General features: G+C 38.4%; 6 protein-coding genes and 1 pseudogene across 9 annotated transcripts; 3 read left to right on the plus strand and 4 right to left on the minus strand.

Annotated features, from left to right (window-relative positions):
* Positions 1-13,604: 13,604 nt before the first annotated feature.
* On the plus strand, positions 13,605-18,478 carry LOC104440580 (receptor-like protein 56). The gene is made up of 6 exons (XM_039308665.1): positions 13,605-14,025; positions 14,263-14,421; positions 14,510-14,578; positions 14,833-14,985; positions 15,827-15,979; positions 16,104-18,478. The coding sequence occupies exons 1-6, from the start codon at positions 13,674-13,676 to the stop codon at positions 18,329-18,331; spliced, it is 3,114 nt and encodes a 1,037-aa protein (XP_039164599.1). The 5' UTR covers positions 13,605-13,673; the 3' UTR covers positions 18,332-18,478.
* A 1,404-nt stretch (positions 18,479-19,882) lies between these two features.
* Positions 19,883-22,076, minus strand: LOC104438453. The gene is made up of 3 exons (XM_010051605.3): positions 21,773-22,076; positions 20,344-20,467; positions 19,883-20,222 (listed from the first exon to the last, which is right to left on the minus strand). The coding sequence occupies exons 1-2, from the start codon at positions 22,033-22,035 to the stop codon at positions 20,392-20,394; spliced, it is 339 nt and encodes a 112-aa protein (XP_010049907.1). The 5' UTR covers positions 22,036-22,076; the 3' UTR covers positions 19,883-20,222; positions 20,344-20,391.
* A 13,820-nt stretch (positions 22,077-35,896) lies between these two features.
* Positions 35,897-39,001, minus strand: LOC104438455 (annotated as a pseudogene).
* Positions 39,002-50,321: 11,320 nt separating this feature from the next.
* On the minus strand, positions 50,322-53,314 carry LOC104438456 (putative clathrin assembly protein At2g25430). Of its 3 annotated transcripts, none has more exons than XM_039308985.1 (2): positions 52,815-53,314; positions 50,322-52,504 (listed from the first exon to the last, which is right to left on the minus strand). In XM_039308985.1, the coding sequence occupies exon 2, from the start codon at positions 52,484-52,486 to the stop codon at positions 50,561-50,563; it is 1,926 nt and encodes a 641-aa protein (XP_039164919.1). In that variant the 5' UTR covers positions 52,487-52,504; positions 52,815-53,314; the 3' UTR covers positions 50,322-50,560. The 3 variants fall into 3 exon arrangements, with proteins under 3 accessions (XP_039164919.1, XP_039164917.1, XP_039164918.1); XM_039308983.1 differs by having other exon boundaries at positions 50,322-52,508; XM_039308984.1 differs by having other exon boundaries at positions 50,322-52,711.
* Positions 53,315-60,967: 7,653 nt separating this feature from the next.
* LOC104438451 (protein NUCLEAR FUSION DEFECTIVE 4) lies at positions 60,968-65,176 on the minus strand. Its single transcript, XM_010051602.3, has 3 exons — positions 64,594-65,176; positions 61,969-62,870; positions 60,968-61,702 (listed from the first exon to the last, which is right to left on the minus strand). The coding sequence occupies exons 1-3, from the start codon at positions 64,915-64,917 to the stop codon at positions 61,216-61,218; spliced, it is 1,713 nt and encodes a 570-aa protein (XP_010049904.1). The 5' UTR covers positions 64,918-65,176; the 3' UTR covers positions 60,968-61,215.
* A 7,336-nt stretch (positions 65,177-72,512) lies between these two features.
* LOC104438450 (protein CHLORORESPIRATORY REDUCTION 6, chloroplastic) lies at positions 72,513-75,382 on the plus strand. Of its 2 annotated transcripts, XM_039309183.1 has the most exons (5): positions 72,513-72,868; positions 73,668-73,799; positions 73,885-74,093; positions 74,210-74,421; positions 75,045-75,382. In XM_039309183.1, exons 1-4 carry the CDS (start codon positions 72,646-72,648, stop codon positions 74,414-74,416), a joined length of 771 nt encoding a protein of 256 aa, XP_039165117.1. In that variant the 5' UTR covers positions 72,513-72,645; the 3' UTR covers positions 74,417-74,421; positions 75,045-75,382. The 2 variants fall into 2 exon arrangements, with proteins under 2 accessions (XP_039165117.1, XP_010049902.2); XM_010051600.3 differs by lacking the exon at positions 75,045-75,382 and having other exon boundaries at positions 74,210-74,633.
* Positions 75,383-86,382: 11,000 nt separating this feature from the next.
* On the plus strand, positions 86,383-87,772 carry LOC104438449. The gene is made up of 3 exons (XM_018871664.2): positions 86,383-86,591; positions 86,811-86,869; positions 87,275-87,772. Exons 1-3 carry the CDS (start codon positions 86,531-86,533, stop codon positions 87,467-87,469), a joined length of 315 nt encoding a protein of 104 aa, XP_018727209.2. The 5' UTR covers positions 86,383-86,530; the 3' UTR covers positions 87,470-87,772.
* Positions 87,773-144,179: the final 56,407 nt, after the last annotated feature.

Here is a 144,179-nt window from a genome sequence, read left to right on the forward strand (position 1 = left end):
TATCTAATTGAATTGTTGTCTAGGGATTTTATCTGCTTCCGCATATGTATTAAAATGAATGGGTCAGCAATACGTCCTGGGACGTCACTATTTAATTGACTAAGCCGGGATGGGCACGCACTTGGAGGATCGGGGCATGACAGGCAAGAAAAAGATTCAAGATCAATATGGGGGGTCGTGGAATGTAGATAGCAACACATTAAACATTGATGGAGAAATATTTTGTGGACAACCGCATCAGGACATAAATAATTTGAGAGGGTATGCTTGGATGATGGGCAAGAACAAGATACAAGTTCAATTTGGGGGGGTGGGGGAATGCAGACACCAACACGTTAAACATTGATGGATAAATATTATGTGGACAACCTCCTCAGGATGTAAAATATTTGAGAGGGTATTGTTTGGACCTTGGGCAAGAAAAAGATATAAGTTCAATTTAGGGGTTCACAGAATGTAGACACCAACACGTTAAACATTGATGGAGAAATATCATGTGGACAACCACCTCGGGATGCAAAAGATTTGAGAGGGTATTGTTTTGACGTTGGGCAAGAAAAAGATACAAGTTCAATTTAGATGGTCAAGGAATGTGGACACCAAAACGTTAAACATTGGTGAGAAATATTTAGTGGACAATCACCTCGGGATGTAAAATATTTGAGAGGGTATTGCTTGGACGTCGGGCAAGAAAAAGATATAACTTTAAGTTGGGCCGTCGACGGATGTAGATACCACCACGTTAATCATTGATGGAGAAATATTCTGTGGACAACCACCAAATTTGGGACGTCGGGAATGTAGATACCAATATTTGGGCTTGGTCTTAATTTATGTGTGAAAAATGCTCGAGCATATAAGTGATTGTAATTTTGATTCTCTGATTATAATGAATTATTTACTGTTGACTCTTCCCGTGAGATAGGTACTAACACTTAGATCGAATTTGTAAATATTTGGTGTCAAATCAAAGGTTGCATCAACACCGGTGGCCTTCTAGCTCGAAAGTCATGCAATCTGAAAAGCTCGCAATGGCCACCTAGAGACAAGACAGAGGGAGACAATCGAGGTGAGGTGGCAGTAGCTCGGCATCTCGACAATTATGGCAGTGCCAGGAGGGCAAGGGCTAAGTCATTGGCATACGAGGGATTTGGTGGTGGGTAGTCCTTGAATGGTGAATTGGGAGGGGCAAAGTTGGGGGAAAAATTCACAGATTTGTAAGAATGATTAACATCATAACTAACGTCAGATAACTTGAAATGGAATTGCTAGAGTAAGGATGGTTTTGGTAGGCTATCAAAACTAGGGAGGGTGTTTGATCTGTGTGCATAAAAACTGAGGAATGGGTGGAGTAAACTGTGGCATCCCAAAATTTTATGACAACCCCTGGATATACCATGAACTATGAATAGATGATGGAAGCGCCATCAGATTTTATCATGGCCATTATACTAATAGATTTCAATTAAATAAGGCCGGACATTTAATGGACTATTGTTTTGATTTGGAAATGTATCCTATAACTAAGTGTGATCAAGGATTGTACTAAAGGATAAATTGACAAAAGAATTTTCTGTTCTTGGCCATATACTTTATAAGTTGGATTTTTATTTATTTATATTACAAAATTTTATGGCCATGTGAGTATTTGAGATTATGAAATTAAGTGGGGATTAAAGTAAATTGTTGAAAGCAATTATGGGCTTATTTAGTATTATTTTGGACCATTTAAAAGTTGGACTTTAGACCCAAAAGTGTTGGACCCAAAGTGGGCCAAGAGGCCCAGCCCAAGGAGCCCATGAAATAGTCGACCAAGCCTAGCTCAAGCCCAGCCAAATGAGGCCCATCTTCCTTGCATGAAAATCGACAAGTGGCGTGAAGGATTCTCCATGGGTCCTCAACAAGGAAGACATTTGTCTCCTTCTTAGAGACAAGTGTCCCTCCCTGCAAAAATGGAAGCATGCAAGGATTTTATTCAACCCAAAAGGAAAAGGGGAAGGGGGTGGTCGAAGCTAGGTGCCGTGAGAGAGAGAGAGTGAGAGTGAAAGGAAAGGAAGAGAGAAAGGGGAGACCGTGCGTGCGAGAGAGAAGGAGGACTTCGTTCGCCGCCCTGCCCACCGTTTGTCGTTGTGTTTGTGCTCAGATTTGAGGCAAGTAGATTCCTAAAACCTACCCTTTGCTTGCTGTGATATGTGTTGTAAGGGATGATAAACTTTGGTTGTGGTGGAAGTGATGAAATTTCAGAGCTTTGGGGAGAAATTTGTTGGGCTAGCATGCTGTTTTCTGGAAAAATCAGTCCGACCCTTCATGAGTTTGTGAGCTGCATGTGACTTTTTAGATGGAATATCACTTCGATCTCTTAACAAAAGTTGTAGGGGACATCTTGAGGAATAACATACTAAAATTTGAGGTAAAAATAACAAGTATTGGTTAGTAAAATGATTTTTCTTTGGAGAAACTAGATCTGGAATTTGTTGTGCTGACCTTTGGTAATTTCGTGAACTGTAAAGCAACTTTTTAGTTGGAATTTCATTTTGACTTCTTGATGAAAGTTGTAGAGAACTTCTTATTGAGTAACATATCAAAATTTCAGAAGAAATGAACAAGTATAGACCGGTGAAACTATTTTTCTTTGGAGAAGTCAGATCTGGAATCGAAATGCTGACTTAGTATGATTCTGTGAATTTTATAAAATTTTCCGGTTGAAATTTGATCTTGTATTTTGAATGAAAGTTGGTGATGACATGTTAATGAGTAACATAATAAAATTTTAGAGGAAATGGATTAGTTTAGGTTGGTGAAATGATTTTATTTAAAATGGTCAGATCTGGGAATTTTTGCCAAGGGTTAGAGTTGGCTACGGTGATTATAGTTTTTAATATATCACAAATATGATTTCAAGTTCTTCATAAAATATTTACTTCTAGACATTATATATAACATATAAAAATTTCAGAATTTTTAGAGCTGATTTAGGATTTTTACCCAATTTGTGAATAAAACTGTGCATGGCAATATTCTGAAATTTTAAGAACTGTGGTGCGTGAATTGTACTGATTTGTGTGATGCTCTTTTGATTTGGTGTTCTTCACGAAATATTTTCCTCCAGATCTTGTATACAACATGTTAAATTTTTAGAATTTAATAAGGATTTTTACTATTTTTTTCAAGAATTATGACCAAAGGAGCGCAATCTATTTTTATCTGAAATTTTGTTATATTTTCAAAAATAAATGAAATTGCTCCATGTGATATAATGTCTTGAGTGGTTGATTATGTTGCATATGTAGTGACATATGGTATGTTACCTGACATCAAAAAGCTGATTTAGACCTTTGATATTATTGCATCAAATGCCATGTTGAAAATGAGACATGATGTGAATATACATTGTGATAATGATGATACCGTCAGAGGTGTGAGCCGACGATGCCCCGAGAGTCGGGATGCCCAGAGGTTCAAATGAGTCAATGCCCTTTGGATGCCTGGTTGTATTACGAATACATGCCCAGAGGTTTTCCTCAAAAGTGTCGGGATGCCCGGTTGTATTATGATACATGCCCAGAGGAAGAGGGGTTGTATTATGATGCATGCCTAGAGGGTAGGGGTAACCATTTTCTTGGCGAGCCCCGGAGATTCCTCGTGATGCCAGGTGGGACGCGAGATGCTCGGAGGTGTCAAAGGTGTGTGCCAGAGGTTCCTCGTGACACCAGATTGGGTGCGAGCGATAAATGAGGAAGGCAAACATTGGTCCCTAGAAAAAAAAATGATGAGATCCTTGTGAAAGATAAATATTGAAATTGAATCATGCGCATAGATGTGTACATATAACATGGGATGAACCTCATGGGAATGCAAGCATGAAATGCATGGTGGTATATGCACGTTGCATGGTGATATATGCATGGCTGCTTGACGATATATGTATAAGTGTATGGTGGTATATGCACATTGCATGGTAATATATGTACGGCTGCTTGATGATATATGTATAAGTGCATGGTGGTATATGCACGATACATAGTGAAATATGCATGGCTGCTTGATGATATAAGTACAAGTGCATGGTGACATATGCATGTTGTATGGTGATATATGCATGGATGTAAGGTGAGGTATGCTCGAATGCATGGATGATATGTGCTTTACTCGTGATATCTTGATTGTCTTGCTTGTTGCATTGTGTAATTTGGTGGATCTTTACTGCTGAGTGGTTGTATTCACCCATTTGAGGACTGACATTTCAAACTAGATAAGCTACCTCTGCTGCCACTACCACCGGTAGATGGATCAAGTGGTTGGATATGACCGCGAGGAGGAGGATAGCAAAGGAAGGAACTTTTGAACGCCGACACTGATCGATGGACTTTAAGTATACGACTATTGGAGGAGATATCGGTCATCTTTTGAAGTATAGCCGAGTATAGAAGACTACGGCATTTTGATGTACCGATGAATGATGTCCATCTAGTTTAAGTAAATAAAAGTGTTCAGCTTTTACCTATAAATGTTTAGTGGGTGCGCATCATTTTCTAAATATAAGGAAGGGAGTTGATGGATGTGCTTCCGTCATATAAATTGCACAGGGATCGATCTAAAAGATGTAAACTCCCAAGATTCATGAATTATAATGAAATTCCTTGGTATCAGAGTATTACATTATAAGGTCAAGTGAAAGAGAAGCGAACAGTGGCGACCCTAACAGTTTGGGGGCCGTCGAGGGGTGCCACATAAACGTTGGTAGCTTAACTGCAACCACAGCATCAAATTGCCAACCAAATACTACAGCTGCACGCTCACCTTCTCTACACAAATGTCTCTCTTCCACACCCAATCTTCCACTGCACATCTGGGTTATGTGAGCCTAATGAGAACTGGAGAGCAAAACAAATTGAAGCGTGATCCGCTGTCATGCGAACTTGATAATTCTTATGATTTACATCATGATGCGCTATCTTCAAAATGCAAAGCGAGGATCGTTGCAAGGACCTCTTCGGGCTCCCAAACAAAACAAACACGAGCACAAATCAACCAATAAAGTTGTCGTTCAATTATATCGGCATGGTATCTCCACTAAAAAGGAATGAGCATCTAGGAAAAGCTAATTCATGTGAATCCAATTTCCTTCTACTGGGTATTCAAAAACTCGATGGTCATTCTCTTATCTCACTTAATTAATGTTGAGTGTCCCGATACTTAGTCAAAGAAAGGTCTGAATCCTATCAACTTAAGAGTGCAAATCGACTAAATTAACCCCATTAATGTACATCGCAAACATCGAGCCAAGGTAGAGAACTCATTAGATATAATGACTAAACTTGTTCTTTTGGCAAGCTTAAGCTTCACTTGAGCATAATTGGCATTTATAAAGAGTGAGTGCCTATCGGGACGTTGAAAGAGTTGGCATAGATGATGAGCACTATGAATTGGTTACAAACTCGAGCCAAAGTAGAGAATTGTTCAAGAATGTTTCCATTTTGATCCATTATGCAATTAAACCTGATTGGACAAGAAAGGAAAAAAAATTAATGGCATATGTACGTGTGCGTGTGTGCACGTGCAAAGAGTTTCTTTTATTTGGTTGGATATATTATATAGCCACGATTACATCCGGACCTCAGGGATGTAAAAGACTTGAGAGGGCATTGCTTGGAATTAGGATAAGAAAAAGATACAAATTCAATATGGGGATTGGAGCATGAAATCACGGGTAAATTCAACATTGATGGAGAAATTTTATGGGGACAGCTGCCAAAAGCACCGTTAGTGAATAGCAATGAACTCTCACGGTCAAATTTTCTATGGACTTTAATTGCCTACTTGGGATTTTCTTTTTGGTTTTTGTACAAAAGAAAGCGCGTGGGGTCAAGAAGTGGTTAGAAAATAGACAATAAATCAAAAGCAAAGTTTGTCTTTTTTTGGGTTTTCTTTCTTGGAGAAGCCAATTAGTAGGTTCCTCCAAAAATTGGGCCACCGCATGAAGAATAAAAGAAAGAACATATGGACATTCTTGAATTGGTTGGGCAAAGGGTTTTTCTATGGGCTTAAACACGTAGTGATTTGCACCGTGAGCTTTACATCTAATTAAGTTGTTCATTTATAAATACTTTTGAGTTTGGTCTTAATTTAGGTGTGAAAAATATTCGAGTGTGTAAGCGATTGTAATTTTAAGTCTCTAATTATAGTGATTTTTTTTTTGCTGCTCTCCCATTGAAGCAGGTGTCGACACTTGGACCCAATCAAATAAATATTTGATATCCATGTTGTTCCTCAATTATTTCATCAATGTTGTTGCATTTATTTAATAAAAACATTGATTTAATAACAACATCTTGTCAATTTTTGATTTTACAACATGTCTACTTCTGAAATGCCTCTAGTCATGATCACTTTCTGCTGAAAGCTCCAATGCAAGGTAAATTAACAAAACTTCCATGTTTAGAACCATGCAATTTCCAGACGTTTTCTGGTGAAGTTCCACTTATATTTGTGAACTTGTAGGGATATTCCACTACCCCCCTTGCATTAGAAGCAATTCAAATAATGGTAACCGAACACTCATCAAGTTAAATAGCTGCATTAATGTACATCACGAACGTCAAGCCAAGGTAGAGAACTCATCGATATGATGACTAACTTGTTCTTTTGGCAAGCTTAAGCTTCACTTGAGCATAATTGGCATTTATAAAGAGTGAGTGCCTATCGGGACATTGAAAGAGTTGGCATAGATGATGAGCACTATGATTTGGTTACAAACTCGAGCCAAAGTAGAGAATTGTTAAAGTATGTCTCCATTTTGATCCATTATGCAATTCAACCTGATTGGACAAGAAAGAAATCCAAAAACAAAAACATAAAAAATTTTAATGGCATATATACGTGTGTGAGTGTGTGTGCGCGCATGCAGTTTCTTTTATTTGGTTGGATATATTATATAGCCACGATTACATCCGGACCTCGGGATGTAAAAGACTTGAGAGGGCATTGCTTGGAATTAGGATAAGAAAAAGATACAAGTCCAATATGGGAATCGGAGCGTGTAATCACCAGTACATTAAACATTGATGGAGAAATTTTATGGGGACAGCCGCCAAGGGCCCAATTAGTGAATAGCAATGAACTCTCATAGTCAAATTTTCTATGGATTTTAATTGCCTACTTGGGATTTTCTTTTTGGTTTTTTGTACAAAAGAAAGTGTGTGGGGGTCAAGAAGTGGTTAGAAAATAGACAATAAATCAAAAGCAATGTTTGTCTTTTTTGGGTTTTCTTTCCTGGAGAAGCCGATTAGTGGGTTCCTCTAGAAATTGGGCCACCGCACGAAGAATAAAAGAAAGAACGTATGGACGTTCTCGAATTGGCTGGGCAAAGGGTTTTGCTATGGGCTTGAACACGCAGTGATTTGCATCATGAGCTTTACATCTAATTAAGTTGTTTATTTATAAATACGTTTGAGTTTGGTCTTAATTTAGGTGTGAAAAATATTCGAGTGTGTGAGCGATTGTAATATTAAGTCTCTAATTATAGTGAATTTTTTTTTTGCTAGCTCTCTCGTTGTAGTGGGTGTCAACACTTGGACCGAATCATATAAATATTTGATATCCATGTTGTTCCTCATTTATTTCATCAATGTTGTTGCATTGATTTAATAAAAACATTGATTTAATAACAACATCTTGTCAATTTTCAATTTTACAACATGTCTACTTCCGAAATGCTTCTAGTCATGATAACTTTTTGCTGCCCTTGCATTAGAAGCAATTCAAATAATGTTAACCGAACACTCATCAAGTTAAACAACTACATTAATGTACATCGCAAACATCAAGCCAAGGTAGAAAACTCATCAGATATGATGACTAAATTTGTTCTTTTGGCAAGTTTAAGCTTCACTTGAGCATAATTGGCATTTATAAAGAGTGCCTATCAGGACGTTGAAAGGGTTGGCATAGATGATGAGCACTATGATTTGGTTACAAACTCGAGCCAAAGTAGAGAATTATTAAAGTATGTTTCTATTTTGATCCATTATGCAATTCAACCTGATTGGACAAGAAAGAAATCCAAAAAATGGCATATATACGTGCGCGCATGCTGCACGCGCGTGTGGGCACGTGTGCGAAGACTTTATTTTATTTGGTTGGATATATTATATAGCCACAATTACATCCGGACCTCGAGATGTAAAAGACTTGAGAGGGCATTGCTTGGAATTAGGATAAGAAAAAGATACAAGTCCAATATGAGGATTGGAGCGTGTAATCACGGGTACATTAAACATTGATGGAGGAATTTTATGGGGACAGCCACCAAGGGCCCCATTAGCGAATAGCAATGTGTGTGTGTGTGTGTGTGTGTGTGTGTGTGTGTGTGTAATCATGGGTACATTAAACATTGATGGAGAAATTTTATGGGGACAGCCGCGTGTACGAAGAGTTTCTTTTATTTGGTTGGATATATTATATAGCCACGATTACATCCAGACCTCAGGATGTAAAAGACTTGAGAGGGCATTGCTTGGAATTAGGATAAGAAAAAGATACAAGTCCAATATGGGGATCGGAGCGTGTAATCACGGGTACATTAAATATTGATGGAGAAATTTTATGGGGATAGCCGCCAAGGGCCCCATTAGCGAATAGCAATGTGTGTGTGTGTGTGTGTAATCACGGGTACATTAATCATTGATGGAGAAATTTTATGGGGACAACCGCCAAGGGCCCCATGGGCCCCATTAGTGAATAGCAATGTGTGTGTGTGTGTAATCACGGATACATCAAACATTGATGGAGAAATTTTATGGGGACAGCCGCCAAGGGCCCCATTTGTGTGTGTGTGTGTGTGTGTGTGTGTGTGTGTGTGATCACGGGTACATTAAACATTGATGGAGAAATTTTATGGGGGTGTGTGTGTGTGTGTGTGATCACGGGTACATTAAGCATTGATGGAGAAATTTTATGGGGGTGTGTGTGTGTGTGTGTGATCACGGGTACATTAAACATTGATGGAGAAATTTTATGGGGACAGCCGCCAAGGGCCCCATTAGACAATAAATCAAAGCAATGTTTGTCTTTGTGTGTGTGTGTGTGCGCGCTCGAAGAGTTTCTTTTATTTGGTTGGATATATTATATAGCCACGATTACATCCGGACCTCGGGATGTAAAAGACTTGAGAGGGCATTGCTTGGAATTAGGATAAGAAAAAGATACAAGTCCAATATGGGGATCGGAGCGTGTAATCACGGGTACGTTAAACATTGATGGAGAAATTTTATGGGGACAACCGCCAAGGGCCCCAATTAGCGAATAGCAATGAACTCTCACGGTCAAATTTGCTATGGACTTTAATTGCCCACTTGGGTTTTTCTTTTTGGTTTTTGTACAAAAAAAGCGCATGGGTTCAGGAAGTGGTTAGAAAAAAGACAATAAATGAAAAGCAATGCTTGTCTTTTTTGGGTTTTCTTTCCTAGAGAAGCCGATTAGTGGGTTCCTCTAGAAATTGGGTCACCGCACGAAGAATAAAAGAAAGAACATATGGACATTCTTGAATTGTCTAGACAAAGGGTTTTTTTATGGGCTTAAACATGGAATGATTTGTACCATGAGCTTTACATATAATTAAGTTGTTTATTTATAAATACCTTTCAGTTTGGTCTTAATTTAGGTGTGAAAAATATTCGAGTGTGTGAGCGATTGTAATTTTAAGTCTCTAATTGTAGTGAATTTTTTTTTGCTGGCTCTCCCATTGGAGCGGGTGTTGACACTTGGACCGAATCATATAAATATTTGATATCCATGTTGTTCCTCATTTATTTCATCAATGTTGTTGCATTGATTTAATAAAAACATTGATTTAATAACAACATCTTGTCTATTTTCGATTTTACAACATGTCTACTTCTGAAATGTCTCTAGTCATGATCACTTTCTGCTGAAAGCTCCAATGCAAGGTAAATTAACAAAACTTCCATGTTTAGAACCATGCAATTTCCAAATGTTTTCTGGTGAAGTTCCACTTATATTTGCGGACTTGTAGGGATATTCCACTACCGCCCTTGCATTGGAAGCAATTCAAATAATGGTAACCGAACACTCATCAAGTTAAATAGCTGCATTAATGTACATCACGAACGTCGAGTCAAGGTAGAGAACTCATCAGATATGATGATTAAACTTGTTCTTTTGGCAAGCTTAAGCTTCACTTGAGCATAATTGGCATTTATAAAGAGTGAGTGCTTATTAGGACGTTGAAAGAGTTGGCATAGACGTGTGTGCGTGCGTGCGTGGCATAGATGATGAGCACTATGATTTGGTTACAAACTCGAGCCAAAGTAGAGAATTGTTAAAGTATGTTTCCATTTTAATCCATTATGCAATTCAACCTGATTGGACAAGAGTTTCTTTTATTTGGTTGGATATATTATATAGCCACGATTACATCCGGACCTCGGGAAGTAAAAGACTTGAGAGGGCATTGCTTGGAATTAGGATAAGAAAAAGATACAAGTCCAATATGGCGATCGGAGCGTGTAATCACCAGTACATTAAACATTGATGGAGAAATTTTATGGGGACAGCCGCCAAGGGTCCCATTAGTGAATAGCAATGAACTCTCATAGTCAAATTTTCTACGGACTTTAATTGCCTACTTGGGATTTTCTTTTTGGTCTTTGTACAAAAGGAAGCACGTGGGGTCAAGAAGTGGTTAGAAAATAGACAATAAATCAAAAGCAATGGTTGTCTTTTTTGGGTTTTCTTTCCTGGAGAAGCCGATTAGTGGGTTCCTCCAGAAATTGGGCCACCACATGAAGAATAAAAGAAAGAATAGATGGACATTCTTGAATTGGCTAGGCAAAAGGTTTTTCTATGGGCTTAAAAACGCAGTGATTTGCACCGTGAGCTTTACATATAAATAAGTTTTATAAATACTTTTGAGTTTGGTCTTAATTTAGGTGTGAAAAATATTCAAGTGTGTGAGCGATTGTAATTTTAAGTCTCTAATTATAGTGCTTTTTTTTTTTTTGGTGGCTCTCCCATTGGAGCAGGTGTCGACACTTGGACCAAATCATATAAATATTTGATATCCATGTTGTTCCGCATTTATTTCATCAATGTTGTTGCATTGATTTAATGACAACTTGTCAATTTTCGATTTTACAACATGTTTACTTCTGAAATGCCTCTAGTCATGATCACTTTCTACTAAAACCTTCAATGCAAGGTAAATTAACAGAACTTCCATGTTTAGACCCATGCAATTTCCAGACGTTTTATGGTTAAGTTCCACTTATATTTGCGGACTTGTAGGGATATTCCACCGCCGCCCTTGCATTAGAAGCAATTCAAATAATGTTAACCAAACACTCATCAAGTTAAACAACTGCATTAATGTACATCACAAACGTCAAGCCAAGGTAGAGAACTCATCAGATATGATGACGAAACGTGTTCTTTTGGCAAGCTTAAGCTTCACTTGAGCATAATTGACATTTATAAGGAGTGAGTGCCTATCAGGACGTTGAAAGAGTTGGCATAGATGATGAGCACTATGATTGGCATATATACGTGTGTGTGTGTGTGTGTGTGTGTGTGTGTGTGTGTGTGTGTGTGTGTGAAAGACTTGAGAGGGCATTGCTTGGGATTAGGATAAGAAAAAGATACAAGTCCAATATGGGGATCAAAGCGTGTATCACGGGTACATTAAACATTGATGGAGAAATTTTATGGGGACAGCCGCCAAGGGCCCCGTTAGTGAATAGCAATGAACTGGATATATTATATAGCCACGATTACATCCGGACCTCGAGATGTAAAAGACTTGAGAGGGCATTGCTTGGAATTGGGATAAGAAAAATATACAAGTCCAATATGGGGATCGGAGCGTGTAATCACAGGTAGATTAAACATTGATGGAGAAATTTTATGGGGACAGCCGCCAAGGGCCCCATTAGACAATAAATCAAAGCAATGTTTGTCTTTGTGTGTGTGTGTGTGTGTGTGTGTGTGTGTCAAGAGTTTCTTTTATTTGGTTGGATATATTATATAGCCACGATTACATCCGGACCTCAAGATGTAAAAGACTTGAGAGGGCATTGCTTGGACTTAGGATAAGAAAAAGATACAAGTCCAATATGGGGATCGGAGTGTGTAATCACGGGTACATTAAACATTGATGGAGGAATTTTATGGGGACAGCCGCCAAGGGCCCCATTAGTGAATAGCAATGAACTCTCATGGTCAAATTTTCTGTAGACTTTAATTGCCTACTTGGTATTTTCTTTTTGGTTGTTGTACAAAAGAAAGCGCATGGGGTCATGAAGTGGTTAGATAATAGACAATAAATCAAAAGCAATGTTTGTCTTTTTTGGGTTTTCTTTGCTGGAGAAGTCAATTTATGGGTTCCTCCAAAAATTGTGCCACCACACGAAGAATAAAAGAAAGAACATATGGACAATCTTGAATTGTCTAGGCGTATGGTTTTCCTATGGGCTTAAACACGCAATGATTTGCACTGTGAGCTTTATAAATACTTTTGAGTTTAGTGTTAATTTAGGTGTGAAAAATATTCAAGTGTGTGAGCGATTGTAATTTTAAGTCTCTAATTATAGTGAATTTTTTTTTTTGCTGGCTCTCCCATTGGAGCAAGTCTCGACACTTAGACCGAATCATATAAATATTTGATATCCATGTTGTTCCTCATTTATTTCATCAATGTTGTTGCATTGATTTAATAAAAACATTGATTTAATAACAACATATTGTCAATTTTCGATTTTACAACATGTCTACTTCTGAAATGCTTCTAGTCATGATAACTTTTTGCTAAAAGCTCGAATGCAAGGTAAATTAACAGAAGTTCCACGTTTAGAACCATGCAATTTCCATACGTTTTCTAGTGAAGTTCCACTTATATCTACGGACTTGTAGGGATATTCCACTGCCGCTCTTGCATTAGAAGCAATTAAAATAATGTTAACCGAACACTCATCAAGTTAAACAACTGCATTTTGTGAATCCGAAAGGCAATTTGTTATGCTTTTTCTCTAGTGTGAAATGTGTAAAAGCTGCAGAGTAGTAATTTTCAATATCTTGAAAATATAAGCATTCTAAGTTAGTCAAGCCGAACAATAAGAAGAGAGCACTTCAATGAACCTATTACCATATCTACATCCTATGTTAGTTTCACGAACAAGAAACTAGTTCATTGTGAATAATCCCTTAATATTTACTAATTTTCATGTCATCATCATTTATTTGCATTCTAATTGTTCAATATGATCTTGTGTTCCAGATGGGAACCAAGTAAATCACAAGGCCTGTGCTTTTCATTGGATAGGGATCGAATTAGTCATGTAAATGATAATAGTTGACTAGGCTAGACTAGACTTAACGTGTGGAAAAAGTTATGCCAATAGAGACATTTGGAAAATTCCCCACCAATGAAATTGGGCCATTGCGTAAGGTACATTCCCCGCCCCACATGCTAATTAACCTTATCACCAAAAGGGGTTGACCTACATTCATCACTAAAGATGACCAAGACTTTGGCCATGACCACAACTTCTACACTCAAGCATAGGCATCACTGAACTCCTATAAAATTGCTCTAACTTGCAAAAAAGAAGTTGACTCAAGAGTGTGATACATATAAAGTTTGGCCAGTTGAATCTGCAGTCATGAAAAAGGAAGCACTGTGGGTGTTTGTGGTGGTTTGGGGTGTCGCATGTTTTTGTGGCTCTCATGGATGTCAGGAGCAAGAAAGGGTTGCCCTCTTAGTGCTCAATACCACATTGGACCTGACATATAGCGAGTACACAGGGGGATCATATTTCAACTGTTGCAGCTGGAGATATGTTGAGTGCAACCCCGCCACAGGACGAGTCACTAAGCTAATGCTCTCTCATTTGAGATATTACCGTTTCGGCTCCAAAACTTGGTACCTAAACGCTTCTCTCCTTCTTCCCTTTGAAGAACTCAAGAGCCTTGACTTGTCCTCCAACAATATAGGAGGGTGGATTGCACCAAAAGGTATAAATTCACCATCCGTCCATTTCCTAAAAACAAAGAGATACTCATTATCTAATGAACTCATAAGCTAATCAAGCCTAGGTTCTTACTCACTTCCTCCATTATAGATGATTATTTCCACGTCATCATTAATCCACAGGTCTACGATATATTTCCCCCCAAAATGGCAATACCGGTTTACACATGCACTTGAATAGATTTCTGCGAATTTTACTGCTTTTCATTGTTTGTTTGCAGAACCAAACCTGCTATCTTCAAAGCTGAGCAAACTAGAGGTGCTTGACTTGAGTGATAACTCTCTGGATAATTCTATTCTATCCGTTCTCGGTACAATTCCATCTCTCCGGCGTTTGCTCCTCATAAGCAACAATTTGAGTGGGACTTTACATCTGCATGGTAAATTCCTCCGGCTTATTATCTGCTCATAATTGAATACAAAATCTCCATCATTGACTTGAGTTAACACTATTTGTGGATAAATTAGGTGATTTTAGTAATTTAAAGGAGCTGGACATAAGTTATAATGCAATTGATGTAGCGGCAACTGCTAAAGGTACTATTTTAGTTTTCATGCAAGATCCTCCTTTTAATTCATATATTAAACTCACTAGCCTTCAAGTCATGCAGGCTCTTTCATACCTTTACATGTGCATCATGCTGAGAATATAGGAGTCATATATTGTAACGCCCCTCTATTTTCACATCGAAACATTGTTGAGTCAAAATATTTCTATCCCGAGGCATCCGCATGGGTGCTTTCACAACTCAACTACCAAGCAAGTTAATTACTTGAAATTATACTGCTAGGCATCAAAAACTTGAGCCACTTAGAGAACCTCCACCTAGATGGTGTCCACTTGAAGCATGCGGGGACCGTCGTGCGAGCATTAGGGGCACTATCATCTCTCAGGATCCTTTCTCTCCAGTCCAATACAATAGAAGGATCAATTACTACTCAAGGTTAGTCAAATCCGTTAGTGAAAGTATATTCAAAATAACGCTTTATTCATTTTGTGGAAAACAACTTTCAAGAAAATGTTTTCCAGATTTTTCAATGTTCAGGTCATGGAAAATAAATAAGTAAAGGAAAATATTTTCCTTTAATGGAAAAAGCCTTTTTAAAAGTGGGGAAAATGAGGAAATGATTTTCCATTCTCTTTTTTTCACATAAGCCTATTTTCCTCCGTGCACTCTTTTTAATTATATTTTTATTTTTCCATTTTCTTTTTTAAAAATGGAATTTTAATTTTAATTTTTTTTTCTTTCTTTCTTTTTTTTTTTTTTTTTTCCTCGGTTGATCACTAGCTACAACAATGCAGCAACCAATCATAAGTGAGGGACAAGCTTACCGAAGGTTGAGGCCTCGCCGATTTGATAAGGCTCGAGCTCGTCGGCCTCGGGTAATCTTGACCTCACTTGTGGCCGATGATTGGTCGAACAAGAAAGGAAAAAAAAAAAAAGAACAAGAAAAAAATAATTAAAAATTCTATTTTAAAATAAAAGATAAAATATTATTGAAAGGAGTGCATGGATGAAAATCAAATCAGATTTTCCATACCAAATGGTGGAAAATAATTTCTAGTTCATTTTCAAGTTTTAGTCAAGCACTAGAAAATATTATCATTTTCTTGAAAATGACTTCTCGAAAAATATTTTCAGAAATGTCATATTTTCCGGGAAATGAACGGAGCCTAAGTTTTTATTAAAGAAGTTCCATTCACTCATGATATTTCTATACTATTTCTTGATTATGCTTGTTTAAGGAAATCTAATGTTCGCTTATCTCTTGTCTTTTGTGAAGATTTCCATAACTTCAGTAAGTTGGAACAGCTCATCTTGGATGATTCTTTGCTGAACACAAGTATGGGAATCCTTTCTAGCCTTGGTCCTTTGACGTCTCTTAGATTGTTGTCCTCATCCTACACCAGTCTAAGTGGCAACCTATCAAATCAGAGTAAGTTATACTCTCTCAGTGTAAAAGCTGGACTTGAAATGGATCCTTGATGTACTTGAATGTCCTCTTTGTATGTACCAATATATCTTATTGTAGTTGAATTGACTTTTGATATCAATAACAGGCTTGTGTAACTTGGTAAAACTAGAAGAGCTGGATCTTAGTATTAACGGAATTACTGGTGGGCTTCCTACATGCTGGCGAAACATGACCTCTATTCGTATTATGGATCTCGGACATAATGAATTCACAGATAATGTTGCCTCATCTCCCCTCACAAGTCTTACCTCACTCGAATTTCTTTCCATTTCGGGTAATCATTTTGATATCCCCTCATCACTCAGCCCACTTGCAAACCATTCAAGACTTAAGGTGCTGTTTCTTCATGACACCAAACTAACAATTGATACCAAGATTGCATCTTCTACCCCAAGGCTCCAATTGAAGGTTTTTGGAATGTCAAATAGTCAATCAAAAGGATTCAAAGTGACTTCTATTGGCTTTCTCAATCATCAATATGACCTGAGAATCATGGATCTCTCCACCAATGACATTCCGGGTCCCTTTCCAAGTTGGTTGTTGGAAAACAACACTAGGTTGAAATATCTTTTTATGAGAGATAACTCGTTCACGACACTTGAGCTTCCATCGGTGAACCTTTTTGATCTTTTGCTGATGGACATATCCAACAATGGCATGGGAGGAGAGCTCACTACCAAATTTTGGGCAAATGTCCCAAATTTGTTGTACCTTAATCTATCAACCAACGGATTGGAAGGGAGTATTCCACATGAACTGGGTAGTATAAAATCCTTAACTATCTTAGACCTCTCTAGCAACAATTTCTCGGGAGGACCACCTATCCAGTTACTAGATAGTAACTTATCATTGTATACCCTCAACGTAGCATATAACAACTTGCAAGGAGAATTTGTATTTTCCGCCAACACCATGAACCCAAATCTGTCATATCTACGGTTAGACCACAACATGTTCACTGGAAATCTCTCTTTTCTTTCATCACACATAAATTTGTGGTTATTGGACATTAGCAACAACAATTTCATCGGCAAGATTCCCAAATTGATTGCCAATTGGTCATCGCTTACGGCCCTTGACTTGTCCAAAAATCAATTGGATGGCCTCGTCCCTCAAGAACTCTGCAATCTTGGTGAGCTCGAGTATTTGGATTTGTCCGACAACAATCTCTATGGTCCATTACCATCATTTTTTATCGCACAACAAATGAGTCACATCCATCTAAATAGGAACAAATTGAATGGCACACTTGTGCATGTGCTCTCTAACAGCTCGCATCTGGTGACCTTGGATTTGAGTGAAAATGAATTCTCTGGAAGCATACCCCATTGGCTAGGTAACCTCTCTCAACTAAGCATTCTTTCGCTGAGAGGTAATAGCTTCGATGGAACATTTCCCAAGCAATTGTGCAACTTGAAAAGCTTAAGTATGATCGATCTTTCTGAAAACAATCTGTTTGGTCTGTTACCTAGTTGCTTGGGACCAATCAATTTCTCTAGTGAATACGCCAATAAGGTAACTTCAACACCGGGTATGTTCATGAGTGACGGAGAATGGTCACCTTGGTATTATGTGAGGCCAGTCCATACGGCGTTCTACCAATATGACCTGGAAGGAGAACCACTTCCAGCACATACCGTTGGTATCATAACAAAAAAAAGGTTTGACTCTTATAAAGGCTACGCACTCCTTGAAATGGTAGGACTAGATTTTTCTTGCAACCAGTTCAGCGGGGAGATCCCACCAGGGATTGCAATCTTACAGGACATGCTTGTCCTAAACTTGTCCAATAACAAGCTTACTGGACATATACCGACGTCATTGTTGAGCCTCACAAAGATAGAGAGCATCGACCTTTCTTACAACAACTTGATTGGTTCTATCCCTGAAGAGCTTACTCAATTGAATTTCCTAGAAGTCTTTAATGTGTCTTACAACGACTTGTCAGGAGCCATACCGAACACAAATCAGTTTGGAGCATTTGATGAAAGCAGTTACTACGGAAACAATCTTCTGTGTGGATTGCCATTAAGTAATAACTGCTCGACAACCATTAATGTTAATTGCTCAACAACAAAATCATGCACGAAAGCTAAAGAAGGTGGTTTCATAGATGGAGAGACATTCTACATCAGCTCCGGAGTGTCATACATCACAGTTTTACTAGTACTTCCGGTTGTTCTGTTCATCAACCCCCAATGGCGGCAGGGATGGTTTCACTATGTGGAACTAGTTATCACCACATGTGAGAGCTTGTTCATCACATGCTACTATTTTGTGCAGGACGGTTTCCGAAAATTGTCCAATTGCTGAAGAATTATAGGTTCTCAAATTCAAATTCTGCATTCTCGGGTAATGATAGGATTGAGTTTTTTCCTGTCATTTGTTGGTGTCATTGATCAACATTGGCCTCATTGTGGATCTACTAGGTCAATGTAAGTTTTTACCTTCGTATTTGAATCAGGTTGTATCCTAATTTCCTTGAAAACAATACATCAAGTGATCTTTTCCTCTTTCGAAAATGAAGTTTTTTAACATGCCTGCTTGTTCTTCTCTATTTGAGTTAGGTGATCATACTGCTAATGATGACAAACAACACGAGAGAAACACAGCACGTCTCTTCTATCTGGTGTTGTTTGTGCTGAAGACATCCTTTTCTTTTTGAATAAGCATTTCCATCTTTGTAGATCACTTGGTCCATTTGCAAACCATTCGACACATAAAACTCCTGTTGCTTGACAATAAAGCACGAAAAACCTAATGTTCTTCAGAGTCCTAGGTTCATGGCAGATCCACAATTTGATTAGGAGATAGATTCATCTTTAATGTTGCAAAGGCTTACCTGTGCTGAAGTGTCTCATGACGTTATGATATTTTTGCCTGAAAAAATAAAGTACTAAATTGAGGCTATCCTGTTCAGTCTCAAAGAGACCAAATTTGTTGTCTTGATGTCTAGGCCAAATTCGAGCAAGAAATTACTGCAACACTTTATGGTGTTTCTAGGAACATACAGCAGCTTTGACAAACAGTTTTGAGGACATATTCTGTTATTACAACATTGGTCATAACAATCCACATTTAGATCCAAATGTAGGCAAGACATGCAAAGGAGAATGTCCAGGCAATATATAACCAGTTGGTCTAGTATGCAGCGCATGGTAGGTATGCTTAGTCATTCTGATAAATAATTCATTTGCATTGAAAAATAATAGCTGTGCAACCTTCGTAGGCTTAGTTATGTGCTATATTATATGGATGTATGCTTTTGGGTCATTTATTACAATGGATACAATATATATCATTTGTGATAGTATAATGTGTTTAGAATCTGAAAAAAATCTTTTACAGTCTGCACACCACATTGGTTCACGTATAAACAGGTTATGCTTGCTATATTATGTAAGCATATAGCTGACAGAATACACTGATCATTCTGATCCACAATTTGTATCACAAATCCTTGTCATGGCAAATTTACCACTTGAAATTGTAAATTAAAGTTCAAAATGTTTGATGTGGAGAAGTTCATCAGATTTTATTGTCAAGGTATATCAGTATAGTATTACCTCGTCCCATGGCATATATCAAGCAAAAATTGGTCCTTCACCTATATATCTAGCATATTAGACCATCTGGTGCACATATAATTAACAACTAGTAATATTCCAACACAATGATCAAAACAAGAAGCCTACTCTCACAATATTATATTTTAGACAAGGGACAATTTTAGTTATGGCTGCCATTCCTTGTTTCAGAGTTGTCCTTGTTTCTGAAACATTGGTTAGAATTGCTAAATATATTTCTGATTTTTAAACTTAATTGCAACAGGGAATCACATCAATTCAGTAGCAAGTTATGGCATTCTAAATATCGCATGTATAAAATTGGACAAGGACTAAGTGGCACAGCTCTTTTTTAGTATATGCAGCCACCTATTGATCTGAAGAGTTGGTAAGCTCTTTTACAAAATGGCATCCCTCACAATACTTTACATCTCAATTCCCACATTATGATGTTACAGAACAAAATGCATTGAGCTTGCTACTTTATAAAGCCAAAAATGCTTAGATTATCAAAGGTTATCACAGAGCACCAGCAACTGACCTCACCCATAGCAAGAACTTCCAATGCATCTTCATACTTTTGCCTCCTTATTAGTTGCTTTGCATTTGAGTGAAGCATAAAACCCATCATCACAGCCCTAGAGAAAATCAAAGAGGTTTTATCAAATGCAAAAGTCAAAACAATAGCAGCTACAGCAGATTGTGAGAAAAGATTGCTTGAGAAAGGATTTCTTAAAAAGCAAACGTCTAATGCCAAACCTCTGATCAGTTTCAGATCCCACATTTACTTTCTTTCCACTCTGATCTTCAAGTTCTATGTTGCAAGTCTTCAAGTGGCAATGACCCATCTGCATGTCTATTAGCCAGTGCAGTGGCAGCTGCTCTGTATTTAGAAGGACATATACATAAAATTATATGAGTGGATGTACATACCCACATACAGAAGCCAAAAAGACTACTGCCTCTAAAAACAAATAAACACGCTGGCCAAAATCATCAAAAAAATAATACAGGAAACTGTGCAGCAAAAGCAGATAAGCATGTCTATGTAAATGAACATCTGTAGGTACAAATATCCAGATTGCCAGGCTCATCAGTGCTTCTGGCCAAGCATAGAAATTTTATGACGTAACTATAAGCATGTCACTCTATCAAGACATGCTCAAGGAAGTCTTTTGAATGATAATGAAGTGCCCTCCTCAGAGCCGAATGCCTCTTAAGTATCGATATGTGCTGCCTCATGAGTAAAGTAACGTACACCACACTAAGAATGTTGATTTGTCCCATGAGTCTATACATGAAAGTTGCTGAAAAGGGTTGAAAGCAAAACCAAATATGCATGCGAAATGCATGATAAAGGATTGACTTGGTGGTGGCCGCTAAGAGTTAAAGTGAGCTTGGAATGAGGAGAAAGCATCTTCCGATGCATCAAAGCTACTTATAGACTTCTGCATCAAAGGAATCCCAAAAGCTTGAGACCGAGCATTATTAGCCAAGGAAGACATCTCTTGAACTCGGACACGCTCATCCTAAGACCACAAATTGCATTGCTATTTGACTCGGACCTGCTCTAGAAAAGCCAAGGCATTTCGAACTCCTTCACCTATAACGAGAATACAAAGCTTGCTGCCATCAGTAAAAGAGAAAGGGAGATGTAATTGATACACTGAATGTAGACAATTCTTAGCCTGATCAAATATGAACCCACTTCAATCATTCCAAGCACGATTTGTCAAGACCATCAACCGATTAACAAAGAGAAGGGAAAGAATGATAGAGATAGAGCGCAGCAGAAGCCTGCTTTCTAGAGAGGCGAGCTGCCACTCACCACATTATATTTTACGAGGCCAGTCCAACAAGGTGTATGATCCAATTACAAATACCCAACTTATAAAAAAATTCAGCAAAACAAACATGCTCCTCACGATGTACATGATAGAAACCAAGAAACAGAAAACAAAGAGAACAAGTTCTCGATAAATTCACCATAAAAAAAAAAAAAAAAAAAGACGCAACGAATCCAATAAGCAACGAAAGTCCACAACTTTGCTGGACCAATCAATTCGCACACCTATCCGCTGCCCGGAACCGGCGACCAAGTCAAATTTCAGCGAAAAGATAAATGATCGCACGCTCGCACACACTGGAACGAGTACCCAAAAACTCACGCACAAACAAAAGCACTCACTTGACCCGAGTGACCCTGCGGGACCGCTCGTCCTCGGCCATGGCCTCTTCCTTGAGCGACTTGCCCTGGTCAACGCAGACGCGGGTCGAGAGTATCTTGGCGTTGCCCCTGACGCCGAGCTCGCTCAACTTCGCCGCCCCGTCGCCGTCCTTCAGCGCCTTTCCCCCGCAGATCAGGTTGATCGAGTCCGGGCTCAGGCCCGATCGCCGCGCCACCTCCTCCCGCAGCATCGGGACAGTCCAGCCGTCCAGCTCGACCTCCATCGCGCCGGACCACGTGCCGGCCACCTTGAGCTTCGCCGCCGTTGAGGAAGAGAATTGACTGAGAAATTGAAAGATGGAGACTTTTATAGCGCGGGAGTTGAGATCGAGAGAAAAAGCGTCGCCTTTGCTTGATGAGCAAGATTTCAAGGCTTGTCGTTGGATTTGCACTTCCAATAAGTTAAAGTTAGGGGTGTGCAACGGAAACCGCCCGAACCGGAATCGGTCGGTTTTGGGCAGTTCTAGAGGGTCTCGGTCTGGTCTGAGGTTCCTATTTTTGGAACCGGTGACCGGTTGGTCCGGTTCTCGGTTTGGGGGTTAGAACCGGACCGATTAGACCGACCATTTTATATATATATATATATATATATATATATATATATATTAATTTTAAATTAATTTACAATACCCATTACCATATTCAGTTTTCCTCAAAGCTAAACCCTTTATTGCGTTTTTTATATCTACAGTAAGCATCACATCACTTTTCCAATTTTACAATTCTTAGAAATGGCTAAACCCCTTGCTTTATTTTTTTAAGTTTGTACTCTCATATACAATAACCATCACATCAACCTCCCTTTCCCCAAATTTTACAACCTAATTCAGTGACAACTCTCACTGTCTTTCCCTCTCAAAAGTTACCGTAACCCTCCACCTTGCTCGCTCAACGCCTTGCCCGACGCCCCCAACGCCTCACCTCACGCCCCACTCACACCAACGCTCGGCTCTCTTCCTCTGAGTGCGTCGGAAGCTCAGCTCTCTTCCTCCTCAGAGTGCCTTGCCGCAACATCTCGCCTCACATCGTCCGATTCCACTCGAAGGAGGAGGAAGGAGTCGATCGACTTCTGGAAGCTGTTGAAGGCCTCGACATCGACCGGGACGCTACCGTTCGAGTACATGGCTATGAACCTGCTCGGGTTGAGCCAGGTGTAGACCGTGCCGGCCCCGTCAACCACTTGCGCCTTCGCCTCCAACACCTTGTGCTCCCAATACATTTGGTCCAAATCACCGCCGAACTTCGCGTAGAGGGTGAAGAAGTTAGTCCCATGCGCATCGAGTAGAGCTCATTCGACGACATCAGCGACATGGCGGCCGTGAAGTTCTGGTTCTCCACGAGGGTGTCCGCTAGAAAGTCGAAGCTCTACCACACAACGACAGGGGTCTCGCCGCCGCCGTCACTCTGCTTCTAGACTTGAAGTCGCTCCCCCGTAGTCGTAGCCTCGCCCCATGCCTAGCTTCGATCGAGGTTCTTAAGCCTCGACGTTGACCCCGTGCCGTGGTTTCTTTGTCGTTTTTCGAGAAGCCCCACTTCAATTCCTTGCTCTGTTCGTCCAGCGAGTGCCATGTCCGAAGACCCTTTGGGCTTTTAGAAAGTGGGTGCGTGAAAGGTGCGGCCTTAGGAGGAGCTTGAGGAGATTTGTGACGTCTGCCATCACCACGCCGAACTCGGTGCTGAGCGAGGAGGCTTTCAAGAAGTTGGGGACCGGTGGGTTCTCGAAGAGCGAGGTTGACGCGAGTGAGGATGAGGGCGGCTTCGTGTCTGAGGGCGGCGAGGCCGAGAGTGTGAGCGAGGACGAGCTTGCTCTCTTCAAGCTGGGTTTGCCTCAGAGGCTTGTGGAATCTCTTGAGAAACGCGGCATTACCCATCTCTTTCCCATTCAAGTATGCTTTATCCTTTGTTTCCTTCCCCTGTGTTATCCAATATTCTCCTTCTCCACAAGTTGCGAAAATTTTAATTGCCAATTGATTGATTGATTCAAGGGCAATCCTATGATGGTCAGGAATGAGTTTTGTTCAGAGGCACTAAGGTTTATGTTATCATGTATGATCTCTCTGATTCGTTGATGCAAATTGCGGATGGTATTTTGATTCAAGGATTTTGATTAGGAAATCGAATATACATCATTTAATTAAACTATGCATATGCATCTCTTTGCTCACTAAGTAAAACCCTAGTTGTTCTTCAATACGAGTTATCATCGCTATCCATTGGTTCATACGATACGTGTCTCTTTGCTCACAAGTATTGACAATGTCAATAATTTATTTATTTTTTGGACGGTTTCAAGTGGAGTAAGGCATTGGAGATGGATTTCACTTCTTTATTGTCCCATTCAATAATTCAAATGGTCTTAGAGCACTTTGTATGAAGTACAATCGCGATTAAAATAAAAGATCAATTTATACCTACATTTACAACAGTTTGTGCGAATGTTTTACGCTCTGGTGTTAGTTAAAGTATGTTAGTAATTGGAATATTAGTAGATATACAAAAGTAAAGCTGAGTGCACAAATCAGAACAGGGAAGGTAAGGATGAAGCAGAACCTAGAGAAGTTATGGAGAATGATAAAATGGTCAATTAGAAGAGAGACCACTCCCCAAACCTTTGCCTTCGTCCAGCTTGGCATGCTTCACGTGGTATTAAATGTCGCAATCTTTAAGGTCTTTTGCAAATATTCGCAAACTAATCAAAGAAATAATTAATAATTATGGGGGATAGTGTACTCCATGGTCGACAACTGTAGCTTATATGCTTCATAACTGGTGGAAGTCTTCAATGTTCATTTTTTAAGTGAGTTTGCGTTGGAGGAGTTGTAGTTTTGGAGTGTTCATTCAGCACTTTTTCATTAGCATTCTCTATTTGACTGGTTTAAGTATATGAAATTCTGTTTTTGGTTTGTCTATGGTCCATTTTGGAGGAAAAAGTATCACTTTGGATGCTGAAATCTGCTCTTGCTCGAGTTGCAACTTAATATCTGCTTAATTTTTTAGTATCTATTTTGGTAAGTATAGCTATATGGTAAATATGGACATGACATTAAGAAGTAAGGCTACAATTAAATCTTTAGTATCCCTATTGCTGTAAATGAATATGATGGTTTGATGGCTCATTATAATGTTTTGTTTGATTCAGGCAATCTATTTATATGTCAATGGAAGTGGATCAATCAAATGATGATATGAATCCTATGATGGACTCACTAGAACATAAAGATGAAGAAATTGAAAACCTTGAAGTGGCATCCAACACAAACAAGGTATCGAATGCTTGTCTTTCTAGTTCTGGTAAACGAACATCAACAGTCTGACTTCATTTTCGTAAGGGCAAAACCGAGAAGGAGAAAACTATGGTAATTTGCAATTATTGTGGGGCCAAGTATACGTACTCAGTTGATAATGGTACTTCCGCTATGTTGAAGCACTTGAAAAAGTGCAATAAGTATCCTCGCAACATAGATAAGAAGCAAAAAATTTTCACCCCACGTAGAGCACAAGGGATAACAATGGGGCATACTAGTACTGATGGTAGTGCAACTGTCTTATCAACATGGGAATTTGATCAAAATCGTTGTAGACAAATACTTGTTCGAATGATCATAACGGATGAACTACCTTTTTCGATGGTTGAGCGTGTTGGATTCCGAGATTTTATTGATCAGTTACAACCTCTCTTTCATCACATCTCACAATTTACAGTGGCTAGAGATTCCATGAAGTTATATCTTTGTGAGAAAAAAAGTTTGAAGACTTACTTTGGCAAGCTTAAGTCTAGAATTGCACTCACGACCGATACATGGACTTCCATCCAGAATTTGAATTATTTATGTCTCACCGCACATTTTATTGATGACGACTGGAAATTGCACAAACGAATAATCAATTTTGTGGTGATGCCTAGTCATAAGGGCAAGGATATCGGGAAAATGATTGAGAAATGCATCTATGAGTGGGGAATAGAGAAAAAAGTGTCCACAATCACCATGGATAATGCTAGTTCTAATGATGTTGCCATTAATTTTTTAAAAGAAAAATTATCAAGAGATAGGCTATTGATCTTGGAAGGTGATGTTTTACACATGAGGTGCACGGCTCATATTTTAAACTTGATTGTGATGGATGGATTAACCGAGGTACGTGATTCTATTATACGTATTCGAAACATGGTTAAGTATGTGAGAAGTTCTCCCAAGAGAGCTAAAATATTTCAAGGTTGCATTGAAAGTGCGAGGATTACTTATAAGGGTTCGGTTTGTCTTGATGTCACAACTAGGTGGAACTCTACTTATCTCATGTTGGATACTGCTTTAAAATTCATAAAAGCTTTTGAAATGATGGAAGAAGATGATCCTTCTTTCTTAAGTGAGCTTGACTATGACACTCCTACACGTGAAGATTGGGAATATGCTAAAATTCTTTCAGTATTTTTAAAGAAGTTTTATGATGCCACCAACAAGATATCCGGGACTTTATATATCATTGCGAATGATTATTTCAATGAGATAGCAACTTTATATAAAACTTTGAAACAAGCGGAGAAGGCTTTGGATCTTAGTTTGAAAGTTATGGGTGCAAAGATGAAGGAGAAATTTGACAAATACTATGGGAGTTTTGAAAAAGTGAATATGATGGTGTTGATCGCGGTGATATTGGATCCAAGAAGAAAGATGAGCTATGTGCGGTATTGTTATAGATTAATCTATGATGATAGTCTGAAAGTTGATGAAATGTATGATAAGGTGAGAATTGCCCTGGAAAGATTGTTTCATTTTTATGAAAAATCTCATCTTAATTCTTGTGATAAAAATTTGGGTATTAATATTAATAGTAGTTGGGATCTTGATAACCATAAGGAGGATAAGAAGGATGATCTTGATTTGGTTGAGGATTTCAATTCAGACAAGGCATTTGATATCTTTCTTCGCGAGGAGAAAAAAGTGTCGGCAAGTAAGCTATCTGAGCTTGATAAGTATCTTAAAGCCGAACGTGAAGAAAGTCGTGATCTTGACCTATTGATGTGGTGGAAAACTACTGGCCAAAAGTTTGAAATCCTTTCTTTAATGGCTCGAGATATTTTATTTATTCCTATAACAACCGTTGCTTCGGAGTCGACTTTCAATACATCCGGTCGTGTGCTTGATGGCTTTCGAAGTTGTTTAACTCCTACAGTGGTGGACGCTTTGATTTGCACTCAAGATTGGTTAAGAAAGGCTACCATGCCGATTAATGTTGAAGAGTGCATTGAGAATGCGGAAAGATTTGAATGGGGTAAGTCATCAATGTATCTTTTTATCTTGTAATTCTTTTGTATATCTAATCAGTGAATGTTCTATTTAATATTTTTTTTGTTAGATATAAATGATGTTCATTCGGAGCTTACCGGTAAATAGAGTTCGAAAGTTCAAGTGGAAGAAATATACGTGGTGAGATTTTTCATTAATTATTTGAGTTCAATTAAAAGTAATTCTACTTTAAAACTAATGTTGAGTTATCATATATACTTTTTGCAGGACTATTAGCAAGTTTTGGGCTCTCAGATTTGATCATATTTTGCTTGCTTGAACAAAAATCTATTCCCCTCGGGCCATGCAACATTGAGTGATTCGGCGAGATGTATGGAGTTTGGTATTTTAATGTTGAATGTCTTTCTCTTGTGCTAATTTTGGAATTTTATTTTGTTTTTTATTCCATGGAGGGTTTGTTCTAGATTAGTTATGACTACTAATGGATGGTATTGAACAATGGCCAAACTATGTGTTGAATTTTTGTTGAGTTCGGATTCTGTTTTTCTTTTGTTTTTTGCCTCTCTAATAATATTTATGTTCATGAGAATGAAGGTGAGTGTGTGAAATATGTTTGGAAAGAAAAACTTCTTTGATATTTCAAATTTGTGTGGATCTTTAGCTTATTTTTTTGTTTAATAATAGTGTAAGGACATAGGATATGACGCAGAATTTTAATTTTTGTTTCCACAAAGTGGACGTTTATAATTTAATAGGGCATCACTTTGTTGGTCACAAAGTGAATAAGAAAACTTGACCGGATCATAATCTCGTGCATTACTTTACTAGTAATTGCTATTTTTTTTTTTTGTTAAATGAAATGAAAACAAGTGATGGTTCATTGGAACCGGACCGGACCAGTTGGTCAGTCCGGTTCTCGGTTCCAAGATAGCCGGTCCGGTCCACAATCCAGAAAAGTGGGAACCGGTCCTCCCGGTCCGGTTCCCGGTTCTTGGGTGGAACCGGACCGAACCGGGAACCGATCACCCCTAGTTAAAGTTGTCTGCTTTTTGGCTTGAGTTTGACACAAAAAGAGGGGATTAGCATTTATTTTAATTCTATTCCACTTTCGTGTTGTCTCTGGATGTGTGCATGCGTTATAGATATAGATGTTCATTACTAGAGGATTCAATTATTGGATCGGATCATGTGTATTTTAGAGATTGTTGCCTGAATTCGGTATCCGATTTTAAAGTGGGATCGATTGATAGTGAAATCCGTTTTGAATCGATTGTTATGATAGAGATGAGTTTTTAATTTGGGTAAGTTGATGTGAATTCAATTCTCGATTTTAAATCGATATAGGTCTCTAGGAGAACCTACCGGTTTGATGTACTCATCTCAAGAAGTAACACAACAAAACTTATTACTCTAATGAATGGATTGATCAGGTTTCTAATGATGAGAACATTATATCTAGGAGACATCGACACACCTCCTCTTACCACTCTTTTTTCCATCGAGCACGTTTCCATTTTTCAATAAATTTCAATCTCCATATACAACTGAGTCCATTCACGAACCATTTCAGACCTGAAAGTCCTCCGGATGACAATATGTTATTAACGACTGACTTCAGAAATGGATCTTATAATCCTAGGAACAGTTGATTTTTGTTTTTATAGAAAGGCAAAGTTCTGCTAGTTTATCATGCACTTGTGGATTAGTTTACGACTTGTAGTTCTTTTAACTCTCTTAAAAATCAGTACAATGCGAGAGTCAGTTTATCTCCAACTAACAGCTCTTGCTGCAAAACCTGCAAGACCGGAAAAGTTTCACCTCCCACTCCATTGCAACTTTCATCAACAAGTGAGATTAAATGGAGCAACTACACATGTCTCTGCAAGTTTTTTAAGGGATTTCGTCATCTGAGATTGAATTAGTCATATAAATGACAGCAGTTGACTAGGCTAGACTAGACCTAACTTTGGAAAAATTATGCCAATAGAGACTTTCGGATAACTCCCCGTCATTGAAATCTGGCCATTGGGTCTGCATATTGGCTGCCCAAAAGCTGATTGGATTGTCTGGCATTTTCTGATCAATAATCAAATCAATTTCACCACTATTAAAAATCACCGAAAGGAACTGAGCTACATTCATCATCAAAATTGATCAAGACTTTCACCATGACCACAACTTCTATACTCAAGCACAAGCATTAGTGAACTCCTATAAAATTGCTTTAACTTGCAAAAAAGAGTTAGCGCAAGAGTGTGATGCATCTAAAATTTGGTCACTCAAATATGTAGTCATGAAAAAGAAAGCACTGTGGGTACTCATGGTGGTTTAGGGTATCTCATGTTTATGTGGCTCTCATAGCTATCGGGAACAAGAAAGGATTGCGCTCTTAGCACTAAATGCCACATTCGACTTGCCATCCTAGGACAGCACCGGGGGATCCAATTCCAGCTGTTGTAGCTAGCAACATGTTAAGTGTAACCGCACCACAGGACGAGTCACTCAGCTAATGCTCTCCTATTCGAGGTTTTACCATTTCAGCTTCAATACTTGGCACCTAAATGCTTCTCTACTTCCTTTGAAGAACTCAAGCCTTTACTTGTCCAACAACTATTTAGGGTGGTAGATAGCACCAGAATGTGTAAATTCGTCGTTGGTCCATTTCCTTATAAACAAGAGATACTCATTCTCTAATAAACTCAAAAGTATTTATCCACAGGTCCATGATATAGTTCCGTCAAAATGGAAATACCTGCTTGTGCACATACTTGAAAACATTTCTGTGGATTTTACTGCTTTTCATTTTTTGTTTGCAAAACCAAACCTGCTATCTTCCTGGCTAAGCAAACTGGAGGGCCTTGAGTGATAACTCTCTAGATAATTCTATTCTACCTGTTCTCCGAACAATTCCGTCTCTTGAGGGTCAATTCCTCCAATTCAACAATTTGATTGGACTTTACATGTGAATGGTGATTTCTCTAGATTATTCTCTGTTCATAATTCTGTACAAAATTGCAATCCTTGACTTGAGTTAGCAATGTTTGAGGATAAATTAGGTGGTTTCAGTAATTTAAAGGAGCAAGACATAAGTAATAATGTAGTTGATGTGGTAGCTACTACTAAAGGTACTATTTTAGTTTTCATGTAGAATCCTTCTTTTAATTCATATATTAAACTAACTAGCCTTCAAGAGTCATGAAAGCTCTTTTATATCCACGCCAATCCCCATTTTTCTCCCCATCCTCTATCTTCCTCCACGCCGATGTTAACCATTAGAGCTCGAACATCGCACTCAAGGACATGCCCACAAGCTCAAAGGCAACACGAATGCCGGTGGCCTTTGAGCTCGAAAGTCACGCGATCTGGCAACCTAGAGAGCAAACAATTGCCAAAGTAGGTAGCTAAAACTGCAACCAAATTGCCAACAAAAAATATTATCACACCCCGATCCTTGAGTGCGTGCCCATCCCTCACTGGTGATTAAATAACGACATCCCAGGATGCATTGTCGACCCATTCATTTTAATATGCATGCAGAAGCATATAAATAATCCCAAAATAATAAAATAATGGGATAGGAAAGTAAAACCATAAATTTTGAACCTGAAACAATCACACATATTTACATTGCACACCATAATGTAGATAGTACTTAGATGCTACACAAGCCAGTTTAAAAACAAAGTCTACAAGCAAGGGTGGGGTTTCTAATCTACTCCGAGTCATCATCTTCCTCAATCTCTCATTCTTCCATGCTCCAGCCGGAGCCTACTGCTGAGCACTCCAGAGAATCGGGATCATCAAGCTTGGGATCCTTCGTATCCACCACCGAACCACCCTCAGGGTCTGCCGTACCCTTCCCAAAAGCAACCTCCATCACATACATAGGTATCTCAGATTCCGATACAAGGCCCTCCCTTCGTCCATCATGATAATGGTGATACCATGCCCTATATTGATAGGACACCTTTTAGGGTAAATTTACATCAACCCAGATTGTGTGGATTTCACCAACACATATTCTAGTCCTTTAGGGTGCCCCTATATCGGAAGATGGTAACCTTGTTCTATGAACTTCTTCGGTTGACCAAAATGTTCAGTAGATGTTGCCATCTATGAACTTGAAATGTTGTCCCACAACAGGGTGAGACTACGTCTCAGCAAGTTCAACCCCTTAAGACCCGACTAGGAATAAAATACGCCCTGAGAGCTACCTAGGCACAATTATAAGTCAGAAGACTTACCTTAGCGTCAGTTCCTTCCTGCAAGTCAATTCAATATGCACTTCATTGAATTAATCAACCAATCAATTCGTCACAATAGATCGATTCATCAATCAATCGACTCAATCGAGTTCATGTCATCGAACCATCACATGGTCAAATTAGTCAATACCATATATAATGTCCTCTCAAATCAGGACTGCTCAACCTAAGCCGAAGATAGATAGCATAGTTCACCCAAAGTTGATATATTATGGCCCCCAGGCCAATATAGGCCATGTTTGGTTGGGCATTTAAAAGCCCCTTGGCCAAATCCAAACGTATTTTGTTGGTTTATTTGGGTGACTTTGGCAAAATACAATTGCATTTCCTAGTGGCTCTAAGGGTCTTTAGCCAAATGCACCTCCGGAGGTACTTTAGGAAGTTACATCTCCGGAATGCAAGTCCCGCTACTGTTCATCTTCTCAAAAACCACCGCCCACCACCGCCACCATTCGAAGAAGCTGACTGGAGGCTAACGACAGCCGGCTAGGGGACGCACGCGCCGGCGAGGTGCCGGTGACCGCCGCTTGAGGGTCGCTCGACCTCGGCAACAGTCGCTCGACCTTAGCGACCGTCGCCGGACCTCAAGCCACCTGGGTCACGCGACCCAGGCGTCGCCTGAGGTCCAACGACGGTTGCCTAGGGTGGCGTGACCCAAGCAGCTGGGTCATGCCACTTGGGGTCGCACGACCTCAGGCGACCATCGCTGGGGTTGCGCGACCCCAACGACCGTCCGACCTCCAAATCCAGCGATCCAGTGGCCAAACTTCAAAAAAAAAAATTACAAATGTTTTTTTTTGTTTTTTAATTTAATAAAAGTCATTTACAAATGCAAATTTTACCAAACGGTATTTTGGCCAAAGTTGTATCTCGATGCAAATTTTATCAAACAATATTTGCATTTCGGAAAACTCTATTCATCCAAAGGTATTTTCATTTTGGCAAATGCATTCCTCAAAAGCTGAACCAAACGGGCCCATAGTATACTAATAATGCTCACCCAAAGCTGATGAATTATTGCTCGCTCAAATATAATAAGTTGTATTATATAGCTCACCCAAAGCTGATAGGTTGTACTATATAGCTCGCCCAAAACTGATAATAACTTGTACAACTTTGATCACAAATTCAATTTGCCTTTTTTGTCACCCGACAAAAATAACCTTGTGTGGATTCATGATCGGCCTTAGCCAAAATACCATAATTTCGTTTCTATAAATCCCTCCATTTTATATGGTCCACCAAAATATTTTTGGTATTGTAAACCGACGCTTGGTTAATTAAATAAATTTTGGAATAAATTTCTAAAATCACAATCACACCAATTCAACACAAAATTGGGCTCAATTAAATAAATCGACCACACCACAACAATCAGCATAAAATTCCAGTCACCAGCTATCCCGGTCTAATTTCTAGAAAATAAATAAATAATTAAATAATTATGGAAATTAATTAATAAATGCAATAAATAGAAACTTAGGCTTGTAACGCCTAATTAAAAATTGAGACGGACCCGGAAAATTTCCGAATCACTCTAGATAAATACTAAAGCTTGTCTAGGCCTTAATTGCACTAACTATCCACCTAATATGCATCGATAATTAATTAAATTCACTAATCAAATCTAACTAACCATCTAATCCTAGCTTAGTCTAAACTATTTAACCATTAAACATAATTAACTTACTATGAGGATTAGTGAGTTAAACTCACTTGTTTAGCGATTCGATCGTTCAATTTGACAAAGACCCAATGGGGCTCGATCTTCTCCAAAGCGGGCTTGGCTTTTCGAGGTTTGGATCAACCTCAAAACGGGCCTAATTAGTGCTGGAAACCCACTTATTTTCAGCGTCTGTTTGGTGCTAAACTTGGCCGAGAAATGAGACTCGGTTAGCTAGTTGAGGCGGAACCGGCGAAGGCGGGGCGGACGGCTCGGTGAGGGCAAGAGGCGGCCGAACGGGGGTCCATGACGGCTCAAGCGGTGGGGTAGCTTGTGACTAGCTCCGGGGACCTCCTAAGATTGTGGCCGAGGCGGGGAAGAGGGCGGTCAAAGCGGCGGTGGCTCACCGTGAATGGGCAAGGCTCGCGGGGCCAAGGACGGTGAACGGCGGTGGTTCGATAGTGCTTCAACAGTTGGGTGGCTTTCTTGGTTCTTCCTTATGGACTCTTGAGCTTCAAACAACAAAATAGAGGAGGAAAGAGAGGTTGCCAACCGATGCAAGAGGAAGAGGGGGCAAGGGGCCTAGCTTGGCTTCCTATCTCATCTTATTGTCCCCCTTGACCATTGCCTACCACCAGCTGGTCCCTTGACCAATTTTCAGCCACAAATGCTCTATTCTAGAAGCTTGGGATGGTCCAATAGTCATGGGTGGTGGGGGGCTACGAATTTCACTTAGTTTCTTTTCAATTGGACACTTAATCCTCCTTAAATCAACCTAATTTGGCATCTATAAATTCAACCAACACCTCATTGATCCAATTGGTATTTTTCCTCACCAATTGATCCCACTTGCATCCCAATTTCACAATACAAAATGGTCTTTAACATTTTTTGGACAAGAACGCCCTATGTCGACTTTTTCCCAAAAAGTCTCAATTTGCCGAAAAATCTTCTGAGAGTAAGTCAATGTTCTTGAAATGATTTGTGATATGACAGAAATTTCAATTTCTGAAATCGGATTCAAATTCGTGGTTAATTTCAATTAAGCATGATTTTAGCGTGACCTAGGCTACTGGGTAGCTTTCAGAAATTTTTAATGCAAACGACCCATGGTCAATTTTTTTCGAGCCACAATGAACCCACTCGACACATTGGCGACTCTCGCTTGTCGTGAAAATCTCGATTATTCAAAAACGGATACAGGGTACCATAACAATAGAAAAATCATTCTAGTGCCAATCAACGAGAATTTTCCAATTTAGTGAAGTCACCCACATTTAATCACACATCTCATTTGAACTGACCTATCTCTGATCCCTGATCGATTTTCAACTATACCGTAATGACATCTAAAGATGAGCATGGTTGAGTAGCCGATTCCAGATCGAATTATCAAGTCTATTGCATTAAAATTCCTTAATGACTTCCACAGATAGTCTAGTTATCTCGAGAACAATTAGCTTCGAGAACAGCTCTATAAGCGCGTCGATGAAATACCCGATTTATTCAATTGAAAACAAAACTGAAAATCCAAGATGTCACAAATACAATCCCTCGTTCACCTTCTCAACACAATCTCTCTTCCACACCAAATATTCCGCTGCACATCTAGTCTGCGAGACTAATACGAACTGGAGAGCAAACCAAATTAAAAGTGTAATTTGCTGCCATGGGAACTCAATTTTGTCTTATGATTTTGCATCATGATGCACTTATCTTCAAAATGTAAAGCGAGGATCATCCCCAAGGACATCTTCGGCCTCCCAAACATGACTAACTTACATAAAGCAACCGGTGAAATTGTCGTCCAATTATATCAGTGTGGTATTTCCAATAAGAAGAAATGAGCATATAGGAAAGCTAGTTTGTGTGCAATCCAACTTCATTCCAGTAACAAAGAAACCGTTTCTACTCAGAGATCTTTCATGTATCGACGAATAAATCATACTGGGCATGCAAAAACTCGTTGGTCATTCTGTTCTCTAATTAATGTCTAAGTATCCAGAGACTTTGTTAAAGAAAATTTGGGGTCCCATAACTTAAGAGGGCAAATCAACTCAGTTAACCCCATCAACATATAAATACATCACAAACTATCGTGATTTCGGTAGCCTAAGCCAAAAAGTTTCAAAGGATCCCTACCAAATTACAAAACCAATAAAGGTCAAAATTCTGCTCAGCTAGACTAGTTGTCCAGGACAATCGCAAAAGCCATGCTTCAAGGGGTGGAGGTCATGGGACTTGCCAGATCGATGCATTAAGTGCACAACCAAGATATATTGTCTTACCTCGGTTGAGAGAGCCAGGCGTTTTGGAGGTTCGGACTAGGGGTAAGTCCAAATAACATTGAGATCAGTCGGTTCGTTATTAGCAGAAAACAGAAACGAAGAGAAAAGATCGAGGTCAGACAGATAAGGTTGAAGACCAGAGGTGATATCAATCGACTTGGAGCCCTTCTCGGTTATCTGAATATTTTGCGCTTTCTCCAAACTTTGCAATATGCATTGGACTAACTGCCAGCTTTTTTACTATAACTTATTATTCAAACTCTACAAAATCAAATTTCACGGTGCTTTCAGTTCAATTGTTCAACATTTTGTCCTCATCAAGGTAATTTGTGGGCTTGGACCTCAAGTTGTGCAGATAAACAGTCGAAAAGGGAACCTAGGCTCAACCTTTGGGGAGATATAGTTGCACATTTCATGCCTGCTCTATCGTGAGCTTATGCTCTGACCCTTTCATGACCACTAGAAATCATTCCACGAGATCATCTTTCACTGAGGGATCTTTATCCAAGATATTTATAATCAAGAGCATCATCATATCAGTTAGGAATTATTTAACAAAAGCACTAGGCTCCAGATGATTCCGAGTAACAGAAGAAACTGAAGGATCAGAACAAAAAAAAATCTAGTTTGAAGAAATCAATGCTATTGTAAACATTCGATTCATACAAGAAGGTCAGCTGTGCTGCCATTTTTAAGAGAACTGGTTTTGATGATCGGTCTACTTTTAGGCATGAAACAACAAAAGCGCAGAGCTACTAGACAATGATAGATTCAATCCTGTCTATACTGTGACGGCACAAGAGGCTGTGGGCACGGAAATTCTGATTATTACAAGAAGCACGAGCAGGGACAGGATGCACTGGATGTCACCATCCAAATATCCTCCCCAAAAAGAATCTCCCGGGGTTCACTCTTCCCTCTTCCGAAAACCCGCACACCAGAATACAAAAAGGATCATATTGCAATATAACTAGATACACAACTGGATGAAATCAGAAAAAATAGTCATATGGTGATAAGCAAGCAACATCAGTAAGGAGAATAATAATACCCGGTCAACGGTCCCATCCCATTGACTGGTGGCATGCCGTAAGGCATCACAGGAGGACCTGGTGCACAGTAACCTGTCCCACCAATCTTGGCCAAAGTGGCTTGACCTCGCATCCCCTCTGTAGCATACTGCTACCATAGTTGTTGCTCCTGCACAACCAAATCTGGGTCTTCTCCATTTCCGCCATCTGTACATATGAAGGAGAAGGGATGCTCAATGATGCAGCAAAAGGGTCCCGGTTCACTGTTTGGACAGTTCCATCGGGTGGAGGGAGAGCCAGGGATTGCGCTCTTTCCAAGGCTGAGTAGAGCAACACTGCTCGCACTAACTACAGTCAATTGGGCAGTGCTCACATGTTGCCTCACCATTCCCTGGTCATACATGCCATCCAGTAGCAATGGATCAAGACCACCACCTAAAACCGCTTTCTGCTTTGACAAGTTACTAGCAGTCTCCACCAAAGCCAATTCCCAATCTTCCTTGCCAGATTTGGCAGCTGGGGTTTGCCAAGCAGAAGTCACTTCTGGTTCACCATTAGAAGGGAATGCTTCCCACAAACCATTCCCTCTATTAGCTGGTGGCCCCGCAAATAGAGCCAACACAAATGTATTACCTTGATCATCAGCAGTAACTACATTATCCCTCGATCCACTAAATCGTCTGTTCACTCGTGGCTTTGGTGGCTCCGGTTTTGGCTCTGGTGGTGATGTAGGAGTATAATTCTCGGGTGGAGGCAATGTCTTTATCTCATTCATATCTGGCACAGATCCTCCTCCTGAGCCACATGGGGCAATTCTTCCCTTCTCTCTAGGCTCTAAGGTCTCTTTGCTCTATGCCTCACGAACTCCTCCAATGTCTCCAACGTACTGGTTATCCTTTGCACTTCAGGATATTCGGATGATCTTGCCACCGCTGTATCCTTACACCAATTGCAGAATGCAATCAGCTCATCAATTTGCTTAGCGGCACTAGCATAAGCATCGAAAGCCTTGACGCAATCCTGGTACTCCATATTGAAAAACTTATCAAGCAATAAAGCCAAAACCTCACAGATATCAGCATATACCTGAAAACTCTCCTTCACAACAGGGTACAATGCAACTAAGATCAACCAGCTATTCTTGGCCAGACCGGTGGGCCTACACGCCAAGAACCGGTCCAATAGCCTCTGCAAGTGGGCCCATTTTGCCATAAATCCTTTCTGGCCTCATTTCCCTCAGTGGAGTCCCCTTCTCTCTTCTTTCCCTTCTTTCACAGCCACCATTAGCACTTCCACTAGGACCGCCGCCGCCGCCACTCTTTCTATCAAACGTAATCAACTCGAGTCTCTGATCTAAATACTTAGCATAAGTCCTCACAAAAGCCAAGTGGTCCCATGAACGAGATTGAGCCTCATCTCTAAAATCAGACATTCAAAAACCTAGCACCCGCGCCTGGTCGCATACATTATCATCACGTGAAAAATTGGGTCTCCATCATTCAACAAACGATGGATGACCACTAGAGATTTGAGAGCCACAATGTAGTCATGGGTCTTGCTCAGTCGCTTCAAAAGCGCAGAAACACATGCATGAACGTATCCGCGAGAGTATGAAGTCAAATTCAAGATCCGACGGATGTATTTGTCATCCACAGGATCATCATCATGGCTCGTGGCTTTCACGATATTTACTTCGAGCTCTGGCGCCATGCTGCTCGCCACCTTCACAAGGCCAATGCTTGTCTAGTTCTCAACATCTCCCAGTGTTTTGCGGATCATGCTCTGAGACATCTTCACCGTCACCCTCACCTACCTAAACCGCACAAATTAGCTTAGTCAAACCTGACTCAAAAACATCACTTGAGGATGGTCTACCCAGCTATTCCAGTGATTTCACAAAATCAACAGCACCAATGAACTTTAATCATTTTGGTGCTCGAAGTCACCATGCTTTTACTGCGATTAATCACGCGATCAACGATGCATTCAGCTCGACCGATGGCTTCACTAACCTAAACCGCATAAATAGGTTCTAATCATTCCGCAACTTCAGCTCACCATGATCCACTGTGCTTGATAAAGCGATCGAAGTTGCATCGACCTCCGGGGAATTAGCTTTAGAGAAAGTGTATCAGATTTGGAGAAATTAAGCTCCGGCGAGGCGGATTTTGAACGACGGATGGATCCGGCGATTACAATCGCCGATCGCTACTCTTCGTCTTCTGTGTCTGAGAATGGCGAGAGACGAGGTGGATCTCCGAAGAGCGCGATCAGATCCGGACAAAACAGGCTCCGGCGGAGTCGGAACAACCGGTGATCCGTCGACTCCCTTGGAAGAAGAACGTACCTCAAGTGGAGGTCGCCAACGGAGGTCGCCCACATCATGAAGTTCCCTCCTCCCCAGGCCGCATTCCCAGTCCGTTGCCTCCACTTCGAGGCGACCGCGTCTCGCTATCGCGTTGACGGCGCGGGTCCCTCCCGCCGCTGTTCGTGGGGATCTCTCTGGCTCCAATGCTCGTCGGATCGGTCACGTTCGTGATCGGGCTCGTTTTAATGCCCTTGGGTCGCCCTTCTGGTTTCGTTCTTTTTACGTGGCGGGAATGGTGTCCGCTCTGTTCGAATTGCCTAGGGCGATGCTGTGCTCCGGCGCTTCACGGCGTCACAACGTGGCCTATGAGGTGGCTTCTTCCTCGATCATGGTGAAGGAAAAAATAAAGATTCTTTCGAAATTTTCGGATGACTGGTTTGTCCTGCAATTGAAGGTGTTCCTTTGTGATGAGCATACCATGCCTTTTCCGGTGCTAGTGTTGACGAGTTCTTGATGAAGATCGGCACGTAATCCATTGGATTCTAGCAATAGGTTTTTCTTAATCTGAGAAGTGAAAAGTATCTTTTTTTATTCTAGTAATTTGTTGTGTTGATGTTTAGGCCAAGATTGAGGCCCGGATTGGTGCAAACGTATGAAAATGGCTACTAGCCACTCAGGCCTGGCCAGGCCGTGTGGCCAGGCGCCTGGTTCAAAGGGATAACCTTCCATATTGAATTTTAATTATTTTTAGAGCCTTTTGATGTCTCACATGACTTTTCTTCACTTTGCAAGAGTACTTAAAATTTCTTTTATGAGGCTTATTGATTGTCTCAAATATGAAGAAGCAAATTTAATGTGTAGAATAGAATTATTATATCAAATAGGGTGCAAGTAAGGTATCATGCCATTTTTTTTCTCAAAATAGGAAAAAAAAAAGGGAAAAATGTCACAAAAACTCTAAATTATGTCCACTGTGTTATATTTATTCTAAACTTTTATTGTGACACAAAAAATCTCAAATTTGTACCCATATAACATATTTACTTCATGTGATACATTTACCTCAAAATTTGGGATAATATGTTATCTAAATACAAGTTTTAGGTTTTTAGTGTCGCAAAAAAAATAATTTAGGGTAAATGTATCGCATGGTAACAAGTTTGGGGTATATATGTCATAAAAAGAAGTTTAAAGTAAACGTATCACACAGATATAAATTTGGGATTTTTTGTGCCACAAAAAAAGTTTGGAGAAATTGTGTTACAGTGGACATAACTTAAACTTTTTTGCGATTTTTTTTTTTTCAAAAAAGAAAATAGAGAACCTTTCAAAAACTATCCTCACTTTTGAAAATACAAAATTTGCATTTATAAACTACCCCTCCACCCCATTTTTTATCCCCATCTCTCTACCTTCCGCCACACTAATATCGACTTCTCTCTCCATGGTCACTGGAGCTCGAAAGTCACACCCGAGGCCATGGCCACAAGCTCAAAGGCAACATTAATGCCCATGATCTTCGAGCTCGAAAGTCACGCGATTTGGCAAGCTCGCCATGGCCAGCTAGATTTGGCATCAAGTTCCACAACACAATTCGGGCAGCAACGGATGCCCAAGCTTGAGACAAGAGAGAGGGAAGCAATTGAGGCGAGGTGGCGGTGGCTCGGTGACTCAACAATTGCGGGTGGTGCCGGAGGGGAGGGCCTAACTCGTAGGCGTCAAGTTGGGTTAGGGTCTTGGATAGGTGGGTTTTGGCGATGGGCAATTTTTGACTGGTGAGTCAGGAGGGGCAATGTTGATAGAAAAAAAAAAAAAAGATCTGATGAATCAGAGAAAGAACTTATGGATTTTCCTGAATTAACTGTGCGAAGGGTTTTGTTATGGGCATAAATGCGTGGTGTTTTGTGATGTGACCTTTACATCCAATTAAGTTGTTTATTTATACTTTTCAATTTGATCTTAATTTAGGCACGGAAAATACTTAAATGTGTGAGCAATTATAACTCCAATTCTCCGATTATAATGAATTATTTGTTATCGGCTCTTCCTGAAAATAGATACTGATACTCAGATTAAATCTCATAAATATTTGGTATCTTTGTCATTCCCCGTTTATTTCTTCAATGTTTTTGCATTGACTTAATAGCAAAAAAATTTCAATTTTTGTGTTTACTTCACGACATGTCTACTTCTGAAATACCTCTAGTCAAGATCACTTCCTCCTAAAAGCTTGAATGCAAAGTAGATTAATAGATCTTCCATATTTAGAACCATCCAATTTCCAGACATTTTCTAGTGAAGTTTCACTTATATGTTCGGACTCGTAGCATAATCCACCATCAACCTTGCATTAGAAGCAATTTGAATGATGTTAACTAGGCACTCATCAAGTTAAATTACCTACTTTTTGAGAAACCGAAAGGCAATCCATCATGCTTTTTCTGTTGTGTGAAATGTGTAAAAACTGCACATTAGTAATTTTCAGTATCTTGAAAATATAAGCATTCTGAGTTAGTCAAGCTAATCAATGAGGAGAGTACTTCAGCGAACCCATTACCATATCTACATCCTATTTTTGTTTCCCGAGCAAAAGGTCAGTTCATTGTGAATAATTCTTTAACATTTACTAATTTTCATGCCACTATCATTTAGTTGCATTCTAACTGTTAAATGATACGATCTTAGGTTCCAAATGAGAACCAAGTAAATCACAAGACCTATGCTTTACTTTGGACAGAGATTGAATAGTCATATAAATGACAACAGTTGACTAGGAGTAGGCTTAACGCGTGGAAAAATTATTCCAATAGAGACTTTCGGCATTCCCTGTCAATGAAATCTGGCCATTGCAAAAGGTACATTCCCCGCCCCAACCTTGTCACCAAAAGGGGCTGAGCTATATTCATCATTAAAGATAACCAAGACTTTGTCCATGACAAAATTTTCTACACTCCTATGAAATCACTCGACCTTGCCAAAAAGAAGTTAACTCCAGAGTGTGATACAAATAAAGTTACTCGAATTTGCAGTCATGAAAAAGAAAATACTGTGGGTACTTGTGGTGGTTTGAGGTATTGCATGTTTATATGGCTCTAATGGGTGTCGGGACCAAGAAAGGGTTGCACTCTCAATGCTCAATGCCACATTGGACCTAATATATTGGGTGGACACTGGTGGATCATATTTCAAATGCTGCAGCTGGGCATGTGTTAAGTGCAGCCCCACCACAGGAAAAGCCACTGAGCTAATGCTCTCCAATTTGAGGGCTTACCATTTCGGCTCCAATACTTGGCACCTAAACACTTCTCTGCTTCTTCCCTTTGAAGAACTCAAGAGCCTTGACTGGTCCTACAACTATTTAGGAGGGTGGATTGCACCAAAACGTATAAATTTGCCACTCATCCATTTCCTATAAAAGGAGATACTCATTATCTAATAAACTAAAAAGTTAACCATGCCCAGGTTCTTACTCACTTCCTCCATTATAGTTGATTACGTCTACATTCTCATTGATCCACAAGTCTACGATATATTTCCCCCGGTATGACAATACATGTTTGTGCATGTAGTTTAAAAGACTCATGCAGATTTTACTGCTTTTCATTTTTTGTTTGTAGTAACAAACCTGCAATCTTCAAGGCTGAGCAAACTAGAGGTGCTTGACTTGAGTGGTAATTCTCTGGATAATTCTATTTTAACCACTCTGGGTACAATTCCATCTCTCTAGCATCTGTTCCTTAGATACAACAATTTGAGTGGGACTTTACATGTGAATAATAAATTTCTCCAGCTTATTCTCTACTCATGATTCGATACAAAATCACCATCCTTGACTTGAGTTAGCAATGTTTGTGGTTAAATTAGGTGGTTTCAGTAATTTAAAGGAGCTAAACATAAGTTATAATGCAATTGATGCAATGGCAATTGCTGAAGGGACTGTTTTAGTTTTCATGCAGAGTCCTCCTTTTAATTCATATATTAAATTGACTAGCCTTCAAGTCATATACCTTTACATGTGCCTTGTGTTGAGAATATAGAAGTCATATATTGCAACCCCCTTCTCTTTCCATATACAAATGTTTTGATTCAAAAGATTCTTATCCCTGAGGCATTTGCGTGGGTGCTTTCACAACTTTACTACCAAGCAAGTTAATTAATTGGAATTTTACTACTAGGCATCAAAAAACTTGAGCCATTTAGGACGTGTTTGGTAACCCTTCTGTTCTTGAAACAATTTCTAATTGGAAATTATTCTTTTTTATTCTATTACTAGAAACAATTTCTGATCGAAAATTATTCTTTTTTATTCTATTCCCGAGAACAATTACTAAGCATTTTAAGCCGTTTGGTAACTATTCAAAATTTCAATTTCTGGAATAGAATTGTGTTTGGCACATCCTCAAAATTTGTACTTCAAATAATTTTTTTAAAATTTTTAAATAATTTTATTACTTTTTCCTTTTTTTTTTTCCTTTTTCCTTTCCATTTTTTTTTTTTTTTCCTTTCTTTCTCCTCTTCTTCTTCTTCAAGGTCACCGATTGCCAACCTTGGGATGACCGACGACCGGCCAGACGAAGGCCGGCAACCTCACCGGAGCATCGCCAGCCCTCGATGAGGTCGTGCCTCACCGGCTCGCCCAGCCAAGCGAGCCTCGCCGATGGCTAGGCGAGCCTCCAGCAAGGTCGCCGAACCTTACCCTAGCCTAACAAGCCTTTGACAAGCTCCCCGGATCGATTGCTGGCAACCGACAACCAACGGCGGTGGGCAACGAGACAGCAAACGACAGTGGACGACAACGACAATGGCGGCAGCAATTAAAGAAGAAGAAAGAAGGAAGAAGAATAAGAAAAAAGAAAAGTAAACAGAGAAAATAGGTTGCTTGATTCTAGAATTGTTCTCGAGAACAAAGAATCAATTTTTTTTTACTTCTCGTTCTATTCCAAATCTACTTCTGGAACAAAAAAAAAAATAGAAATTTGTTACCATGATAAAAAATTTTACCAAACAAATTTCTGTTCCAAATCTACTCTCAAGAACAAAATAATAAAAATTGTTACTATTTGGCAAGTTGCCAAACAGAGCCTTGGAGAACCTAGATGGTGTCCACTTGAAGGATGTGGGGACTATCTACAAGCATTAGGGGCACTGTCATCCCTCAAGATTTTTTCTCTCTAGGATAATACAGTAAAAGGAAAAATCACTAGTCAAGGTTAGTCAAACCCATTAGTGAATGTATATTCAAATTAACACTCACTTCGTTTCGTGAAAAACAACTTCAAAGAAAATGTATTCCAGATTTTCAATGTTCAGAGTCACGGAAAATAAATAAGTAAAGGAAAACATATTCCTTCAATGGAAAAGGCATTTTCAAAGGTGAGGAAAATGAGGAAATTATTTTCCATTCTCTTTCTTTTTCACCTAAACCCGTTTTCCTCCGTGCACTCTTTTTAATTATTATTTTCTTTTTTCTCTTTAAAAAATGAAATTTTTAATTATTTTTTTTCTTTTTCTTTCTTTCTTTTTTTTCCCCTTCTTATTATTTTCCTTCTTCTTCAATTGATCACCGACTACGACGACGACAACCAACAACAAGTGAGGGACAATCTCACCAAAAGCCGAGGCCTTGCCGATTTGACGAGGCTCAAGCTTATTGGCCTCGGGCAATCTTCACTTCACCTATGGCTAGTGATCAAAGGAATGAGTAGGAAAAAAAAAAAACAAAAAAAATAATTAAAAATTCTATTTTTAAAATTAAAATTAAAATATTATTGAAAGGAATGCACGGATGAAAATCAAATCAGATTTTCCATACCAAATGACGGAAATATTTTCTAGTTACTTTCAGGTTTTAGCCAAATATTGAAAAATATTGTCATTTTCTTGAAAAATGACATCTTGAAAAATATTTTCCATAAATTTCTTATTTTTGCGAAATGGACAGAGCTTAAGTTTTTATTAACAAAGTTCCATTCACTCATGATATTTCTATACCATTTCTCGATTATGCTTGTGTAAGAAAATCTGATGTTCAGTTATCATTTGATTTCTAGGAAGATTTCCATAACTCCAGTAAGTTGAAACAACTCATCTTGGATGGTTCTTCGTTGAACACAAGCATGGGAATCCTTTCCAGCCTTGGTCCTTTGACATCTCTTAGATTGTTGTCCTCATTCAACACTAGTCTAAGTGGCAACCTATCAGATCACAATAAGTTCTTATCTCTCTATGCAAAAGCTGGACATGAAATGGATCCTTGATGTCCTTGAATGTCCTCTTTGTTGTTGAATTGACTTGTGATATCATTAACAGGCTTGTGTAACCTGGTAAAACTAGAAGAGCTGGATCTTAGCACTAATAGGATTACTGGCAGGCTTCCTACATGCTAGTGAAACATGACATCTATTCAGATTTTGAACCTCGAAGACAATGAATTCATAGATAGTGTTGCCTCATCTCCCCTCACTAGTCTTACTTCACTTGAATTTCTTTCCATATCAGGTAACCATTTTGAAATCCCCTCATCACTCAACCCACTTGCAAACCATCAAGACTTAAGATGCTTTTGCTTGATGATGATAAACTAACAATTGATACCAAAGTTGCATCTTCAATCCCAAGGCCCCGGTTGAAGGTTTATAGTATGTCAAATAGTCTATCAAAAGGATTCAAAGTGACTTTTTTGGGCTTTCTCAATCATCAATATGAACTAAGAATCATGGATCTCTCCTCAAATGACATTCCGATTCCCTTTCCAGCCTAGTTGTTGGAAAACAATACTAAGTTGGAAAAACTTTTTTATGGCAAATAACTTATTCACAACACTTAAGGTTCCATCAATGACCCTTTTTAATCTTTGGGAGATGGATCTATCCAACAACAGCATGAGAGGAGAGCTCACTACTGAATTTTGGGCAAATGTCCCAAATTTGTTCTGCCTTGATCTATCAGCCAATAGATTGGAAGGGAGTATTCCATCTCAAATGGGTAGTATAAAATCCTTACTATCTTAGACCTATCTAGCAAAAATTTCTCAAGGCAGACTACCTGTTTAGTTACTAGATAGTAACTTATCATTGGAGAGGCTCAACGTAGCATATAATAGCTTGCAAGGAGAAATTGTATTTTCCGACGACGCCATGAACCAAAATCTGTCATATCTACGGTTACACCACAACATGTTCACTAGAAATCTCTCTTTTCTTTCATCACAAGGAAAATTTGTTCATATTGGATGTTAGCGACAACTTTTTCATCGGTAAGCTTCTGAGATTGATTGCGAACGCGTCATTGCTTGTGGCCCTTGACTTGTCCAAAAATCAATTAGATGGCCTCATCCCTCAAGAACTCTGCAATATTGGTGGGCTTGATTATTTGGATTTGTCTTGACAACAATCTGTATGGTCCATTACCATCATTTTTTATCACACAGGGGTTAAGTCAGATCCATCCGAATAGAAACAAATTGAACGGTGCCCTCATGCATGTACTCTCTAACAGCTCCAATTTGGTGACCTTGGATGTGAGTGAAAATGAATTCTCTGGAAGCATACCCTATTGGCTAAGTAAACTCTCTCAACTGAGCGTTCTTTCATTGAGAGGTAATAGCTTCAATGGAACATTTCCCAAGCAATTGTGCAGCTTGAAAAGTTTAAGTATGATTGATATGTCTAAAAACAATCTATTTAGTCCATTACCTAATTGCTTGGGACCGATCAATTTCTCTGGTGGATACGTGGATAAGGTAACTTCAATATCGAATTTCTCGCCTAGATACAAAGGATGGTCACCTTGGTCTTTTGTGAGGACAATTAAAAGCCATCTTGGGTTCTACAACTATATAGAACTGGAAGAAGCATGGCCACTTCCACATATTGTTGGGTTCACAACAAAAAGAAGGTTTGATTCTTATAAAGGCTACGCACTCCTTAACATGGTAGGACTAGATTTTTCTTGCAACTAGTTCAGTGGGGAGATCCCACCAGAGATTGCAATCTTATAGGACATGCACGTGTTGAACCTGTCCAATAACAAGCTTATAGGACATATACCAACGTCATTGTTGAGCCTCGCAAAGATAGAGAGCATTGACCTTTCCTACAACAACTTGATTGGTTCTATCACTAAAAAGCTTACTTAGTTGAATTCCCTGGAAACTTCAGTGTGTCTTGCAACGACTTGTCAGGAGCCATACCAAACAAAAATCAATTTGGGGCATTTGATGAAAGTAGTTACTACAAAAACCATCTTCTGTGTGGATTGCCATTGAGTAATGATTGTTCAACAACCATTAACATTAATAGCTCAACAACAAAATAATGTGTGAAAGCTAATGAAGATGGTTGCATAGACAGAGAGACAATTTCGGAATGTCATACACGACAGTTTTACTGATAATTCCGGTTGTTTTGTTCATCAACCCCCAATGGCGAAAGGGATGGTTTCACTATGTGGAATTAGTTATCACCACATGTCAAGCTTGTTCATCACATGCTACTATTTTGTGCATGATGGTTTTGAAAATTGTCCAATTGCCAAACAATTTTGGTTCTCTCGTTTTGCATTTCCGAGTACTGGCAAGATTGGGTTTTTTTTCCTATCATTTATTATTGTTGTTGATCAACGTTGACCTCATTGTGGATCTACCAGGTCAATGCAAGTTTTTGCCTTCATAATTGAATTAGGTCTTGTTCTAATTTCCTTGAAGACGATGCATTGTGTGATCTTTCCCACTTTTGAAAAGGTGGTTTTTACATAGTAGCTTGCTCATCTCTATTTGGCTAAATGATCATACTGCAAATGATGACAAAAACACTAGAAAAACATAGCTTTCTCTTCTCATTGATGTTCTTTCTGAGGTAACGCATTTGCTTTCCTTTCTAAGTGAACATTTCCGTCTCCGTATATCACTCGGTCCATTCACAAACCATTCAAGACATAAAGCTCCTCTTGCTTGACAATATAGCATGAACAACTTAATGTCCTTCAAAGTCCTAGGTTCATGGCAGATCCGCAATTTGGTTAGGACATCGGTTTCCATCTTATGAAGGTTTACTTGTGATGAACTAGGTTGCACCGATACGGACACGTGACACGTGACATGATACGACACAACACGCCGACACGTCATTTCTCAAAAGTAGAGAATTTCGATACGTTCCGTATTATATATTAAATAAATATTTTAATATATAAATGCATAAATAACTAAATAATAATAATAATAATAATAATAATAATAATAATAATAATAATAATAATAATAATAATAATAATAATAATAATAATAATAATAATAATAATAATAATAATAATAATAATAATAATAATAATAATAATAATAATAATAATAATAATAATAATAATAATAATAATAATAATAATAATAATAATAATAATAATAATAATAATAATAATAATAATAATAATAATAATAATAATAATAATAATAATAATAATAATAATAATAATAATAATAATAATAATAATAATAATAATAATAATAATAATAATAATAATAATAATAATAATAATAATAATAATAGCCTAGAATTAATCTATACTAAAAACATTAATCCTACATTTGTCAATATCATTCATTGTTTTAATTTGACAAATTCAACTACATTTCATTGTAATAATCCAAAAAACTTGGAGGAAAAAACAAGTAATCCACGTTCCACTATTAAATTTAAAATTTAACAATAAAAAAAAAAAACAATCAACATTCTTTCACCAAATATAACAAAAGTCATTCATCCACATTATCCACTTCTTTTGAAAAAAAAATAAAAGCAGACTCCATCTCCAGCTCATCAAATGAAAAATTTGTAACTTCAAGCATCTCAACATTTTCAAACGAGTATTGGAAATTCGTTTTAGCTTTTATTATTATTTTTTATTTTTTTCATATATTTATATTTAAACCACAAAAGTTTTGGAAATTTGTAAAAATAACCCCATGCGTGTCGAAGTCACGTGTCGGAATTTCCGACTCGCGTGTCGAGCGTGTCGAAGGCGCTTGACCGCATGTCGGAACGTGTTGGAAAGCGTGTCGGGAGCATGTCGGACACATGTCGGAGTGTCGGACACGACACGAAGGGTCCCGGAGAGTGTCCGTGCAACCTAGGTGATGAAGTGTCTCATGAGATAACTAAATTCAAGGTCAAACTTGCATATATATGACTCCTTTTGCTATTCCTATCTGCATGGAACGACGTTTTAACATTTCACTAAGGTATTTCCGGTTCATTCTGAAAGAGACCAAATTGTTGTCTTGATGTCTAGGCCAAATTCGACAGAGAACCAACCCGAATCAAGGCTTAGATTGGTGCAAATGTATGAAAATGGCTACTGGCCCCTAGTAGAGCTCCCCAACCAAGCCACGCCACGCGGTCCAATGCTTGGGCCAAAGGAAAACCTCCATATCGAATTTTAATTATTTTGACAGCGGTTTTTATGTTTTACATGACTTTTGACTTTGCAATACTGTTTAGAATTTATTTTTGTAAATTCTCTTAACGAATTCTCGCTCTCTTGAGCAGGGGTTGTGAGAAAGCTACAGTTCATATAACATCAACCTTATTAATTATCTGAAATATGTAGAAGCAAGTTTAACATGAAACAAGAAAAATATTATATCAAATAACGACTTAGGGGTGAGCATATCGAATCGCCCAATTCGAGAATAGCTTGGACCAGATTAGCCCAACCGTTGTGGTATGACTCCCGCAAGTATCGATTCGATTCCTAGTTTCGAGGGGGAACCGGACCAACAAATCAAACAAGATTGATGGATCAACTCTTTTAAAAAAAAAATATATATATATACATTTTTTGAAAAAATAGCAATAAACAACTCTAGTATTTTTTTTTTCAACTTTTTTGCTAAGTAACCGGTTCCATGGGACCAGACCAATACCTAGTCCTAGAAACTAGGAAACGGTCCTCCTAATCCAGTTCCTGATTCCTAGGTGGGATCGAACCGGACCGGAAACCAATCACCCTTAGATAACATATAAGTAAGGTATCATGCCATTTTTCTCTCAAAAAAGAAGGAAAAAAATTAGATAACCTTTGGAAAAACCATCCCCACTTTTGAAGATACAAAATTTGCATTTTCAGAGAAAGACCCCAGCTGAAAAGATAAACAACCCTTAGACCCAAAAAAAAAAAAAAAAAAAAACCTTTGCAATATGCATTGAACTATCTGTCAGCTTTTTACTATAACTTATTATTCAAACTCTATAAAATCAAATTTCGCGGTGCTTCCAGTTCAATTGTTCAACATTTTGTCCTCATCGAGCCAATTTGTGGGCTTGGACCTCGAGTTGTGCAGATAAACAGTCGAAATGGGAACCTAGGCTCAACCTTTGGGGAGATAGTAGTACATCTTATGCCTGCTCTATCCCGAGCTCATGCTTTGAGCCTTTTCATGACCACTAAAAATCATTCCGCACATCATCTTCTGAGGGATCTTTATCCATGATATCAGTTAGGAACTATTTAACAATAAACAGAAAGATCAGAGCAAAAAGACAAAAATCTTGTTTGAAGAACTCAATTCTATTGTAATCATTCCATTCATACAAGAAAGTCAGCAGTGCTGATATTTTTGAGAGAACCGGTTTTGATGGTCAGTCTACTTTTACGCATGAAACGACAAAGCGCAGAGCTACTAGACAACAGATTCGGTTCTGTCTATACTTTGACTGCATAAGAGGCTGTGGTAATGGAAAATTCTGATTATCAAAAGAAGCACGAGCAGGTACAGGATGCACTGGATGTCACCATCCAAATATCTACCGCAAAAAGAATCTACCCGGGTTCACTCTTCCCTCTTCCCAAAACCCGCACATCACAATAAAAAAAGGATCGTATTGTAATATAACTAGATACACGACTGGATGAAATGAGAAAAAACAGACTCGTATGGTGATAGGCAAGCAACATCAATAAGGAGAATAATAATACCCGGCTGGCGGTCCCATCCCATTGACTGGTGGCATCACAGGAGCACCTGGTGCATAGTAACCTGTCCCACCAATCTTGGCCAAAGTGGCTTGACCTCGCATCCCCTCTGTAGCATACTGCTGCCATAGTTGTTGCTCCTGCACAACCAAATGCTGTTTCTTCTCCATTTCCGCCATCTGTACATATGAAGGAGGAGGGATGCTCAATGATGCAGCAAAAGGGTCCTGGTTAACTGTTTGGACAGTTCCATCGGGTGCAGGGAGAGCCAATACTGGGGTTGTACTCTTTCCAAGGCCGGGTAGAGCAACACTGCTTGCGCTACCTCCAGTCAGTTGAGCAGTGCTCACATGCTGCCTCACCATTCCCTGGTCATACATGCCATTCAGTAGCAATGGATCAAGACCACCACCTAAAGCTGCTTTCTGCTTTGACAAGTTACTAGCAGTCTCCACCAAAGCCAATTCCCAATCTTCCTTGCCAGATTCAGCAGCTGGGGTTTGCCAAGCAGAAGTCACTTCTGGTTCACCATTAGAAGGGAATGCTTCCCACGAACCATTCCCTGTATTAGCTGGCGGCCCCGCAAATAGAGCCAATGCAAATTTATTACCTTGATCATCAGCAGTAACTCCATCATCCCTCAGATCCACCAAATCCTGTGTCACTTGTGGCTTTGGGGGCTCTGGTTTTGGCTCTGGTGGTGGTGCAGGAGTATAATTCTCTGGTGGAGGCAATGCCTTTATCTCATTCATATCTGGCACAGGCTCCTCCTCCTTAGCCACAGGGGGCAATTCTTCTCTCCTCTCTGGGCTCTTAGGTCTCTTTGCTCTATCCCTCACAAACTCCTCCAATGTCTCCAACAACTTACTGGTAATCCTTTGCACTTCAGGATATTCAGATGATCTAGCCACCCCTGTATCCTTACACCAATTGTATAATGCAATCAACTCATCAATTTGCTTAGCCGCACTACAATAAGCATCGAAAGCCTTGATGCAATCCTGGTACTCCATATCGAAAAACTTATCAAGCAAAACAGCCAAAACCTCACAGATATCAGCATATACCTGAAAACTCTCCTTCACAACAGGGTACAATGCAACTAAGATCAACCTGCTATTCTTTGCCAGATCAGTGGGCCTACACACCAAGAACCGGTCCAATGGCCTTTCTAGCTTCATTTCCCTCAATGAAGTCACTACCCTTCTCTCTTCTTTCCCTTCTTTCACAGCCACACCATCGCTCATATCCCCATATGACCTTGACCTTCTCATCCCCCCATAATTACCATATTCTCCTCTATAATCACCATAATCATAATCATTCCCTCTGGGTGGTGGGGACCGAAAATCATCTCGATTCCCATACCTATCCTCACTGTAAACACTACCACCACCATTAGCACTTCCACTGGGATTGCTGCCGCCACCACTCTTTCTATCAAATAGAATCAACTCGAGTTTCTGATCCAAATACATAGCATAAGTTCTCACAAAAGCCGAGTGGTCCCATGAACTAGAGTGAGCCTCATCTCTAAAATCAGACAAATTCAACAACCTAGCACCACGCCTGGTCGCATGCATTATCTCATTGTGAAAAATTGGGTCTCCATCATTCAACAAACGATGGATGACCACTAGGGATTTGAGAGCCACAATATAGTCGCGTGTCTTGCTCAGTCGCTTTGAAAGTGCAGAAACACATGCACGAACGTATCCCTGTGAGTATGAAGTCAAATTCAGGATCCGATGAATGTATTTCTCATCCACAGGATCATCATCATGGCTCGTGGCTTTCACGATATTTACTTCCAGCTCTGGCGCCATGTTGCTTGCCACCTTTGCGAGGCTGATGCTTGTCTGGTCCTTGACAGCCCCCAGCGTTTTGCGGATCGTGCTTTGAGACATCTTCACCGTCTCCCTTACCTACCTAAACCGCACAAATTAGCTAAATTAGTCAAAATTGACTCAAAAGCGTCGCTTGATGATGATCTAACCAGCTTTTCCAGTGATTTCACAAAATCAACAGCTTGAGGATGATCTAATCATTTTAGTGCTTGAAGTAACCATGCTTTCACTGCGATTAATCACGCGATCAATGAAGCATTCAGCACGATCGATGGCTTCACTAACCTGAACCGCATAAATAGGTTCTAATCATTTCACACCTTCAGCTCACCACGCTCCACTATGCTTAACGAAGCGGTCAAAGTAGCATCGACCTCCGGGAAATTACCTTTAGAAAAAGTGTGTCGGATCTGGAGAAGTTAAGATCCGGCGACGCGGATTTCGAACGACGGATGGATCCGCCGATTACAATCGCCGATCGCTACGCTTCGTCTTCTGCGTCTGAAAAAGGCGAGAGATGAAGCGGATCTCAAAGCGCGATCAGATCCGGACAAAACTGGCTCCGGCGGAGTCGGTACAACCGGCGATCCGTCGAATCCCTTCGAAGAAGAAAGGATCTCGAATTGAGGCAGGCCGGAGTGCCGTCGCCGAGGGAGCGGGGTGGCGTCGTCGCCGGCTGGTCGGGATCCGCCGACCACAGCTTCTTCGTCTACTGGAGTGGAGTACGGAGGGGAGCAGAGAGAGAGAGAGAGAGAGAGAGAGGGACGGCGGCGGAGGCGCTGATCTGGCCGGAGATCTAGCGGGCGCGCGGCGCAGCTTGTCTTCCTCCGGAGCAGGAGGCGTTCTTTTCGTGGGTGCGAAAGAGAGAGGAAGAAGATTTGTGGTAGTGGTCGGGTGCGCGAAGGCTTATTTTACCTGGCGTGAAAACGCGTGAGGTTCACGTGGAAGGTGAACTTTGACGTTGACCGGCTGTTTCCGCGCGTCCGATTGAGGCCCCGGTAGCGAACGGACGGCGATCTGGGATTCTCGAGGTGGGTCCACGTCGGGATCCCGGTGGGCGTGTGCTCACAGGGCGTCTCTGCTTCGTCCGGCGCAGAAATGTCAGCGTAATGGACGTTTGAGATTTAGCCGGGACTCGTATCTCATTCATTTTTTGCCCTAATCTTATTCATTAATCTCGCGCGTTGAAATCTACCAAAATAAAAAAAGATTATAAGTACTTTCCATTTTGAGAAGGAGCTCCTTTCCACCTTTTTTTTTGGGTATGAATAGACACTTGCGTTTTGATGAAACCGGGCCCAATTACGAGAGTGAAAGGGACTAACCTCTAGAGGCTTTTACTACCCAATTCACTAATCTATTTGTTTCACTAGAGCAGCGGACCGACTCAAGGTTCTTGAAGACGGCCATGAGTCTGAGAGCATTCACTGAAGTCCTGTACCGGACTTATTAACACCAAATTATCCGACGCCAAGACCAGCTCTAGTTACACTTGTTGAAAACGGGCCATAATTCCATTTCTTAACTCTTTTTTTTTATGGATAGACTTATCATATAAATTAATATCTTTAGTAAATGAATTACAAATGGGTTTACAATAACAAAATATAAAATAATATGGATTCGCAGCTTACTTGAACATAATCCACTTCTATGACTCTTTATTCACTCATTTTTGTCGCACTCGATTTTGCGCTCGTTAGCTCTTCCCTCTTATCTCAGTTTGGATATGAGTTTTTATTATTATTATTATTATTATTGGGTTAGATATGAAAATATTTTTGTAATATGGATCGGATTGGATATCTAACGACATTTATGTGATATGAAAATGAGTCCAAATAAATTAAATCGGTCAATTTGGGGTCGGACTACTCAGCCATTTGACGAGTCCAGCTTCAATTCAAATATAATTGTAAATTGTTTTAAGTGTGTGGAGGCACAAAGTAGGGACTCGCAAAAGCAATTCAAGCAATCATCCATCCATGCTAACGGAAGTGATTGCACCTTCTGCTAACCTGGACAGATGCGACCCATCAACATTAAGATTCAGAGTCCCTAGTTATGGCGTTTTCAGGCGGTCCAGATGTTTCAAAACTCATTTTCTCGTTGAAATGCTAGTTCGTTAGCATGTGTGCACATTGAGATGTTTTTTGTGCCGAAGAATTTCCTAATATAACTTGCTTAATATGCAAAATGCTCTCGGTATAACTCCTCATTTTGCTTAATATGCAAAATCCAGTTGGTGCGCCAAGAATTTAAATTGAAACTTCACAATTACGTTGAATTTTAACTTTTAGTGATCTAGTCGAATTGTGTGTTCAAGTTTGAGCATCCGTTCTGATCTATAAAGTTGTGTATTAATTTTTCAGTTTGAATAGTCAAAAAGGATAATATTAGTTTTCTTGGAGAAACGGGTATGACTTTTTTTTCCCTATTTTTCTAGGTAAGATTTTTTTTTTTTCATTTAAAATGTCCTTACAAAAATGATTGATTATTTAATATTTTGGTGAAAATACTATATCATATGCAAGTAAACTGTATTTTCATGACAGCCTAGACAAAGTGTGGGCTCTACATTAATTTATTATGAAAGGGGCTATTTTTCATAATCCAAAAGATTTATAAGCGTGAAGAGCCGGCTACCTAAATATCCATAGAATGACTCATAAGTCGCATAAAACCAGTTGGTTGGATTTTCTTCTACATAAGCGACTCTGATTAAAAGTAGCTTGCCCATAGTCAAGGAATTTGAAACGTGAATTACAATCGGAGCTAAATATCTTCTAAAATGCCTCAATTAGTTGCGCAGAAATTCTGAATTAAAAAAAAAAGGATATTTGGCTTATTACATTCTCTAAACCGATTAAGGAATTTAGGAACGAATGTGACCATTTATAAGTATCAACAAATTTTCTACCTAAATCATCGATTCCTTACACTTTTATACTTCATTGAAATTAATCATAAATAAATAAATAAAAAAAAACCATATAGTCATCAATCCAATTTCCTTCCCACTCTCTCCAATTTTTTTCCACCGACAAAATTGTCGGTGTATTCGTGTTGAATCCGTCAGCTTTGTCGGTGGTATTTCTTGTTGAATCCGTCAGCAATCATGTTCCACTTTTGACTTTAGAAAAATCAAATAAATAAACAAATTTTTATCTCAACAAATAAATAAGTAATTTTTTTTTAACCAAAAATAAATAAGTAATTTAAAATAAGAATTTCTGGCTAATTATCTGAAGGACACTTCTCAGTTTGCAGCCTTTTCTTCTCCATCGCCTCCTCGGAAGCATCGAAATGGGAAGCTGAATAAAGCTCTCCTCCTCCGTTTCGCCGTCACCAAATGGTTGCCGGCGGCACCTGCACCGCCGGCGACGGCGGCGGCGGCGGCGAAGGCGAAAGCTCGGTCGCGGCCTCCTCCACCGCCGCCACCGGGCCCAAGACCAAGAGACGCCGGGACGTCCGCCTGCAGCCGCTCGTCCCCCTCCTCACCTCCGCCGCCTCCGCCGCCCGCTCCTTCCTCCTCCGCAATGACCTCCACCTCCTCCCTCCCCAAACCCTAGCCCTCGAATCCCACCTCCGCTCCGCCTCCTCCTCCCTCCACTCCCTCGCCTCCCTTCTCTCCCTCCCGGCGCCGCCGCCGGAACTCCCCCCTCCTCCTCCGCTGCCGCCGCCGCCTCGGGACTGCTGGTTCCGCCGCTTCCTCGCCGCCACCGACGGCGCCGACTACGACCCCCGGTGGACCCACTTCTTCCGCATGTCCAAACCCTCCTTCTCGCTGCTCCTCCGCCTCATCTCGCCTTCCCTGCAATCGGCATTGCCTTCCATTCCTCCCGATCACGCCCTCGGTGCTGCCCTCTACCGGTTGGCGCACGCCGCCCCATACAAGGCCGTCGGGAGGCAGTTCGGCCTGGACTCGGCGGACGCGTGCCGGTCGTTCTTTGCTGTCTGTAGGGCTATCAATGAGAATTTGGGGGATCTGCTTGAGCTGTACTCTAATAGGGAGAGGATCATAGTGGGGTTTGGGTGGATTTTGCTGCCGAATTGTTGTGGGATCTTGGGGTTTGGGAGGTTTCGCGTCGAGGGTGATTGGTTGGGGGGAACGGGTGCCTGTTAGTTCAGGCATTGGTGGATTCTGAGGGGAGGTTCTTGGATGTCTCCGCCGGGTGGCCTAGTAGCTTAAGGCCCAATTCGATTTTGTGCCGGACACCGCTGTTTTCGGCCGTGGAGGAATCAAGGGAACTTCTGAGTGGACCAAACTTCGTGTTGAGTAATGGGAGCTCGATCCCACAGTACATTTTGGGTGATGCCTGTTTCCCTCTATTGCCATGGCTGTTGACTCCTTATAACGAGGAGAATAGTGTCAGCTCGATCGAGATGGAGTTCAATTCCGTGCACAGTCGCGCCATGGGGTTGGTTCGCAGGGCATTTGCAAGGGTCCGGGCACGGTGGGATCTCCTCTCGAAGCCGTTGAAGGAGGAGCATGTCGAGTTTTTCCCAGTCGTCATATTCGCAGCATGCTTGTTGCATAACTTTCTGATGCAGTGCAGCGAACCGGTTTTTGATGAAAATGGAGTTGGAGAGTGGGAGGAACAGGATCAGGAGGTTCCGGCTTATGAAGGCGAGCTGAACAGGTTTGGGCAGGTGGTCCGGGATGCGCTTGCTCAGCATCTGAGTTGGGTAAGCCTTAGAGACTAGATAGTTCGATGTAGTGTGGAATTTTTGGTATCGGAGTATTGTATATATGTCTCTATTTTGTGAGTGCTGCAAGCATAATCTTTGTAAACAAGGTCTTGATTGTAACGATGTCTTCTTGAACATGCTTTGCGTAGTTATTTGCTGTGATTGCAACTTTTCTCCATAGTCCATATCACTATCTCCGATTGCTGTTTCAGTCAATTTTGTCGAGAATAATAACCATTATGTAGGAAGCAATATGTCCTTCTCAGCGGGGTTCACTAGAGATTTCTCTGTTTTCTGAATTGCAAAAGACTCAATTTAGTGGAATTGAAAGGATCCTAATTGCTCATTTCTCACTGTCCAAGTTGCTGACTTTTATCATGGGATGAAGTGTCATTTTGGTAGTTTTAGGACATGTTTTTGGTATTAAGCTTCTTTGAAATCAGATGATCGAATGGAAGTATCATTTTCCAAGTGTATTTCTTCATCTCCCAAATGCGGTCTCAATGTGCATTGCAGCTCACTTGAGAGTTGCGGCCAAATAGCTTCTCAGTTGGGTTTGCAGATGACAGTGATTTACTCATAGCTGTGCATGCGAGCGCTAAACCTATTGCACATTCAACTCACAGGTTCTATATCTTCATCATTCTCGGCACTAACAGACATAGAGTCTAGATCTCTCCTACAATAATTTGAACGGCTCAATACCAGACAATCTCACCAAGTTGAACTTCTCGGTATTTTTTAATGTGTCCCGCAACTTGTCGGGTGCCATAGCAGATAAGAATCCATTCCAATCATCTGATAGCAGCACTTATTATTGAAATCCTCGCTTATTTGGACTAGCCACCAGAAATATAAATGTTAACCCTCTTTTATCTGGAGTAGCCTCCAGCCTCCACGAATAACAATAGTTGGGGAAATGAATGCGGATTTACGGACATGCCACCTTCTACTTCAGCTTAGGAGCATCGTATGTAACAATCATCCTGTTGCGAGGTGGAGTTCGATTCCAACACGGTAGGTTCTTGGATATCTCAGCCAGGCAGCCGAGCAGTTTAAGGCCATTCAATTTGCCCAGAGGCCTCTGTTTTCAGCCACCGAGGAATTGAGAGAGCCTTTCAATGGCGAATTTCGTACTTGGCCGAGAGTACATTTTACATGATGCATATTTCCCTCTATTCCAATAGCTGACTCCTTGTGATGAGGAGAACAGTTTCCGTTGCGATTGAAGAGTAGTTCAATTCCACACAGTCCCTGGTACTGGTTTGCAGGGCAATAGGAAAGGGTCGGGCGTGGTGGCAGCTCCTCTCAAAGCCGTGGAAGGAGGTGCATGTTGAGTCTTTTCCCGTCATCATATTTGCGGGATGCTAGTTGCATAACTTTCTGATGCGATGCAGTGAGCCTATTTTTGTGAGAAGGCACGGAAGGGTGGAAGGAGGAGGATCGGGATGTTTTTGATTGTGAGAACAGGCGAACAAGTTTGGACTGGTGGTTCGGTATGAGCTTGCCCAGCATCTGAGTTTTAGTAAGCCTAAGAGAATAGATAGTTCAATGTATTGGGGAATTTGGGTATTGCAATATGTACATGGGCCTCTATTTCTTTGAATTCTTCATTTTCCTTCCTAGTAAGAAAGGCCCTGATCCATCATCTTCTTGAACATGCTTTGCTCGGTTATGCATCATATCATACTTCTCTCCGAAGTCTATACCCATGAGGATGATTCTTAGTAGAAAGACACGAATTTTCAGTTGTGCAGTTGTCGGATCACCGACAGCAATCTATCCTATAGGTAATGTGATAGACGAGGACCATCATTATGTAGGAAACCATATGTGTTTTTCGAGCGTGGTTCTGCATACATTTCTCTGTTCTCTGTTATGTGATAGGCCAACTATATTTTCAATTCAAGCGATCCGAAGTCATCGCTTCGATATGTAACAGTCCAAGGTACTAAGTTAGCCGATCAGAGTACCAGTCTGGTAATTTCATGAACCTCTTTTGCTCTCGGTCTCAAGTCTCTCAGCTCTCAGAAGACGCTGCTACAGGGTTGGGATCGTTTCGGTTGGACCACAATAAATTTCATGGGGAGATCCCTATCGTGTCAACTCTCATGAGTCTGAAGGTACTAGATCTTAGCAATGACCTTTTCTCCGGTGAGATTCCAAGATGGATTTGTGACATGACAAACTTAGTGGCGATTGATTTGGCCAATAATCAGTTGCTAGGTGGTTTGTCGCAAGAAGAGCTTGAATTCTTGGACCTCTCGGCAAAAGATCTGTCGGGCGCTATAGCATTTGTGCCTTAGCCCGCAATCTCTGAGTCACGTTCGTCCAAATAAGAACAAATTCAGTTTTTCCATCACGCATGCCTCTCTAGGAGCTCAGGTTTGGTCAGGATGGACCTTAGCAGTAATGATTTTGACGGAGTTATCCCTGGTCGGGTCGGAAACCATCCTAGCTTGAGCTTGGAGCTAACCAGTTCAGTGGCACATTTCCAGACCAATTGAGCAGCTTGAGACAATTGAGCATGATCGATCTCTCTGTCCATAACTTTTCTCGTCATACGCCAAGTTGCTTCAATCCAATGAACTTCACTAAAGAAGTATTTGATAAGATAGACACGACGCCTCATTCGACAGAAGCAACAGATGTTGAACGGTTACCTTCCTCATATTTCAAGACAACCACAAAAATCGAATTTGACTGTTATGATGTTCTTGTGTAGAACCAATGGCTCACTGGAATCCCACCCGAGAAGGTTGAGTTCGCAACAAAGAGAAGGGTCTAACACTTATGAACGTGGTGTTCTTGTTCTCATGGAAGGGGATTGGATCTTTCTTGCGACCGGCCACAGGTCGAATCCCCAAAGAGACAGGAGGTTTACAAGACATTTGTGCGCTATATCTTTCTCACAATGAGCTTGCAGGACATTTACCTGGTCATTCTCTGCACTGACCATTATAGAGGGATTAATCTTTCCTGCATTAACTTGGCCCACTCTATAGCCGATGATCTCTCCAAGTTGAACTTCTCGGTAGTCTTTAATGTACACTACAACTTGTCGGATGAATCATCACATAAGAATCAATTCCAGTCATTCGATAACGGTGGATACTATGGAAATCCTCTTTATTTGGACAAGCCACCGGTAATAACAACAGTCAGGGAAATGGACAAGCCACAGGGAAAAACAATAGTTGGGGAAATGAAGGCGAAGGCGAAATCATAGTCACGACGACATTCTACTTGAGCTTCAAAGTGTGTTATGTAACGTCTACTGGTAATTCCAGTTGTTCTGTTCATAAATCCTTGTTGTCAAAGGCAATAATTTCATTATGTTGACGTAATCATCACCACATTCTACAATTGCTTCATCATATTCTACTTTTCCCTCCAGGACAAGTATGGAAATCTCTTTCATCGCTGAAATACTCGAGCCTTCATCTGGATTGCCATTTTAATCTGTATTCTGTAATTTTCATGTTTATTTGAGCTTCTATCTTCGAACTGAATCATTGTGCCTCATTTCTTTTGCTGTGTCGATATACATTTGACTAGATCAAATTAACATCATCTAGCCCCAAAAGCCACGTCCCAGCATTCTCAAAAGTTTGCCTAGTAGTACTGAACTTCAAATATTTTAAGTACGTAAAATTTTCATTCAAAAGCTATGATTTTGTTGGCAAAATGACTATAATATAGGATTAATGTGATAGTCCTACTCTTGCCTTGTCTTTTCGATTATGAGTTACTCCTTTTCGATCTAAATAATGTTCTGGCTGGTTCTTCATATGATTCAGCTTGCCTTTTCACATCTTCTGCATGATTCCATATCTTGCAAGGACACAATTATAGCAGGAAAGAAACTGTGCAACTTCTAGTTGTACATTCTGAATATGTGTATACCGCAAAGATATACAATTTTCCTCTTAAGAAATGGACAGTCTTGGTTCCATGTTTTCTCATCATATAGTAGAGCTTAGAAAAAATTGACTATTCCTGGAATAGCAACTTCTGAAAGAGAACCTGGTAAGCAAGTTCTTGTCTGGAAATGAAGGGAAAAAAAAAAAAAAAAACTCGGGCATATCAACTAGACCTCAGTGAGTTGAACTTTGAGGCAGCCTGAACGATCCACCGGCATAAAGAGCCTCGTAGACAGGTTTTATTCTGATGGTCAGAATCAGGCTCATAATTACGCCAAAGCCGCACACTGCAGCCAAAATCAGAAAGGTGAGCCTGAAACAATCCGGACCCAAGCAAGTCATGGTCGAGGCGAGCACATCAAATCCGTGCTGCTTAGCTGCCTCGTTGTCATATATGTAACCGGCTAAGAGGCCTGAGAAGAGGAACGCGCCAATGGGATTCCCCAGTGAGATGAAGTTGTACAACAAGCCGAAATGCTTCAGCCCGAAAAGCTCGGAGACGGTCGGGACCATGATGGAGAACTGAACACCGTAGCAGAACCCGAGTAGTGAAGTTGCCGCATAAAGTGTTCCGTCTATAGCCGATGCGAAAAGAAGGTACGTGATGATCATGATTACTTGAGTCAGTGTCATCCAGATGGTACGAGGAATAATTTTTGACCTGCGAGGAGTATTGACTTAGATTCTGGTGATTCATCTGGGATAATCCTATGAAGTTGGAACAAGATACGCAAAGTACAAGGCCAAACTCTAAATGCAAAGGTGCCTAAGAAGTGTTTTCTGAAGGTATATTAAATTCAGGACACCCAAGGCATCCACAATATCGCATATTGCCAAAAAAATTGAAATAGTAAAAGCTTCTAAGGACATATAAAGAAGTGATCAGAGTAGATATAGATGTGGCTCAGAAATCAGTGCTCTACTAACCTGACAAAATGTTCAGACACGACACCTCCACCAAGCCGACCCACGAAGTTGCCAAAGCTGAACAGGGACATGAGAATAGTTGTGTCGTGCACGCCTACTGCGATCCCGATTTGCGCCATGTTATTAAGGACGGTAACCCCAGTACCAACTCCAACAAAAAACACCAAGAACAGAAGCCAGAAATCCGCCTTGATGAGAGCTTCAGAGAAATTAAAGTCCTCTCCCCGTTTAGGCCTCCTCCTTTTCTTCACTGCCCCTTCGCCTTCTGCTAAAAGCATGTTAATCTCAGACACATCATTGTTCTCATCAGGGCCTCCAAGGTACTTCTCCGTCGAAGAATTCGAGAGAAGCGGTTCAGATTTATCTTCACGTCCTTCACAAACAATGCCATCGGAAGGGTCATTTTGGCTTTCCTGTATCACAGCCCTACTGCTGCGATAAAATGTCATCTTTACAGGGACAGCAAGAGGAGCCAGAAGGAGGAGAACCATTACGGCAATTGCTGAGTAAGATAATTTAGAAGTCAGAGGAAGGATGTCGTTCAATATTGTTGTCGTCAGAACGTATAAGCCAAGTGCAGCGCTTGTTGCTTGTATAAACATGAAGTGGCCATGCTTCGAAGAGTCTTCGCTGGAGGCTGGAACACAAGGCCTGATGAAATACATAGTGATGAAGCATGAAACCGGGATTCCAAGTGCGAGGAACAAGAGGAGTCTGGAAGAGGAATGGTGAAGCATGACGCCATAAACTTCAGTAAAGACGGCTGCACTTAAGCCGCAGTACCCTTTGAGAATCCCAGCAACTGTGCCTCGGTCAGCAGGAAAGTTCCTCATGTTGGTAACCAGAACGGCTGTGCCGAGCCACGCGCAGCTGTTGGTGGCGACACACAAAGCAACCCATAGCTGCAGTGAAAATTATAACAAAAGGTGAAGGGACGTCAAAAATTGATGTAGGGAATAGCATGTCAAGCCAATCTTGCTCCACTGAAATATCGTCCTACGATTTTGAGAATGTATAGCCTAAAGGTAATTCAGAGAAGATACTGAGCATGAAATAAGTCTGTTTGCCAAGTCTACACAATGTTTCGGGAAGTGAGTACATGGTCACATTGGGCGACGACCATGGATCAATAAGGAGGCAAAAACCACTTCGGCAAAAATGAAGGTAGATTCCAGCAAGATAGCAGTGATCTGTAATTGCTTCATGTCACAAAGTTGATTTTCGACATTTTCTGTGAGTTTTATCATCACAGTCCCTGTGGCCAGCAAGAGATTCCAATAATGTACCATCAGTCAATAGTCACCAAAGAAAATAACGTCTTTAGCTAGAAGCACCAAAACTTTTGCTTGTGCTAATGTAGCCACAAGGTTCCTAACCGTTTCAATACAGAGGGAAGATTAAACTTCAAGGATGAGTTAACAGATGATGATGTGATTGACCGTCATCAACTTATAGCATAATTCGGATAGATGTTTCTGGTAACCATGAAAACATGGAATCCGACAATCTTTATATACATGTTCCTTTGGCATCAATGCATCATTAGCTGAGCCACATTGAGGTTGCAAAGCAGTTTAAACATACAGTACATACATATCAAAGACATAAAGCAAGAGACAATTTGGAGGATGAATCAGCAGGGACTCCGCATCGTAAAACTGGGTTCATTTCAAAAGTGGAAACATTCTCTGGCGCAGTATCTGCTCCTTCGATAAATTCGCACCTTATCACGGTTACCTAGGAAGCCACAAATACCATCCTAAATCCTGAAAGGTCCGGTCTAATCTACCTGAAGGGTCTACTTCTCTTACATTGACCTGTTCAAACAATTCCCGAGTTCCAGGCATTCGTGGCAAACGATTGAAGCATTTAAGCTAGGAATTTCACGTTGACTGTCTGTTATCCATCGGTTTCATTATATGGCCAACAACCAGCCCATGCCTGATAAAATATGTCAGGGATTTCGTGAATGACCAGGTACTTGGAGAAAACTAAGAAAATATCTTTCCTTGTCAAACTAAGAAAATATCTTTCCTTGTCTCGAACACAATAGACAGACTTCAACTTGAAGTCTTCGATCATCGAACACCCTCCCTCAAAACAACCTTCATCTAGAGAAGCCTAGTTCAGGATTCGCTGCGATTGTGGTTTTTTCCTTTTTTTTTGGGCTTTCTTCATTTGTTGATGTTCTCATGTTTTCAGCTTTAGAAAGAAACGATCCTTCGGGGTCCCTCTGTTCTTATGTTTCCTTGTTGCCGCTTTATCGAAACAAACTGAAAATTGGCCCAGAAATTTCTCTAGTTTGCAAAAAACACTAGATGGCACCATCAACATGTACATCATATCAGTCAACCTTTCAATTTGATCCAGATGTTCTCAGGTCTTGATATGCCAGAAAGCAAGACATAGAAGTTCATCAAAATAAAAACGTTACGAAACCAGAATGATCAAGAAAACAAGTTCGTTCTAAGATGTAGAACTTGATGTTACTCTCAATGTGGGCAATGAAACCGAGCATTTTCAAACTAAAGACCATGCTACACGTCCAGAAAGGTTATAAAACAAGAAAAACTTCAGTACGATCAAATTCAAAACAAACAAAAAAAACTACCAGTCAAAACTCACCAACCAGTAAGGCAGAGACTGGACCGTCCGGCTCAGGGCGAGCCAGAGCACGCCGTAGCCGGAGAAGCATGCTATAGCCCCAATCAACAGGACGATCCAAGGAGGTAACCTGTTGCAGACGAACCCGGCGAGAAGCCCAAAGTTCTCGCCGACGTCGTTGGCCACGCCGAGCAGGGTCAGCTGGTGCTGGTTGAACCCGAGAACGGACTTGAGCGAGTGCGAATACAGAGGGAAGGCGTAGGAGTTGCCCGACGCTATCTGAACCCAAACCGCCGCTCCCAAGCCCACCCACGGCGGCCTCGTTCCGGCTTTCAGGCTCGCCATGGCTGGACGGGTGTGTCTGCAGCTCAGCTCAAGAACGACCCCATCTTGTGCTTGTGCTTATAGGAGGGCTAGATGATACGACGGGTGTGAGTTCTTCGTGTTCGTACTTATGCTGGGTCTAGAGAGAGAGAGAGAGGGGTCAGGGGAAGGAAATTTCACGTTTGTCTTTGAGCTGAATCATGGGCAAAGGATGATTTGGCATCTTGGGCACCAACCTTGGAGGAGGACAGATTTTTGAAGTTTCTTGCATGTCCAGTAAAGTAGCACTGGCCACGTAACTGGTGTCTGAAAAAAGAGATAAAGTATATGGTGGGGGCCGGAGTTCTAGATTAGTGTAAGATCCTAAGCTTGGTTGAATTATGTGAGAACAAAAACTACGATTTAGATTTTTGCTAGGGGGAATTTATTGCTTCTGTCGACAAGCACTCGTCCTTCTTACTTTAATTGGCGATTAGGAGCCTTTTCATTTTTGTCTCCTGGCGAACTTGTTGTCTTTAACCACAATGGGAAAAGGGGGCCAGTTGAGATCTAGTGATCCTCAACGTCCAGGGAAGTTTCCTTTGCAAGACTCGCATCCCCTGTTATGCATTTCGAGATGTGATTTACATTTTAAACTATATCATAGTGCATACAGATACCCATAATTAAGCATGAACATTGTCTTATTAAGTCTTTAGATCTTGATACATTTGGTCAAGGAGAGCTGGGATGTAATGGATGTGATCTTGATTTTAAGTCACAATTCACAATTATCAAGCAGGAAGGGGAAGATTTTTTTTTTTTCCTAATACACTAATTGTGGAGAAACTCTCAAATTATGGCCTACAGTGGGCCACCTAGAGCAAAACTTTCTCAAATAAATCCTCTTTCTAAAAGTTTAAGCTATTAAATAAATGTGTGATTTATTATTTAATAATCCTGACATAACCAACTTAGTCTCATAAGGGCTCAAGCTCATTGGCCGACTTGCACACGTGACTCCCATGCTTATTCCGGTGGGAATAATTATGTAAATGGTCCATGAACTTTGGTTTAATATGCAATATCGTCCATAAACTTTTAAGTTGTTAAAATAAAATAAAAAAAAAGATATTCTCATATGATGACTGATATCATCACATTCATTTAAAAGAATTTCACAAACAACAAAAGATACATGCGCACGCATTGCAGGAAATAAAGATATAATTTTTTTTTGCAATGCAAAGAAAGATATAATACTTTGACGTATGATCTAGTTATTAACAAATTAAGTAAGTGTAGGAGGAGAGAGATTTTAATGTCAATTTGAAACATTTAAAGGTAGAATGCATGAAATTAGAATTGTGAAATTTTTATTGGCGGTTATTGGTGCAATTTGCTAGTTTAATTATAAACCTATTGAATGGAAGTCAATTTAGTCCTAAACTTCCCGATTTTACCATTGTAGCCCAAAGCGAAACTCTAATAAAGTCCTTTCAATGAATTGCTGTTGAAACTCGCTGACATGATGATCTACATAAGACGTTGTATCAAGTAAATTGTCTACATTAGCATGCCACATAGAATGCCCGACAATAACTCGATGTCAAGTCAACAATTTCCTAGCGGCAATCGACTGGAAAGACTGCATTAAAATTTCATATTAAGGTATAAGTTTATGTTGGCAAAATTGAAAAGATTAAGATTAAATTAGTATACATTCAATAATTTTAGAACTGATTGGGTAATTGATTGGGTAATTGTCCTAGATATTATTACTACTTATAAATTAAAATTTATTCCTTATTTTGTAATATATAATTTGTATTCGGCTCGATGCTGTACAAAAGCGTCCATGAAACTTTGGAGTAAAGATTGGGAATGAAAACATCATATGAGTTCGCTCATATGCACAGTATTGCTAGATAACTAAGTGAAGGAATCATTTGTCGGTAAAAGTGACTGTCAATTTTTTTTTTATTATATTTGGGAAAAGTGTACTAAAATCAATTTTTTTGTTTTACTGTATTTGAGAAAAAGTGACTATCACGTAATAAAATCAATTTTTTTTTTGTTTTACTATATTTGGGAATCTCTAAAGTTTGATTTGGTCATAAACCAATCATTTTATGCTTCATCTCTTTCACGGAAATTGAATGAATATTTGTATCACTTGAAATAATTAGTCAATTGTATCACTTGAAATAATTAGTCAATGAAAATTATTTTTATTATCAATATTAATTTATTTCTAAACATCTTTGGATAATAAAAATATTTTTCATTTATTTATTTTTGTAAACAATACAAGTGATCGTTTTAATATATATATATATATATATATATATATATATATATATATATATATATTGAAATCATTTATTCTCCTTAAAACAAATGAAACCTTAAAATTGCGTTTTTTTGTCCCACCAAAGGGAAAATTGTCCAAAAAGTCCTAAATTTATTGTACATTTGTCAATTAAATCTTAAAATTTTCAATTTTATCAATTCGATCCTAAACGTTTCTACATTTTGCCAATTCAATCCTAAATCTTTTCATTTCTTGCCAATTGAGTCTATCCGGTCTATTTTGGCTAAAAGTTGTTGACATTGATGGTTGACGTTGACGTAGCAATTTTGTTTATAACATTTTAATAATAATTTGAATTTTTTAACTATTTTTTCTCTTCTTTTTTATTAGCTTGGGCTGGCCAGGGTTGTTGATCAACCCTCATCGGTCACAGGCGAGAGCAAGTCGATTGTCATTAGTCCTAAGCAAGGGCACTAGGGGTGATCGGTTCCCGATTCGATCTGGTTCCACCTTGGAACCGGAGAACCGGACTAAGAGCACCGGTTCCCAAAATTGCGAACTGTGGACCGGACTGTTTGGTCCTAGGACCAGGAACTGGACCGAACCATCGGTTCCGGTCTAGTTCGATTTGGTCCAACAAAATTGGCTCTACTTTTTGCACTAAAGAGTGACCGCGCTCCGGATTGATCAATCCAATTCGGTTATCGAGCGATTCAACAAAAATAATCACACATGTTTCCACGTATAAAATATTCAAACTTCACTTGTGTGGTTCATACTTAATGTGTTTCACACTTAACTTAAACAATGAAGGCCATGACCAATTTGTCTAAAGGTTGTGCTTGGCTTAGATTTTATAGACAATCTCTCTTCTACTATTTGAATGTTTAGTCAACGTGAGACTCTTGGAGGTTTGAAGTGCCTTGCGGGTCTCTTGGAGCCTTAGTCTCACGTCGAGTAGAAGATGAAACTAACAAGGAGATTTTTTTCTATAAATAAAAGAGTAACAAAAAGGGTTTTAATGGTCTCTTGGCCACATAAGAGGTTGCTACCTCAAATTGCAATTTTCGTTGCAATAAGTTATCATGTTTATATATTTTATTAATTGTATGTATATAAATTATATATAAAAAAATTTAGTTCAATCCGGTCGGTCCTGGTTCCCACCTTAGAACCGGAACCAACCGACCGCCACCGGTTCCAAGATTAAGAACTAGGAACCAGATCCGTGTGGGAACCGCCCAAAACCGACCGGTTCGGGCGGTTCCCATTGCACACCCCTAAAGGGCACTAGGTTCCTTGCCAACTTTGGGCAAGGGCTGTGATGCCCTCGCCAGCCAAAGCGAGGCCACACAAGCCCTTGCAACCGATGAGGGTCAACCAACTGCCAAACTCCAAATTCAAAAGGAAAAAAAAAAAGTAAAAAGGAAAAAACATTAAAAATATCAAAAAATATTAAAATATTATTAAAAACATACCATGTCATCGCTAGCCATCCAAGTTAGCAAATTCCATTCAAAATTGGCTAAATTAACTCAATTGATAAGAAGTGAAAAAGTTTATGACTGAATTAGCAAAATTGAAATAATTATGACTAAATGGGCTACAATAGGTTTAGGACTTTTTAGACAATTTTCCCCTCACAAAAAAATGTTGACTTGTACTATCTAATTTTTCTTACTATGCTAGAAAATAATGCACAATGCCAGTGAGAATTACTATAGCCCAAAAACCTAATTTCACAAAAAAATGTTGATTTGTACTATCTAATTTTTATTACTATGCTAGAAAATAATGCACAATGTCAGTGAGAATTACTACAGCCCAAAAACCTACTTAATTTTTTTTCACCATCTATTATAGGAAAAATTACCTAACTAGTCTTTACCAAAAAAAAAAAAAAAAAAATACGTAACTAGTTCTAAAGTTATTGTGTATATGTGAATTCAATTCCAAAATTTTCAATTTTGCTAATGTGATCCTAAAATTTTGCATGAAATTCAAATATAATTCTTCTAGTCAAATTTCCTCGGAAATCATTGACACGACGGTCTAGTAATCATTAGCTGCCCTATGTGGCAAATTGCCACGTCAACGATGTAATTCACTATTCTTAACAATTGGTTTCGGAGACTTCTCGGTTTATCACGTGATTTTCGAGAAGAAATGATTGGAAGGAATATATTGGAATTTTGCACAAAATTTTAGGATTAAATTAACAAAATTGAAAAATTTTAGACTTAATTGATATCCGTATAATAAGTTTTTGACTGATTAAATAATTTCCCCTGAAGGCACGCATACAACACTGATCATGTCACTAAGCTCAACACCAATTATTTAATGGATGGCAATGATTGTTTCCGAAGTTTTATCTTACAATAATTCTACTTAATAAAACTTTGCTCACAAGTGGATACATGACTAAAATGGTGGGCTTTGGATGGTCATCCTCTGATGATGATTGATTACCGCGCGGATGGCAAATCATGTGTTATTCGAACTCTAACCTCCAAAAAGAAGCATAACAAGTGGCCAACTTTGTTTATCTTGTCTACAAACCATGGACTCATATTCAACCATGGGTAGCTGTGTTGCTTGAAAGTCTCTCTTTCATCGCCGAGGTCGAAAGTTCGAAACTCGCAATTGCTAGCATTATAAGTGGCGGGTCATATTGTTGGGGTCCTATGTTAATCTCCCCTAAGATATAGGGGCCCGGCCTTTCGGTGCCATCCGGACACGGAGGGCCCGTGGTGGAGTCCTCGGTTACCAAAAAACAAAAAACCATGGACTCGTGTCTCTCAAAGTCAAATTTTCAAATCCTAACACGTGTCAAAATTATTTATTTTAGTTACTCTTTTAGCTTCCTGAGATTTTCATGGATTGAATAATTTTATTATTATCAAGTACACTTAAAAAGATAATAAAAGAGTTATGGGTCATTTTTCGTCCACTTAAAAATCTACAGTTAATAAGTTTTTAGGAAAATCTCAAATAAGGACTTGAAGTGGGGGCTTGGCCCTTCGGTGCAGTTCGGACACGGGGGACCTGTGGTGGAGTCTTCGGTTACCAAAAAAAAAAAAACCATGGACTCATGTCTCTCAAAGTCAAATTTTCAAATCCTAACACGTGTCAAAATTATTTATTTTAGTTACTCCTTTAGCTTCTTGAGATTTTGGTGGATTGAATAATTTCATTATTGCCAAGTACGCTTAAAAAGATAATAAAAGAGTTATAGGTCATTTTTCATCCACTTAAAAATCTACAGTTAATAAGTTTTTGGAAAAATCTCAAATAAGGACTTGAAGTAGAGCCATTTTCTCAAAAAATAACCTAAAGTGGACACTATCTCAAATAAAGACCCGGAGTGGCTAGCTTACTTTCAATTAAGGACCCGGAGTTGTTTAGTTCTTTCATCATCTTTCTCACTCTCTACGTCACCTCATTATCAGCCCCTCCATTGCTTTGTGTCATCTCACTGTATGACTAAGATTGGATTTTCTTTAACATGAGCCATACAACGTAGTCTAACATGTTAAAAATTTTAAATTCCGCTCCTCAAAATGGTTTGGAGACAATTCCACGAAGCCGAAATGAGCTTTCAAAAATAAGTTCTTTTTATTCCAACATTCATCGCAAATTTTGATCTCAAAGCCATAATATAAATTTATTTTTGCCGAGACTCAACTTCTTGTCCAACTCCCAAGCTATGCAACTAATCCCTTTGGCAATGTATTTCTCTCACCTCGAGAGTGCATCAAACTCCACTTATTTTGAGCCTTCCGCTAACCCAGCAACTACAATTTTTTGTGTTGTTTTCAGTCCTACTTGCCAACAACAGAGTAGCAATATCCAAGCATCGTCAGATCGTCTTGTTTGACTAACTTATGCCTCTATTCAATTAACACTTGGTGATCAACAATTTCACGCAAAAGAACAATTTTGTTGCAACTAGCGACTATTTCAACCTCGGCAAGAGTTTGCCTCATCAATTTCAAATTTGGGTTTACCTCTCTTGTGTAAATTCAATCTTTCAAGGATCCCCCTTCCCCTTTGCAATGCCGCTCCTTTCATTAATCCCTAGTCTGGAGACACCCACTCACACTCTTGTCATTCTCATTGACATAGCTCTTCTCCTCAATCGATGCCCCATCTTGAGATTGATCATTAGTCGTATCTAACATCATTAACTGTAGAAACCATTGTACTCCGTTGCCCCATTACCACCATTGACAAGTCCTATTCGAGCTCTCAACCTCATCAACCGCTGCCCCTGATAGAAAATCCAACATCGTCGTCGTCAGATGGAGGTCAATTCGAGCTCTAGGCTGAGCACAAGCGAGCAGAAATTTGATGCATCTTGAGGAACTGAAGATTTTAGCATCCGAGAAGGTGGCCAGTAGCAAATAACTCCAATCCGACTTCTTGTCATTAGGACCAACTACGTGATGACATGAAGCTCACGAGGTCATTGGTAGGGGCCTAATTATGGTGTTGAAGAAGGAGGTAGTGTAGAGCGAAGGAGGAGGTGTGAGGAAGATGAAGAAAGAAAAAAAAATAAAGAAAAAATGTTCTTGGACAAAACTACCTCAAGCTGTAAATAAGATTGAAAGTTTGGGTCCTTATTTGAGACAAAATTAGTCACTTTTGGTCCTTATTTGATACAGTGTCCACTTTAGATCATTTTTTTGAGAAAATGAACTAATTTCGAGCCCTTATTTGAGATTTTTCCTAAGTTTTATTGTAAAAGTAATTGTGGATATAATTAATTGTCTAATGCTAAAAATCGATGGAAGGCTACAAGACGAAATTCTAAGAGATGGAAAGCTGAAAACTAAAAGGCACTCAATGAAGGCACTTATTGATTGATGATTAATGACTATTTAAGTGCTGAAAACATATAGTGTATGAAAAGTCGCAACTGTTACGAAGATAGAATGTACTTTGATGGACGGTACATATTAAAGGCAATTACTGAAGACTCAAATGCACTTATTGAAAACATTTATTGATAACCTATAAAAATAATCCGATTCTCTCTCCCACGTGAATTGCAATGAAAAAGCATATTCTATCCTCCAAAGTTGGTTCAGAGAGAGAAATCAGTTAAAGAGAGAGAAATTTGACTTCCTTTTTTTCAAGATTATTGCATTCTTAAGGTAATTGCATTCTCGAGATTCTTCCATTCTTACATTATTGTTATGAATAAAGGTCTTTTGACTAGGAATTTCTGCATAATTGAATTACATTTAAGCTAACATTTATTACTTAAAAATACAATAGAAGTTTCAGAAAATGCCCAGTAAATATTCCATGAAGAATCGAACCGAGTTGGATAGATGAAACATAAGGCCACGATGATCGGTGGACCGATTGCCCGAAACACGAACAGGACAGAGGACAACGTTTAACCCTGCGTCGTCCACGTCCACCACCACACATGACCGCTCTCCGACATGCTTATCATGGCCGCTGCCGTGAAACCCCTGCTCCCACTGTCTCCCTCCCCCGTTCGGCTCCTTCCCTCTTCCCCTCCATGGATTCCCTCCAGACCCACCTCGACTTCCACGACCCTTTTGCCCACCTTGCGCTTGAGCGAGCGGCGAGCCGACGTCTCGGCTTCGGTGGCCTTCAACCCCTCCGGGAGCTTCGACCTTTCCCTTGACGGCGACGAAGAAGGTAAGACTTTCTGGCGGAGCAGATGGCATGTCAAGTGTTCGACGTATGTGCTGATCGAATCCGGTTTAAGTTTGGCATTGGATTAGTTGTGTCTAGATATTTTTCTGCTGATGTGCTGGTGTCTTGGAGTTAAACTTATGAGGCTAGTGGCTCTCTCATCGGGTTGCGATACCGGTGTAGTTCCTGATCATTTCTGCTCAAGCTGCTGAATTTCCTACTCCATGTTGACTACAGTCCACACTCCCCTGATTTTAGCTCGGCCTACCCATGAAGGAGTGTGCAATGGAGAAACGTGCATGATGTACTTTTTTTGGCTTGTGCTTTTGGCAAGATTGTTCCTGACAATTGGGATGGTCTATATATATATGCATTCAAAGCGGCAGAACAGTTATGCAATGTTCTGTGGAAATTAACTTCTCTGTACATGCTAAAATTTGCTTGAGGGCCTAAAGCCTGGATGCTAATGCCTTGATACTTCTAGTGATGTATCAGGTGTTTGATTTTTCGGTTCTTCAAGGAAAATGGGTTTAACTTAGTCTGTGCTTAGCATAGCATCATCAATTAGTCGATCACTTCAAGTTATAACCTTCTCGACTTTTTCAAACATAATGGGGTCATGTTCTTCCCAATATGTGATGAATCCAATGGATTTTTCATTCTCACTATCTAACCTTCAATATTAGACCGATGTCTCGAAGCAGAACATATGGTGTGGCGAGAGAGAGAGAGAGAGAGGAGGGAGGGAGGGAGGGAGATTTGTTTGGGCACAAGGTAAACACTAATACACTTTCATTGGCAGATTCATCAAAAATTGCTCCGCCAATGCCCCCAACTGAGGGCCGTTTTGAAGTAGTGATAGATAATGATGCCATTCGTGGCCTTGACTTATCACCATTTCAAGTGGCCACTGGAATCACATCTCCCTTGTCTGGTAAGCACTAGAGAGATATACCGAAATTCCGTAGTCCATATGTTTGGCCTAAATTTTATGGGAATTTCATTCCTCTTTGCTTCAGCTGAGCCCAAGGATTATCTGGAACGTACAATTGGGTTTAGTATCAATTACACAAGGGAGGATCCTGGAGATCCTCGAGAACTATCAGAATTTCCAGATATAAGACTCTGGTTTGTGAGACTTGATGCTACTTATCCATGGCTTCCTGTCTTGTTGGACTGGCGAGCTGGAGAGCTTGCCCGTTATGCAGCTATGTTGGTTCCTCACCAGGTAATTAACTCGATGTCTGCAGATGACTAATTGTCAATGTATATTCTGAATAAAATTTTGTGCAAGAGATATATTCCATCAAAAATAGGTTAAAATATTTAATTATATGTTGGCAGATGAATATGAGAATGGGAGTTGTCTTCAATCCTGAGGCACTAGAATTATTCATCATGAACAAAGTGATGGTGGTATACACTTGGTTGAAGAAACATAATGTTCCTAAGCCAAGGCTTAAAACAAGTGACATGGCTAGGATGCTTGGGTTTGGCATTGGAGACGATTTGTTCAACTTGATAGATCAACATCCGCTGGATCCATCATGAAGAAGGTAGCTTGAAGCTGTCATGGTTTTGCAGCACTATTTTAGTTCGATATAGAGCATCTTGTCATGATTTTCAACTTTGTAAAGATGATATCTTAAAGATGAACGTTCACAATCAACATGTGAATGGAATTTTGCAATTGTCTTAACCAATCAGGATATTTTACCAGCTTAGATAATTGTCTAATCCCATTCGATCCCCTAGCTTTCACTTCTCAGTGTCAGTGTCGGCCCAACAAAGTGCTTTTGCCGTTGGTGTTCTTTCCAATCTCTATGCATTTCACCGCTCCACTGGAAATGGTTCTCCTTTCCCTTGAAACTAAGGTGGTCATCCCGGTTCTACGCAGTGCTTCAAAGAACTGAAGTTTTGTTTGCTGTAGCATACCTCTTGGAATTTCTCTTGAGCTTCTTAGCTTGAAATCTTATGTTTAGGCTTAGAGTTCACATTGGATGAGAATTGATAAGATTTAGTTTTTTTTTTCCCGCTAATTTGACTTGTAATTCCTAATCTGCACATGCTGATCAAATATAAGTGGAAAAGTAGAAAATGCCGCATGCTTGTTTATGCCTCTCTTCTTGACATTAACGCAATGTCATTTGCAATGAACTAATCTGCATTTTCATGGAAGCTTTCCATGTTCTGGATTTGCAGAAAGAAGGGTCAGGTTGCGTTTATTAGGTTGTGTTACAGGCAATCCTTTTTTATTCATGCCATCGTGCAGAAAAGTCAGAGCCCCAAATTTAGTCCTTTCTTGACCTAGTTGTTTCTGTTGGGTTTTTGGGATGCTGTATTTGGTTGGCACTCATACTTTACATTGGCCAACACTGTCCTGGCAGAGTGTATGAAAATCAGATCTCGGGAGTTGTAGTTCCTGGATCTGTGATAAGTTGCTGATTTTTCTTCTAATTGTATTATGTTTTTCTTACGGACATTCACATTTATAGAAAGTTATCATTTGGATTAAAATGCTGTATTATTGCATTCAAGATTACGGATTTCACTACAAATTCTTTCCTGTGTTTGTCCATGAAGTTTCTCCAATCGGAGCCCATTTTTTCGCAATTGGAATAAACATGCATATTTTCCGTCCCTTCTTATCTAGTCATCAATATGTTGGTGTTTTTGGTATCATTTATTCATTGCATCTTTGTGATTACCATATTTGTAAGAAATAAGTTTCTCTGCGATTGGTATAGTTCGTTGGGGGAATGCAGTATATTGAGAAGAATCCAAGGTACATACCCCAATAATTTATTATGAGCTTGTCCAGAATCATAACTGAGTATTAGATTTGAGTTTCTCTTTGCTGAAGTTGCTTTTATTGACTTTCCTAATTTCTCATTGTTGGGAAGGACAAGAAAAGGCAAAACTCCAGATTTCATCCTATTTTGTCTCCCACTAAAACTTTGAAAATCTTAAAAACCCGTAGGTTCCCAATTTTAAAAGAATTCCTGCCAAGATGATGAATCCTGCCGGAAGTGCTCTACACGAGCTTTGACTAACCAAATATGAACCCGTACCACAGGCACTTTGACAGCAAAAGAGGCAAAAGAAGCAATTCATAGAAAGATTCGGCACTGGTCATCAAATTCTCTGGTTAATGATCTTTGTAAATTGGCAGTTCCTGTTTGGAGAAAAAGCAACAGAATATCCAATAGTGTAAATACATATCCAAGTAGAGTATAAAGGAAAACCGATATGTTGCCTTGATCTTTCTTTTGTCTCCAACCCCCCAAGTTGAATTGACCGGTGGTAGTTGGTGGAAGCTCCAGTTGGTAGCCACTCCCTTCTCAGGGAATCATATGTGAGACTCCTGCATCACACGACTCTGTCTTGAGCTTCCATCCTCGGCCCTTGTAAATCAAATGATGAAATCTTGTATTTCCCAAACAGATCAGGTGTTAGGCTTAGATATATGTAGATGCTACATTTCAATCTGCTGAGAAAACTAATCCCGCCTGGAGCTTATATTTTTGTTAAAATGGGATTAATTAAACTGATTTGGCAGACTTTACTCTCCTTCTACTTCTGATTCTAAAATCTTTGGTACTGTCATATCCCCACCTGATGAAGATGGTAAACAATCAACATCGAGTCTCCAAATCAAGTTTTTTTCCTCCTATATAACTTGCCGTGCAGAACCGGGGTCCTCTGGTGCAGCTGCATATATCTGCACATGCAGTTTTGAGGCAAGCCATGGTCAGCGACCTTCCATCTTGTCTCGCTTTGGCGTGTTGTTGAAAAGCACCGTCAATCTATTCAAATGGTCGGCGACTTTTTGTGCAGGTTCACTCGACAGATCTTCAACCTACAAATTGCCATCAAAATGTCAAGGTTTTTGGCGGGCACAGTCCCATGTGATGGTGTACCCAGGAAACATGTGAGGTTATATCACACGATTCAAATGAGGAAGCATAGAAAGTAACATGGAAAGGATGTGGGAAGTGGACCTGATTTTGTCTCAGCTTTTGGAATGCACTCGAGATCAGACGGATTGGTTGAGTGAATAGTAAGAAAAATTATTCCGGTTGGCCTAGTCTATGTACTAGACTGAACCTGGAAGGGGTCGAATTTGAGGGGGCAACACATGAGTCCCACTATTTTCAGTGATTTTGATTCGGTTTAATACATATACTATGCTTGTGTAATAACTTCTCAGTTAGGAAACTTGAAATGTTCTTCGGTAAATAGTGGGTTTCAATTGAAATCTCGCCACTTTTTCGTCTACCTACGCACCGGAGAGAATCTAAGGTCCTAATTAAGAAAATCCTCACTCCCCACTCATTTGGTGAGAGTTCCTCGCCATCGTTCCTCTATCCAGTCACGGTCGCCTTTGTCACCTCCTAAATAGCCCTACACCACCGCCTCTCTCTCTCTCTCTCTCTCTACCCCAGTGAGAAGAATGGTTATGTTGTAGGCGATGGTAGCAACAATGACTCCATATGTTCATCTTTTTGGAGAGCTCATAAGGACTACCTAACTTCTTATCATGTCTTTCCAAGTACTGAAATTTACCACCGAAAGGGATGACAAAGCGGGCGAGACTTTAGAGAGACGACAGATGCGGATGTCTCAAGTCACCGCAGGAGGAAGTTTGAGTTGTCCTGGGACCTACGAACCTGAGATTTATGAAGATTTTGCGACCGACCAGTTCGGCGGAAAGTAAAAGAGGCTGCATGAAAATCGTGGAGGTGGAGAATATGGTGCACTTTGCATTAACCCCACAATCCAAAAACACGGAAGACAAGATCATACAAATTTCAACTGTCAGTGCAAGGCTCGATATGGCCATATGGTTCCTGTCTTCTGTTTGCTTCTGGCGAAACAGATGGGTTCCTACTCCCGGTTGACCAAGACCACGAAAACAGCTTCATGAATCATCCCTCCCTCTCTCTCTCTCCCTCTCTCCGATACACAGCATGTTACTTTGCTTCGGTGTTTCATGCTGGATTCTTAGTTATGTTCAACCAGCTGTGAGGTGATTATTAGTTGATGAATGGTATGTCTTGGATATTGCCCACAATGTACCTAAAATTGTTGATGGTTGCTCTGCAAAATTTCATAGATCGGCTAAACTTAAAGTGGATTTCACGATATTTTATATGATAACGAGTCAAGAGATAAGGAGTTCAATTTGTCTTACCTTCTTTATCCATGTATAGAGATTGTTTCTTCATCATACGTTACAACTTTCGTCCTTAAAATTATAAACCCTTTTGAGATTTTCATGGGTCGCCACCCGTGTTTTTGGAAGCAAAGAAATCACACACCAGTCAATACTAGAAAAAAGATGGGGCTGCAAAGGATTGTCGGATCCAAAGCATGGAGCCGGACCCAATGCGTACACTGTTCGGATCATCTGAAATATTATTTGACGGGTCCTAAAGCTTTTTTCTTCTTTTTTTCTAGGGTTTGAAATTTGAGAGCTTATGTCTATGCACATTCTTTTACACTGAAGAAGTAACTGCAAGAGCGTGTTGAGCATTTAGAGATGAAGGGTTTTAGAGGTTTGAGTGTGTTTAATCTCTATTGTATTGATGAATTCCAATAATCTCTCCTCAAGAACGTATGTTATATTGAGCGAACTATGTAACCATACATCTTCACTCATCCTTACCAATTTGACATAATTGTTTCATTTGTATGCTATCTAGTCCGCAAAACTTGAAGCATTTTTCTTTCTATCAAGCTTTGTGTTGGTCGATATTAAGATATAAGATACATGTAATCCATGTATGCAAAATACAATGTAAGTATAAATATTCAGTGTTGCATAACAAAATGTAATGAACCAATGATTTGAAGATATGCATGAACATCTTCAGTACTGGTGGTCATTCAATTAACCCAGTAATCCCTTATAAAATAATCGAGGACGGCCGGTGTTAGTCGCATATTAATTTCCGACAACCTTTTCGACATGAACCACAGTCATTCGGAGACGTCGGTTTGTATCGACTTCGCAAGGCGCGACATACAATCGTCCGAGTTTTGCGCGTCTTCTCCTATGTTTTTTTTTACCTAATCTCGCACTCACTATCGCAGCGAAATTTCCCAAGCTCTGCATCAAGGTGACCCGAAAGCATTTTCAACTTCATGCGTTTGGCGTGTATCGGAAGCTGCAGAGTCATTTTCCTAAAGGATGGGGCCAACGTTACTTAACCATGTCCTCACTGTTCAGAACATTCAATAGAGAATAAATTGAATGTATTCGGACTTTGAAATTTCAGTCTACCGTCACTCATCATGTCTTCTCGCTCCATAAATGTGCTTTTTTAATAAGCACAAACGACAACGGAGCAGAAAAATTAAATCATGGGGGCATAAACAAAGTATTTTTCCTTGCAAACGTGCCTTTGATTAATTAATAACAAGTTATAAATATCACCCACGTACGAACATAATTAAATATGAATATGAGTGATGTCCATGCATGCTATTTAACAATCAGATCGATGGCCTTGGAGGAATTCATGGAATTCCTCCATTCTTTCAATGATAGATGGAGAGAGAAAAAGGAACTCTTTATTCTTTTGATTAAAAAAAAATTGCAAAAGCATGCTTGATTGCTCCATCAAAATAAGCTTTGACTAGCTTCGTCTTTGAGTAGGGCCTCCCGAACTCTTCTTATGGGACATTTACACGTTTCTAAAAGCCGAGGTAGCATTCTAAATGTACTATGAAATGCTCGCCCCTACGTCTATTTGGGGGAAAAGTATTAAAAAAAAAATTCTAAATCTATTGTTCTTGTATCAATCCAACTCCATATCTTTCAATATACTAATTTAATCATAAATATTTTTATATTTTTTCAATTAAGTCCATCCAACCGATTTAGGCTAGAATCACTAATGTAGACACTATTTATCCTATGTTATGGCTGATGCTGATGTTGACTTTTTTATAATAATTTTTCAATATTTATTTGGACCTTTTACATAATTGTTTTCTTTTTCTTTTATTTTTTTCACATTGGATTAAGGGGGGTCACTGGATCTGAGCATCACGGCTTTGGTCAGATCAAGCGAAGCCATGACATCCTCACTTGGCCTAGATCGAGTGAGGGTTGCGACGCCCATGCCAGATCTAGGCAAGGGGCCGCGAGCCCCCACTTTGGCAACCCAGGGCATCATAGCCCTTGTTGTGGTTGGTGAGGGCACCAAGTGAGGGCCGTGATGCCCTCCCCTAGTGCTTGTGAGAATCGCTGACCCTTGCTGGCTCTCAATCCTATATATATAAAAATATATAAGTAAAGAAAATAAAATAAAATCAAAAATCAAAATATTAATGAAAAATAAAATATATATATTTAAAAATGTTAATATTAGCATCAGTCATGTCACATAAAATTAAACAACATCCACATCATGGCCAGAGAGACTTAATTGCCAAAACGTAAAAATATTTATGACTAAATCAACATAATTAAAATATTTATAACTGAATTGATATAAATGCAATATATTTAGGACTTTTCTTGGGTACTTTTCCCTTTATTTAGAGTGTGTCTCTCTATTAAACAAAACTTCATTTGTTTCATTGCGGAATTGGATTACTCACCTTGATTTTCATGTTCAGAATGATGCCTAAACTTGCAATTATATTACTTATATGGTACAGGATTCCTCTGAAAATGTGGAATGAGATTATCTAAGAATACCTGTTGGGATTCCAAATCCCCATCAGCCGGCGCTATGAGTTGGGACCCCAGCGTTCGGATCCAAAGTCTCTTCAAAAGCCAAACCCCAGATCCTAGGTGCCCGGATTCGAGACCTAAATGGCCAGACTCCGGATCCTAGCGCTCGACCCGAGGGCCAGATGAGGAATCAACCCTAAAAAACCGGTCTAATGGCATGTGATACCTAGTCAAAGTTCTTAATCGGTCCAAACAACTGAAGTTACTTCCTATTTCATGGATCTTGATTGCTTGGAATGCGGCCACTTCGTGTATTCCTAGCTAATGGAACCAAACGATACAGATTTTAGCCGGGAAAAGAGGGCGGTGATGGTAGTACGTACTAGCTAGGCATCAGAACCCAAGTTTCTACAGATCTCAACCTATCGGATTCGGCAGACATCAGGCAGATCGTTCAACGCATTTCCCAGATGCAGTAAAAACAAAGGAGTCATCGTCGTAATGGTGTGACCAGACAAGAGTCGCGAAACATGCATGCATCGGGAGCAGAGAAAGAGAAGGGCTTGGTGCCTGAAGTGGTCCAAAATATGGAAGTTGAACGAAGAACTTGGAAGAACACCCGGTGTCTCCTTGTCGGCCGATGTAAAAATAAAGCCCAGAAATCAAAATCAGGTCGTACTCTTTACCCAGACCCCCGGCTTAAATGCTGATGCTGCCACCTCTTCTGCAATCAGCAGAAGCTTCGCCGCTCTTTTTTCTTGTGTTCCCTCGCTCGGAGGGAAAGGATTCAATTATGGCATCGCACATGGCCCGGGGACAATCTTCCTAGACCGACCTTTCAATTGAAAGAACACGAAGCAGCAACTTTGTATCCGAACACCGAGGGCCGGCAACTCTCGACATGATCCATCAATGAGACAAGCACACGGCACATAGTTAAGTGTCCGTTCGAGCTGATCGATTTAATCTTGTTTTTGTCGCGCATGGGTCAATGAAATTGCGCACAAATGATAAATATCTAGTTCATAGGTCGACCCCTTTCTAGCCATTTGTAAATGCGTTCAGTGGCCTATATCTTAAGCATATTGTTTCGTTCTCGATGATTACTTAACAATTCAGTTCTAAATTTTTCAATTTAGTCAATTTAATTATAAACCTTTGCGCAACATTCCAATATGATTATTCTAGCCAATTTTCACTGAAAATCATTAAAGGTCTGTTTGGTAACGCTTTTGTTCCTAGGAATAATTTCTTTTTCAGAAATAGTCTTTTTCTATTTCTATTCTTTGAAACAATTTTTAAGTAAAAGAATGCGTTTGGTAAGTATACAAAGTTTCTATTCTCGGAATAGAGACAATGGTGGGCGGCCACAAGTGGCAAGCAAGACGAAAAAAAGAAAAAGGAAAAAAAAAGGACTTATTTCTAGAAATTGTTATCGGGAATATTAAGCTACTTTTTTCTACTCTTATTTCTATTCTAAATCTTTTCTTCGACCACTTTTCTATTTTGGGGAATAGAAGACTTAGTTGATATTACCAAATGGATTTATATTATTTTGGTCCCAAGGAACAAAAGAATAGAAAAACAAAGAAAGATAAACATTAATAAACAGACCCCCACATGGCGGTCCAATTATTGTTGGCTATCTTACGCAGCATCATGTCTCTGCTAAACTTCTCTGAACGCTCCTATCCATATAAGTTGATCTTTAAAAGCAAATTAAACACTTATTAATTGCTCCTCGTAAATGGAGCCTTAGTTATCCATATGCATAAAATGTAGTTGAGTCGAAATGTTTGATCGTTCATTAAATTTATCTTTTCATCTTAGAGTAATGTAAAGGGCACAAAAGATTGATGTGTAAGATTGATTTACATCACGACGAAATAAGATTTGAGATATATTTAAATGAGCGTCATAAAACCATCAAGTGCCAACCAAATAATTTTTTGAATCAAAATTACAGCTTCTTGAAATTACTCTTTTCATTTTTCCCAAAAGGACCCAAATTGCTTGATATTATTTCATGCAATACTTTATTTTTCCTAAATTTGGATTATTCTCGCTGACGCCAAAATGGGATCCCAATAAAAATACAATATAATTATAGAAATCTCAATTTAGCGTGAGCTCCTATAATCTTGCACACCTAAACAAGTACTACTAAAATAAAGGTGTGAATGACGAACACGTCACTATACTCACAGCTTATAATTTCACTTTATTATAAGGAGCTTTAATTTTAAAAATAGAAAAGGAAAGAAGAGGTTGGAAAGTGGCGGGGGAAAAGGAAAACTGAAAATTTGGAAAATCCAAAAATAAAAAATAAAACTGAAAAATCAGTCAACGAGAGGTCGGACGCTGCGGGTCCCACGGGGATGGCCTTCCTGCCGGGCAAAGAGAGGACACGCCTCGTGAAGCGGCGGCACCCACGTGGCCGGTTTGAATGCTTCTCATAGTTGAAGGGAGTAGTGGCACATGGACTTAACAAGGGTAGTAGCTACCTGATTCGGCCCTGAACAAACTGGAAAGATACTGATTCCGTTTTAAAATTTTCAATTTCATTGATACAATTCCAAACCTTAGAGCGAGATTCCCATGTAGTCTCTTGACCAATTGCTATCAAGAATTGCTGACAATATGATCCACATAGAACTTTTTTCAAGTAAAATTGTCCAAATCGACGTGCCACGGAGAATGACCGAAAATAACTTAATGACACCACGTTAGCAATTTTCAATCGTAATTGGCTGATAGGATTATATTAGAATTTCATAGAAATTTTCATTGCTACATTAACATCCGTCTTGGGGTGTAGTTTATACATTTCATCAATAGAAAGGTGTAGGGGTCTCGCTCTATAGTGAGCAAGCGAGTGGTTAGAGAGTCGCCCCAACATGGGTAGTGGGGCCGCCAAAGAGCTTTTATAGCTTGAACTCATATTTTATTGGTTTTTTGAGCTTAAGTTCATGAATAATTACTTATATATATATATATATATATAATCTTTTCCTCTTATAATTGATGAATGTAACATAGAGGTATGAACAATTAATTAGAATTGAATTCTTTGTTGGACGTAACTCTAACTTAAAGATCAATCGGGATAAAAACTTCATGTTTCAATTTTTTTTTCTCGCTTTTATTCTCTATTTTCTTGTTGTTTTGTGTCGAATCCTAACAATCCATACAATACATTTACAATTGTTTTGGTAATTATTCCAAATAACGTGAATTTCAACTTTTAAAAATGATGGACCGACGATTTAAATGAAATGCTCCCTCCTTTAACCTTTAAGGATGAGTCCCCCGGGGCCAATGAGGGGCAAGAGAGATGCCACGTCAGCCACTGGCACGTCTGGGGCCCAAAACGGTGGCGTCGACGTCACATTTATTGCCCCCTTGGCACCGGACACGTGGCGGCGGCCCACGATGTCTCCCGCTCTCCATCATTTGATGATCCAAGTCAATTGCAGCAACTGCCTCTGCGGCAGCGCATCTGCAAATTTTCTTGGCCATCACGTTATCTCCACATGCGGCTCCGCAAGTTGCCACGAGAGTTTTCTTCTCTCCTTTTGGGTTTTTGTCAGAACAAAAAAAAAAAAACAATTTCTTAAAATGTTATATTGTCCATACTGCCCAAAAATTTAAAATTCTATGTGGAGATTATGTTGTTGTTCATCAGACATAAGTTTTTCATTTTCATGGTCGGCATAAATCAGATTATTTCGGAGGACATTCTCTATTATCCCTGCAATCCATCATAATCATTTGGTCTTTGAAAATGGAGTTCTGTTATTGGATGCGATGGTGTACATGAAATCATGCTCCTACGAGGTCCCGTCACGACTTCGAGGAAGCTACACCACCCATCTGGAGAGCTCTGTATTATGTCTTGTCAAACATTGTTTGAAGACATTAGTGCAGCAAGACAGACAAGTGCAACTCGACGATAATTCCAACTTCATCAAATGAATCCGATGCATGGATGATCCCCATAACAGCTTTGGAGTTCTGTGTAATTGCAGAAAGAGGGCATAAGTAAGGGGCATTTGCTTGAGGGTTTGTCGCAGCTTATCCTTTTAAGGTGCAAACCATCTGTCATCATCTAGACTTAGTATAATGTCGAACTACAAAACAAATTTCTTATTTACTATGATAATACATAGTTGTTGTATCATAAGTATATTAGTTTGTCTATCCATATCAACAATCTAATTGATTCATAATATATTTTCTCGTAGTAGAATAAGATACAAGAACAACCCGCATATCCTTTAAAAAAAACACTCACTAATCACTTTCCAAGTTTTGAAAAGGCAATAAGAGGTAAGAAATTGATAGAAATATCGAATCCTCAAGACCTCAATGATTTCTAATCTAGGATTTGGGACATCGGATATATTAACAAATTCGCTATTTATGTTTCTTAAATGGGCAGCACATCAACTCGTTACAAGATCAATAGTAATTGCATTACTTATAAAGATGGATAAAATCTAATTGCTGAAAACCCTAACCCATCATGGTGTCCCATCTCTTGCCCGCCTGCCACAACTTGTACAGCAATGCCATTACTAGGAGACAGCACCCATTCCGTCCATCCTCCCTGGTCTGACTAATCACTTCAAATGGGATGTGATGTGTACACTTACATGCCTATATGATATGATTTATCACATATAATTAGAATTTTGGGGAACTAGTAGCCAAAAAGGAGGGACGCTCCATTTTTCAGATTTTGTTACAAGACATAGCTCCAAATTAAAATGGTGGGTTCTTGGCAAATCCCTTGATGTACACATAAAAGAGAAAAATAAGGACAAGAACAATAAATTTTCCCTATGTGGGGCTCGCTGCCATTGGAGAGTACATCGATTAAAAAACAGGGGTGCATATAGTCTATAGACAAATCTAAGAGACATGATTCTCAAAGTCCTCATCATACCCAAAAAGAGTGGGGCAAGTTCCAATCACATGTCATTTCCATAAAGTTTCGTTGTTTTTCTATGATTTAAGACTATGGGCTCTCCCCACCATCTAGTAATAAAGCACAGCTTTTTCATTGAAAAATCAGCAATCTCCCGAAACAGAAACGTGATGGTAATAGAGTTAATCGGAAAAGAAAATTTTAATCATGTTATACAAAATTTTGAATTATCCCGTGAGAATTCGCAAACTATTTAGTAGGCAAATTCTAACAAAATATCCAAATAATCCTGGCACCATCAGTATTATCTTCCTAAACTCATGATTAAAAACTTCTTTTTTCAAAACTACAATATGAGTTGAAAGTTTTGAATCAGTATCCAATATACCAGTAATAATTTGCTCTCGTAGTATTATAAGATAGATCTTTTTTTCCAAAAGTCTACGATGTTAGGAATTTAACCCAATAGTATATGTAGCTTTTCACTTAACACTATCCCCTGCATGTAAGCAAGTCCCTTACATGTGCAAGATAAGATGTGGATGTAATCACGTTGACGAGATAATTGAAAACACAAAAGCATGCATAAGAAAATTGAAATGGACCATCCATAACTTATGCTCTAATACCATATTAAATAAATTGTTCCTAAAAAAAATTAAGCTTTTAGAAACAGATTAAAATATATTTTTTTCACTTAAAGCACGGGATGAGGTACAACTGTAGTGGCACTTTTGGAAGGAAAAAGAAAAGGAAAACAGACAAAATGCTTGAAAAAATCACACCACAACCAAATGTTGGGAAACCTACATGTGGGTCCTGAAAACCACATACACACACATATATAAGTAAAGCAAGTTAGCATTCTTGTCATCTCATCAACGCACTCTCAAACTGTTTAATAGGTCAAGCTTTGAGAGAGAGAGAGAGAGAGAGAGAGAGAGAGAGGCTCCAGTATTCGCTTTCTAGCCGAAGGATTGTGATATTTCTCAGTGTGTTCTTCCCCTCTTTTCATTTTTATATTCCTTCATACAGAATTCATCCACAGATGAAGACCCATTTGGCAGCCCATCTTCTGCTTCTGATGCTTCTTATTTCTCAGACAGAAGGTAACTGATTCTTCTATGTGCGCTAAAGATTGACGTCATATCTCATGCAAATTTATTTCATTTTTCTTGAATAAATCAGCGTATTTCCCTCTTTTCTTTCTTTTGACGAACACGGATATGAATGCATAAATGAAGCAACTCCATTTAGATTTTTCTTTTTCCTTTTCTGCACATTTCGATGAACTCTTGTGCTGATTCTTCATGCTTCATTTGATGCAGGCAAAACCAGGAAGCTCCTTACTGCAACCACTCCTACTACCAAGGCTCCAAACTCAAAGGTTAGTTGTTCCTCAACACACGATGTAGCCTTCAATATTCTTCGAGAGCTCAAACTTTTGAGCAATCGGATGCACATTTGACTTTTAAGATAGTACATAGAGTTGGGTTATCTCGTCTTTCTGTACCGTTCATAAGGACTTCACTTTTATTGGTCTCAATCCTTCTTACACATCGACTCGTACATGATTTTGTATGCTTATAGTACTCATCTGACGAATAGCGTAAGTGTGTATAATAATGGGTGTCATTTTCGACGTTTTATGTTAACCCTCCGTTCGAGCTTTTGATGCAAAACTCTTCTATCCTTGTTAATAGTGAATGTAACAATGATAATTGCGAATAACATTACCGTTTGGTCTTCTTCTGTGGTTGCTGAAACGATTTTGCATATGTCCAATTTACAGGAGGAAATAACCCAAGGAGACAGTGAGGCCAAGTCAACATTGGAGGGCGAAAGAAGTAATAGTGGCCAACTTGGTAGGGGGAAAGAAAACTTCTCAGTCAATTCACCTTCTGCTTCGGAGCATTATCCGGACATCATGGACATTGCTGGGATGGACTACTCTCCGGCAAAGAGAAAGCCACCAATACACAACTGAGCAACAGCACTTTATACACATCTATAATATAAACATGGTCGTGCAATACTTTAGGGGAACAAGAAGAGGAGAAAATTGAGGAAAAAGATTTTAGGACAACGAGGAGGCAACGAAATTGGGGTTGGACAGTGTTGCAGAAATTCTGCAGTTTTTTTAGGATTTAGGAGTAGGCAGGATCCTGTACATGAAGAACTTTATTTTTGTGTAATAACTGTATTTTTTTTTTTTTTTGAATTTTTTAAGATAATCCATCAGTTTTGGTTTTTCTAGGTGTGTTTTCGTGGATATGAATAATGAGAACTTTCTTCTTTCCTTTTTTTTGACTAAACTTCGTTGGAATTACTTGGTATTCTAGTTGGCATGTAGCTGAAATTTCAACTAGCAATCAATTCCAGTGATTATGCATGAGAGAGAGATCATTTTAAGGGAATGTACCCTATTTATAAATATTTTTTGTTCATTCATTTTTTCTAAGTGATGTAAGTGATCATTTTAAAGAAAAAACTTTTTGAGCCATTTATTTTTTGCGAAAGAAACGTACCCTACTTATGGACCATGCCTAGATTTGATTCCTGCTACCGGCAGTCCTCCATCAGTGAGCGATCTGTAACTTCATTGTTTGACCTCATTTGATTATGAAGTAAGTTATAAATAATTATGATATTGCCCCGTGGCTACTGTACTTGTAAATTGCGATGTGGCAGTATCTTGTGCCAAAATTAGGATCATTTTGAGTGGGGTTATCAAGGACACTGCTAAATGATTTTTCAACAAGAAAATTTGTACATATATATATATGATTTTTTTTCGTCCTTAGAACTTTAAGAAGTGATATTTTAATGCTATAGTGATATAAATTTGATCAACAATGTTCATGTTGTTGAGTACATTTCACAATTCTTGCTCATGGTGGATCGGAATCACAATAGCTAATTACCTGGTCGCACAAATAGTCTAAAACTAACTCAAAAGCGTCCTCGGAACTGGTGCCACACATGGACATAAGAATTGCACCAGCAACTTATACGCACATAAGTGTCATCGAACAAAATTGGCAAAACAATTTTGGTCATAACTCTGGCATGTGTCTGAACTAGATCAAACAATAAGATTATATTCTTGACATAAGTCACCCAAAAACTAACTGAGAAAAGGCTTTTGTCATTTGTTAACAAGCATTTTCAAATGCTATGCTTGAACTTTCAATGCTAATTATACAATACGAGAGAAACAAAGTATTGAAATCTGTACTCTTCTTATGTGTCTTTCTAACAAGTGTTTTGAGGCACTCTTTAACATGGAATTATAACTAAAAAGATATTTGGCTCAATCAAATGTGTGGCAACGCAAATTCAATGCTAATGAGAGCCAAAATCACAGTCCATTAATTGCTTTGCTTATCTAAAGGATTGTTTGAAGAAGCAAGGGATAGGCAGGTAAATGATTAGTTTTCCACAAACTTATACTTCTTTGTGCCTTAAAAATAACATCTTCAATATCTGAAATGAAAGTAGATCATTTCAAAAAATGGAAATAACATCTTCAATATCTGAAATGGAAGTAGATCGTTTCAAGAAATGGAAAGTAATCCCAACTGAAATAAAGATGTACAAGCCTTGTAGAGTATATATAAACGTGCCCGGTGTATATACACAAACACCTTTTACAGTATCCCCTACATCGTTCACGAGATCAAGAGCTTGTCAAATACAGCGCTGGTCACAGCTTTCCTCCATTTCAGATCATTGAAATGAGGCCTTCATCAGCACTATCTCTTCTTCTCTTATTCCTCTTTGTTCTTAGGTACTTGGAAAGCCATGTTTTTTTATGCACACATTAAGTGATCCAACTTCTTATTTGAATGATTCCTGCAGTGCATGTGATTTACTTAAAGTGATAACGTTTTCTCCTTTATGAAAATATAGGCCGCAAGTTGAAGCCGGCAGAGTCGGAGAATTCATTTTCTGCAAAGACAGATGGTGCTCCGGTGTGTTATTCGCACTTCCCTGAGAAAAATGTTGACATAATGTTGCACTCTCTATCGAGTTGACCATTCTTTTTGGCCCTCTTTTTTCTCTTTGAATAGAAAAGCAAGCGGACACTCTAGACTCAGAGGGGATTTTGGATTATGCTCCTGTTGATCCTCCGCCTACAATTCCGCCTCCCGTACGCAGTGATGGATGCAACACCCAAGAATTGGAGGGGAATCATTAGGTCTCCAGTGTTGTGATGGATGCGGCACTCAAAGACTTGTAGGGGCTCTTTACCAAAAAAAAAAAAAAAAAAAGACTTGTAGGGGCTTCATTTGGACTCTAATACTACTGCTCATGCCAGTTCTGTGCGAGTGACAATTTCATTGTAACGAGCTCAATGATTTAATGAAAGAGAAAACATTTCAGCAATTGTTTCGTTGCTCTTCCATTTACGTGGAAATACATCCAGAATTTTGCATGTTTATGAAAATGAATGGGATCGTGCAAAAGGAAAGAGCGAGGAAGACTTTAGCTACAATTAGTTCTTAATCACCACTTAAATCGGCCTTGCTAAATCCCAAATGCACTTGAAAGGACATTTTACTATGAGTGATCAAAGGATTGCCGATATGGTTCAAAGGATTTCATGTTGGCTAGATGAATTGAATTGACACAAATGAAAAAAGCTTTAGAACTCAAGTGACAAAAAAATTGTTTATGACCGAATTGGCACAATTACAATAGGTTTAAGACTTTTTTGATAATTCTTCCATTAGACTTTAAATTTGTGAATTGTAAATATAGACATCACTCGCGAATTTATATGGTTTTACAAATTGATAATATTTTTGGTTAGGGATCATAATCAACTCCTAATTTTTTTATGCAAAAGACTAACTGAATGGGTCGTTAAAATTTAGATATAAAAAACGGGGACACCAATCGCAAGCAGGACAGGCATCAACGGCATGGGGGACGAGCTTAGACCAGCAACGACGAATGGGACAAGGCCAGGAAGGTCTGGTATAGGCAGAAAGGCAACCAACAAGGCCGTGAACAAAGCCATGAACTTCATAAATCGACCGAGCAGCAACCAGTGACGATGACAACAACATTGAAGCGTGGCAAAAGCAAAACTAAGAAAATCAAAGTGATCACAATAGCGAGAGCAACGTAAAAACATTGAGGAACAGCTGCTGCGCATTAGGATTATTGACGAGTAATGATCGGACAAGGCGGCCTGATGCGCCTGATTGATATGAAGCATGGTGGTGCATGTGCAAGGAGCTCTTTCTCTCTTTCACCTGTATTGTTTTTCTCTTCTCTATATGGAGTCCATGTCCAACCACCTCATCTCCTAATTTGAATCAAAGAGCTATGTAATATATTGGAATTTACTAACATGGCAGTTTTTGGGCTATTGTGAAAATAATAACTTGTTGTAAGACCTAAATTTTTAAAGAAGTGGGCCTAATAATAATTTATAATAATTTATAATTTAATTTTTTGTGATGCGTAATAGATATTTATTCTTACAATAGACTAAAGATCGTCATCCAATCATTTCTCTAATATATTTTTAAGATAGGAAATTAAAGTATTCCTCTTTCTTATTTTCCCTTGATTAAAATCTTCAAATATATTGATATTATTGGTTCAAAACTTGTTCAAGAATGTAATTTCTTTTAATTTAGTTGCTCCCACGAGCTCTTCGCATGTAATTTTTGACCATTGAGATATTCAATAGGCTTGGTCAAATCCAGTACTCCTGCGTGCTTTATACAAATAATTCAATTAAGCTCAAACTTTCATTGCTTAAGTCCATTAGCTCCACTCCAATTAGAATACAATTCATATGGGTTTATTATCAAAATGTTCTGATATGCAAATGCAATTTAACAATAATTTTATTTAAAAGTTGGGTTGATCTCTAATTTTTTATAAAACAATGGGATTAAAAAATTGCCAAAATTTATGTGTTAATAGTTAGTATTTGCTCAATAATCTTTTCTTTTAATTTCTTAATATTTTAATTAAATCGGGGTGGGATAAAAAGTAGTTCACCCTTAGAGGCAAGACACACTAGCTGGCTTTTTATTCAGACAAATGCAGACTTATCGCATTCAAACCATGTCGACAAATGTTGGATAAGATAAATTGGCCTTATACTTGAGCTACCAAGTGTGCCCCTGCTCGAGGAAACTCCTCACGCGTTATGAAGTCAGATAGCTTAGGGAGGACACCATGTACAATTACCGGAATAAAAGCTGCTCATAACATGAACTATTGGAGTTAAAGCGGCTATAACAATAAAATAAGATTTAAAAAGATAAAATTAGACAATAAGTAATTTCATTGGTTTTGTATTGAGATTTGCATTTCATAGTTATGAACCTCCATATCCGTAAAAAAATACATTAATAAAAGACTTCTTATTTAGCCAAACCTCTAGAATACTAAGGTTGCATTTAGTTCGGCTTTTGGAAAAATTTAAAGAATTAATGTAAAAGGGTTTTCTAGAAATACAAATAGTGTCTTGTTGAGTGTATTTGAAAAGTATTTTGGGAATTTTTTTTTATTTGAATGTTGTTCGAAACAAACTGGACTTGTAAAGGACTTCATGTATATATTTTAGATAAATAAATTTATAAGAAAAAGAAAATCCACTTGTGATGTTGAAGTTGCGCGACCTGAGCGGCCATTGCCTGAGGTGAAATTAGTTTGCTTAAAATTGAAATTCTGAGAGTTTAGCAAGGGCATAATTGGAAAAAAAAAATGCATTAAAGCCAAAAGGTGGGGCAGGACTTGTGTTGGATTAGGAGCCTTTCGGAGGACTTTGGAAATGTAATGCATCTCTCAAAAGTTCTAAAAAAGAAAAATTGTCAAATACCTTAATATCTAGCCGCCAAGGCCCTTTTGAGGCCTAAAGACATTCCAGAAAGTGGCTCCCAAAACGAAACCTTAGACTCCCAATCGTTTCATTAGTGGTGAATATAAGAAAATTTATTCGTGGACTTTGGAAATTACCCGTTATCTTCGTGGACTTTTTCTAATACATGAAAATATCCCAAAAACCATTGCTTTTCCCTATCTATAGGATAGATTTTTTTTTTTTTTTTTTGGGTCGAATATCTATAGGTGTCATGACCTAATTTCGGGATGCACCACCTAGGATTAGGTTAATAAACTTCTAAGTCTTTAAATTTAGCTTGGGCTCAATTAGACACCTAAGTCAAATAATGAAAGGATTATTTTACACATACGAACCATAGACTATGGGTATGAGCACTTGGTTACACTAGATTTCTCTAATACAATTTCGATACCATTTTTTTTTTTCGAAAATGCTTTTTGTAGGCAGTTGATTTATTTGATCCTAAATTACTATCATGCAATTATGATGACCACACGGATGCCCATCCACTATTAAACATTTAAATAAAATATAGAAATAAATAAATTGCATCACACAAAGCAATCAATCAATTTTTTGAGTTTTCTTGAAATTAGAAATTTTTCATAAAACATGCATTTTAACTACATGACCTGATTTTACTAATAAACAAATTCTAGTTAAATTATCCTATTATGCAAATTAATTAACATTGCCCCTAATTTTTTTGTATTTTTTATTGAAATTTGAAATTAATACAAATCCTAATTAAAATCTAAAAAAGGAATAATTTTCTAATTTATTTTGCAGATTAATTTGACTTAAACTCTATCCTATTTTAGAAAACTATTTTTTAGAAAAATGAGATAATTAAAATGTGCAAACATTATCTAAAACCCTATTTATATAAAATAAATTATCTAAGTCCAACCCTAACCTATTTCAAAAATTATCTAAAAGTGCATTAAAAAAAAATTCTAATTTACTAAACCTATATGTCTAATTTACTAAATTGACACGCTTTAATGTAAAATTTGATTTTTTTGATTGTTTGATTTTTATATTTTTTAGTGTTTTTCTGAGACAAGCAAATGTCAAATAAACTAGTCATAATATTTAACAAATAAATGATTGAAATAATTGAAAAAATAACATGTTGTTTCACAAGTCAAATTAACGATTACTCTAACCCTAACATCACGACAAAGAGTTCAAAATAATTAAAAATCTGATTCGAAATCTTACGAATCAAATTAATAATTACAATAATTTGGACAAAATCCCTACGGATAATGTCAGAATATGCATAAAATGAAAATCACATTCTTGTACAATAATATTGAAAATAAAAAAAAAAACTAAAATGGCATGAAATAAATTAAAAAAAAAAATACAAATAACAAAAGCCACCTAAAGGGGGACTTGGAAAGAGGGAGCACCGGCGCCGATCAGTGAGGGGCGGAGCACGGCGGAGGGCAGGCGGGAAGCGCGGCGGCGTCGGGCTCCGGCGGCGGTGAAGCGGACGAGCGGAGGCGGTGCAGTGGCGCGGCGTCAGCGAGGGCAGGAGCGCGGTCGTCGGGTGCGGAGGAGTCGGGCGCTGCTGCGTCGGCGACAGAGGAGGAAAACGGCGACCGGGCTGCTACTCGGCAGAGCTCGAAGCTTCGGTGAGGAACAGCGGCAGCAAGCAATTTCAGGTGCAGGCGGCGTGCAGAGGGCTGATCGCGGCGAAGCGGGTGTAGCAGGAGCAGCAAGCAGCGGTGGCGGAGACGCAGGTTGATGGCGTCGCGGTGGTGACCAGCGAGGGATGGGCTCCGAGCGGCGGTACGGCTTCAAGCGCCGAGCTCGCAGATCGCTGCGACTTCGGGTTCTGGCTCGCGGGCGGAGGTGCGGCCGTGGAGCTGCAGTGGGTTGCGTCGCAGACGAACGGAGGGTGAGCAGCAGCAGCTGGGGCGTCGGGGCTGCAACAGGCGAGAGCAGGAGGAAAACTGGGGCGTCAAGGTGGGCTGATTATAGACAGTGCAGGGGCAGCGGCGAGCACGCGAAAGGAAACGCTGGCGAGACGCGGTGAGGGCTGGTGGCTCGGCTGCCGGCGTTGGGTGGCGCTGGCACGGTAGTGGCGCGAAGAGGCCGGCGGCGCAGGAGCTCGGCCCCGGCGGCCTGGGCAGCAGCGAACAGAGGGAGGGGGCGACGGGAGGCTTCCACGAAGAAGACGGTGAACAGTCCCCTTTTCTTTTTATTTTCCTTTTTCTTCCCTCTCTGCTGTACGTCACTTCTCCCTCTGCCCTCACATCTTTTCTCTCTTTCCCTCTTTTCTTTTCTTTGACTTTGAAGAAAGAACAAAAGAAATACAAAAATCCACAAAAGACGCAATTTCCCCTTTTCCTTCGCGAATTCTTTTTTTCTTGCAGAAATTTCTCTCTCGAATTTTTTCGACTTCGACCCCTCTAGTCACGAAAAAATGCAGCTCTCTTTTATAGTGATTAATCTTTTATAGTGATTCCAGACAGCCGCTTAGTATGGTATTTTCCGAGTTTTCATCTTTTGTCGTACTAAATCAAAGCTATAAATCGGAGCGTAATTTCGTAATCAGCTCGATTTTGCTCAGATTTATTTCATTTTGTAAAAATTCTTACCATTTATTCACTTAAATTTTAAATTGCTTATGTATTTAACAAAATCCAAATATTCATCAGAATTTCAAATTTCCATGGATAATAAATCAAATCAATCTCCCCCATTTTTCTTTTTCTTTTTATTTGTGATTTTTATTTTTATTTTCCTAAGGTTACCAAAAATTAGGTGTCAACAATAGGATATATTGTAAAAGTACAAAATAGACAGGTAAATGACTAGTCTTGCTCGTGTATTTGCAAATAGAGTAACAAATCCTTAGTTTTCCACAATGCATCTTTGTGCCTTAAAAATGACATCTTCAATATCTGGAATGGTTTCAAGAAATGGAAAGTAATCCCAAATTGAAATAAATATGTACAAGCCTTGTAGAGTATATATAAACTTGCCCGGTGTACATACACAAATACCTTCTATATTATCCCCTATATCGTTCACGAGATTAAGAGCTTGTCAAATACAGCGCTGGTTGCCGCTTCCCTCCATTTCAGACCATCGAAATGAGGCCTTCGTCAGTAGTATCTCTTCTTCTCTTTTTCCTCGTCATTCTGAGGTACTTTTTTTTTTTTTTTTTGGGTCGATATTCTGAGGTACTTGGAAAGCCATGTTTTTTTATGCACGCATTAAATGATCCAACAACTTATTTGAATAATTCGTGCAGCGCATGTTATTTACTTAGAGCAATAACATTTTCTCCTTTATGAAAATATAGGCCGCAAGTTGAAGCCGGTAGAGTCGGAGAATTCATTTTCTGCAAATACAGATTATGCTCCGGTGTGTTATTGGCACTTCCCTAAGAAAATGGTTGACTTAACGTTGCACTCTCCATCGAGTTGACCATTCTTTTTGGCCCTCTTTTTTCCCTTTGAACAGAAAAGCTAGCAGACATCCAAAACTCGAAGGGGATTTATTTGGATTCTGCTCCTTCTCGTGCTGTGCCTCCACATAACGACGAGTTCGACACTCAATACTTGGAGGGGATTCAATTGGATTATCCTCCTTCTCATGCTTCGCCTCCTCAACACAACTAATGGTTGAGAATGGGAGACTAAGTTGAATACAAGGGTGTACCGAAAGAGGGAAAACGTGCAAGTTCTGGGCGAGTGACAATTTCATTGTAACGAGTTCAATGATTTAATAAAAGAGAAAACATTTAAGTAGTTGTTTCGTTGCTCTTCCATTTGCGTGGAAATACATCCTGAATTTTGCATGTTTGCGAAGATGAATGGGATCGTGCAAAAGGAAAGAGCGAGGAAGACTTTAGCTACAATTAGGTCTCAATCATCACTTAAATCGGCCTTGATAAATCCCAAATGCACTTGGAAGGACATTTTACTACGAGTGATCAAAGGATGGCCGATATGGTTCAAAGGATTTCATGTCAGCCAAATGAATTGAATTGACACAAATGAAAAAAGCTTTAGAACTCAAGTGACAAAAAAAATAATGTTTATGACCGAATTGACACAATTACAATAAGTTTAAGATTTTTTGGTAATTCTTCCATTAGACTTTTAAATTTGTGAATTGTAAATATAGACGTCACTCACGAATTTATGTGGGCTTACAAATTGATAATATTTTTGGTTAGGGATCATAATCAACTCCTAATTTTTTATGCAAAAGACTGACTAAATGGGTCTTTAAAATTTAGGTATAAAAAACGGGGACACCAATTGCAAGCGGGATGGGTAGCAACGGCATGGGGGGTGAGCTTAGACCAGCAACGACGAATGGGACAAGGTTAGGAAGGTCTGGTATAGGCGGAAAGGCAACCAACAAGGCCGTGAACAAAGCCAAGGACTTCAGAAATCGATCGAGCAGCAACCGGCAATGATGACAGCAACATTAAAGCGTGGCAAAAGTGAAACTAAGAAAATCGAAGTAGTTAGAGGAACAGTTGTTGCGCATCCGGACTATTGACGAGTAATGATTGGACAAGGCGGCTGATGTGCCGACGGATGTGAAGCATGGCGGTGCATGTGTAAGGCTCTCTCTCTCTCTCTCTCTCACCTATATTGTTTTTCTCTTCTTTATATGGAGTCCATGTTATTTATATTTGTAATCCCACATTTTCGGACCCACATTTTCTCTTTAAAGTGGCAGTTATTCGACATGTAGTTTTTCCACATTTTGTACATTGTCATGACAACCGCCCATTTGGTAACTACCTTAATGGAAGATGGTGTATAAAGGAACGATCGTTCATTCTAACGGGCAATCACAAGATCTAACTCAAACCCTTTCATTTGGAATACACCATCAGTATGTGAGGGAATTGGGTTAGTAGCGTGTGCCCAATATTTCTTTGAATTTTTAGGATTTTCCGACGAACGTGAATACGAACAATGGCTGGAGGTTTTTCTATAATAGATCCTAGTTTCCGCACTTAATTTTTATGTCTTACATTGGGTATTATAGCATGTTTAGTGCCTCTGCCTTGTTTTTGTCAATTTTTCGGTGCATTTTTCAGGCATTTTAAAAACGAATAGTAATTCGGACTTTTGAGGCCAAGTGAGAAACTCGCCGATTCCGGGCAAATTCCGGCAGCCCACCCCTCGATTTCGGACCCGTACGGTTGCACCGCCATGAGGAACATTAGCCATGAGTTTTTCCGGTATATCGGTGTTTGCCGGAGGCTAATCAAGCGGCCGAGGTCACGGTGGTTGAGGATTTTTGTTTTGGGAAATTTTCGTTTGATTTGGGGCCAATTTCTTGCTCATTTTTGCCGAAACTTGGACCCATGTGGTCGTGCCTGCATGCTCTCCAATACCCATTATTTAATTGTGTCTGAGATGAGCTGTCGGAGAAGAAACGGCCGGCGAAACCACAGTGGAACAGCGAAAAATGGCGATGAAAAGGCTTTGCGCATGAGGAAGAAGGCGTGTGGAACCCACGCGCTATGCGCCATCACGCGCGCCAACCGCTGGCGCGTGGGGCCCACGCGCGGAAGCGCCCACAGCAGTTGCGGGCGTGTGCAACGCACGCGGCTGAGATGTTGATGGCGCGCGTGCGGGCCACACACCTAACGTCCCCTGTCGCGGCTACTTTTACCCTTTTGCCCTTTCCTTTCAATAATTCTACACTCCTGTCATTGGCCGATCTATTTATTGTTTTGCCCCTTGTTGCATTTATTTACTATTTTGCCATTTCATGCATTTTTAAGAATATTTTATGCATGAAATTAAATGTCCAATGATCCATATATTTAATTAATTAGAGAGTAGCCACAACATCTTTAATTAAATAAATTATATATTAAGAGCCTCCGAACATATTTAGAAATGGACATTAATTGTAATTAATTATTTTAATGTGATGAATTTTATCCCACATTAATTTTTATTGTATTAATATGATTAATTAGGATGGAATATCATATTATTTTTCTTAATTTACCCACAGGGATTAAGAAAATGTATATAATATGATAGTTTCTTCATGATGTAATTATGAATTTATTTAAATTAAAAACTTAGCCCACATGCAGTTTTTATGTTATGTGATTCATATTTGTGACATGTTCACATTGGTAAACGTGATTTATGTATCTTTTGCCTTAAATTTTGTGACATAAGCATGATTATTTGATATGCAGTTTTGTAACCTGTGAATTTCTCTGAATTTTAGTGTGATGGTCCCATACTGAATGGTGAGAACTATAAAGTTTGGAAGGAGTTAGTTCTTTTTTCAATTGGGATGAATGGACATTGACTATGCTATAAGGAAAAATGAACCACATGCTCCTATTGATTCGAGCACTGCAGCTGAGATAACCCTTTATAACCAATGAAAGTAGTCCAACCGCGTTTGTGCAATGTTTATAAGGGCTAAAATATCTCCTAGTATTCGTGGTTCGGTTGCTTAGCATAGCAATGGTAAGGCTTTATTGGAGGCCATAGATGCACAGTTTGAGACTTTTGAGAAGGCGCATGCCATGATCCATGCAAATGAGGGATCGGCTTAAGAACCTTCAGGTTGAGATATCTGAATCCTTTATTGTGTATTATATTCTGAATATTCTCCCGCAACAGTATGCACCTTTCAAGATCTCTTACAATACGCATAATAATAAATGGTCAATTAATGAACTCATGACCATGTGTGTTCAAGAGGAAGAAAGACTGATTATGAAATTGGGAGAAAGTGCTCATTTAGCAACACAAGAAAAGAATAAGAGTCATATCAAGCATAAGGGAAAATGTAAAATACTTCCCCAAGCTGACATTAAGAAAGAATCCAAATGTTTCTTCTGCAAAATGAAGGGGTATATAAAAAATGATTGCGCCAGATTTAACGCTTGGCTTGAGAAGAAATGTAATCAAATCTCTTGTATTTGTTATGAATCTAATATGGTTGATGTGAGTCACAACAGTTGGCGGATTGATTTTGGATCCACAATCCACATTTCCAATTCCTTACAGGGTTTTCAAAACCACAAGAAGCTAGTGGGAAGTGAACAAAGCATCTATTCATGAAACAAGATGCGTTCGCATGTGGAAACTATTGGGACATGTAAACTAGTTCTCAATAGTGATTTCGTTTTGAATTTGGAAATGGCCTTTTATGTTTCTAATTCCTCTAGAAACTTAATTTCAGTTTTAAGACTTGTACCTTTGGGTTACTCTTTTAACTTTTCAGATTCAAATTTTTGTTTATCGTTTAAATATGAAATTGTTGAGAGTGGTACTTTGTCTAATGGTCTTTTTCTAATTAATTTACAAGACAATGCTATTATAATGTGATGAATGTTCATGATAACGTTGGTATAAAACGATATGTTGTGAAAGAACATTCCTCTATGTTGTGACACTAGAGATCGTGACATATCTCCATAGAAAAAATTAAGCAATTAGTAAATGATTGAGTACTTAGTACTTTAGATTTTACTAATTGTGATACTTGCGTATATTGCATAAAGGGAAAGTAAACCAATAAGATGAAGAAATGTGCCAAGAGGAGTACAGAAATATTATAATTCATACATACGGATATTTGTAGTCTGGATATGGACTCGTGTGGTCAGAAATACTTCATCTCCTTCATAGATGATTACTCACGTTACATGTATCTCTACTTACTTCATAGTAAATATGAAGCGTTAGATGCTTTTAAGGTATTTAAGGTGGAAGTAGAGAAACAATGCAGCAAACAAACTAAGATTGTGAGATCAGATAGATGTGGAGAATTCTATGGTAGATACACTAAAGATTGACAAGCACCTGGTCTATGGACAAAATTTCTTCAAGAGAATGGGATAGTTGTCTAATATACTATGCCTAGTTTTTCGGACTAAAACGGCATAGCGGAAAGAAAAAACCGAACTTTATTGGACATGGTGCGAAGTATGCTTAGCAGTTCCAAACTTCCTAAATCCTTGTGGACGGAAGCACTTAAGACGGCACTGTACATATTAAACCGAGTTCCGACCAAGGCTATCCTAAAGACACATTTTGAGTTATTTAAAGGTTGAAAATCAAGTTTGCAACATGTACGTGTTTGGGGATGCCCGTCTGAAGTAAGAGTTTACAATCCATAAGAAAATAAGTTGGACCCAGGAAATATCACGTTACTAGGATTGTGGAATCAATAAATGCTAAATTTCTTGAAAATGACTTGATTAGTGGGAGCGATCGATCGAATGACCTTGTTCCTAAGAAAGATCATTTAGACAATCAACATTCCACCACAAGTTTAAGATTAGTTGTTGCTCATAATGCCCCTTCAGTTAAGCTAGTTATAGAACAACCAACCGTTGAAGTTCCACAATCTGCCGATACTAATTTAGTAGATCTAATTGTTCATCAATTACCAGAAACTGTTGAACAACCGGCTGAGCAACATGCTCCTCAAGAGAATGTTGATGCAACATTGAGAAGATATGCTAGAATAAGGAAATCGACAATTCCTAGTGATTATATTGTCTATTTACAAGAGTCGACTACAATATTGGAGGTGAAGAATAATCCCGAAACGTTTTTATAAACCATGGATAGCGATAAATCCAATTTGTGGTACAATGCCATACGGGGAAGAGATGAGTTCTATGGCATCTAACGAAGTCTAGGATTTGGTTGAGTTACCTGATGGTACGAAGGCCATTGGTTGTAATTGGGTCTTTAAAACTAAGAAAGATTCATTGGGTAATATTGAAAGATATAAAACTAGACTCGTTGCCAAAAGATTCACTCAAAAGGAATGAATCGATTACACGGAGACTTTTTCTCCTGTATCTAAGAAAGATTCTTTTCGTATTGTTTTGGCATTAGTTGTCCATTTTGATAAGGAATTATATCATATGGATAAGAAAACGGTATTTCTCAATGGAGAAGTAGAGGAGGCGGTTTACATGAAACAACTGAAGGATTCTCCTCTAGTAAAGGTGAGCATTTGGTGTGCAAACTTAAGAAATCTATATATGGCTTGAAACAAGCATTCCGCCAATGATACTTAAGGTTCCATGATGTCATCTTTTCATTCGGTTTTGTAGAGAATGTCATGAATCAATGTATATACTTTTGGAAGGTCGGTGGGAGCAAAATTTGTTTCCTCGTGCTATATGTGGATGATATTCTACTTGCAACCAATGATAAGGGATTGTTACATGAGATGAAACAATTTATCTCTTAAGAGTTTTGACATGAAGAATATGGGTGAGGCATCTTATATCATTGGCATTAAGATCCATATAGATAGACCTCGAGAAATTTTAGAACTATCTCAAGAAACCTATATCAATAACGTTCTAGAGAGATTTCGGATGAAAGATTGTTCACCAAGTAGAGCACCCATTGTGAAGGGTGACATGTTCAATTTGAACCAATGCCCAAAGAACGATCTAAAAAGGGAACAGATGAATAACATTGCATATGCTTTTGCTGTCGAAAACATGACGTGTACTCAGGTTTGCACTCGCCCCGACATCGCTTTTTTTACTGGGGAATGTTGGGAAAATATCATAGTAATCTAGGTTCAAATCACTAGAAAGTTGCAAAGAAAGTGATAAGATACTTTCAAGGTACCAAAGACTACATGCTTATTTATAAATAGACTGACAACTTGGAAGTAGTCGATTTTTCGGATGCGGACTTCGAGGGCTACGTTGATTCACGAAAATCAACATCTTGATACATTTTTATGTTAGCTGGCGGAGCCGTGTCATGGAGAAGTGCAAAGCAGACTTTAACTGCTACTTCCACTATGGAGGCTGAGTTCATTTCTTGTTTTGAAGCTACCTCACATGATGTATGGTTAAAGAGTTTCATTATTGACCTCATAATTGTTGATTTTATTTCTAGGCCATTAAGAATATACCGTGACAATTGAGCTGCGGTTTTTATAATTAAAAATGCTAAAAGTGGCAGTCGAAGTAAGCATATGGACATCAAGTATTTAGCCATAAGGGAATGTGTTAAGGAGAATAAAGTGGTCATAGAACACGTTAGCACTGAATTGATGATAGCTGATCATTTAACTAAAGGCATGCCACCAATGAAGTATAAGGATCATGTGACTAGTATGGGAGTAGGTCCAATCATGTGATTTGTCGTCATATGGAGATTTTTGTTGTATGAAACTTTTATTCTGTTGTAATGTTGATTATCAATTATGGTGTACACATTTTGTTGTTTATGAGAATAACATTTATCCTTGGTTCTGGAATAAATGTGGGGTTTATTTATTAAGATGCATTGTCACATATATGCTGACATTAAAGAAATAAGATGCATTGTGATACATGGAAGATATTACTCACTTTTAGAGGACATGTCGCTATGATCCATGTGTTTTGTTTCTTTTCTTTAAGTATAAAGGTTTTCGTGGAATTAGTTGGATAATTTGTATGATGAAAATGATGGGATTAAGTGGGAGAATGTTATTTATATTTGTGATCTCACAATTTTGAACCCACATTTTCTCTTTAAAGTGGCGGTTATTCAATATGAAGTTTTTCCACATTTCGTACCTTTTCGTGACAACCGCCCATTTGGTAACCGTCTTGATGGAAGACGGTGTATAAAGGAACGATTGTTCATTCTAACGGGCAATCGCAAGATCTAACTCAAGCCCTCTCATTTGGAATACACCATCAGTACGTGATGGAATTAGGTTAGTGGCGTGTGCCCAATATTTCTTTGAATTTTCAGGATTTTCCGACGAACGTGAATACAAACCATAGCTGGAGGTTTGTCTATAATCGATCCTAGTTTCCGTACTTAATTTTTATGTCTTACAATCCATGTCCAACCTCCTTATCTCCTAATTTGAATAAAAGAGCTATGTAATATATTGGAATTTACTAACATAACAGTTTTTGAACTATCGTGAAAATAATTACATAAATTTTTAAAGAAGTGAGCCCAATAATAATTTATTATTTGATTTTTGTCATTCATAATAGACTTTTATTCTTACAGTAGACTAAAGATCGTCATTCCATCATTTCTGTAATATATTCAACATAGGAAATTAAAGTATTCCTCTTTCTTATTTTCCCTTGATTAAAATCTTCAAATATATTGATTTTATTAGCTCAAAACATGTTCGAGAATGCAATTTCTTTTAATTTAGTTGCTCCCATGAGCTCTTCGCATGTAATTTTGACCACTTTGAGATAATCAATAGGCTTGGCCAAATTCAGTTCTCCCGCGCGCTTTGTACAAATAATTCAATTAAGCTCAAAGTTTCATTGCTTAAGTCCATTAGCTCCACTCCAATTAGAATACAATTCATATGGGTTTATTATGAAAATGTTCTAATATGCAAATGCAATTTAACAATATTTTTATTTAAAAGTTGAGTTGATCTCTAATTTTCTATAAAATAATGGAATTAAAAGATTATCAAAATTTAGGTGTCAATAGTTAGTGTTTGCTCAATTATCTTTTCTTTTAATTTCTTAATATTTTAATCAAATCGGGATGGGGTAAAAGGCGGTTCGCCCTCGAGGCAAGACAGATTAGCTGGCTTTTTATTCAGACAAATGCAGGTTTATCGCGTTCAAAGCGTGTCAACAAATGTCGGATAAGATAAATTGGCCTTATATTTGAGCTACCAAGTGTGCCCCTGCTTGTAGAAACTCCTCACGCATTACGAAGTCAGATAGCTTAGGAAGGAATCATGTACGATTCTGGAATTAGAGCTGCTGATAACATGAACTATTGGAGTTAAAAGCTGCTATAACGCTAAGATATAATATATAAAAAGATAAAATTAGACGATAACTAATTTCATTGATTTTTGTATTGAGATTTGCATTCCATAGTTATGAACCTCCATATTCGTAAAATAAAAAATACATTAATAAGACTTCTTGTTCAGCCAAACCTCTAGAATAGCAAGGCTGTATTTGGTGTGGCTTTTGGAAAAAAATTAAAGAATTAGGCTGCGCATGACAACGCTTCTTGGCTGGGGAAGAATTTTTTTTTTAGTAGTTATTTTCTATTTCTATTTTGGGGAACAATTTCTGAGTAAAAGAATCCGTTTGGTAACTACACAAAATTTCTACTCTTGGAATAGAAAAAGAATAGAAATGCGTTTGGTAACAAAATAGTTTCTTTTTTGTATTTATTCATTTTTTTATTCTTGCTCATGAATCGCCGACCACCAACCGCCGCTCGTCGCCGGCCGGCGGTAGCGGCGACCGGTGGCCAGGGGCGACCGGCGGCCAGTGGCGACCGACGGTGGCTCCGGGCGGTTGGAGGTGGCCACGGCAAGAGAGAGAGGAATAAAAGAAAAAAAATGGCTTATTTCCAGAAATTGTTCCCGGGAACAATAAGCAACTTTTTTGCTTCTTGTTTCTGCTCCAAATCTATTCTCGGGCTAACTTTCTATTCCTAGGAATAGAAAAATAACTAGCGTTACCAAACGGATTTTTGTTCTTTTTTTTTTTGTTCCAAAGAACAAAAGAACAGAAATTCTAAGCAACCGAAATGTTGTCATGCGCTGCCTTAATGTAAAAGGATTTTTAGAAATACAAATAGTGTTTGGTTAAGTGTATTCAAAAAGTACTCTGGGAATTATTTTTTATTTAAATGTTGTTTGGAAAAAAACTAGACTTATAAAGGACTTCATGTATATATTTTAGATAAATAAATTTGAAAAGAAAAAGAAAATCCACTTGTGATGTTGAAGTTGCGCGACATAGGCGGCCATCGCCAGAGGTGAAATTAGTTAGCTTAAAACTAAAATTCTAAGAGTTTGGCGAGGGCATAATTGGAAAAAAGTGCATTACCATTCCAGAAATGCTAAAGCCAAAAGCTGGGCAGGACTTGTGTTGGGTTAGGAGCCTTTGGAGGACTTTGGAAATGTAATGCATCTCTCAAAAGTTCTAAAAAGGAAAAATTGTCAAATGCCTTAATATCTAGCCAAGGCCCTTTAGAGGCCTAAAGACATTCAAGAAAGCGGCTCCCAAAACGAATCCTTAGACACCCAATCGTTTTATTAGTAGTGAATATAAGAAAATTTCTTCGTGGACTTTGGAAATTACCCGTTATCTTCGTGGACTTTTTCTAATACATGAAAACGTCCCAAAAACCATCACTTTTCCCTATCGATAGGATAGATTGGAGAAGCACAAAATAGGTAGGTAAATGACTAGTCTTGGTTGTGTTTTTGCAAATAGAGTAACAAATCCTTACTTTTCCACAAAATTTATGCATCTTTGTGCCTTAAAAATAACATCTTCAATATCTGGAATGGAAATAAATAGTTTCAAGAAATGGAACCCATATGAACTAAAGATGTACAAGCCTTGCAGAGTATATATAAACGTGCCCGGTGTATATACACAAACACCTTTTACAATATCCCCTATACCATTCACGAGATCAAGAGCTTGTCAAATACAGTGGTGGTCACCGCTTCCCTCCATTTCAAACCATCGAAATGAGGCCTTCATCAGTAGTATCCCTTCTTCTCTTTTTCCTTGTCATTCTGAGGTACTTGGAAAGCCATGTCTTTTTATGAACGCATTAAGTGATCCAACAACTTATTTGAATGATTCGTGCAGCGCATGTGATTTACTTAGAACGATAACGTTTTCTCCTTTATGAAAATATAGGCTACAAGTTGAAGCCGGCGAGTCGGAGAATTCATTTTCTGCAAAGACAGATTATGCTCCGGTGTGTTATTGGCACTTCCCGAGAAAAATGTTGACTTAAGCTTGCACTCTCCATCGAGTTGACCATTCTTTTTGGCCCTCTTTTTCTCTTTGAACAGAAAAGCTAGCCGACATTCAAAACTCGAAGGGGATTTATTGGGATTATGCTCCTTCTCGTGCCGTGCCTTCACATAACGGCGAGTTCGACACTCTAGACTCATAGCGGATTCATTTAAATTATGCTCCTTCTCATGCTGCGCCTCCAGTTAACCACGAGTTCGACACTCAAGACTCAGAGGGGATTCATTTGGATTATCCTCCCGCTCATGCTTCGCCTCCCCGATGCAGTGATGGATGGGACACCCAAGAATTGGAGGGGAATCATTAGGTCTCCACAGTGTTGTGATGGATGCGGCACTCAAAGACCTTGGGGAGGCGAAGCATGAGCAGGAGGATAATCCAAATTAATCCCCTCTGTGCGAGTGACAATTTCATTGTAACGAGTTCAATGATTTAATAAAAGAGAAAACATTTCAATAGTTGTTTCGTTGCTCTTCCACTTATGCGAAAATACATCCTGAATTTTGCATGTTTACGAAAATGAATGGGGTCGTGCAAAAGGAAAGAGCGAGGAAGACCTTAGCTACAATTAGGTCTTAATCACCACTTAAATGAGCCTTGATAAATCCCAAATGCACTAGGAAGGACATTTTACTGTGAATGATCAAAGGATTGCTGATATAGTTCAAAGGATTTCATTTTGGCAAGATGAATTAAATTGACACCAAAAAAAAAAAATGTTTAGGACTCAAGTGACCAAAAATATTATTTCTGACTGAATTTGCATAATAAAAATAAATTTAAAGACTTTTTTTTGGTAATTCTTTCATTAGATTTTTAAATTTGTGAATTGTAAATATAGACGTCGCAAATTTATGTAGGCTTACAAATTAATAATATTTTTGGTTAGGGATCATAATCAACTCCTAATTTTCTATGCAAAATACTAACTAAATAGGTCATTAAAATTTAGATATCGACAACAGGGATACCAATCGCAAGTAGAACAGGCAGCAATGGCATGGTGGGCGAGCATAGACTAACTTTCACTCTCAGACTTTTGCCTACTCCCACGCCTGAAACAAATTTGTCCTCACCTCAACCTTCCCTAAGGAGGTGGAGATTCGAACCCCCAATCGGATGGCCCAATAGTAATTTATAACTTGTGGTAACTTGTAAGACATAAACTTTTAAAGAAGTGGGCCCAATAGTAATTTATAATTATCTATAATTTGATTTTTTGTGATGCATAACAGATATTTATTCTTCCAATAGACTAAAGATTGTCATCCAATCATTTCTCTAATATATTTTTAAGATAGGAAATTAAAGTATTCCTCTTTCTTATTTTCCCTTGGTTAAAATCTTCAAATGTATATATATATTATCGATTCAAAACTTTCGAGAATGCAATTTCTTTTAATTTAGTTGCTCCCATGAGCTCTTCGCATGTAATTTTTGACCACTGAGATATTCAATAGGCTTGGCCAAATCCAGTGCTCCTGCGTGCTTTATACAAATAATTCAATTAATCTCAAAGTTTCATCGCTTAAGTCCATTAGCTCCACGACAATTAGAATACAGTTCATATGGGTTTATTATGAAAATGTTCTAATATGCAAATGCAATTTAACAAATTTTTTATTTAAAGTTGGGTTGATCTCTAATTTTCTATAAAATATGGGATTAAAAGATTATCAAAATTTAGGTGTCCACAGTTAGTATTTGCTCAATTATCTTTTCTTTTGATTTCTTAATATTTTAATCAAATCGGGATGGCGTAAAAGGTAGTTCACCCTTAGAGGCAAGATAGATTAGCTGGCTTTTTATTCAGACAAATGCAGATTTATCGCGTTCAAAGCATGTCAACAAGTGTCGGATAAGATAAATTGGCCTTATATTTTAGCTACCAAATGTGCCCCCCCTCGTAGAAACTCCTCACGCATTACGAAGTCATATAGCTTAGGAAGGATACCATGTACAGTTACTAAAATTAAAGCTGCTGATAACATGAACTATTGGAGTTAAAGCTGCTATAACGCTAAAATAAGATTTAAAAAGATAAAATTAGACGGTAAGTAATTTCGTTGGTTTTTGTATTGAGATTTGCATTTCATAGTTATGAACCTCCATATCCGTCAGAAAAATACAGACTTCTTGTTTGGCGAAACCTCTAGAATACTAAGGCTGCATTTGGTGCGGCTTTTGAAATAATTTAAAGAATTAATGTAAAAGGGTTTTCTAGAAATACAAATAGCGTTTGGTTGAGTATATTTGAAAAGTACTTTGGGAATTATTTTTTATTTGAATGTTGTTCGGAACAAACTGGACTTGTAAAGGACTTCATATATATATTTCAGATAAATAAATTTATAAGAAAAAGAAAACCACTTGTGACGTTAAAGTTGCGCGACCTAAGCAGCCATTGCCTGAGGTGAAATTAGTTTGCTTAAAATTGAAATTCTAAGAATTTAGCAAGGGCATAATTGGAAAAAAAAAATGCATTACCATTCGGGAAATGCTAAAGCCAAAAGGTGGGTAGGACTTGTGTTGGGTTAGGAGCCTTCGGAGGACTTTGGAAATGTAATGCATCTCTCAAAAGTTCTAAAAAAGAAAAATTGTTAAATGCCTTAATATCCATCCAAGGCCCTTTTGAGGCCTAAAGACATTCGAGAAAGTGGCTCCCAAAATGAAACCTTAGACTCCCAATCGTTTTATTAGTGGTGAATATAAGAAAATATCTTCGTGGACTTTGGAAATTACCCGTTATCTTTGTGGACTTTTTCTAATACATGAAAATATCCCAAAACCATTGCTTTTCCCTATCTATAGGATAGATCGAAGAAGCACAAAATAGGCAGGTAAATGACCAGTCTTGCTTGTGTATTTGCAAATAGAGTAACAAATCCTTACTTTTCCACAAAATTTATGCATCTTTGTGCCTTAAAAATAACATCTTCAAAATCTGGAATGAAAATAAATAGTTTCAAGAAATGGAAAGTAATCCCAAACTGAAATAAAGATGTACAAGCCATGCATAGTATATATAAACGCGCTCGGTGTATATACACAAACACCTTCTACAGTATCCCCTACATCATTCACGGGATCAAGAGCTTGTCAAATACAGCGCTGGTCACGACTTTCCTCCATTTCAGATCATCGAAATGAGGCCTTCATCAGCACTATCTCTTCTTCTCTTATTCCTCTTCGTTCTTAGGTACTTGGAAAGCCATGTTTTTTTATGCACACATTAAGCGATCCAACAACTTATTTGAATGATTAGTGCAGCGCGTGTGATTTACTTAGAGCGATAACGTTTTCTCCTTTACGAAAATATAGGCCGCAAGTTGAAGCCGGCGAGTCGGAGAATTCATTTTATGCAAAGACAGATTATGCTCCGGTGTGTTATTGGCACTTCCCGAGAAAAATGTTGACTTAATGTTGCACTCTCCATCGAGTTGACCATTCTTTTTGGCCCTCTTTTTTTCTCTTTGAACAGAAAAGCTAGCGGACATTCAAAACTCAAAGGAGAATTATTTGGATTGTGCTCCTTCTCGTGCTGTGCCTTCACATAACGACAAGTTCGACACTCTAGACTCGAGGGGATTCAATTAAATTGTGCTCCTTCTCATGCTGCGCCTCCAGTTAACGACGAGCTCGACGCTCAATACTTGGAGGGGATTCAATTGGATTATCCTCCTTCTCATGCTTCGCCTCCTCAACACAACTAATGGTTGAGAATGGGAGACTAAGTTGAATACAAGGGTGTACCGAAAGAGGGAAAACGTGCAAGTTCTGGGCGAGTGACAATTTCATTGTAACGAGTTCAATGATTTAATAAAAGAGAAAACATTTCAGTAGTTGTTTCGTTGCTCTTCCATTTGCGTGGAAATACATCCTGAATTTTGCATGTTTGCGAAGATGAATGGGATCGTGCAAAAGGAAAGAGCGAGGAAGACTTTAGCTACAATTAGGTCTCAATCATCACTTAAATCGGCCTTGATAAATCCCAAATGCACTTGGAAGGACATTTTACTACGAGTGATCAAAGGATGGCCGATATGGTTCAAAGGATTTCATGTCAGCCAAATGAATTGAATTGACACAAATGAAAAAAGCTTTAGAACTCAAGTGACAAAAAAAATAATGTTTATGACCGAATTGACACAATTACAATAAGTTTAAGATTTTTTTGGTAATTCTTCCATTAGACTTTTAAATTTGTGAATTGTAAATATAGACGTCACTCACGAATTTATGTGGGCTTACAAATTGATAATATTTTTGGTTAGGGATCATAATCAACTCCTAATTTTTTATGCAAAAGACTGACTAAATGGGTCTTTAAAATTTAGGTATAAAAAACGGGGACACCAATTGCAAGCAGGACAGGTAGCAACGGCATGGGGGGTGAGCTTAGACCAGCAACGACGAATGGGACAAGGTTAGGAAGGTCTGGTATAGGCGGAAAGGCAACCAACAAGGCCGTGAACAAAGCCAAGGACTTCAGAAATCGATCGAGCAGCAACCGGCAATGATGACAGCAACATTAAAGCGTGGCAAAAGTGAAACTAAGAAAATCGAAGTAGTTAGAGGAACAGTTGTTGCGCATCCGGACTATTGACGAGTAATGATTGGACAAGGCGGCCTGATGTGCCTGACGGATGTGAAGCATGGCGGTGCATGTGTAAGGCTCTCTCTCTCTCTCTCTCACCTATATTGTTTTTCTCTTCTTTATATGGAGTCCATGTTATTTATATTTGTAATCCCACATTTTCGGAGCCACATTTTCTCTTTAAAGTGGCAGTTATTCGACATGTAGTTTTTCCACATTTTGTACATTGTCATGACAACCGCCCATTTGGTAACTACCTTAATGGAAGATGGTGTATAAAGGAACGATCGTTCATTCTAACGGGCAATCACAAGATCTAACTCAAACCCTTTCATTTGGAATACACCATCAGTATGTGAGGGAATTGGGTTAGTAGCGTGTTCCCAATATTTCTTTGAATTTTTAGGATTTTCCGACGAACGTGAATACGAACAATGGCTGGAGGTTTTTCTATAATAGATCCTAGTTTCCGCACTTAATTTTTATGTCTTACATTGGGTATTATAGCATGTTTAGTGCCTCTGCCTTGTTTTTGTCAATTTTTCGGTGCATTTTTCAGGCATTTTAAAAACGAATAGTAATTCGAACTTTTGAGGCCAAGTGAGAAACTCGCCGATTCCGGGCAAATTCCGGCAGCCCACCCCTCGATTTCGGACCCGTACGGTTGCACCGCCATGAGGAACATTAGCCATGAGTTTTTCCGGTATATCGGTGTTTGCCGGAGGCTAATCAAGCGGCCGAGGTCACGGTGGTTGAGGATTTTTGTTTTGGGAAATTTTCGTTTGATTTGGGGCCAATTTCTTGCTCATTTTTGCCGAAACTTGGACCCATGTGGTCGTGCCTGCATGCTCTCCAATACCCATTATTTAATTGTGTCTCGAGATGAGCTGTCGGAGAAGAAACGGCCGGCGAAACCACAGTGGAACAGCGAAAAATGGCGATGAAAAGGCTTCTGCGCATGAGGAAGAAGGCGTGTGGAACCCACGCGCTATGCGCCATCACGCGCGCCAACCGCTGGCGCGTGGGGCCCACGCGCGCGGAACCGCCCACAGCGTTGCGGGCGTGTGCAACGCACGCGGCTGAGATGTTGATGGCGCGCGTGCGGGCCACACACCTAACGTCCCCTGTCGCGGCTACTTTTACCCTTTTGCCCTTTCCTTTCAATAATTCTACACTCTGTCATTGGCCGATCTATTTATTGTTTTGCCCCTTGTTGCATTTATTTACTATTTTGCCATTTCATGCATTTTTAAGAATATTTTATGCATGAAATTAAATGTCCAATGATCCATATATTTAATTAATTAGAGAGTAGCCACAACATCTTTAATTAAATAAATTATATATTAAGAGCCTCCGGAACATATTTAGAAATGGACATTAATTGTAATTAATTATTTTAATGTGATGAATTTTATCCCACATTAATTTTTATTGTATTAATATGATTAATTAGGATGGAATATCATATTATTTTTCTTAATTTACCCACAGGGATTAAGAAAATGTATATAATATGATAGTTTCTTCATGATGTAATTATGAATTTATTTAAATTAAAAACTTAGCCCACATGCAGTTTTTATGTTATGTGATTCATATTTGTGACATGTTCACATTGGTAAACGTGATTTATGTATCTTTTGCCTTAAATTTTGTGACATAAGCATGATTATTTGATATGCAGTTTTGTAACCTGTGAATTTCTCTGAATTTTAGTGTGATGGTCCCATACTGAATGGTGAGAACTATAAAGTTTGGAAGGAGTTAGTTCTTTTTTCAATTGGGATGAATGGACATTGACTATGCTATAAGGAAAAATGAACCACATGCTCCTATTGATTCGAGCACTGCAGCTGAGATAACCCTTTATAACCAATGAAAGTAGTCCAACCGCGTTTGTGCAATGTTTATAAGGGCTAAAATATCTCATAGTATTCGTGGTTCGGTTGCTTAGCATAGCAATGGTAAGGCTTTATTGGAGGCCATAGATGCACAGTTTGAGACTTTTGAGAAGGCGCATGCCATGATCCATGCAAATGAGGGATCGGCTTAAGAACCTTCAGGTTGAGATATCTGAATCCTTTATTGTGTATTATATTCTGAATATTCTCCCGCAACAGTATGCACCTTTCAAGATCTCTTACAATACGCATAATAATAAATGGTCAATTAATGAACTCATGACCATGTGTGTTCAAGAGGAAGAAAGACTGATTATGAAATTGGGAGAAAGTGCTCATTTAGCAACACAAGAAAAGAATAAGAGTCATATCAAGCATAAGGGAAAATGTAAAATACTTCCCCAAGCTGACATTAAGAAAGAATCCAAATGTTTCTTCTGCAAAATGAAGGGGTATATAAAAAATGATTGCGCCAGATTTAACGCTTGGCTTGAGAAGAAATGTAATCAAATCTCTTGTATTTGTTATGAATCTAATATGGTTGATGTGAGTCACAACAGTTGGCGGATTGATTTTGGATCTACAATCCACATTTCCAATTCCTTACAGGGTTTTCAAAACCACAAGAAGCTAGTGGGAAGTGAACAAAGCATCTATTCATGAAACAAGATGCGTTCGCATGTGGAAACTATTGGGACATGTAAACTAGTTCTCAATAGTGATTTCGTTTTGAATTTGGAAATGGCCTTTTATGTTTCTAATTCCTCTAGAAACTTAATTTCAGTTTTAAGACTTGTACCTTTGGGTTACTCTTTTAACTTTTCAGATTCAAATTTTTGTTTATCGTTTAAATATGAAATTGTTGAGAGTGGTACTTTGTCTAATGGTCTTTTTCTAATTAATTTACAAGACAATGCTATTATAATGTGATGAATGTTCATGATAACGTTGGTATAAAACGATATGTTGTGAAAGAACATTCCTCTATGTTGTGACACTAGAGATCGTGACATATCTCCATAGAAAAAATTAAGCAATTAGTAAATGATTGAGTACTTAGTACTTTAGATTTTACTAATTGTGATACTTGCGTATATTGCATAAAGGGAAAGTAAACCAATAAGATGAAGAAATGTGCCAAGAGGAGTACAGAAATATTATAATTCATACATACGGATATTTGTAGTCTGGATATGGACTCGTGTGGTCAGAAATACTTCATCTCCTTCATAGATGATTACTCACGTTACATGTATCTCTACTTACTTCATAGTAAATATGAAGCGTTAGATGCTTTTAAGGTATTTAAGGTGGAAGTAGAGAAACAATGCAGCAAACAAACTAAGATTGTGAGATCAGATAGATGTGGAGAATTCTATGGTAGATACACTAAAGATTGACAAGCACCTGGTCTATGGACAAAATTTCTTCAAGAGAATGGGATAGTTGTCTAATATACTATGCCTAGTTTTTCGGACTAAAACGGCATAGCGGAAAGAAAAAACCGAACTTTATTGGACATGGTGCGAAGTATGCTTAGCAGTTCCAAACTTCCTAAATCCTTGTGGACGGAAGCACTTAAGACGGCACTGTACATATTAAACCGAGTTCCGACCAAGGCTATCCTAAAGACACATTTTGAGTTATTTAAAGGTTGAAAATCAAGTTTGCAACATGTACGTGTTTGGGGATGCCCGTCTGAAGTAAGAGTTTACAATCCATAAGAAAATAAGTTGGACCCAGGAAATATCACGTTACTAGGATTGTGGAATCAATAAATGCTAAATTTCTTGAAAATGACTTGATTAGTGGGAGCGATCGATCGAATGACCTTGTTCCTAAGAAAGATCATTTAGACAATCAACATTCCACCACAAGTTTAAGATTAGTTGTTGCTCATAATGCCCCTTCAGTTAAGCTAGTTATAGAACAACCAACCGTTGAAGTTCCACAATCTGCCGATACTAATTTAGTAGATCTAATTGTTCATCAATTACCAGAAACTGTTGAACAACCGGCTGAGCAACATGCTCCTCAAGAGAATGTTGATGCAACATTGAGAAGATATGCTAGAATAAGGAAATCGACAATTCCTAGTGATTATATTGTCTATTTACAAGAGTCGACTACAATATTGGAGGTGAAGAATAATCCCGAAACGTTTTTATAAACCATGGATAGCGATAAATCCAATTTGTGGTACAATGCCATACAGGAAGAGATGAGTTCTATGGCATCTAACGAAGTCTAGGATTTGGTTGAGTTACCTGATGGTACGAAGGCCATTGGTTGTAATTGGGTCTTTAAAACTAAGAAAGATTCATTGGGTAATATTGAAAGATATAAAACTAGACTCGTTGCCAAAAGATTCACTCAAAAGGAATGAATCGATTACACGGAGACTTTTCTCCTGTATCTAAGAAAGATTCTTTTCGTATTGTTTTGGCATTAGTTGTCCATTTTGATAAGGAATTATATCATATGGATAAGAAAACGGTATTTCTCAATGGAGAAGTAGAGGAGGCGGTTTACATGAAACAACCTGAAGGATTCTCCTCTAGTAAAGGTGAGCATTTGGTGTGCAAACTTAAGAAATCTATATATGGCTTGAAACAAGCATTCCGCCAATGATACTTAAGGTTCCATGATGTCATCTTTTCATTCGGTTTTGTAGAGAATGTCATGAATCAATGTATATACTGGAAGGTCAGTGGGAGCAAAATTTGTTTCCTCGTGCTATATGTGGATGATATTCTACTTGCAACCAATGATAAGGGATTGTTACATGAGATGAAACAATTTATCTCTTAAGAGTTTTGACATGAAGAATATGGGTGAGGCATCTTATATCATTGGCATTAAGATCCATATAGATAGACCTCGAGAAATTTTAGAACTATCTCAAGAAACCTATATCAATAACGTTCTAGAGAGATTTCGGATGAAAGATTGTTCACCAAGTAGAGCACCCATTGTGAAGGGTGACATGTTCAATTTGAACCAATGCCCAAAGAACGATCTAAAAAGGGAACAGATGAATAACATTGCATATGCTTTTGCTGTCGAAAACATGACGTGTACTCAGGTTTGCACTCGTCCTGACATCGCTTTTACTGGGGAATGTTGGGAAAATATCATAGTAATCTAGGTTCAAATCACTAGAAAGTTGCAAAGAAAGTGATAAGATACTTTCAAGGTACCAAAGACTACATGCTTATTTATAAATAGACTGACAACTTGGAAGTAGTCGATTTTTCGGATGCGGACTTCGAGGGCTACGTTGATTCACGAAAATCAACATCTTGATACATTTTTATGTTAGCTGGCGGAGCCGTGTCATGGAGAAGTGCAAAGCAGACTTTAACTGCTACTTCCACTATGGAGGCTGAGTTCATTTCTTGTTTTGAAGCTACCTCACATGATGTATGGTTAAAGAGTTTCATTATTGACCTCAGAATTGTTGATTTTATTTCTAGGCCATTAAGAATATACCGTGACAATTGAGCTGCGGTTTTTATAATTAAAAATGCTAAAAGTGGCAGTCGAAGTAAGCATATGGACATCAAGTATTTAGCCATAAGGGAATGTGTTAAGGAGAATAAAGTGGTCATAGAACACGTTAGCACTGAATTGATGATAGCTGATCATTTAACTAAAGGCATGCCACCAATGAAGTATAAGGATCATGTGACTAGTATGGGAGTAGGTCCAATCATGTGATTTGTCGTCATATGGAGATTTTTGTTGTATGAAACTTTTATTCTGTTGTAATGTTGATTATCAATTATGGTGTACACATTTTGTTGTTTATGAGAATAACATTTATCCTTGGTTCTGGAATAAATGTGGGGTTTATTTATTAAGATGCATTGTCACATATATGCTGACATTAAAGAAATAAGATGCATTGTGATACATGGAAGATATTACTCACTTTTAGAGGACATGTCGCTATGATCCATGTGTTTTGTTTCTTTTCTTTAAGTATAAAGGTTTTCGTGGAATTAGTTGGATAATTTGTATGATGAAAATGATGGGATTAAGTGGGAGAATGTTATTTATATTTGTGATCTCACAATTTTGAACCCACATTTTCTCTTTAAAGTGGCGGTTATTCAATATGAAGTTTTTCCACATTTCGTACCTTTTCGTGACAACCGCCCATTTGGTAACCGTCTTGATGGAAGACGGTGTATAAAGGAACGATTGTTCATTCTAACGGGCAATCGCAAGATCTAACTCAAGCCCTCTCATTTGGAATACACCATCAGTACGTGATGGAATTAGGTTAGTGGCGTGTGCCCAATATTTCTTTGAATTTTCAGGATTTTCCGACGAACGTGAATACAAACCATAGCTGGAGGTTTGTCTATAATCGATCCTAGTTTCCGTACTTAATTTTTATGTCTTACAATCCATGTCCAACCTCCTTATCTCCTAATTTGAATAAAAGAGCTATGTAATATATTGGAATTTACTAACATAACAGTTTTTGAACTATCGTGAAAATAATTACATAAATTTTTAAAGAAGTGAGCCCAATAATAATTTATTATTTGATTTTTTGTCATTCATAATAGACTTTTATTCTTACAAAGTAGACTAAAGATCGTCATTCCATCATTTCTGTAATATATTCAACATAGGAAATTAAAGTATTCCTCTTTCTTATTTTCCCTTGATTAAAATCTTCAAATATATTGATTTTATTAGCTCAAAACATGTTCGAGAATGCAATTTCTTTTAATTTAGTTGCTCCCATGAGCTCTTCGCATGTAATTTTGACCACCGAGATAATCAATAGGCTTGGCCAAATTCAGTTCTCCCCGCGCTTTGTACAAATAATTCAATTAAGCTCAAAGTTTCATTGCTTAAGTCCATTAGCTCCACTCCAATTAGAATACAATTCATATGGGTTTATTATGAAAATGTTCTAATATGCAAATGCAATTTAACAATATTTTTATTTAAAAGTTGAGTTGATCTCTAATTTTCTATAAAATAATGGAATTAAAAGATTATCAAAATTTAGGTGTCAATAGTTAGTGTTTGCTCAATTATCTTTTCTTTTAATTTCTTAATATTTTAATCAAATCGGGATGGGGTAAAAGGCAGTTCGCCCTCAGAGGCAAGACAGATTAGCTGGCTTTTTATTCAGACAAATGCAGGTTTATCGCGTTCAAAGCGTGTCAACAAATGTCGGATAAGATAAATTGGCCTTATATTTGAGCTACCAAGTGTGCCCCTGCTTGTAGAAACTCCTCACGCATTACGAAGTCAGATAGCTTAGGAAGGAATCATGTACGATTCTGGAATTAGAGCTGCTGATAACATGAACTATTGGAGTTAAAAGCTGCTATAACGCTAAGATATAATATATAAAAAGATAAAATTAGACGATAACTAATTTCATTGATTTTTGTATTGAGATTTGCATTCCATAGTTATGAACCTCCATATTCGTAAAATAAAAAATACATTAATAAGACTTCTTGTTCAGCCAAACCTCTAGAATAGCAAGGCTGTATTTGGTGTGGCTTTTGGAAAAAAATTAAAGAATTAGGCTGCGCATGACAACGCTTCTTGGCTGGGGAAGAAGTTTTTTTTTTTTTTTTTAGTAGTTATTTTCTATTTCTATTTTGGGGAACAATTTCTGAGTAAAAGAATCCGTTTGGTAACTACACAAAATTTCTACTCTTGGAATAGAAAAAGAATAGAAATGCGTTTGGTAACAAAATAGTTTCTTTTTGTATTTATTCATTTTTTTATTCTTGCTCATGAATCGCCGACCACCAACCGCCGCTCGTCGCCGGCCGGCGGTAGCGGCGACCGGTGGCCGGGGCGACCGGCGGCGCGTGGCGACCGACGGTGGCTCCGGGCGGTTGGAGGTGGCCACGGCAAGAGAGAGAGGAATAAAAGAAAAAAATGGCTTATTTCCAGAAATTGTTCCCGGGAACAATAAGCAACTTTTTTGCTTCTTGTTTCTGCTCCAAATCTATTCTCGGGCTAACTTTCTATTCCTAGGAATAGAAAAATAACTTGGCGTTACCAAACGGATTTTTGTTCTTTTTTTTTGTTCCAAAGAACAAAAGAACAGAAATTCTAAGCAACCGAAATGTTGTCATGCGCTGCCTTAATGTAAAAGGATTTTTAGAAATACAAATAGTGTTTGGTTAAGTGTATTCAAAAAGTACTCTGGGAATTATTTTTTATTTAAATGTTGTTTGGAAAAAAACTAGACTTATAAAGGACTTCATGTATATATTTTAGATAAATAAATTTGAAAAGAAAAAGAAAATCCACTTGTGATGTTGAAGTTGCGCGACATAGGCGGCCATCGCAGAGGTGAAATTAGTTAGCTTAAAACTAAAATTCTAAGAGTTTGGCGAGGGCATAATTGGAAAAAAGTGCATTACCATTCCAGAAATGCTAAAGCCAAAAGCTGGGCAGGACTTGTGTTGGGTTAGGAGCCTTTGGAGGACTTTGGAAATGTAATGCATCTCTCAAAAGTTCTAAAAAGGAAAAATTGTCAAATGCCTTAATATCTAGCCAAGGCCCTTTAGAGGCCTAAAGACATTCAAGAAAGCGGCTCCCAAAACGAATCCTTAGACACCCAATCGTTTTATTAGTAGTGAATATAAGAAAATTTCTTCGTGGACTTTGGAAATTACCCGTTATCTTCGTGGACTTTTTCTAATACATGAAAACGTCCCAAAAACCATCACTTTTCCCTATCGATAGGATAGATTGGAGAAGCACAAAATAGGTAGGTAAATGACTAGTCTTGGTTGTGTTTTTGCAAATAGAGTAACAAATCCTTACTTTTCCACAAAATTTATGCATCTTTGTGCCTTAAAAATAACATCTTCAATATCTGGAATGGAAATAAATAGTTTCAAGAAATGGAACCCATATGAACTAAAGATGTACAAGCCTTGCAGAGTATATATAAACGTGCCCGGTGTATATACACAAACACCTTTTACAATATCCCCTATACCATTCACGAGATCAAGAGCTTGTCAAATACAGTGGTGGTCACCGCTTCCCTCCATTTCAAACCATCGAAATGAGGCCTTCATCAGTAGTATCCCTTCTTCTCTTTTTCCTTGTCATTCGAGGTACTTGGAAAGCCATGTCTTTTTATGAACGCATTAAGTGATCCAACAACTTATTTGAATGATTCGTGCAGCGCATGTGATTTACTTAGAACGATAACGTTTTCTCCTTTATGAAAATATAGGCTACAAGTTGAAGCCGGCGAGTCGGAGAATTCATTTTCTGCAAAGACAGATTATGCTCCGGTGTGTTATTGGCACTTCCCTGAGAAAAATGTTGACTTAAGCTTGCACTCTCCATCGAGTTGACCATTCTTTTTGGCCCTCTTTTTTCTCTTTGAACAGAAAAGCTAGCCGACATTCAAAACTCGAAGGGGATTTATTGGGATTATGCTCCTTCTCGTGCCGTGCCTTCACATAACGGCGAGTTCGACACTCTAGACTCATAGCGGATTCATTTAAATTATGCTCCTTCTCATGCTGCGCCTCCAGTTAACCACGAGTTCGACACTCAAGACTCAGAGGGGATTCATTTGGATTATCCTCCCGCTCATGCTTCGCCTCCCCGATGCAGTGATGGATGGGACACCCAAGAATTGGAGGGGAATCATTAGGTCTCCCACAGTGTTGTGATGGATGCGGCACTCAAAGACCTTGGGGAGGCGAAGCATGAGCAGGAGGATAATCCAAATTAATCCCCTCTGTGCGAGTGACAATTTCATTGTAACGAGTTCAATGATTTAATAAAAGAGAAAACATTTCAATAGTTGTTTCGTTGCTCTTCCACTTATGCGAAAATACATCCTGAATTTTGCATGTTTACGAAAATGAATGGGGTCGTGCAAAAGGAAAGAGCGAGGAAGACCTTAGCTACAATTAGGTCTTAATCACCACTTAAATGAGCCTTGATAAATCCCAAATGCACTAGGAAGGACATTTTACTGTGAATGATCAAAGGATTGCTGATATAGTTCAAAGGATTTCATTTTGGCAAGATGAATTAAATTGACACCAAAGAAAAAAAAAGGTTTAGGACTCAAGTGACCAAAAATATTATTTCTGACTGAATTGGCATAATAAAAATAAATTTAAAGACTTTTTTTTGGTAATTCTTTCATTAGATTTTTAAATTTGTGAATTGTAAATATAGACGTCGCAAATTTATGTAGGCTTACAAATTAATAATATTTTTGGTTAAGGATCATAATCAACTCCTAATTTTCTATGCAAAATACTAACTAAATAGGTCATTAAAATTTAGATATCAACAACGGAGACACCCATTGCAAGCAAAACAGGTAGCAATAGCATGGGGGGCGAGCATAGACTAACTTTCACTCTCAGACTTTTGCCTACTCCCACGCCTGAAACAAATTTGTCCTCACCTCAACCTTCCCTAAGGAGGTGGAGATTCGAACCCCCAATCGGATGGCCCAATAGTAATTTATAACTTGTGGTAACTTGTAAGACATAAACTTTTAAAGAAGTGGGCCCAATAGTAATTTATAATTATCTATAATTTGATTTTTTGTGATGCATAACAGATATTTATTCTTCCAATAGACTAAAGATTGTCATCCAATCATTTCTCTAATATATTTTTAAGATAGGAAATTAAAGTATTCCTCTTTCTTATTTTCCCTTGGTTAAAATCTTCAAATGTATATATATTATCGATTCAAAACTTTCGAGAATGCAATTTCTTTTAATTTAGTTGCTCCCATGAGCTCTTCGCATGTAATTTTTGACCACTGAGATATTCAATAGGCTTGGCCAAATCCAGTGCTCCTGCGTGCTTTATACAAATAATTCAATTAATCTCAAAGTTTCATCGCTTAAGTCCATTAGCTCCACGACAATTAGAATACAGTTCATATGGGTTTATTATGAAAATGTTCTAATATGCAAATGCAATTTAACAAATTTTTTATTTAAAGTTGGGTTGATCTCTAATTTTCTATAAAATATGGGATTAAAAGATTATCAAAATTTAGGTGTCCACAGTTAGTATTTGCTCAATTATCTTTTCTTTTGATTTCTTAATATTTTAATCAAATCGGGATGGCGTAAAAGGTAGTTCACCCTTAGAGGCAAGATAGATTAGCTGGCTTTTTATTCAGACAAATGCAGATTTATCGCGTTCAAAGCATGTCAACAAGTGTCGGATAAGATAAATTGGCCTTATATTTTAGCTACCAAATGTGCCCCCCCTCGTAGAAACTCCTCACGCATTACGAAGTCATATAGCTTAGGAAGGATACCATGTACAGTTACTAAAATTAAAGCTGCTGATAACATGAACTATTGGAGTTAAAGCTGCTATAACGCTAAAATAAGATTTAAAAAGATAAAATTAGACGGTAAGTAATTTCGTTGGTTTTTGTATTGAGATTTGCATTTCATAGTTATGAACCTCCATATCCGTCAGAAAAATACAGACTTCTTGTTTGGCGAAACCTCTAGAATACTAAGGCTGCATTTGGTGCGGCTTTTGAAATAATTTAAAGAATTAATGTAAAAGGGTTTTCTAGAAATACAAATAGCGTTTGGTTGAGTATATTTGAAAAGTACTTTGGGAATTATTTTTTATTTGAATGTTGTTCGGAACAAACTGGACTTGTAAAGGACTTCATATATATATTTCAGATAAATAAATTTATAAGAAAAAGAAAACCACTTGTGACGTTAAAGTTGCGCGACCTAAGCAGCCATTGCCTGAGGTGAAATTAGTTTGCTTAAAATTGAAATTCTAAGAATTTAGCAAGGGCATAATTGGAAAAAAAAATGCATTACCATTCGGGAAATGCTAAAGCCAAAAGGTGGGTAGGACTTGTGTTGGGTTAGGAGCCTTCGGAGGACTTTGGAAATGTAATGCATCTCTCAAAAGTTCTAAAAAAGAAAAATTGTTAAATGCCTTAATATCCATCCAAGGCCCTTTTGAGGCCTAAAGACATTCGAGAAAGTGGCTCCCAAAATGAAACCTTAGACTCCCAATCGTTTTATTAGTGGTGAATATAAGAAAATATCTTCGTGGACTTTGGAAATTACCCGTTATCTTTGTGGACTTTTTCTAATACATGAAAATATCCCAAAAACCATTGCTTTTCCCTATCTATAGGATAGATCGAAGAAGCACAAAATAGGCAGGTAAATGACCAGTCTTGCTTGTGTATTTGCAAATAGAGTAACAAATCCTTACTTTTCCACAAAATTTATGCATCTTTGTGCCTTAAAAATAACATCTTCAAAATCTGGAATGAAAATAAATAGTTTCAAGAAATGGAAAGTAATCCCAAACTGAAATAAAGATGTACAAGCCATGCATAGTATATATAAACGCGCTCGGTGTATATACACAAACACCTTCTACAGTATCCCCTACATCATTCACGGGATCAAGAGCTTGTCAAATACAGCGCTGGTCACGACTTTCCTCCATTTCAGATCATCGAAATGAGGCCTTCATCAGCACTATCTCTTCTTCTCTTATTCCTCTTCGTTCTTAGGTACTTGGAAAGCCATGTTTTTTTATGCACACATTAAGCGATCCAACAACTTATTTGAATGATTAGTGCAGCGCGTGTGATTTACTTAGAGCGATAACGTTTTCTCCTTTACGAAAATATAGGCCGCAAGTTGAAGCCGGCGAGTCGGAGAATTCATTTTATGCAAAGACAGATTATGCTCCGGTGTGTTATTGGCACTTCCCCGAGAAAAATGTTGACTTAATGTTGCACTCTCCATCGAGTTGACCATTCTTTTTGGCCCTCTTTTTCTCTTTGAACAGAAAAGCTAGCGGACATTCAAAACTCAAAGGAGAATTATTTGGATTGTGCTCCTTCTCGTGCTGTGCCTTCACATAACGACAAGTTCGACACTCTAGACTCAGAGGGGATTCAATTAAATTGTGCTCCTTCTCATGCTGCGCCTCCAGTTAACGACGAGCTCGACGCTCAATACTTGGAGGGGATTCAATTGGATTATCCTCCTTCTCATGCTTCGCCTCCTCAACACAACTAATGGTTGAGAATGGGAGACTAAGTTGAATACAAGGGTGTACCGAAAGAGGGAAAACGTGCAAGTTCTGGGCGAGTGACAATTTCATTGTAACGAGTTCAATGATTTAATAAAAGAGAAAACATTTCAGTAGTTGTTTCGTTGCTCTTCCATTTGCGTGGAAATACATCCTGAATTTTGCATGTTTGCGAAGATGAATGGGATCGTGCAAAAGGAAAGAGCGAGGAAGACTTTAGCTACAATTAGGTCTCAATCATCACTTAAATCGGCCTTGATAAATCCCAAATGCACTTGGAAGGACATTTTACTACGAGTGATCAAAGGATGGCCGATATGGTTCAAAGGATTTCATGTCAGCCAAATGAATTGAATTGACACAAATGAAAAAAGCTTTAGAACTCAAGTGACAAAAAAAATAATGTTTATGACCGAATTGACACAATTACAATAAGTTTAAGATTTTTTTGGTAATTCTTCCATTAGACTTTTAAATTTGTGAATTGTAAATATAGACGTCACTCACGAATTTATGTGGGCTTACAAATTGATAATATTTTTGGTTAGGGATCATAATCAACTCCTAATTTTTTATGCAAAAGACTGACTAAATGGGTCTTTAAAATTTAGGTATAAAAAACGGGGACACCAATTGCAAGCAGGACAGGTAGCAACGGCATGGGGGGTGAGCTTAGACCAGCAACGACGAATGGGACAAGGTTAGGAAGGTCTGGTATAGGCGGAAAGGCAACCAACAAGGCCGTGAACAAAGCCAAGGACTTCAGAAATCGATCGAGCAGCAACCGGCAATGATGACAGCAACATTAAAGCGTGGCAAAAGTGAAACTAAGAAAATCGAAGTAGTTAGAGGAACAGTTGTTGCGCATCCGGACTATTGACGAGTAATGATTGGACAAGGCGGCCTGATGTGCCTGACGGATGTGAAGCATGGCGGTGCATGTGTAAGGCTCTCTCTCTCTCTCTCTCACCTATATTGTTTTTCTCTTCTTTATATGGAGTCCATGTTATTTATATTTGTAATCCCACATTTTCGGACCCACATTTTCTCTTTAAAGTGGCAGTTATTCGACATGTAGTTTTTCCACATTTTGTACATTGTCATGACAACCGCCCATTTGGTAACTACCTTAATGGAAGATGGTGTATAAAGGAACGATCGTTCATTCTAACGGGCAATCACAAGATCTAACTCAAACCCTTTCATTTGGAATACACCATCAGTATGTGAGGGAATTGGGTTAGTAGCGTGTTCCCAATATTTCTTTGAATTTTTAGGATTTTCCGACGAACGTGAATACGAACAATGGCTGGAGGTTTTTCTATAATAGATCCTAGTTTCCGCACTTAATTTTTATGTCTTACATTGGGTATTATAGCATGTTTAGTGCCTCTGCCTTGTTTTTGTCAATTTTTCGGTGCATTTTTCAGGCATTTTAAAAACGAATAGTAATTCGAACTTTTGAGGCCAAGTGAGAAACTCGCCGATTCCGGGCAAATTCCGGCAGCCCACCCCTCGATTTCGGACCCGTACGGTTGCACCGCCATGAGGAACATTAGCCATGAGTTTTTCCGGTATATCGGTGTTTGCCGGAGGCTAATCAAGCGGCCGAGGTCACGGTGGTTGAGGATTTTTGTTTTGGGAAATTTTCGTTTGATTTGGGGCCAATTTCTTGCTCATTTTTGCCGAAACTTGGACCCATGTGGTCGTGCCTGCATGCTCTCCAATACCCATTATTTAATTGTGTCTGAGATGAGCTGTCGGAGAAGAAACGGCCGGCGAAACCACAGTGGAACAGCGAAAAATGGCGATGAAAAGGCTTCTGCGCATGAGGAAGAAGGCGTGTGGAACCCACGCGCTATGCGCCATCACGCGCGCGCCAACCGCTGGCGCGTGGGGCCCACGCGCGCGGAACTGCCCACAGCAGTTGCGGGCGTGTGCAACGCACGCGGCTGAGATGTTGATGGCGCGCGTGCGGGCCACACACCTAACGTCCCCTGTCGCGGCTACTTTTACCCTTTTGCCCTTTCCTTTCAATAATTCTACACTCCTGTCATTGGCCGATCTATTTATTGTTTTGCCCCTTGTTGCATTTATTTACTATTTTGCCATTTCATGCATTTTTAAGAATATTTTATGCATGAAATTAAATGTCCAATGATCCATATATTTAATTAATTAGAGAGTAGCCACAACATCTTTAATTAAATAAATTATATATTAAGAGCCTCCGGAACATATTTAGAAATGGACATTAATTGTAATTAATTATTTTAATGTGATGAATTTTATCCCACATTAATTTTTATTGTATTAATATGATTAATTAGGATGGAATATCATATTATTTTTCTTAATTTACCCACAGGGATTAAGAAAATGTATATAATACGATAGTTTCTTCATGATGTAATTATGAATTTATTTAAATTAAAAACTTAGCCCACATGCAGTTTTTATGTTATGTGATTCATATTTGTGACATGTTCACATTGGTAAACGTGATTTATGTATCTTTTGCCTTAAATTTTGTGACATAAGCATGATTATTTGATATGCAGTTTTGTAACCTGTGAATTTCTCTGAATTTTAGTGTGATGGTCCCATACTGAATGGTGAGAACTATAAAGTTTGGAAGGAGTTAGTTCTTTTTTCAATTGGGATGAATGGACATTGACTATGCTATAAGGAAAAATGAACCACATGCTCCTATTGATTCGAGCACTGCAGCTGAGATAACCCTTTATAACCAATGAAAGTAGTCCAACCGCGTTTGTGCAATGTTTATAAGGGCTAAAATATCTCATAGTATTCGTGGTTCGGTTGCTTAGCATAGCAATGGTAAGGCTTTATTGGAGGCCATAGATGCACAGTTTGAGACTTTTGAGAAGGCGCATGCCATGATCCATGCAAATGAGGGATCGGCTTAAGAACCTTCAGGTTGAGATATCTGAATCCTTTATTGTGTATTATATTCTGAATATTCTCCCGCAACAGTATGCACCTTTCAAGATCTCTTACAATACGCATAATAATAAATGGTCAATTAATGAACTCATGACCATGTGTGTTCAAGAGGAAGAAAGACTGATTATGAAATTGGGAGAAAGTGCTCATTTAGCAACACAAGAAAAGAATAAGAGTCATATCAAGCATAAGGGAAAATGTAAAATACTTCCCCAAGCTGACATTAAGAAAGAATCCAAATGTTTCTTCTGCAAAATGAAGGGGTATATAAAAAATGATTGCGCCAGATTTAACGCTTGGCTTGAGAAGAAATGTAATCAAATCTCTTGTATTTGTTATGAATCTAATATGGTTGATGTGAGTCACAACAGTTGGCGGATTGATTTTGGATCTACAATCCACATTTCCAATTCCTTACAGGGTTTTCAAAACCACAAGAAGCTAGTGGGAAGTGAACAAAGCATCTATTCATGAAACAAGATGCGTTCGCATGTGGAAACTATTGGGACATGTAAACTAGTTCTCAATAGTGATTTCGTTTTGAATTTGGAAATGGCCTTTTATGTTTCTAATTCCTCTAGAAACTTAATTTCAGTTTTAAGACTTGTACCTTTGGGTTACTCTTTTAACTTTTCAGATTCAAATTTTTGTTTATCGTTTAAATATGAAATTGTTGAGAGTGGTACTTTGTCTAATGGTCTTTTTCTAATTAATTTACAAGACAATGCTATTATAATGTGATGAATGTTCATGATAACGTTGGTATAAAACGATATGTTGTGAAAGAACATTCCTCTATGTTGTGACACTAGAGATCGTGACATATCTCCATAGAAAAAATTAAGCAATTAGTAAATGATTGAGTACTTAGTACTTTAGATTTTACTAATTGTGATACTTGCGTATATTGCATAAAGGGAAAGTAAACCAATAAGATGAAGAAATGTGCCAAGAGGAGTACAGAAATATTATAATTCATACATACGGATATTTGTAGTCTGGATATGGACTCGTGTGGTCAGAAATACTTCATCTCCTTCATAGATGATTACTCACGTTACATGTATCTCTACTTACTTCATAGTAAATATGAAGCGTTAGATGCTTTTAAGGTATTTAAGGTGGAAGTAGAGAAACAATGCAGCAAACAAACTAAGATTGTGAGATCAGATAGATGTGGAGAATTCTATGGTAGATACACTAAAGATTGACAAGCACCTGGTCTATGGACAAAATTTCTTCAAGAGAATGGGATAGTTGTCTAATATACTATGCCTAGTTTTTCGGACTAAAACGGCATAGCGGAAAGAAAAAAACCGAACTTTATTGGACATGGTGCGAAGTATGCTTAGCAGTTCCAAACTTCCTAAATCCTTGTGGACGGAAGCACTTAAGACGGCACTGTACATATTAAACCGAGTTCCGACCAAGGCTATCCTAAAGACACATTTTGAGTTATTTAAAGGTTGAAAATCAAGTTTGCAACATGTACGTGTTTGGGGATGCCCGTCTGAAGTAAGAGTTTACAATCCATAAGAAAATAAGTTGGACCCAGGAAATATCACGTTACTAGGATTGTGGAATCAATAAATGCTAAATTTCTTGAAAATGACTTGATTAGTGGGAGCGATCGATCGAATGACCTTGTTCCTAAGAAAGATCATTTAGACAATCAACATTCCACCACAAGTTTAAGATTAGTTGTTGCTCATAATGCCCCTTCAGTTAAGCTAGTTATAGAACAACCAACCGTTGAAGTTCCACAATCTGCCGATACTAATTTAGTAGATCTAATTGTTCATCAATTACCAGAAACTGTTGAACAACCGGCTGAGCAACATGCTCCTCAAGAGAATGTTGATGCAACATTGAGAAGATATGCTAGAATAAGGAAATCGACAATTCCTAGTGATTATATTGTCTATTTACAAGAGTCGACTACAATATTGGAGGTGAAGAATAATCCCGAAACGTTTTTATAAACCATGGATAGCGATAAATCCAATTTGTGGTACAATGCCATACAGGAAGAGATGAGTTCTATGGCATCTAACGAAGTCTAGGATTTGGTTGAGTTACCTGATGGTACGAAGGCCATTGGTTGTAATTGGGTCTTTAAAACTAAGAAAGATTCATTGGGTAATATTGAAAGATATAAAACTAGACTCGTTGCCAAAAGATTCACTCAAAAGGAATGAATCGATTACACGGAGACTTTTCTCCTGTATCTAAGAAAGATTCTTTTCGTATTGTTTTGGCATTAGTTGTCCATTTTGATAAGGAATTATATCATATGGATAAGAAAACGGTATTTCTCAATGGAGAAGTAGAGGAGGCGGTTTACATGAAACAACCTGAAGGATTCTCCTCTAGTAAAGGTGAGCATTTGGTGTGCAAACTTAAGAAATCTATATATGGCTTGAAACAAGCATTCCGCCAATGATACTTAAGGTTCCATGATGTCATCTTTTCATTCGGTTTTGTAGAGAATGTCATGAATCAATGTATATACTTTTGGAAGGTCAGTGGGAGCAAAATTTGTTTCCTCGTGCTATATGTGGATGATATTCTACTTGCAACCAATGATAAGGGATTGTTACATGAGATGAAACAATTTATCTCTTAAGAGTTTTGACATGAAGAATATGGGTGAGGCATCTTATATCATTGGCATTAAGATCCATATAGATAGACCTCGAGAAATTTTAGAACTATCTCAAGAAACCTATATCAATAACGTTCTAGAGAGATTTCGGATGAAAGATTGTTCACCAAGTAGAGCACCCATTGTGAAGGGTGACATGTTCAATTTGAACCAATGCCCAAAGAACGATCTAAAAAGGGAACAGATGAATAACATTGCATATGCTTTTGCTGTCGAAAACATGACGTGTACTCAGGTTTGCACTCGTCCTGACATCGCTTTTACTGGGGAATGTTGGGAAAATATCATAGTAATCTAGGTTCAAATCACTAGAAAGTTGCAAAGAAAGTGATAAGATACTTTCAAGGTACCAAAGACTACATGCTTATTTATAAATAGACTGACAACTTGGAAGTAGTCGATTTTTCGGATGCGGACTTCGAGGGCTACGTTGATTCACGAAAATCAACATCTTGATACATTTTTATGTTAGCTGGCGGAGCCGTGTCATGGAGAAGTGCAAAGCAGACTTTAACTGCTACTTCCATTATGGAGGCTGAGTTCATTTCTTGTTTTGAAGCTACCTCACATGATGTATGGTTAAAGAGTTTCATTATTGACCTCAGAATTGTTGATTTTATTTCTAGGCTATTAAGAATATACCGTGACAATTCAGCTGCGGTTTTTATGATTAAAAATGCTAAAAGTGGCAGTCGAAGTAAGCATATGGACATCAAGTATTTAGCCATAAGGGAATGTGTTAAGGAGAATAAAGTGGTCATAGAACACGTTAGCACTGAATTGATGATAGCTGATCATTTAACTAAAGGCATGCCACCAATGAAGTATAAGGATCATGTGACTAGTATGGGAGTAGGTCCAATCATGTGATTTGTCGTCATATGGAGATTTTTGTTGTATGAAACTTTTATTCTGTTGTAATGTTGATTATCAATTATGGTGTACACATTTTGTTGTTTATGAGAATAACATTTATCCTTGGTTCTGGAATAAATGTGGGGTTTATTTATTAAGATGCATTGTCACATATATGCTGACATTAAAGAAATAAGATGCATTGTGATACATGGAAGATATTACTCACTTTTAGAGGACATGTCGCTATGATCCATGTGTTTTGTTTCTTTTCTTTAAGTATAAAGGTTTTCGTGGAATTAGTTGGATAATTTGTATGATGAAAATGATGGGATTAAGTGGGAGAATGTTATTTATATTTGTGATCTCACAATTTTGAACCCACATTTTCTCTTTAAAGTGGCGGTTATTCAATATGAAGTTTTCCACATTTCGTACCTTTTCGTGACAACCGCCCATTTGGTAACCGTCTTGATGGAAGACGGTGTATAAAGGAACGATTGTTCATTCTAACGGGCAATCGCAAGATCTAACTCAAGCCCTCTCATTTGGAATACACCATCAGTACGTGATGGAATTAGGTTAGTGGCGTGTGCCCAATATTTCTTTGAATTTTCAGGATTTTCCGACGAACGTGAATACAAACCATAGCTGGAGGTTTGTCTATAATCGATCCTAGTTTCCGTACTTAATTTTTATGTCTTACAATCCATGTCCAACCTCCTTATCTCCTAATTTGAATAAAAGAGCTATGTAATATATTGGAATTTACTAACATAACAGTTTTTGAACTATCGTGAAAATAATTACATAAATTTTTAAAGAAGTGAGCCCAATAATAATTTATTATTTGATTTTTTGTCATTCATAATAGACTTTTATTCTTACAGTAGACTAAAGATCGTCATTCCATCATTTCTGTAATATATTCAACATAGGAAATTAAAGTATTCCTCTTTCTTATTTTCCCTTGATTAAAATCTTCAAATATATTGATTTTATTAGCTCAAAACATGTTCGAGAATGCAATTTCTTTTAATTTAGTTGCTCCCATGAGCTCTTCGCATGTAATTTTGACCACCGAGATAATCAATAGGCTTGGCCAAATTCAGTTCTCCCGCGCGCTTTGTACAAATAATTCAATTAAGCTCAAAGTTTCATTGCTTAAGTCCATTAGCTCCACTCCAATTAGAATACAATTCATATGGGTTTATTATGAAAATGTTCTAATATGCAAATGCAATTTAACAATATTTTTATTTAAAAGTTGAGTTGATCTCTAATTTTCTATAAAATAATGGAATTAAAAGATTATCAAAATTTAGGTGTCAATAGTTAGTGTTTGCTCAATTATCTTTTCTTTTAATTTCTTAATATTTTAATCAAATCGGGATGGGGTAAAAGGCAGTTCGCCCTCAGAGGCAAGACAGATTAGCTGGCTTTTTATTCAGACAAATGCAGGTTTATCGCGTTCAAAGCGTGTCAACAAATGTCGGATAAGATAAATTGGCCTTATATTTGAGCTACCAAGTGTGCCCCTGCTTGTAGAAACTCCTCACGCATTACGAAGTCAGATAGCTTAGGAAGGAATCATGTACGATTATTGGAATTAGAGCTGCTGATAACATGAACTATTGGAGTTAAAAGCTGCTATAACGCTAAGATATAATATATAAAAAGATAAAATTAGACGATAACTAATTTCATTGATTTTTGTATTGAGATTTGCATTCCATAGTTATGAACCTCCATATTCGTAAAATAAAAAATACATTAATAAGACTTCTTGTTCAGCCAAACCTCTAGAATAGCAAGGCTGTATTTGGTGTGGCTTTTGGAAAAAAATTAAAGAATTAGGCTGCGCATGACAACGCTTCTTGGCTGGGGAAGAATTTTTTTTTTTTAGTAGTTATTTTCTATTTCTATTTTGGGGAACAATTTCTGAGTAAAAGAATCCGTTTGGTAACTACACAAAATTTCTACTCTTGGAATAGAAAAAGAATAGAAATGCGTTTGGTAACAAAATAGTTTCTTTTTGTATTTATTCATTTTTTTATTCTTGCTCATGAATCGCCGACCACCAACCGCCGCTCGTCGCCGGCCGGCGGTAGCGGCGACCGGTGGCCGGGCGACCGGCGGCCAGTGGCGACCGACGGTGGCTCCGGGCGGTTGGAGGTGGCCACGGCAAGAGAGAGAGGAATAAAAGAAAAAAAATGGCTTATTTCCAGAAATTGTTCCCGGGAACAATAAGCAACTTTTTTTGCTTCTTGTTTCTGCTCCAAATCTATTCTCGGGCTAACTTTCTATTCCTAGGAATAGAAAAATAACTTGGCGTTACCAAACGGATTTTTGTTCTTTTTTTTTGTTCCAAAGAACAAAAGAACAGAAATTCTAAGCAACCGAAATGTTGTCATGCGCTGCCTTAATGTAAAAGGATTTTTTAGAAATACAAATAGTGTTTGGTTAAGTGTATTCAAAAAGTACTCTGGGAATTATTTTTTATTTAAATGTTGTTTGGAAAAAAACTAGACTTATAAAGGACTTCATGTATATATTTTAGATAAATAAATTTGAAAAGAAAAAGAAAATCCACTTGTGATGTTGAAGTTGCGCGACATAGGCGGCCATCGCCAGAGGTGAAATTAGTTAGCTTAAAACTAAAATTCTAAGAGTTTGGCGAGGGCATAATTGGAAAAAAGTGCATTACCATTCCAGAAATGCTAAAGCCAAAAGCTGGGCAGGACTTGTGTTGGGTTAGGAGCCTTTGGAGGACTTTGGAAATGTAATGCATCTCTCAAAAGTTCTAAAAAGGAAAAATTGTCAAATGCCTTAATATCTAGCCAAGGCCCTTTAGAGGCCTAAAGACATTCAAGAAAGCGGCTCCCAAAACGAATCCTTAGACACCCAATCGTTTTATTAGTAGTGAATATAAGAAAATTTCTTCGTGGACTTTGGAAATTACCCGTTATCTTCGTGGACTTTTTCTAATACATGAAAACGTCCCAAAAACCATCACTTTTCCCTATCGATAGGATAGATTGGAGAAGCACAAAATAGGTAGGTAAATGACTAGTCTTGGTTGTGTTTTTGCAAATAGAGTAACAAATCCTTACTTTTCCACAAAATTTATGCATCTTTGTGCCTTAAAAATAACATCTTCAATATCTGGAATGGAAATAAATAGTTTCAAGAAATGGAACCCATATGAACTAAAGATGTACAAGCCTTGCAGAGTATATATAAACGTGCCCGGTGTATATACACAAACACCTTTACAATATCCCCTATACCATTCACGAGATCAAGAGCTTGTCAAATACAGTGGTGGTCACCGCTTCCCTCCATTTCAAACCATCGAAATGAGGCCTTCATCGTAGTATCCCTTCTTCTCTTTTTCCTTGTCATTCGAGGTACTTGGAAAGCCATGTCTTTTTATGAACGCATTAAGTGATCCAACAACTTATTTGAATGATTCGTGCAGCGCATGTGATTTACTTAGAACGATAACGTTTTCTCCTTTATGAAAATATAGGCTACAAGTTGAAGCCGGCAGAGTCGGAGAATTCATTTTCTGCAAAGACAGATTATGCTCCGGTGTGTTATTGGCACTTCCCGAGAAAAATGTTGACTTAAGCTTGCACTCTCCATCGAGTTGACCATTCTTTTTGGCCCTCTTTTTTCTCTTTGAACAGAAAAGCTAGCCGACATTCAAAACTCGAAGGGGATTTATTGGGATTATGCTCCTTCTCGTGCCGTGCCTTCACATAACGGCGAGTTCGACACTCTAGACTCATAGCGGATTCATTTAAATTATGCTCCTTCTCATGCTGCGCCTCCAGTTAACCACGAGTTCGACACTCAAGACTCAGAGGGATTCATTTGGATTATCCTCCCGCTCATGCTTCGCCTCCCCGATGCAGTGATGGATGGGACACCCAAGAATTGGAGGGGAATCATTAGGTCTCCACAGTGTTGTGATGGATGCGGCACTCAAAGACCTTGGGGAGGCGAAGCATGAGCAGGAGGATAATCCAAATTAATCCCCTCTGTGCGAGTGACAATTTCATTGTAACGAGTTCAATGATTTAATAAAAGAGAAAACATTTCAATAGTTGTTTCGTTGCTCTTCCACTTATGCGAAAATACATCCTGAATTTTGCATGTTTACGAAAATGAATGGGGTCGTGCAAAAGGAAAGAGCGAGGAAGACCTTAGCTACAATTAGGTCTTAATCACCACTTAAATGAGCCTTGATAAATCCCAAATGCACTAGGAAGGACATTTTACTGTGAATGATCAAAGGATTGCTGATATAGTTCAAAGGATTTCATTTTGGCAAGATGAATTAAATTGACACCAAAGAAAAAAAAAGGTTTAGGACTCAAGTGACCAAAAATATTATTTCGACTGAATTGGCATAATAAAAATAAATTTAAAGACTTTTTTTTGGTAATTCTTTCATTAGATTTTTAAATTTGTGAATTGTAAATATAGACGTCGCAAATTTATGTAGGCTTACAAATTAATAATATTTTTGGTTAGGGATCATAATCAACTCCTAATTTTCTATGCAAAATACTAACTAAATAGGTCATTAAAATTTAGATATCGACAACAGGGATACCAATCGCAAGTAGAACAGGCAGCAATAGCATGGTGGGCGAGCATAGACTAACTTTCACTCTCAGACTTTTGCCTACTCCCACGCCTGAAACAAATTTGTCCTCACCTCAACCTTCCCTAAGGAGGTGGAGATTCGAACCCCAATCGGATGGCCCAATAGTAATTTATAACTTGTGGTAACTTGTAAGACATAAACTTTTAAAGAAGTGGGCCCAATAGTAATTTATAATTATCTATAATTTGATTTTTTGTGATGCATAACAGATATTTATTCTTCCAATAGACTAAAGATTGTCATCCAATCATTTCTCTAATATATTTTTAAGATAGGAAATTAAAGTATTCCTCTTTCTTATTTTCCCTTGGTTAAAATCTTCAAATGTATATATATTATCGATTCAAAACTTTCGAGAATGCAATTTCTTTTAATTTAGTTGCTCCCATGAGCTCTTCGCATGTAATTTTTGACCACCGAGATATTCAATAGGCTTGGCCAAATCCAAAGTGCTCCTGCGTGCTTTATACAAATAATTCAATTAATCTCAAAGTTTCATCGCTTAAGTCCATTAGCTCCACGACAATTAGAATACAGTTCATATGGGTTTATTATGAAAATGTTCTAATATGCAAATGCAATTTAACAAATTTTTTATTTAAAGTTGGGTTGATCTCTAATTTTCTATAAAATATGGGATTAAAAGATTATCAAAATTTAGGTGTCCACAGTTAGTATTTGCTCAATTATCTTTTCTTTTGATTTCTTAATATTTTAATCAAATCGGGATGGCGTAAAAGGTAGTTCACCCTTAGAGGCAAGATAGATTAGCTGGCTTTTTATTCAGACAAATGCAGATTTATCGCGTTCAAAGCATGTCAACAAGTGTCGGATAAGATAAATTGGCCTTATATTTTAGCTACCAAATGTGCCCCCCCTCGTAGAAACTCCTCACGCATTACGAAGTCATATAGCTTAGGAAGGATACCATGTACAGTTACTAAAATTAAAGCTGCTGATAACATGAACTATTGGAGTTAAAGCTGCTATAACGCTAAAATAAGATTTAAAAAGATAAAATTAGACGGTAAGTAATTTCGTTGGTTTTTGTATTGAGATTTGCATTTCATAGTTATGAACCTCCATATCCGTCAGAAAAATACAGACTTCTTGTTTGGCGAAACCTCTAGAATACTAAGGCTGCATTTGGTGCGGCTTTTGAAATAATTTAAAGAATTAATGTAAAAGGGTTTTCTAGAAATACAAATAGCGTTTGGTTGAGTATATTTGAAAAGTACTTTGGGAATTATTTTTTATTTGAATGTTGTTCGGAACAAACTGGACTTGTAAAGGACTTCATATATATATTTCAGATAAATAAATTTATAAGAAAAAGAAAACCACTTGTGACGTTAAAGTTGCGCGACCTAAGCAGCCATTGCCGAGGTGAAATTAGTTTGCTTAAAATTGAAATTCTAAGAATTTAGCAAGGGCATAATTGGAAAAAAATGCATTACCATTCGGGAAATGCTAAAGCCAAAAGGTGGGTAGGACTTGTGTTGGGTTAGGAGCCTTCGGAGGACTTTGGAAATGTAATGCATCTCTCAAAAGTTCTAAAAAAGAAAAATTGTTAAATGCCTTAATATCCATCCAAGGCCCTTTTGAGGCCTAAAGACATTCGAGAAAGTGGCTCCCAAAATGAAACCTTAGACTCCCAATCGTTTTATTAGTGGTGAATATAAGAAAATATCTTCGTGGACTTTGGAAATTACCCGTTATCTTTGTGGACTTTTTCTAATACATGAAAATATCCAAAAACCATTGCTTTTCCCTATCTATAGGATAGATCGAAGAAGCACAAAATAGGCAGGTAAATGACCAGTCTTGCTTGTGTATTTGCAAATAGAGTAACAAATCCTTACTTTTCCACAAAATTTATGCATCTTTGTGCCTTAAAAATAACATCTTCAAAATCTGGAATGAAAATAAATAGTTTCAAGAAATGGAAAGTAATCCCAAACTGAAATAAAGATGTACAAGCCATGCATAGTATATATAAACGCGCTCGGTGTATATACACAAACACCTTCTACAGTATCCCCTACATCATTCACGGGATCAAGAGCTTGTCAAATACAGCGCTGGTCACGACTTTCCTCCATTTCAGATCATCGAAATGAGGCCTTCATCAGCACTATCTCTTCTTCTCTTATTCCTCTTCGTTCTTAGGTACTTGGAAAGCCATGTTTTTTTATGCACACATTAAGCGATCCAACAACTTATTTGAATGATTAGTGCAGCGCGTGTGATTTACTTAGAGCGATAACGTTTTCTCCTTTACGAAAATATAGGCCGCAAGTTGAAGCCGGCGAGTCGGAGAATTCATTTTATGCAAAGACAGATTATGCTCCGGTGTGTTATTGGCACTTCCCCGAGAAAAATGTTGACTTAATGTTGCACTCTCCATCGAGTTGACCATTCTTTTTGGCCCTCTTTTTTCTCTTTGAACAGAAAAGCTAGCGGACATTCAAAACTCAAAGGAGAATTATTTGGATTGTGCTCCTTCTCGTGCTGTGCCTTCACATAACGACAAGTTCGACACTCTAGACTCAGAGGGGATTCAATTAAATTGTGCTCCTTCTCATGCTGCGCCTCCAGTTAACGACGAGCTCGACGCTCAATACTTGGAGGGGATTCAATTGGATTATCCTCCTTCTCATGCTTCGCCTCCTCAACACAACTAATGGTTGAGAATGGGAGACTAAGTTGAATACAAGGGTGTACCGAAAGAGGGAAAACGTGCAAGTTCTGGGCGAGTGACAATTTCATTGTAACGAGTTCAATGATTTAATAAAAGAGAAAACATTTCAGTAGTTGTTTCGTTGCTCTTCCATTTGCGTGGAAATACATCCTGAATTTTGCATGTTTGCGAAGATGAATGGGATCGTGCAAAAGGAAAGAGCGAGGAAGACTTTAGCTACAATTAGGTCTCAATCATCACTTAAATCGGCCTTGATAAATCCCAAATGCACTTGGAAGGACATTTTACTACGAGTGATCAAAGGATGGCCGATATGGTTCAAAGGATTTCATGTCAGCCAAATGAATTGAATTGACACAAATGAAAAAAGCTTTAGAACTCAAGTGACAAAAAAAATAATGTTTATGACCGAATTGACACAATTACAATAAGTTTAAGATTTTTTTGGTAATTCTTCCATTAGACTTTTAAATTTGTGAATTGTAAATATAGACGTCACTCACGAATTTATGTGGGCTTACAAATTGATAATATTTTTGGTTAGGGATCATAATCAACTCCTAATTTTTTATGCAAAAGACTGACTAAATGGGTCTTTAAAATTTAGGTATAAAAAACGGGGACACCAATTGCAAGCAGGACAGGTAGCAACGGCATGGGGGGTGAGCTTAGACCAGCAACGACGAATGGGACAAGGTTAGGAAGGTCTGGTATAGGCGGAAAGGCAACCAACAAGGCCGTGAACAAAGCCAAGGACTTTAGAAATCGATCGAGCAGCAACCGGCAATGATGACAGCAACATTAAAGCGTGGCAAAAGTGAAGCTAAGAAAATCGAAGTAGTTAGAGGAACAGTTGTTGCGCATCCGGACTATTGACGAGTAATGATTGGACAAGGCGGCCTGATGTGCCCGACGGATGTGAAGCATGGCGGTGCATGTGTAAGGCTCTCTCTCTCTCTCACTCACCTATATTGTTTTTCTCTTCTTTATATGGAGTCCATGTTATTTATATTTGTAATCCCACATTTTCGGACCCACATTTTCTCTTTAAAGTGGCAGTTATTCGACATGTAGTTTTTCCACATTTTGTACATTGTCATGACAACCGCCCATTTGGTAACTACCTTAATGGAAGATGGTGTATAAAGGAACGATCGTTCATTCTAACGGGCAATCACAAGATCTAACTCAAACCCTTTCATTTGGAATACACCATCGTATGTGAGGGAATTGGGTTAGTAGCGTGTTCCCAATATTTCTTTGAATTTTTAGGATTTTCCGACGAACGTGAATACGAACAATGGCTGGAGGTTTTTCTATAATAGATCCTAGTTTCCGCACTTAATTTTTATGTCTTACATTGGGTATTATAGCATGTTTAGTGCCTCTGCCTTGTTTTTGTCAATTTTTCGGTGCATTTTTCAGGCATTTTAAAAACGAATAGTAATTCGAACTTTTGAGGCCAAGTGAGAAACTCGCCGATTCCGGGCAAATTCCGGCAGCCCACCCCTCGATTTCGGACCCGTACGGTTGCACCGCCATGAGGAACATTAGCCATGAGTTTTTCCGGTATATCGGTGTTTGCCGGAGGCTAATCAAGCGGCCGAGGTCACGGTGGTTGAGGATTTTTGTTTTGGGAAATTTTCGTTTGATTTGGGGCCAATTTCTTGCTCATTTTTGCCGAAACTTGGACCCATGTGGTCGTGCCTGCATGCTCTCCAATACCCATTATTTAATTGTGTCTGAGATGAGCTGTCGGAGAAGAAACGGCCGGCGAAACCACAGTGGAACAGCGAAAAATGGCGATGAAAAGGCTTTGCGCATGAGGAAGAAGGCGTGTGGAACCCACGCGCTATGCGCCATCACGCGCGCGCCAACCGCTGGCGCGTGGGGCCCACGCGCGCGGAACCGCCCCACAGCAGTTGCGGGCGTGTGCAACGCACGCGGCTGAGATGTTGATGGCGCGCGTGCGGGCCACACACCTAACGTCCCCTGTCGCGGCTACTTTTACCCTTTTGCCCTTTCCTTTCAATAATTCTACACTCCTGTCATTGGCCGATCTATTTATTGTTTTGCCCCTTGTTGCATTTATTTACTATTTTGCCATTTCATGCATTTTTAAGAATATTTTATGCATGAAATTAAATGTCCAATGATCCATATATTTAATTAATTAGAGAGTAGCCACAACATCTTTAATTAAATAAATTATATATTAAGAGCCTCCGAACATATTTAGAAATGGACATTAATTGTAATTAATTATTTTAATGTGATGAATTTTATCCCACATTAATTTTTATTGTATTAATATGATTAATTAGGATGGAATATCATATTATTTTTCTTAATTTACCCACAGGGATTAAGAAAATGTATATAATATGATAGTTTCTTCATGATGTAATTATGAATTTATTTAAATTAAAAACTTAGCCCACATGCAGTTTTTATGTTATGTGATTCATATTTGTGACATGTTCACATTGGTAAACGTGATTTATGTATCTTTTGCCTTAAATTTTGTGACATAAGCATGATTATTTGATATGCAGTTTTGTAACCTGTGAATTTCTCTGAATTTTAGTGTGATGGTCCCATACCGAATGGTGAGAACTATAAAGTTTGGAAGGAGTTAGTTCTTTTTCAATTGGGATGAATGGACATTGACTATGCTATAAGGAAAAATGAACCACATGCTCCTATTGATTCGAGCACGCAGCTGAGATAACCCTTTATAACCAATGAAAGTAGTCCAACCGCGTTTGTGCAATGTTTATAAGGGCTAAAATATCTCATAGTATTCGTGGTTCGGTTGCTTAGCATAGCAATGGTAAGGCTTTATTGGAGGCCATAGATGCACAGTTTGAGACTTTTGAGAAGGCGCATGCCATGATCCATGCAAATGAGGGATCGGCTTAAGAACCTTCAGGTTGAGATATCTGAATCCTTTATTGTGTATTATATTCTGAATATTCTCCCGCAACAGTATGCACCTTTCAAGATCTCTTACAATACGCATAATAATAAATGGTCAATTAATGAACTCATGACCATGTGTGTTCAAGAGGAAGAAAGACTGATTATGAAATTGGGAGAAAGTGCTCATTTAGCAACACAAGAAAAGAATAAGAGTCATATCAAGCATAAGGGAAAATGTAAAATACTTCCCCAAGCTGACATTAAGAAAGAATCCAAATGTTTCTTCTGCAAAATGAAGGGGTATATAAAAAATGATTGCGCCAGATTTAACGCTTGGCTTGAGAAGAAATGTAATCAAATCTCTTGTATTTGTTATGAATCTAATATGGTTGATGTGAGTCACAACAGTTGGCGGATTGATTTTGGATCTACAATCCACATTTCCAATTCCTTACAGGGTTTTCAAAACCACAAGAAGCTAGTGGGAAGTGAACAAAGCATCTATTCATGAAACAAGATGCGTTCGCATGTGGAAACTATTGGGACATGTAAACTAGTTCTCAATAGTGATTTCGTTTTGAATTTGGAAATGGCCTTTTATGTTTCTAATTCCTCTAGAAACTTAATTTCAGTTTTAAGACTTGTACCTTTGGGTTACTCTTTTAACTTTTCAGATTCAAATTTTTGTTTATCGTTTAAATATGAAATTGTTGAGAGTGGTACTTTGTCTAATGGTCTTTTTCTAATTAATTTACAAGACAATGCTATTATAATGTGATGAATGTTCATGATAACGTTGGTATAAAACGATATGTTGTGAAAGAACATTCCTCTATGTTGTGACACTAGAGATCGTGACATATCTCCATAGAAAAAATTAAGCAATTAGTAAATGATTGAGTACTTAGTACTTTAGATTTTACTAATTGTGATACTTGCGTATATTGCATAAAGGGAAAGTAAACCAATAAGATGAAGAAATGTGCCAAGAGGAGTACAGAAATATTATAATTCATACATACGGATATTTGTAGTCTGGATATGGACTCGTGTGGTCAGAAATACTTCATCTCCTTCATAGATGATTACTCACGTTACATGTATCTCTACTTACTTCATAGTAAATATGAAGCGTTAGATGCTTTTAAGGTATTTAAGGTGGAAGTAGAGAAACAATGCAGCAAACAAACTAAGATTGTGAGATCGATAGATGTGGAGAATTCTATGGTAGATACACTAAAGATTGACAAGCACCTGGTCTATGGACAAAATTTCTTCAAGAGAATGGGATAGTTGTCTAATATACTATGCCTAGTTTTTCGGACTAAAACGGCATAGCGGAAAGAAAAAACCGAACTTTATTGGACATGGTGCGAAGTATGCTTAGCAGTTCCAAACTTCCTAAATCCTTGTGGACGGAAGCACTTAAGACGGCACTGTACATATTAAACCGAGTTCCGACCAAGGCTATCCTAAAGACACATTTTGAGTTATTTAAAGGTTGAAAATCAAGTTTGCAACATGTACGTGTTTGGGGATGCCCGTCTGAAGTAAGAGTTTACAATCCATAAGAAAATAAGTTGGACCCAGGAAATATCACGTTACTAGGATTGTGGAATCAATAAATGCTAAATTTCTTGAAAATGACTTGATTAGTGGGAGCGATCGATCGAATGACCTTGTTCCTAAGAAAGATCATTTAGACAATCAACATTCCACCACAAGTTTAAGATTAGTTGTTGCTCATAATGCCCCTTCAGTTAAGCTAGTTATAGAACAACCAACCGTTGAAGTTCCACAATCTGCCGATACTAATTTAGTAGATCTAATTGTTCATCAATTACCAGAAACTGTTGAACAACCGGCTGAGCAACATGCTCCTCAAGAGAATGTTGATGCAACATTGAGAAGATATGCTAGAATAAGGAAATCGACAATTCCTAGTGATTATATTGTCTATTTACAAGAGTCTGACTACAATATTGGAGGTGAAGAATAATCCCGAAACGTTTTTATAAACCATGGATAGCGATAAATCCAATTTGTGGTACAATGCCATACAGGAAGAGATGAGTTCTATGGCATCTAACGAAGTCTAGGATTTGGTTGAGTTACCTGATGGTACGAAGGCCATTGGTTGTAATTGGGTCTTTAAAACTAAGAAAGATTCATTGGGTAATATTGAAAGATATAAAACTAGACTCGTTGCCAAAAGATTCACTCAAAAGGAATGAATCGATTACACGGAGACTTTTTCTCCTGTATCTAAGAAAGATTCTTTTCGTATTGTTTTGGCATTAGTTGTCCATTTTGATAAGGAATTATATCATATGGATAAGAAAACGGTATTTCTCAATGGAGAAGTAGAGGAGGCGGTTTACATGAAACAACCTGAAGGATTCTCCTCTAGTAAAGGTGAGCATTTGGTGTGCAAACTTAAGAAATCTATATATGGCTTGAAACAAGCATTCCGCCAATGATACTTAAGGTTCCATGATGTCATCTTTTCATTCGGTTTTGTAGAGAATGTCATGAATCAATGTATATACTTTTGGAAGGTCGGTGGGAGCAAAATTTGTTTCCTCGTGCTATATGTGGATGATATTCTACTTGCAACCAATGATAAGGGATTGTTACATGAGATGAAACAATTTATCTCTTAAGAGTTTTGACATGAAGAATATGGGTGAGGCATCTTATATCATTGGCATTAAGATCCATATAGATAGACCTCGAGAAATTTTAGAACTATCTCAAGAAACCTATATCAATAACGTTCTAGAGAGATTTCGGATGAAAGATTGTTCACCAAGTAGAGCACCCATTGTGAAGGGTGACATGTTCAATTTGAACCAATGCCCAAAGAACGATCTAAAAAGGGAACAGATGAATAACATTGCATATGCTTTTGCTGTCGAAAACATGACGTGTACTCAGGTTTGCACTCGTCCTGACATCGCTTTTACTGGGGAATGTTGGGAAAATATCATAGTAATCTAGGTTCAAATCACTAGAAAGTTGCAAAGAAAGTGATAAGATACTTTCAAGGTACCAAAGACTACATGCTTATTTATAAATAGACTGACAACTTGGAAGTAGTCGATTTTTCGGATGCGGACTTCGAGGGCTACGTTGATTCACGAAAATCAACATCTTGATACATTTTTATGTTAGCTGGCGGAGCCGTGTCATGGAGAAGTGCAAAGCAGACTTTAACTGCTACTTCCACTATGGAGGCTGAGTTCATTTCTTGTTTTGAAGCTACCTCACATGATGTATGGTTAAAGAGTTTCATTATTGACCTCAGAATTGTTGATTTTATTTCTAGGCTATTAAGAATATACCGTGACAATTGAGCTGCGGTTTTTATAATTAAAAATGCTAAAAGTGGCAGTCGAAGTAAGCATATGGACATCAAGTATTTAGCCATAAGGGAATGTGTTAAGGAGAATAAAGTGGTCATAGAACACGTTAGCACTGAATTGATGATAGCTGATCATTTAACTAAAGGCATGCCACCAATGAAGTATAAGGATCATGTGACTAGTATGGGAGTAGGTCCAATCATGTGATTTGTCGTCATATGGAGATTTTTGTTGTATGAAACTTTTATTCTGTTGTAATGTTGATTATCAATTATGGTGTACACAT

Source organism: Eucalyptus grandis, chromosome 3 (assembly GCF_016545825.1).
Source record: "Eucalyptus grandis isolate ANBG69807.140 chromosome 3, ASM1654582v1, whole genome shotgun sequence".
Classification (NCBI taxonomy): Eukaryota; Viridiplantae; Streptophyta; class Magnoliopsida; order Myrtales; family Myrtaceae; genus Eucalyptus; species Eucalyptus grandis.

What these genes read in the sequence shown, in the direction of transcription:
- LOC104438453 (XM_010051605.3), bottom strand. Translation starts at nt 22,035, where the DNA reads ATGGAGGTCGAGCTGGACGGCTGGACTGTCCCGATGCTGCGGGAGGAG. An exon ending in CGCAGGGTCACTCGGGTCAA is followed by an intron (nt 20,468 to 21,772) that starts GTGAGTGCTTTT and finishes TTCTAAATACAG; the next exon opens with AGCAGCTGCCACTGCACTGG.
- LOC104440580 (XM_039308665.1), top strand. Translation starts at nt 13,674, where the DNA reads ATGAAAAAGGAAGCACTGTGGGTGTTTGTGGTGGTTTGGGGTGTCGCA. An exon ending in AGGGTGGATTGCACCAAAAG is followed by an intron (nt 14,026 to 14,262) that starts GTATAAATTCAC and finishes GTTTGTTTGCAG; the next exon opens with AACCAAACCTGCTATCTTCA. An exon ending in TGTAGCGGCAACTGCTAAAG is followed by an intron (nt 14,579 to 14,832) that starts GTACTATTTTAG and finishes TTATACTGCTAG; the next exon opens with GCATCAAAAACTTGAGCCAC.
- LOC104438449 (XM_018871664.2), top strand. Translation starts at nt 86,531, where the DNA reads ATGAAGACCCATTTGGCAGCCCATCTTCTGCTTCTGATGCTTCTTATT. An exon ending in TCTTATTTCTCAGACAGAAG is followed by an intron (nt 86,592 to 86,810) that starts GTAACTGATTCT and finishes CATTTGATGCAG; the next exon opens with GCAAAACCAGGAAGCTCCTT. An exon ending in CCAAGGCTCCAAACTCAAAG is followed by an intron (nt 86,870 to 87,274) that starts GTTAGTTGTTCC and finishes TCCAATTTACAG; the next exon opens with GAGGAAATAACCCAAGGAGA.
- LOC104438456 (XM_039308985.1), bottom strand. Translation starts at nt 52,486, where the DNA reads ATGTCTCAAAGCACGATCCGCAAAACGCTGGGGGCTGTCAAGGACCAG.
- LOC104438450 (XM_039309183.1), top strand. Translation starts at nt 72,646, where the DNA reads ATGCTTATCATGGCCGCTGCCGTGAAACCCCTGCTCCCACTGTCTCCC. An exon ending in CCTTGACGGCGACGAAGAAG is followed by an intron (nt 72,869 to 73,667) that starts GTAAGACTTTCT and finishes TTTCATTGGCAG; the next exon opens with ATTCATCAAAAATTGCTCCG. An exon ending in AATCACATCTCCCTTGTCTG is followed by an intron (nt 73,800 to 73,884) that starts GTAAGCACTAGA and finishes TCTTTGCTTCAG; the next exon opens with CTGAGCCCAAGGATTATCTG.
- LOC104438451 (XM_010051602.3), bottom strand. Translation starts at nt 64,917, where the DNA reads ATGGCGAGCCTGAAAGCCGGAACGAGGCCGCCGTGGGTGGGCTTGGGA. An exon ending in AGTCTCTGCCTTACTGGTTG is followed by an intron (nt 62,871 to 64,593) that starts GTGAGTTTTGAC and finishes TTTTCACTGCAG; the next exon opens with CTATGGGTTGCTTTGTGTGT. An exon ending in GTGTCTGAACATTTTGTCAG is followed by an intron (nt 61,703 to 61,968) that starts GTTAGTAGAGCA and finishes TACTCCTCGCAG; the next exon opens with GTCAAAAATTATTCCTCGTA.